The sequence below is a fragment of the Capricornis sumatraensis genome, chromosome 2 (genome assembly GCF_032405125.1).
Source record: "Capricornis sumatraensis isolate serow.1 chromosome 2, serow.2, whole genome shotgun sequence".
In the NCBI taxonomy this organism is placed as follows: domain Eukaryota; kingdom Metazoa; phylum Chordata; class Mammalia; order Artiodactyla; family Bovidae; genus Capricornis; species Capricornis sumatraensis.
The window spans coordinates 22,188,581-22,331,567 of record NC_091070.1 but is presented as its reverse complement, the minus strand read 5'-3'; the positions used below and the strand labels follow the sequence as shown (position 1 = coordinate 22,331,567).

Below are 142,987 nucleotides of genomic sequence, written 5' to 3'. Positions count from 1 at the left end.
ACGTGGGCAAGCCTGGGGAGAGCCAGCCTTGCTGAGGCCAGGCCTGCACAGAGGGTGTGAGGAACCTACCAGCCTCAGAGCAGGGTTGGGCTTCCCTGGGATGGAGACGAAAGAGTTAAGTCGACTCTGGGCTCCAGAGGGCGGCTCTACAGCTATAAACAGTGAGCCGAGGGAGGGAGGGAGCTGACACAGGATGTGGCCAGGGCTCGAGCTGTCTGATTATTAACTTCACTTTTATTTGGAGGGGGATTCGATTCTCTGTTTTACTTCCCATCAAGGAAGTGAAAGCCCAGGTCTCGGAGGGGCCTGGTTTCAAATTGTTTTGTCACAGCTCATTTATTTTTCCTCTTAAATAAATAAACAAAACCACCTCTTTGTTTTCCCCTGAATGAATGTTCAGCAAATTATCTGTGGGTGAGGCATGAAAGGGGTTTTCTGGAGTCTTTCGTGGGGGCACTTGGGCTTTTTCTTTTAAAAGGAAAAAAGAAAAGATTCTTCTTTTAGCTTCGACCTTCTCCAAGACTGTCAAGGCACTTTCTTTTCTGTCTCATCTTGAGATGGCAGCCTGAAATCACAGCCTCAAGCCCAGTCAGACACACAGACCTTCCTCTGCTGGTCCTTGGGGCCAGCCTTCACATGTCACAGGCTCCAACCCCAAGGCCACACAGAGGAAGCAACAAGAACACTTGGAGCTCAGTGGTTAGTTAGTCCTCTTGGTCAGCTAGGACCCATGGTTTTTGTTCCTTCCACTAAAAATAACAAAGCAATTAAACACAAAAGGGTTCCATCACAGAGCTTAATAAAATCCCATTGCATGTTCCTTCGCTCAAGGTTCAAAATATTTGGAAAATTTGTTTACAACACTAAAACCATTCAATAATCTTTTGACTCTTGGAATAACCCTTTCCTGTATGACCTACATATGGGAGGGACCAAGGGGGATACAAAGACCACCGTCACACAGTCCCTACCCTCCTGGTGCCCACAGTTCAGAGAGGAGAGAGGGGAACAGAAGCTCCTACAGCAGAGGTCAGTGGAACCACAGGTGGGCAGGGAGGGAAAAGACAGGCTCTTCTGGAAATGAAGGGGGAAATGGAGGATGGTTTCCTGGAGCTTATATTTAATCTGGATCTTGAAGAGCCGATGCTATTAAGAAGAAAGGACATGCGAACAGCTGAAAAGTACTCAGATGACAGACAATATCAATGTGTGAACCAGGTCAGATACAAGACGGCAGGACTGGTGGAGCCTGGAGGGCCTATGGTTCCTCAAATGGCATTCAGAAAGGCGGCTGAAGGCTTCACGGTGGAGAGGAGCTCAAAGGAGCAGGCCACTTCAATTCTGCTTCAGCTGCCAGTCCCTGGCTTGGCTGGGAGACGGGCCTGCGTGTGGAGAAGCTGCTGTTAATGCTGTGAGATACACTTGTCCGGGGGCGGGGGTGCCGACTGACGCTGGGCTAGTCCCAGACACCTGAAGACGACCACCAGGAGCAACGTTTGCTGCCTGTTCGCGGCCTCTAGCTTTCTGATCCTGGAATAAGGGGCAAAGAAGGAAGGAGTGACTGGAACAAATCAATTCACTTACAAAGGCTCGGGCTCCTCATGCTATATGGGATATGGGATGGGGTTTCCAAACACCACCACCACCCCGGGGGGAGTTGCCAGGATCCAAGGTTTTCTTTTAGGTCTCGGAAATTCCGTGGCATCGCAGCTTCCAACCCTCAAGGTGCCCTCGCCGCCGGGCTGGGCCGGGCGCCGGCCACGAGGGGGTTAAGGCGCCGCCAAGATGGCCGCCTTGTTTTGCACTCCTGAGGGGGTCACGCGGCAGGCTGCCCTTTGCCTCTGGGGAGGCAGTCAAGGTCCCGCCGCCCTCCCCGGGCGGGCGCTCTGCCCTCTGCGGCCGGACGGCGCCTCCTCCCCTGCGCGTCCCGCACTCTCGGGGCCGCTGAACTTTCCAGGCCCCGAGCGAGCCAAACTCCCAACCTTCCAGGCAGCAGGCCTGGCCTCGGAGGAGGCGAGGCACGGAGCCCCACCCAGCCACCCCCGCGATACCGGGGCCGGGGCTGCGCTCCAGCCGGGCCCCTTCGGCCTCTGAGAGCGTCTGGGGAACCTGTGAGCCGAAGCCGCAGCCTGGGCCGCGATCCCTACTTCTCGGCCGCCTCCCGGAAGGCCTCCGAGGGCTGCGCCCGCCTGCAGCCGGGCAGGGGCGCGATGCAACGTGGGCGCGATGCAACGTGGTCGCACTGCCCTCCAGTGGCCGGTGTGCCGAACAGCACGGCGGGCCGGGGCAAGGGTCCCGGTGATGACCCAGGGTCCCGGACACTCGGCCGGCCGGCCCGCCTTAGAAAAGGGCTGCCCCTTGCTGCTTTTGAAGACGTGGCCTTGCTCATCCCCAGTGCGTTTTATCGGCGGCCCTTTGCCGCGGTGGCCACTGATCCAACAGCAGGGCATTTGCTTCCGCCAATGGTTCTTGAACTCCTGTGTGCCCCCTGAATCTGAGTGCCCAGTTGCTTCAAAACCCAAAGTCAGGGCATCTGCATTTCCTTGCTAGCAAGTTCCCAGGAGCAGCTCCTAGGGAGACGTTTATAGAACAACTGGCCCAGGGGCTCCTCCTGTCCTGAGGATCCTGTTATTCAATCATTGAGTCTCATATGCCCTGCTGGGCACTGAAGACCAGAGGTGACCGTCACCAAGCTCCCACCTCATGAGACCCTCTCTAACAGAAGAGACAGATTCGTTTAAACAGATAATCTCATAAATAAATACGGTTCCATTTGAGAAAGTGTTCAAATTCCTTGAAGGAAAAGAATAAGCTGCTCAAAGAACTTGTATGCATGGAAAACTATTTCAGAGTTGGGATGAGGAGGCTGTTGTTCCCGCGCTGAGGAACCTCTAAGCTGAGGCCAACAGGAGGAAGGAAGAGATGTCAGGGAGGTGGGAGAGAGTCTGAGGCAGCAGGTAGAACAGGTGAGAAGCTGTAGATGGTGAAAGGAGATGCAGAGACTGGAAGGATGGAACTGGATGGTGGAAGCGGAGGGGATGTAGAGGGTCAGAGGCCCCAGGTCTATTCGTCTGGTACCCAAAGACCCCACTTCCAAAGGGGCAACATGCAGAGAAAGCTGAACAATTAGCCACCTGCCTCAGAGCCCAGGAGTCATGTCCCACCAGCGAAAACCTCCGCCGAGAGCCCCGGGCCCGTGAACTTGCTGCTCCCTGAACCAGATTTGTGCGGGCTTCTCCCCTAAACCTGAAGGAGAGCCACGTTTGATGGATCCAGGTGAGCAACGGTAAGAAGACATGCTGTGCCATCTATCCACCTGCACGTTGGGCGTTTCATCTCCTCCCTACTGTGGGTACAGGATACAGCCATTTCTCCAATGAGCATTTTTAATTATCTATGTGTCAGCTCTGGAGTCACTACAGTGACACGTGAGGTGTGCCACAAGGGGCATGGCCTGCCCCCTGGACTGTCCTGCAGGGCAGGGAGATGGTGGACCCCATCCCTGACCCCAGTCTCAGTTCCTAGCCAGCTGCCTGAACCCACATCCCACCCACATATCCCTGGGGCAGCTCCTGGAGGGGAAGGGGGGCAGGGAACAAGATGGCAACGGGAGGCTGAGGACGCTACTGTGAGGATGTTGTGTGTGTGCAAGCTCAGTTGCTCATTCATTTCTGAGTCTTTGTGGTCCCTTGGACTGTAACCCTCCAGGCCCCTTTGTCCATGGGATTCTCCAGGCAAGAATACTGGAGTGGGTTGCCATTTCCTTCTGCAGGGGATCTTCCCAACCCAGGGATCAAACCCACACATCTTGTGTCTCCTGGATTCTTTACCACTGCACCACTGACTTGGTATCAATGCCAGTTTGATGGCAGGGGTGACCTCCGTCCACTCCACTGCCTCTATTCCTCAAGCTTAATCTCTAGGTATCTTCTCATTAGGACTGTCACCTTGCACAGTCACTTCCCTCTCCAGTTTTCTCATCGGAAAAATGGGGGTGGAGATGAGTTGTATTAGATGGTCTCCAAGGTGTTTTGATCCAGGCCTAGCCCATCAGCCCATGGCTGGAAGGATGGATGAAGAGAAGGTTTCTACTCAGTGACACTGCAACTATGCAAAGTCAGGCCTTGGTGCTAATCACCTCCAGGTTGTGGGGAGGGAGAGAAGAGCATCTGGAAATCTGTTGCAGCCTCAGAGTCGAACCAGTCCAGTTCAAATACTGGCTCGCTGTGTGATCTCCAGCAAGTGGCTCAACCTCTCTGAGCCTCAGCTTCCTCACTTGAGAAATGAGGATAACATAGGACCTTACCTCACAGGTTGTTCTGCAGATGAACAGTGATAACTAACCACTTATCAAGCACTTATTCTATGTGAGATGGCACACTAAGGGCTTCTCAGGAGTGACATGAGGTCACGCACGTAGTCCTGGATCGCTGCCGGCAAGGAGTGAGGTTTGATAATGAGAGCCCCAGTTGTTATCATTTCACAATCGCCCCCTGGTGCTTTGCACAGGAGGGTGCGTTCAGTAGACAGGAGGGGCTTAGCAAGCCCTCAGCACACAGGAAGCACTCAATAAAAGATGGCCTTTATTATTAAGACAGAAGGGACCCTTGTGAAGAGTTCCTGCAGCAAGGAGAAGTGGGGGAGGGGGGGCTGAGACCAGGGCGCACCCGCTTCTCCCCAGGCGGGCCAGGCCCTGTGCGGCCTACTTAGCCATTGCCCGGGCTGCGACGTCAGCTCTTACTCACCCTTCCCAGAGAGCTGCTAATTAGCCTCCTCACAGCCAGGAGCTCCCCAGATGAAAGGTGCCTAATACACATGCAAGGCGTGACCCCCATATTTATAACCAAGGTTCCCTTGGGTGAGGAAGGCCCGGAGGCGGGGAGACAGGCCAGATCAGGGCCTCACCTTCTTTATGGCAGAGGTTCTCAGGGAAGGGAGCTGCGCTGGGGTGGTTGCAAGCCTGAGAAAAAGGCTTCAGGGCAGTGGGTGTGGGACACCCAGGTCTTGGGAGTGGGAGGAGCTGGGTGGTTGAGGGGGAAGAACGCTCCAGGCGTCAGGCTGCATCTCAGACCTGGAGCTCAAGGTGGGGATGGTGGTAGCCCTAACCTCACAGCACTTAGGACAGTAGACCTGCCACCCTCTGGCCTTTGCTCCTTCCGCAGACATTTATTAAGCACCTACGCTGCACCTACTTCATGGCAAATAGATGGGGAAACAGTGGAAACTGTCAGACTTTATTTTTTCTGGGCCCCAAAATCACTGCAGATGGTGATTGCAGCCATGAAATTAAAAGACGCTTACTCCTTGGAAGGAAAGTTATGACCAACCTAGACAGCATATTAAAAAGCAGAGACATTACTTTGTCAACAAAGGTCCATCTAGTCAAGGCTATGGTTTTTCCAGTGGTCAGGTATGGATGTGAGAGTTGGACTGTGAAGAAAGCTGCTGCTGCTAAGTCGCTTCAGTCATGTCTGACTCTGTGCGACCCCATAGACTGCAGCTCACCAGGCTCCGCTGTCCCTCGGATTCTCCAGGCAAGAACACTGGAGTGGGTTGCCATTTCCTTCTCCAATGCATGAAAGTGAAAAGTGAAAGTGAAGTCACTCAGTCGTGTCCGACTCTTCGCGACCCCATGGACTGCAGCCTACCAGGCTCCTCCACCCGTGGGATTTTCCAGGCAAGAGTACTGGAGTGGGTTGCCATTGCCTTCTCCAAAGAAAGCTGAGCGCCAAAGAATTGATGCTTTTGAACTGTGGTGTTGGAGAAGACTCTTGAGAGTCCCTTGGACTGCAAGGAGATCCAACCAGTCCATCCTAAAGGAGATCAGTCCTGAATATTCATTGGAAAGACTGATGCTTAAGCTGAAACTCCAATACTTTGGCCACCTGATATGAAGAGCTGACTCATTTGAAAACACCCTGATGCTTGGAAAGATTGAGGGCAGGAGGAGAAGGGGACGACAGAGGATGAGATGGCTGGATGGCATCACCGACTCAATGGACATGGGTTTGGGTGAACTCCGGGAGTTGAGGATGGACAGGGAGGCCCGTGCTGCAGTTCATGAGGTCGCAGAGTCGGACGCGACGGAGCGACTGAACTGAACTCTGTGCCAGGCACTGAGTGTGCTGGAAATACTAACATGGACACACCAGATCAAGCAGACCTCCCCACCGTGGACTCACATTCTGTGTGGAAGACAGACAAGAAACACAAGCACCGAGCGATCCATGATACTGTCCCTGACGGTATCTGCACTGTGAACAAGTCAGGACTGAGGAACAGGGATATGACGGGTGACGCGTCAAATGCAGCGGCCACACGCACTTGCCAAGGCAGGTCTGGGCAGATTAAGAAACGGACCGAGGTTGAAGGACCAGCCCAAAGCTGCCCAGCGAATCCAAGGCTGGAGCCTGGGTCCGCAGCACAGGAACCTTGATCATAGCTGGTGAGGCAGCCGCGGAAGTCCCCTTTACCTCTGGTTAAAGGATGAGCTCGCTGCCTGGCCTCATCTGTGCACCGCCTGGCCCTGTGCACTGGCCACAGTCTGGAGTTGGGGGAGCAGGGGGCAGCGAGGGTTACGGCTGCTAGGCCTCACATCGGCCTCACATCTCTCTCCATTATCCCAACCGCCCGGCGAGGCCAGTAGCAACCCCATAATGATCACTCAGGTGAGAGTCGCATACCAGGAAATGAGCCCTCCTAGAGTGGACAGTTCAGCAGCATTTAGCACGTGCCCAGTGTGCAACCCCCAGCTCTGCGGAGCTGCAGCTCATTCTCTCCAGCCCAGAAGAGAATTCGTGTGTCTCAAGCAGTTGCTCTCCATCCCCTCTCCCCGCAGCCCCTGGAAACCACCAGTCTACCCTCCATCTCTACGGATTTGCCTGTTGGGGATGCATCCTGTACCCAGACCTTTAGGCCTGGCTTCAGTCACGAGACCTGTGTTCAAGGCTCACCCACACTATAGTACTCTGTTTTTTGGCTGAATACTATTCCATTGTATGTAAGCATCTCTGTAAGCAGTTTACAGACACGGAAGCACTCAAAGCAGCAACGCCCAAAGGTCACAGCCGGTCCACACAAGATTGGATCCCAGCTTGAGTCCACACGGGCCGTTTCCGGAGCGGGCCTGCTCCCCGGAGCCTGGGCCCAAGTCCCAGGCTGGGAGAGGGCTGCCTCTGGGAGTGGACTCCGGCTCCCCCAGGTGCGGCCCCGCCTCTTCTCAGCACAGGTTCTCAGGTGTGGGTGAGGTGGCCTCCCAGTCACCCTGCTCCAGGTCGGCCCAGAGCGTGGCTGAAGAGGCTGCCTCCTTGAGTGGAATTCTGCCTCAGGGCACTCCTGGGCCCCAAACACTCCCTCTCAGCTGGGTCACAAGGCTGGCAGGCACCTCAATCCAGGGGCAGCCTGGTGGGCTGGCTGACGGCCCTGGGCAGAGCTCCCGGCCCACCCAGCAAGTAGATACTTTGACCCACAAGCATTTATTAAGCACCCATTCTTTGCTAGGTGGCATGTGGCTCCTGCCTTTACAGTGCCTCCCTTGCTGAGGAAGGCACCAACCCCTGCACAGAAAGTGGGTTCTGGGACCCAGTAACAGAATGGAGTGAGGGAGTCCCTGACCTTGGTCAAGAAGGCTGCACATGAGCCAGCCCTGCCAGCCTCCCTCTACAGGGAAGGTGGAGGGCACAAGGCAGGCTACACAGAGACCGCTGGGATACCCACCCAGGATGCCCACCTGGGCTCCTCGATGCCCCAGCAGGATATGATATTCACTGTCCATGTACCCTGACCTGACCACTTGCCCGCCTAGCATCCATTCACTCATTCATTCATCCCGTTGTGTTGGCCAGTGCCCGTCTACGGTGTGTGTGTGTGTGTTAAGTCACTTCAGTTGTGTCTGATTCTTTGCGACTAGATGGACTGTAGCGCCCCCAGGCTCCTCTGTTCATGGGTTTCTCCAGGCAAGAAAACGAGTGGGTTGCCATGCCCTCCTCCAGGGCATCTTACCAACCCAGAGATCAAACCTGGGTCTCTTACATCTCCTGCATTGGCAGATGGGTTCTTTGACACTAGCACCACCTGGGAAGAGGATACAACATTTTTAAAAAATGTCGAATAGTCCTTGTCCTTTGGTAGTTTCAAGCCAAGTGGACTCTGCAAACTAACAGTGGCCATGTGGCCTGGTGCAAGGAGCCCAGATCCAGGGCCCCTACTCTGTGGGCAGCGACTGCTCTAGCGTGAGTGTGAGCGGCTCCCCCGCGTCCTGCAGCTGAGCCCGTTTCTAGACGATAAGCTCCTCACCCCAGACACGTACACTCCCCCCATCCATACACACGATAGGTTCGCTTGGCAAATCAGGCTGAAAACATGGGCCTGGGGGGCTTTGGGTTCCTTAGCCACTACCCCTACCTGCATTTCTATCCAGGATCCAGAAGGATTCCGCCAGCCAGGAAATGTCTCCCGAAAGTTCCCCTGAAGACTCGCAGAGGGGAGGGAAGGACCCCCCAGAGCCCCCAAAGGGCACCATTGCATGGCTCCTGAAGGCTGCCCTGGGGGGTGCTGGGCTGAGCTGAATGACTAGGGAATTCCCCCAGGCTAGTACACGGCCCCTGCCCACAGTGGCCTCCTCTCAGTGCCAGGGACAAGCTCAGTATGGCACATGCATTTCTTAAACCACTAAGATTTTTATCAGTGACCGGCCCAAGGTGCCAGGACCAGTGGAGAGTTTGCACTGTGGTCTGATGCACCCCGAAGTCCACACGCACAGTTGTACACATTATCCCCAAGACAAGGCTGGTATCCAACACTCCCCCATGTGCCGGGCAGCCTCCTGACTGTCTGTGGGAGAGGGAAGTGACCCCCTTTAACATCTAGTCCCACCCCAACCTGTTGCTGCTGGCTCCCCTCGCTCACCCCAACTGACTCTTCCTGCAGCCACGAAGTGGCTTCTGCTCCCGAGGAGCCCTCAGAGGGCCTATGGAAGGAAGAGAATGAGGTGGGGATGGACAGGTCCATGTATAGGCCTCAGAGGGGAGGGGAAATGACCCTTTGAGGGGTCAGATGCTCTAGGCCGCCCCACTCTCCACAGCTGTCATGCAGACCTTGCAGCAAAAGGGAAGGGAGCAAGCTGGTTCTTCCAGGTGTCTTAGCTGAACTGATGCAACCCCAGAGTGCCCTGCAGGCCAGAAGGCAGAGGAAGGGGTGCGTGGGAAGGTGGTGATTATCGACCTCCATTTCAGGGCTGGGTGTGAGGGCCACCTGCCCAGGGAGCACAGCCTGGCCAAGAGGCAGGGATGAGCCCCTGCCTGTCCTGGGTATAGCCTGAGGCACAGGGCAGCCATGGGAAACAGGCCAAGTGGAGTCCCCACAGCCAGAACATGGCCACTGAGAGGCCCAGTGACCACAACCGCATTCCCTGGGCTCTGGTTAAAGCACCTTAATTAATCCCAAAGCCAATCTTTATGCCCACCGTGGGAGGAAGAGGGTCCCTGTTTTACAGATGAGGAGACTGAGGCTCAGAGATTTGAGAAATATTCCCATTTCTGGAAACAGTACAGTCAGGATTCACATCTGGTCTCTCTGACCCCAAAAGCTTTGCCCTCGGTCACTTAGAGCTTCCCTAATGGCTGGGTTCAGGGCCAAGATCGGCAACTGAGCTGTTCAGACACCCTCTAGATGAGAGGGTGAGCAGACAAGAGCATGGACAAGTGGGCGGTGGGCAGCATGAGCGAGGGCAGAAGCATCTCCACTTCCATAGCCACCGAGCCGCTGAGCAAGTGGACAGGTGGGCAGGTAGACTACGGTAGGACAGCTAAAGGGCCCAGAAGGGAAAAGAAACCACTGCTCCATCGAACGGCCTCTGGAGGACAGGAAGCAACAGGGGTTCTGGGAAGCTGGTGGCCCATCTGGGGCTGGCTGACGGTGAGGAATACCCTGTAGATCTCCCTCCTGAGACAGCAAGTCTCCAAAACAAGGGGCCCTGCCCACCAGGCACACACACTCCATGACCAAGTACCGGGCCGGCCTGGTCAGTCATCGACCGGCCATTGCTTGATTGCGTAAGAGGACCCCAGGCCAGGTGTTGACCTGCCAGCCCCTGCTGGGAGGAAAAGAGGAACAAGCGAGCCATTGGTCCTTCCCGAGGTGGAGGTGGGGGTGGTGGCCGAGAGGGCCTTGCTGCTGCCTCCTGCAGGGAGGTAGGCCTGGCCAGGACAGCAACTCTGCCCTGCAGCCGCCGGGCCCTGGGGTCAGTGCCCAGGCCTGTTTGCCTAAGGGATTGGGTGCAAGCTGGCATGGAAGTAGCTCACCAGGGGCTGGGGGAGTAGGGGATGGGGGGAGACCTGAGGTCCAAGGAGGTAACAGGGCTGTGAAGGGTGGGGTCAGGGTGCACAGAAAACCGTTCGACAGCTTGGTTCCCTCCCCTGTGCCCACCAGCCTGTGTGAACCCCCTGTGCCAAGGAAACCTTTAAGGGGACAGAAACCAGCACAGCCCTCCTTGGCCTTTCCATGCGGGGTTCCTCGGGCTTCTTAGCCCCTTATCCCCAGATGAGGACCTTCTGGAAACTGTACTCCATTGGAAAATGCCACAGAGGTCAGTTTGGACCCTGACTGAGCTGGGCAGCAGTGAGAGAGAGGCAGGGTTGGGGGCAGGGAATGGCCCAGCTTCAACACAAGCCCTGAAGAGGAGGCGTGCGCCCCCTGGTGGCTCAGTGTGGAATAGACGTGTGGAAGCACACTCCCCAGACGGGACTTCTGGGAGAGCAGCCTCCACGCAGCCTCCTACAGGCTCTCAGTTCAGGAGCATCTAAATAACCCATAGTTTCCTAAGAGAGAGGAGGGGAGTGATACAACTTACACAAAAGGTCATTGTGAGGATTGCACAATATGCGCAGTCCTCTCAGCATGACATTCTGCAAATAATAATAATGACACAGTGACTCGGGAGGTAGGTGTTTATTGTTTCCAGTTTTCATGAAATGGGGGCTTGCTCAGAAGCACTCAAATAGTAACTGGCAGAACCCAGATTTGAACCTAGGTGGGATGCCAAGCTTGTACTGTGTTTTAGGCACTATAACCACTCAGATCTTAACCAGAGACCGTTTCCAGCCAATGGGTAGCTTTTTCTCTCCTGTCTCCTGCTTCCAAGAGACTGCACTGATGGGGAGAAGACAGAGAAATGAATCTTCCTCTTCGCATGTTCAAAGGGTCAGTGTTCAATCTTTGCATGTCCTGCACTTTACAAAGGACTTTCCCCTCTGTTATCTCACTTGCACTTTACACCAGCCCTGTGAGGGAGGGGGCTGTGGCCCCCTACAACATGCAACCCTAAAGTCGGTGGTTCACATAACTTCCAGCCCTGCACCCACATAAGCCCCACCTGAGGCCAAATCCAATACCCAATATTCCTGTAAAAATCCACTCACAGAAAATATTTGCAAAACATATGTGATGAGGGACCAGTATTCAGGATATAGAAAGAATTCATATAACTCAGTAGTAAAAAGACAACCCCACCTAAAGATAGACAGAAGATTTGAACAAACACTTCTCAAAAGAAGACATGTGAATGGCCAATAAGCACATAAAAGAAGATAATCATCATTAGTCATCATTAGGAAGTATAAAATAACACATTATACACCCACCACCACGGTGGAAATCGAAAAGCCTGACAAAGCCGCATGCTAATGAGATTGTTAACAGGAACACTCGTACATTGTTGGTAAATGTATAAAATTGTACAACCACCCTGGAAAAAAGTCTAGTGATTTCTTATAAAAACGAAACCTATACCTCTTCCATGACCCAGCAATTACACTTCTTAGGTGTTTACCCAAGAGAAATGAGGATATATGTTCACAAAAAAGACTCATAGGGGAATGTTCCTAGTAGCCTTATTCATAATAACCAAAAACCCAGAAACAGGCCAGCAGATGTACAGACCGTGGCATACCGACATGAGAGCACACTTCTCAGCAACAAACAGGGACGAATTTCTGATATACCCAACACAAAATCAAAATCATTATGTGAGTGACGAAAGTATTACATAAGATAACCTATTGTCTGATCCTATCTATATGGAGTTCTAAAACTGGCAGAATAATCTATGGTGGGAAAATAATCACAATGGCAGTTGCCTGTAGGGGCTAGGGTAGGGATTGACTGGGGAGAGAACTTTCTAGTTGCCAGTAATACTTTATATCTTGATTGGAGTCTAGTTTCATTATTAGATGCATTCACTGAAAATTCGAAGAGACAGTTGTTAGGAACTTTTCATGGTATATAAACCCTCTTTTTTTTTTTTTTGCTTTCCTGGTGGCTCAGCAGTACAGAATCTGACTGCCAATGCAGGAGATACGGGTTCGATCCCTGGGTCGGGAAGATCCCCTGGGGAAGGAAATGGCAACACTCTCCAGTATTCTTGCCTGGGAAATCTCATGGACAGAGAAGCCTGGCAGGCTATAGTTCATGGGATCCCAAAGAGTCGGCCATGACTTACTGACTAAACAGCAACGACAACAACAAAACTTCTTTTATCTCAAAGGAAAAAAAATTATAAACAAATCCTGAATTCTAGTTAACAACTTGCACATGGAAACATTAAGGAGGACGTGTGCCCCAACCCATCTCTGCAGCCCTCCTTCTACTTGCCCCACCAAACTGGTTACTGCTGACAGCTGAGCTTCTCCAGCACCAACAAGCAAGCAGATCACCAGGACAGCCTCATAAGCTCCTTCTGAGTGAGTGCACCTGGGCTGGGGCCCAAGCATTTGCATCTCTAACAAGCTCCAGGTGATGCTGCTGCGGGTCCTCAGACCACACTGTGAGTAGCAAAGACTTTGAATGTTACCTTCTGACAAAGATAATTCCTATATCGGGATCCACCAAATGAAGGTCGCCCCAGTGGCCTGGCTCACGTCCCAGATCTAAACAAACCTCAGTGGGGCCTTCGTTATTGACACACTTCACTGAGGAAACCTAACATACACCAGTGGCAATCCTCTAAGACAGCTGGAGCTAGCTTACCTGGCCCTAGAAAAGAGGGTCCGCTGGCCTTAAAAGGAAACCCTCACCTCATAGCCAGTCATGCTCGGTATCCTTGTTGCTGCTTCTAATGCTCGATGAAACCCTTGCCCCAGAATCCTCAGGAAGAGTGCTCCACCCCTTGTGAGGCCATATACTCCCCCAACCCACGGAGTGTCTTCCCTTGAATAAAGGACACTAAAGCTCATTTGGAAATTGTTTTATTTTCATCACCGGACACTTCCTGCCTCTTCTCTTTTGCTCCCACTGTTCCCCTTTCCTGCTTGCCTTGCCTTGCCCACCCTGTGATTGGTCCTCTGAGTGGCCACCCATTTCCCACCTTCCTCTTCCAGGAGGTGACAACTGCTAATGATGCTGATGAATGACAGCAACAACAACCATCTGTGACACTTACTCGGTGCTAGGACTGTGCTGTGCACTTTACAAGCATCGCTCTGTGATTAATCCTTTTCACGGCCCTATGAATTTGATGCTAATGTTGTTCCCATTTTACAGATGAGGAAACTGAGGTACAGAGAGGTCACACGTTTGCCCAAGGTCCCAATGTCTTGGTCATCTGGATGTGTCCTCTGGCTCCAATTACTACCAGCCTCATGGCAACAACTGTTGTGTCTGCATGTGCACACTCACACACCTGTTTTCTCTCTCCTCTGACATCATGTTGTCTTTGAAAGTAGGGACAATGCTGTCCCCCTCCGTCCTCCCCAGCCCCTCACCCTCATCAGCATGCAGCCATGCTAAGCCGCTTCAATCGTGCCTGACTCTTTGCAACCCTATGGACTGTAGCCCACCAGGCTCCTCTGTCCATGAGATTCTCCAGGCAGCAATATTGGAGTGGCTTGCCAAGCCCTCCTCCAGGGGATCTTCCCAACCCAGGAGTCGAACCCACGTCTCTTAGGTCACCTGCGTTGGCAGGCGGGTTCTTTACCTCTAGAGCCTTTGCCACACCAGGGTCTCTTGTTCAAATGGAACATGATGCAAGTCTCAGCCCACCTGTCATGGGGGCCACGGATGCCCCACTCGTCCTCCCACAGGGTGCTGGAATGGGCGCCCCCCCCAGCTTGGAGCTCCCCCTGCGGAGTGGGCCTCCCAGGCCCCCCCTTCCGGTTCAGCCCATCTCTGCTCCTAGCTCCTTTGAGTCTTCCCTCCCATCCCAGGGTGTCCAGAGCCTGAAGCAGCCAGCCTGGGCGCCCCTGCACCCGCCCTCGGAAGGAGACCCCACCAAAGCTCCTCTGCTCCCGCCCCACACACTATCCCCTGCACCACAGGCTCTGTGAGAGCAGGGAGGGACCAGGCCCCTCCGTCACAGCTGTGTCCCCAGTGGCATTTGGTCACAGTAGGTAGAAGGGTCTCCAGGGCTGGACTGAGGTCGGAGCAGAGCTCAGGTTGGAGGTTCCCCCCTACCCCGCCCCGCGAGTAACCTTGCCGGCCGCTCGGTGTCTCCATCACCTTCCAGCCTAGACCAGAGGCATCTCCCTCGTGGAGCCCTAACCACGTCCCGCAGTTCCCAGCCCTCCCCCGCACCCGCTCCATCCTCCCGCAAGGCCCTGCCTGGTTTCTCTCCTCCCCGCTAAGACCGAGAAGGGGGGGGATTTTACTTCCCCAGACAACCTCCGCGATGCAGTGTCTCCTCCTAAGCGGTTAAGGCTAATTGCTCTTCCCAGAAGAAAAGCCTCCGAGGTTTTCCTTGTGGTGAGGTAGGAGGTTTGAAAATTACATGTTCGAGGCAACATCGGGTGACTATATTAAGTCCAGTTCACAGTCCGACGGCTACCGGGCAGCACAAGCGCCACCTGCTGGCCCAAAGCAGAATACCGACGCGGTCCTGGGCGGGGTGGCCAGCACCGCTACTCCGAGCGGGTGGGGAGTAAGGCACGGCGCACCACGGCTCGGCCTTCCCTGACTGTTCTCATTTTAAAAGCCCCATCTCAACAGTGACGTCTCATTTATCGTGTCCCACGTACACTAATTTTGTAATTTCCAGGGATGGAAAGACTTAAAAACTTCCAATCACGAGCACATCCAGTTGTATACAGTAAATATCTACAGGTTTTTGTTAATCAATCAGACCTCAATAAAGCAGTTTCTTTTTTTTAAAGGTACCAGACACACTATACACATTAGGCAACGAAAAGACTGTCTTTCTATACACGCACAAACAAATACACTGAGACATCTAATTGATGGTGATCTCTAACACTTCCTATACCAAATTAGATTAGGCAGCCTTTATCCAATCATGTTAGTTGCCCACTCTTTGGGACCCCATGGACTGTAGCCCACCAGGCTCCTCTGCCAATGGGATTATCCAGACAAGAATACTGGAGTGGGTTACCATTTCCTTCTCCAGGGTATCTTCCCAATCCAGGGATCGAACCCGGGTCTCCTGCATTACAGGCAGTCTTTACTGTCTGAGCCACCAGAGATGAAAAGGTGTGACCAAGTCAGTCCAGTCAGTGGTAGGTCCTGAGCTAAGACCTTGCAGGCTGGATCCAGGGGATCTTCCTGACCCAGGGATCGAACCCGCGTCTCTTGAGTCTCCTGCATTGTCAAGAAGATTCTTTACCACTGAGCCACCTGGGAATCCCTTTTATCCTATTAGACTGTCTCATGTTCATCGTTGAACAAATGGCTCTCTCAAACATTTATGGGAACATAAATTAGAAGTGATTTTCAGTCTATCAAATGATGAAAGCACATAGAGTTCAAGAGTCGCATTACTGGTGATGAACTCAATGCCCCAGACCCCCAAGCGTGAGCCCTGGAGGGGCAGCACCTGTGCACGGGGAGCGGAGAGGGTAGAGGGTCAGAGGCGACTTGCCAGTGGAGGTGCTCAGTCAGGGAGTAGTTACAGCACCCTCCAATACTCCAGAGACAGAAAAGCCCAGAAGCATAAAACCACAATTAAGAAGCAAAAAAGAATCACTACATTTCATGGATGCTAAGGTAAAATGTAGTTTTTTTTTAAATGTACTTATTTTTCATATTTCATTTCCTCTGAAATCTGAGTATGTTTCACATTCACTGGCAAGTCAATTTATCTGGCAGTTTTTTCTCCCTTCCTTTTGTTTTTGTTTTTGTTTGTTTTTGTTTTTTTGGCCGCACCACACAGCATGTGGGGATCTTCCAACCAGAGATGGAACTCGTGACCCCTGCGAAGTGGAAGCATAGAGTCCTAACCACTGGACCCCCAGGGAATTCCCCATCTTTCTTTGTTTCTTTCTTTGAAGCCTCTTTTTTAAAAAAAAATTTGAGATATAATTGACAAATAAAACTATAAGATATTTAAAGTATACTAAATATACATATACATTATGAAAGGATTCCCCTTGAAAGATGCTTCTTAAAACTGATGGCATGTTAGACTCAATGAAATACATTATCTATTGAGCCCTAAATATGTTGCAGGCACCATGTTGGTCAATTAGCATTCATTATCACACAACTCATTAGAGATGAGAAAAGCACCTCAGAGAAAACTTTCCCAAGGTCACACAGCTGGCAAGTAGCCGGAGTAGGATTCAAACTCAGGCTTGCTGATCTCCAACGCCCCTGTGCTTCCCACCACGTCGTCCTAACCTCCTTCCTTCTAGATGAAGTGAGGGGGACAAAGTCAACGCCTCAGGTCTGTAGGTCCTAGATGATTCTCCTGGGTGATTTATTCCGGGCAGCTTTACTTGGATCCTCACTATTCCACGCCAAGCCTAGATGCTTAGGAAGCCCTCGTTCATGGCTCACCACTCGCCCGGTTCTGGAGCAGCTTCACAGACCTCCCTGGCCTGTCTCCACTGCCTGTCCTCCCCAGCTCTAATTTTGGGTTTCCTGTTGCCTTCCCAGGCTCACTCGCTGCTTTACTGGCCAAACCCACCCCCGCTCCTCCGCCCACCCCAGATTCTGGGGGAAAAGGCTAGAAGAACTCCACGAGGTGGCAGTTTTGGGAAAGACACTAATTACGAGTTGTCTCATCAGACTGGAACTGACAGGATGACCAGACCAGGGCTCCCACTTTCGAAACAGCCCATGACAGAAGGGGCCACTGGGAAGGCCTGCCTGGGTTCCAGCCTGCGGGGAGTCAGTGGAATTGGAACTCAACCCAGGGTGAAGCAAGGGGACAAGCCCCAGAGAGTCTGAGGGATCCCTCCCTTTCCTCCTCCTCTATGCTTCAGCCACCCACTCGCCAAGGACCTGACATACCCTCTCCCCACCCTTTTGCCCCGCACACTCCCCCCATCTCTGGGCTCTGACTTTGCCTGTGGGTTCAGTTCCCCCCACCAGGCCTTGAAGTTTATGTGGACTGGAAGCTGGTGCTTTGTCTCAGGCTCAGCTGCCTCCAGGCAGTCTTCGGCCCTCCCAGCCCCACTGGTCCTGCTCCCCTCTGCCAGGACACCCCTCCCGGAGGAGTTCTCAATTACACCACCATGTGGCTTGGTTACTCTCTTTGGCTTGTGGACCAAAAATGCTGCCTGCTATTTCAGTAAACATACTGCCCACCGCCACACCCTCAGTCCCTGCAGCCCCCAACAATGTACACAGAGGGGAATTCAGGATAGAAACAAGATACTGGTCCCAGATAGTTAAGATGCTTATCAAAGGAATGATTTCAATAAGCCCAGACACTTGGATCTTCCCATACACAGAAAATCATTGAAATCATAAAGTTGAAATGCCTGTCTTTGGGATGCACAGTAATTCTGTGATATTCAACTATATGTTTGTTTGTTTTCCAGCAAAAACTGTACATCCTGGCTTCTCCCTTACCTCGTCAGGATAGCCCCTCAGAGCCAACTATCTGAGAGTCTGTCTCCCAGGCTGTAGTTCTCAGGAAGGTCCCTGAATAAAACATAATTCTCAAAAACAAACCAAAAAAAAACCCACGTAATTCCCAACTTTTAGTTTGTGCATTTTTTCAGCTTACAAATAGTTGTACCTACAATAGATGGACACTGTCCTTAGTGCTAGAGTGACAAGACACCGCAGAGGGGATGCGGAGTAGAATCACCACAGTGGAAGGCAGCAAGTGTTGCAGCAGCAGCCCCTCCCGAGAGCCGGCTCCTGGGAGAGGGCAGTGGGCAATTCCTCTCTATTCTGTGGTCTCAGTGACATCAACCTAGCATTGGAAATTGGTCCTGCTGGGAAGATTTATGCCACAGAAATCTGAAAACCAGGACTTTTCTTTTCCTAAACAGTAATTTATTAAAGATGAACTAGTGGGCTTCCCTGGTGGCTCAGCGGTAAAGAATCCACCTGCCAAAGCAGGAGACCCAGGTTCAGTCTCTGATCTGGGAGGATCCCATGTGCCGCAGAACAGCTAAGCCCTGTGCCACAGCTATGCGGCCACATGGCGCAACTGCTGAAGCTGGGGTGCCCTCGAGCCCTGCGCTCTGCAACAAGAGAAGCCACTACAATGAGAAGCCCACTCACTCACTGCCGGAGAGTAGCCCCCCGACCACCACTCTCCGTAATTAGAGAAAAGTCCATGCAGCGGTGAAGACCAAAAATAAATAAATCTTTTTTTTTCAAGATGGACAGGCAGGCCGCTGTGGGAGGATCATGATGAGGTCTGTGGGTCTGGGGAGAGCCACTGGTTTGGGTTTCCCCTAAAAACAGAGCTGGAGACAAGGACTTAGCAACAAGTGGTTTCCTTGGAAGGTAATCTCAGGGGACAACAGTGGTGAGGCGGGGACGGGAAGGAACTTGTTTAAGGAGGTATTACATTTTCAAACGTGGGCAACCAGCGCTCAACTGGGGATGGCAGACAGTGAGGAGCAGAACTTCAGTCAGCCACTGAGGGTCGAGGAAGCCGGGGCATTTATCCACTCCTGTGAGTCTTTGGAGGCCTTCACTCCCTGGCTTCTTGGACCCCACATGTTCCTGTCTCCCTGAGACTATAAATCCCCTGGGATTGAGACTCTGCTATTCTGTCTATTGAGGTCCTTGAGACCCATTCAGGAAAGCCATTAGATCAAAACTGTTTCTACAATAGGCTTCCCTGATGGTAAAGAATCTGCCTGACAATGCAGGAGACCCAGGTTCCATCCCATTTCTTTCTCCAAGGGATCCAAGTTGGAAAGATCCCCTGGAGAAAGAAAATGGCAACCTACTCCAGTACTCTCGCCTGGGAAATCTCATGGACAGAGGAGCCTGACGGGCAACAGTCCTTGGGGTCACAAAGAGTCGGACCGACTGAGCAACTAACACTTTCGCTTTCATATCTCTACAGCAACACTAAGACATTAGCATTTTGCCTTCTCACTCTCACGTGAGTCTGCAGTGCAGTTTCCCAGAGGCTACATGGCGTGTAATATTACAGTAGTTTGCATGCAGAAGCAAATACAAAGTCCAAGCTGTTCTTTTAAGCCAAACATTAAAGAGATTTGTAGAAATGTAGAAAAAAGTACTGATCTTCTCACTTTTTTGTTTTGAAAGATACAAGTTTTAAAGGTGAGGTTTTTATATTGGTATTTCACAACTGAAAGACAGCATCAAATTAGACTTTAAATTTTCGAGTCGGAATTTCTCAAACTGGGTCCTGGGAGGTTTTCTGTAAAATCTGTGAAAACATGTTTCTTTTAAATGAAATTATTGCTCTCAGTGAGTTAGCCGGTTTTCCTGAAAACTGTCCAATCTGTAGTTTTCCCCAAATGAAAAGGGTTTTTTTTTATATATGATAATTGTAAGAGTAGCACTTGCTTCAGGTTAGGAAAAAAAATCAGATAATACAAATGGTATAAGGAGGAAGTTGTGAGGAGGGAAACACTAAAGAAAGAAGCGCTGGGGCGGGGGTGGGTGGGTGTGGGGAGTGGGAGGAGCCCTGGTGGTCCTGGGGTGGGTGAGAGTGGGACGGAAATCCTACTCGTTTATGGAAACAAAGCCGGTGGGGGTGTGGGGAGGGAACCCTCTTGCAGGCAGACCCCTGCGTAGAGCCCCAGAGTCTGGGCAGGAACAGCTAGTTTGGCCATCCACACAGTCCCCCCTCAAGGCCAGGTGGCCCCAGAATTCACCCTCGGCTCCCAGTGTTACCCAACCACCTCAGGTCACATGTAAATCACACATGCATTCTGGCAACTGCCGGAGGCCATACAGGAGGTAAAGCAGAAGCTGAGAGCGTCCTGTTCCTGCTCTTGGCTCTGTCCTTCCATAGGCCTCCCTGCCATGCACACAAGCTTGCAGAAACTCCTGGGCCCTCTCTGGATGGAGGGCCTGAGTCCCTAGGGTGCTGGGGAGGGGTCTGTAGCACTCTGCCCTCTCAGCCCCTCAGGGCCCAGCCACAGAGCCAACCCCTTCCCCACGCAGCCCTTGTTCACAGAGCAGAGTCAGAGGACTCACAAGCTCTGTTTTCTGCCCAAATAACTGAAGGTTTAGGCAGAGACCCCAAGGCCCTGGAGGCCTTGAGCCTGGGAAGCCATCAGGCTCATGACCGGAGTACCCCAGAGGGCCGCTCCAACCCCAGGGTTGAGGCCACCCTATGACGTCTGGGGCAGCTGCTCCACAGGCCCACCGGACCCTTATACAAGCCTGCTCCCAACAGGTGAGGCAAGTCGGCTTAACAACACTGAAACCCAGACTCTGTAAACCCAAGTTCTCTGCTGAGTTTCTGATTGACCTCTCCATCCAAAACTTTATTTCCTTTCTTGTCCCACCCCTATTTCCCTCAGTACTGAGGAGTATCAGAAAAGGAATATTGAAACTGAGCAGAACCCTGAGGGGCCCTCCCAGGTACAACAGCCTGTTTCTCATTTGTAGAGAAAGGCTTTCATCTCCTAGACCTTCCCTGAGTTCCAAAGAGCAGCTTCAACTAGTCACTAATTAGGGAAGTGAGAGAATGAGGAAGCCAAGGAAAGGCAGTCAAGAAACAATACTGCAGAAATAAAAGGGTCCTAGTTTCTCCTCCAGGGATGTTCATAATAATCTGATACAGATTTCTGAGCAGTACCACAGAGGGCTGCTCCAACCCCAGGGCTGATGCCACCCTATGACATCTAAGCAAAGAAAGAAAGCTGAGCGCTGAAGAAATGCTTTCGAACTGCGGTGTTGGAAAAGACTCTTGAGAGTCCCTTGGACTGCAAGGAGATCCAATCAGTCCATCCTAAAGGAAATCAGTCCTGAATATTCATTGGAAGGACTGATGCTGAAGCTGAAGCTTCAATACTTTGGCCACCTGATGCGAAGAGCCGACTCATTGGAAAACACCCTGATGCTGGGAAAGATTGAAGGCAGGAGAAGAAGGGGATGATAGAGGATGAGTTGGTTGGATGGCATCACTGACTCGGTGGACATGAGTTTGATCAAGCTCCGGGAGTTGGTGATGGACAGGGAAGCCTGGTGTGCTGCAGTCCATGGGGTCACAAAGAGTCGGACATGACTGAGTTGACCGAACTGAACTGAACAGATTTCTGAGTTGCTCTGCAGGAACTAAGGTCCCACCAAGATGGGGGATGGAACTACATGCTGAGACCCTGGACTGGCTGGAAGCAGAAGGCTGATGACTGAGATTCCTGGAACACCACCCTGTTACCTCACCACCACCCAATCAGAAGAGAGTCACACACTGCAGCCCTCACCCCAAATGTTGCCTTTGAAAACTTTACCCTGAAAATCCTCAGGGACTTTGGGTCTTTTGAACACTAGCTGCCCGTTCTCCTTAGCCCTTGCACTCAAATTTTCTCTGCTCTAAATTCTGACATTTCAGTTTGTTTGGCCTTGAGGCAGGAGATAGGTAGACCCCAGGCTGAAGAGTTTTCCCTCTGTGGATGGAAAGAAAGTCCATAAAAGCAGGATGGTGGAGGAGGCTGGCTTCTGCCCAGGTAGATATGAGATAAAAGACCACATATTCTTCATTCTCGAAGTCAAGGAGACCTCACCAGCTTCACATGTGCAGAAAGGCTCCTTGGAGGTCCAAAAGGGAGGGGGCGTCACCTCACAGTAAATGGTGTCAACTACATAGAAGCCTCTTCGCTAGGCTAAGAGATGACTGAGAGATGAGTGTGCACACAGGAGTACCCTGAGCTCTACCAAATACGGACTCAGAAGAGGCAAATCAGAATGACTTGTCAAAGGAAACCCCAAAGAAATGCCCCGTAAAAGTGATTCAAACCACCGCAAGGGTGCAACTCAGCCGCCCGTGTGTCTATCCACACGGCCTGTACTCTTTCCTCCGAACAAATGTTTACTTGTTTCTCTACTTTCCATCTTTGTCGGAATTCTTTTTCACGCAAAACCGAAGAACCAGGGTCTAGTCACTGACCACTGGTCTAGTGGCTATAGAATTCAGTGTTCTCACCACCGCAACCCAGCCTCAATTTCTGGCCGGGAACCAAAGCCAAGCTTCAAGCCCCTACAGGCCGAGATCAGCCTCACTGAGTGCTGGGCACACAAACTTGAATTTGATAAGGATGCTGTGCAGTCTAAGTCACTTCAGTTATGTCTGACAAAAAGAGTCTGCCTACCAATGCAGGAGACGTGGGTTCAGCAGATATCTTCTCCAGGAAAATCCCATAATGCGGAGCAGCTAAGCCCTTGTGTCATAACTGCTGGGCCCCTGCTCTAGAGCCCTTGAGCTGCAGCTACGGAACCTGAGTGCCTAGAGTCCACACAACAGGAGAAGCCTCTGCACCTCAGTGGAGAGTCGGCCGCACTCACCACAATCAGAGAAAGCCTACACACGACAATGAAGACCCAGCAGAGCCAATAAAAGTAAATAAACCTTTAAAAAAAAAAAAGAGAGAGGAAAACAAACAGAAGGCTGTTAACGTGTATCCTGCACGTACATGGGAGCTCTCAGCGTTAAGTAACTCACAAGAGTGGTGAGAACTTGGGCTTGTATAGTATCTTAACAAAAGGACAATAAACTTTTAGAGAAATGATAAGACACAGGAAAAGGAACTTGGAGGGTATAGGGTGGAAAATTATGGGAAGGCAAATATATGGGGGAGCCAGTGGTAGCTAAGGGCTAGTTTTAGCAAGACATGTGTTTAGATTCCTCTGATGTTGTCTCTGGGCTGGAGAGGGTCTAGAGCTGTCGCCAGAAATTAATTTCTGGACTTCTTGGTAGAGAGCAGAATTTACAAATGATACATCAATTTATAAATTTATGTCCTGCTTTTAGGCAAATAGGAGAAAGGAAGAGAGCTTTTTGTATCTGCTTCTCAATAGCCTTCAGTTCAAAATAATCCTTGGGCTGAAGCGGCATATTTTGGAGTGTCACCAGGGGCCACCCATCGTGATGGGCTGCCAATGAAAGGAGCCTCAAGATAGAAGAAAGGAGAGGAGGAATTTCTTATCTCTTGGAGGTTCACAACCGGGGCCATCGACCTCCAAGGGTCACCAAGGAGGGGAAATGAGATTGAGTGCACCTACATGCTTGACGTGTAGACAATAGCCGAATCAGAATATAGGACTATTACAAAGTTCTTTCTTATATCCTCAGAAACTCTTCCTCCTACTAATGATGTGGTCTTAATCAAATGCTTTCCAAAGTGTGGCTGGTCACCCTGCTTGGACTACTTATTGGATTCTACCCATAATGTGCCAGGGACAGATTCCCAGTTGTCTTTGCTCCTCCTAGATCCACTCGATCACAATCTTGGGGGACAGAACCCTAGACTCTGCATCTTTGACAAACTCCCTAAACAATTCTTGGACATAGCAGTTTGCCTACCACTGGTAGAGACCTGGGTTCAAATCTCAGTTTGGCCACTAACTTAAGGTTTCTATGCCTTCGTTTCCTGGTTTTTAAAATGGGGATCATAATACTATACGTGACAGTTAAATGCAAGGAAATTGCTTAAGACTGGGGCCAGCACAAGGTAAGTGTCAAGAGGTGTTAGCCTTTGTTTTTCTCCTGTTAAATGTTGCTTCTGCTGCCCCTCTGTGGCCCAGACCACGGCCCCAGCCATCCTGGGAACAGCCCAGCTGGAACCTGTTGTGAGTGAGTGAAAGTTGCTTAGTCATGTCCGACTCTCTGCGACCCTATGGACTATACAGTCCATGGAATTCTCCAGGCCAGAATACTGGAGTGGGTAGCCTTTCCCTTCTTCAGGGGATCTTCCCAACCCAGGGATAAAACCCAGGTCTCTGGCATTGCAGGCGGAATCTTTACCAGCTGAACCCAACCCAGGGATCAAACCCACATCTCTGGCATTGCGGGCGGATTCTTTACCAGCTGAACCACAAGGGAAGCCTGGAACCGGCTGGGAGCAGGGGCTTGGGTTTTGCTCCTTCTCCCTTCAAACTGGGAAACACTGTAAGGATACATCTGGCCACTGGAGGGCAGCATCCATCTAGCTAATTTAAGCAACCGCTTTCTCAAAAAGCAGCTTTCTGGTGGTAGTGAGGGAAGATGGTGGACCCCCGGTTAGATGTCTCACCCGAAGCTTTCATTTAAATTATCCTCCTTTAGTCAGCCCTTAGATGTGTCCTAAAATAACCTGTGAAGAGAGGTTTTGCGTAAAGAACCCTGCTTTCCCATTGCCTTGGATTTGCGTGAGAATTTTGATCCTAAACCTGGGGTCTCTCATAGGCGCCCAGTGACAGTCTGTGAGTGTCCATGTGCCTGACCGCCAGGACTCTGCACTCCACCCCCAGGCACACAAATAGCTCCCTATTTTCCAAGCCTCAGCTGCTGCACATGAAGAACCACAGAGACTCTTGGGAGTCCCTTCCCAAGGTGGCAGCGGGGTACCTTCTGCAACCAGTGGGCGGAGTGCTCCAGTGTGGTGTGAGGACCAGGTGTGGGGCCCCTGGTCACCCATCTCAAGGGCCTCAGAAGTCACTCTCCAAAGCATGTCCTCGAGAATGGTCTGGGTCTCACTTTGGGTTACCCCCAAAGCGAGCTCTAGATGATGGTGTGCTATGGACTTGCCAGACTGAAGTGGGAGAGCCTGTTTGAGAATGAAGTCCATCCAGAGAAAGCAAGTCCTGATGGCAGCTTGCGAGCCCCTGCCTCAGGTATCGCTTCTGGACGCTCAAGTTACCCAGGCCAGTTAATCACCCTCTGGCCTTACGAGCTTGAACTGGGTTTTGTGATTCTTGCCCTAGAAGGCTCCCAATCAAATATACAACCTACTGAGCAGGTGGTGCTAGTGGTAAAGAACCCACCTGCCATTGCAGGAGATGTAAGGGATGCTGGTTCGATCCCTGGGTCAGGAAGATCCCCTGAAGGAGGGCATGGCAACCCACTCCAGTATTCTTGCCTGGAGAATCCCCATGGACAGAGGAGCCTGGTGGGCTACAGTCCATGGGGTCTCCACGAGTCAGACACGACTGAAGTGACTTAGCACGCATGCATGAGCAACCCCTCACATGACACGGGGTTGAGTGCATGCATGAGATATCACATCTAATCTTCCCAAGCTGACTGTGTGAAACCAAAAGATCCTTTCCTCTCCTTCTTTCCCGCCCCGCACCTCCCCCCACCCACATGGGCTCCGAGCTTGGCTGGACAGTAGACTCAGCACCGGGCTGAGTGAAGAGACCCGAGTTCCCACTCAAGCTCCACCTCAACTACCCCTGCGGCCCTAGCGATGCAGCCAGTGCTCCCAGGCCTCGATTTCCTCCTCTGTCGAATGAAAGCTTTTCCAACACTAACATTCTATGGGTGTTTTCCTCCATCCCATATTTAGCCAGTCACTGAGGCCCATTTAAGTTCCCTCAGACATCTCACCCACCCCTTCCGCATTCCATTACCTTTGCAAGGAGAATGAATGCCTTGTCCCTTTCTTCCTCAAACCGCTGCTTTCACCATGGGGTCTAAATTTAGAACTGAAAAGAAATTTTGCAATGAGGAGAGCCTGAGAGATACCCTTCCCCCTGAAAGTTCTGGAGCGACAAGGGGACATCTCCACGAATTCTGATCCTCAGAATAAGTCCCAAATGACCCTCTGCCTGGGGTTTCCTCAGACAACCTAGAGTCCTTGGTTGTGTCTTCTCCGTCCCACTCCCTCCGTATAAAGTCTACACCCTTTTGTATTGGTCAGGACTTCCGCTGCAAGTGTCCAAAGCCCATCTGAGCCAACCTGCATTAGGAAAGGAAAATGTGTCACTACAGATAAGGATCCATTTCATTTCACTCCCAGGCTTGGGGTTGGGTCTCTCCTCTGCGGAGACAAGGCTTTATTTTGTCTTGTTAAAGACCAGCTTTCCATGCTTCTCCTGCAATTGGCAGATGTGAGCACAAGCAACTTCTGAGTTTCCAAGTTATTAGTCCAACCCAAGATCAGATTAGCCCTTGAAGCTGCCTCACTACTCTGTTCACTCATACTAAGCTAAGGAGCTTCTTGGTCTCTTTTTCAGGCTATCTCCCACATCTTGTGTTGTTTTTAGACCCACTTTCGGGGTTTTACATGCATTCTCATAAAACATAATCTTAGAAGATTACTCTCATTGCCCGTTGAGATCTTTTGTGATCCTAATTCTCTTGGTTACCTTATAGGCTTCATAACACCTCCGGGTTTGATGAGTCTGAGTCAGTAGGACCTGAACAAGACCGGACCAAGAACCAGTCCTTACAGCCTACAGCGGCCTCCCAAAAGTCATCAGATTCATAAGCCTGCACACTCTGGACACACTTTGTTTACACAGCCACTGAGCCCACCAAGAACAGAGGAGATGCTGCTTGTCTGAATTTCAGCAAGGACTGACATCTCTATATGGCTCTTTCCAGGGAAACTGGTACCAACCCCAAAAGAAGATGTTAGTCAAGCAGCATCTGCTATTTGTGGAACTGGGCTGTGCCCAGGGATGACTGTGTCTTTTCACAAGTGTTCACAAACCATCTTTCAAATATCTTGCTTTCAGAAGCCAGCTTCCCAGGTGTTAAGTGTTTGCAAAATCTCTCCGCACTTTCTGTTGGAAAAGTAGGACTCTTGAAGATGGCTAAGAAAAATATAATTAGATGGAGAAGGAAATGGCAACCCACTCCCATATTCTTGCCTGGGAAATCCCATAGACAGAGGAGTCTAGCAGAAGTCCATGGGGTCGCAAACAGACACAGCTTAGTGACTAAACAACAACAAAGATATTTATTTACACGTTTATCCTTATATATAAATTTCTAAGGCCTATGTGTATATATATATATATATATCCGTTATCCCTTTTTTTGTTGTTTGTTTTACAATTTAAAAAATCTGAGAGCAAACATGTTTTCTTATGATCCATTTGGTTACCAAACCTGAGATGACCTGAATTTATTTATTTATTTGCTGGTGAAATAAAGACTGTTTATCCCCCCCCTTATATATATATATAATTAGAAATGGAAGATGCTAGAGAGGGGTGATAAGGAAGCAAATGTCAATCAGTAATAAAAATGGATGTTTTACATTGCCTGTGATCTCTTAGCTTGCCAAATTAGAGAACAGGTTTAGGATGAACCTTTGTGAGACATCTCTATATTGCTCTTTCTGGAGAGCATGGTACCAACCCCAGTGAATCTTTGCACCCCTGGTACCAATCTCCAGTGAATCTTTCTTTTGTTGTCTCATCAAAAATAGAATCCAGAAGGTTTGGGGGAGTTGACAGGTAATCTGTTTTGTGGGCCATATTTCATTGGCTCTAAAATGCAATCAGATTAATAAGATGCTCCAGTTTTTTATAAACATCAAGAAAGAAACCTGTAGCCAATTAAACTGTAACACAATGCTTTATCATTCCAGTAAGTAGCTACCTTGAGTGTTGAGTCCCATCCTCTGTGTTCCATACCAACAGAGGATCTACCTATTAAGTTCAATGTATGGGATACAGCTGGTCAGGAGAAATTTGGTGGACTAAGAGATGGCTATGATAACCAAGATCGGTGTCTCACTAGAACGTTTGACGTAACATCAGGAGTTACAAGAACACGCCTAACAGGCACAGAGATCTGGTACAAGTGTGTGAGAACAATCCCCATCATATTGTGTAGCAACAAAGTAGATATTAAGGACAGAAAGATTAAAGCAAAGTCAGTTGTCTTCCACCAAAAGGAGAATCTTCAGTACTATGTCACTTCTGTCAAAAGTAACTACAACTTTGAAAAGCCCTCCCTCTGGCTTGCTAGAAAGCTGATTGGAGGCCCTAACTTGGAGTTTGTCATCATGCCTGCTGTCACCCGCCAGAGGTGGTCATGGACCCAGCTGGGCAGTGCATCTAGAGGTTGCTCGGACGGCTCCTTTCCTGGATGATGACCTGTGAGAAAGCGAAGCTGAGCCCAGCCTAAGAAGTCGAGCTTTACAGGCAACTGTCCTAGGATGTCACTGATGCATGTTTGCCACTTTATTACATGTCTAAGCAGAACATGTGCTTACTCTTCGGATGCTGAAGGAGATGGATGGGCTTCGGAGTGAAAGTGGCAGTTTAAAAAAAACTTCATTTTTCGGACCTGTATACTTAGGTGTTTTGGAATACAGTCAGTTCCTCCTTGAGTGTCAGATATAAGCCTGCTGGAGTCACGTGACAATACTGAGAGGTGGAATCTTGCTTGTTACTGCCACTCTCATTCCTTTTTGTCTAGAATCAGAAAAAAGTTGTATTTCAAATATCTATTTAAAAAAAAAGAATTTGCCTGCCAATGCAGGAGACGTGGGTTCCATCTCTGAGTCAGGAAGATCCCCTGGAGAAGGAAATGACAACCCACTCCAGCCTGGGAAACCCCATGGACAGAGGAGCCTGGCGGGCTACAGTCCATGGGGTTGCAGAGTCAGCCACGACTTAGAGACTAACAACAACGTAGTTATTGAAAGAGTTCTTTTAGTCTTTAAACATTTTTATCATCTGTCACTCTTGTGCAGAGGTGAGCAAAACACATTTGCTAAAACTTCCTCAAATGCGGAGTCTAGCTCCTCTGAATTCCTTGCCAGTCTTCAAGTGCATTTTCCACACACCATTTTAATCCATAGCATTTAATAGCACAGCTTTTGATGAGAGAGCGCCACTAGGACCTCCAGATTGTCTTTCTGTATACCCATTCTGCAGACTTTGATCCTGGTGCTTGATCTTACTAGAAGGTGTCAATGGAAGTCTGAGACAAAACCAGGACTCACTTTCCAACTTCTAAAGAGCAGGGCATGACTGGAGGTCATGACTGCCACCTGGCCAAGAGTAGCTAGGACACTATTAATTCCAAAGTGAGATCGTTTGTAAGCTGAATCCAAATCTCAGAGATAAAATTGATGATGAACTGAGGTAGCCCTCATAAGGCCACTTTTTGGGTTATCTGTCCCACCCAGCCTGACCAATGCCGCAAGCCTCATCCACGGACTGGTAGGCATCACCACATCAGACCAGGCCAGGCTGGGCCAAGCAGGTCCTGCAAATGAGGGACAGGGACTGACCTCTTATTAGAGGAAAACGCTAGGGCATGTGGGGTTGACCTCTCCCACCATGGGGGTCATGACCAGAAAAAGCTAGGCCCAAGAGAGGAGTGAAGCCCCCACACGGAGGGGCTGAGACAGACAGAGGGCAGGCTCACTGCTTATCCAGGGCTTCCTAGGGCCTGTGGCAGGTCCCAACCTGAGGCTGGGCTGCCACCTAGGTCCTGGGTTCGGGAGACACCCTGAAGTCTCATCTCCCCTTCATCTCTAAGCTGGCAAGGTGTCCAATAACTAGCCAAAGGTCCCACAGCAGCACCTGTGCTGTGCTTGCTCAGGCAGGGACTCCCCCACCTCTCTGGGAGCTTCAAAAGCCTCGATGGTCACAAAGTGGCCCCTAGAGCTTTCGTTTAGCTGAAGGACTCCATCCCACCACGCCTGAGTGTCCCGTAAACCCCGGGCCCTCTCGGCCTCAACGTGAGCTTCCAGCTCCCATATCCAGGCTTCCCCAGCGTCAGGGTGTGGAAAGGGGCCCTCCCCAGTGCCACCCTGCAGGGCAGCGCGTGTGGACGAGGGCCTTCAGTGGTTCTGGTGGCAGTGCCGCTGCTATTACCTCTCTTCTGTCCCCCTAAGTTTGGCCTGGTCTGGGGGCCAGGGAACAGCCTGAGACCTTGGGGGACTCTCGTCCATGTGAGGTCACCTACCCCATTAGGGGATAAGCCCACAGCCTTCAGCCCTTCAGCCAGTGCCACTAACCAGCAACCACCTCCCAACCGCCCCCACTGGGCATAGTCATTCTGGCCCTTTGGAGGTTTCATCTGAAACCTGTCTTCCTCCTCTGCAGACTGGCAATTTTAGGGTTGGGGTTCTGCTCAGCACCTGTGGCAGCCTCCCTGGAGCTGACGTTTTGCAAGTTTAGGCCTCTGAAGCTGGGGTGGTTGAGCCAAAGCCTCAAGCCTACGACACAAGTCACTGACATCGGGGTCGGGGGAGTCGGGGTGGGGGCAGCCAGCCTGTCCAGAGGCCTGGATGGTGAAGCAAGTATTAGCTTCCTATTGCTGCACTAACAAACTACTGCACATGTTGTGCCTTAAAATACGAATTTATTATCTTCTCAGTTCAGAAACCTAAAATGGGCCAGCAGGGCGGCATTCCCACTGAGGCTCTAAGTGGGGCTTCCATCTCCTTGCCTGTTTCAGCTTCTAGAAGACAGTGCGTTCCTTGGCTCCTGGCCTCATGCCATTCCAACCTCTACCTCCGTCGTCACATCCCTCTTCATCAAAGCCCACCCAGATAGTCCAGAATAAGGTCTCCATGAAGGACTTTAACTCAGTTACACCTGCAAAGTCCCGTTTGTCAGGTAAAGTAACAGTCACAGGATCCAAGGGATTAGGACACGGACATCTTGTGAGGACCATTATTCAGCCCATCACAGAGCTCAGAGGACTCCTCAGTGGTATTTTCCTAAATATATATATGTATCACTTGAACCTCTGACCCCAAAAGCCAGCAATGAGTAGCAAAAGGACTTGAACTCGCCTCTTTAGAAATAACTAAACAGATGAAGTATTCATTAATCAGACTCTTGGTACTAACACGTTGGTGCTGTTCAGCAGTTTTGTATGCATCATGACGAGTGGGTTAAGGTGACTGAACACACGAAAGAACCCAGCATATAACAGCGTTGTGACTTTTCATCTGCAATGTGTAACTGAAATGAGACGTGTAATTTCAATTTTGGAGGTCTAAGAGAATTGTTAGTAAACAGCTTTGAACTGCTCCAGGGAACCTGATTTACTGCATTTATAATATTTCAATTGCTTTGTGCTGAGTGAAACTCTGCAGCTTGGATTTGAATCTGCCTGGGTTGGGAGTCTGATGTCTTGAAAAGAGTGATTAAAACTTGCTAATATGTTTAAAATATTTAAAGGGATTTAACAAAGTTTGCAAACGGGGTTGTTCTGGAGGATTAAATCTGTTATGATGTATGAATGATTAAGACACAGAAAGTGTTTTTATTTTTATAGAAAAATTACATCATCAATAAAACAAGATGTCCATGATGCACTTAAAAGCTTGAGAAATGAAATTTTAAGATTTTACCTTTAATGGATTGAAAATTATAGTCGTTTGCACACATAAGCACCCTTGAACGTTGAGAAACTCACACCCTTGAAGACTGTGGAATAACTCTATAAACACACCTTGTTCAAATGACTCTTACACATTCTTTTAAAGACTGATCATACCTCTGGAAATTGAGGGGGATTTTGTGGGGCTTTGTTTAATATTGTGGCCATGACGCACAGCACGTGGGATCTTAGTTCTCTGACCAAGGGTCGAACCTACATCCCCTGCAGTGGAAGCTTGGAGTCTTAACTACTAGACCACCAGGGAAGTCCCTGAAAATTGAGGCTTATTAATGCACTTACACCCTGAGTTTAGGAAACTTTCTCGTTGGAACAATTTCCTTCTCCTCAACTCTTAAACCACAGTCTTCCCCACCAAGCTGCCATCACAGCAGACCTACCTTGAGCAGGTATGGCTTTCTGCCAGCCAGTGGGAAAACCTGCAGTTACGGTTCCCAAAGCAAAAGCCAACCTCTCCTCATGTCCATTCTCCCGAATAGCCTTGCCTCTTTCCCAGGGCAGTGGGTGTTCCAGGAACTCATGGAACTAATTCCTAGACAAATGGGGCTTACACTGGAAAACTGTCATCTCTGGCCCAAGTTCAATAAGTCCCAATTTGGTCTTAGTCCTCTTAGATGAGGGGACTTATATCACGTTAAGAGTTCTCTTTTAAAGAGATCCTTCAAGCGAATCCCTTAAAACTTAAAGTAGGACTGACCACAACTAACATTTATATGCACTAATACTTTAGGAGTTCTATATATTAGAGCATCAACTTTCCAGCAGCACTATTATTCCCTGTTAGTGGATAAGAGAACTGTAGTGTCCAGTTTATCCATTTTGGAAATGGCAGTTGTAGGTTTGAACTCTGGCCATCAGACTCCACAGACTCAACTCCCTGTTATTGCTGCACAAAACTGCTTTACTCCTTGACACAGTTAGAACTGGAACACAGAGGTGCAGCTTCCATTGCTAAATTATGTCTCTAAATCACTGCACTGTTACTGATACCGTTACTGGCAGTCCTCGCTGCCTGTACTGTGAGTAGAAGCCTCGAGGAGGAAAGAGGCAAGGAGGGAAAATCAAAAGAAACATAGATCCCCTGGGGACCTTGTTTAAAGGCAGATTCTAACGAGAGGATCTGGGGTAGACCTGAGAGCCTGCATTTCCAACAGCCTCCCAGGTGAGGCTGGACAGCTGCTGTCTACAGGAGAGTCCCAAGAGTAGGGGATGAGATGACTTCCTGAGTGTCTCCTGCAGCAAAAATACAAGGAACCAGGGCATGTAGATGTCACAGAGCTGTTTGATGATGTGAGAAACAAAAGTAGGTTTGTTTTCAACGCATAGAAGCCTTGTGAGGAAACCACATTCTCCTCTTGAAAACGAAACAGAAGTATACGGTTGAATGTGCCAAGGTCAAAAGCATATGAGGGGTGGTACAGGTGCCCCACACCATCCTTGATCCCATGCACTCTTTTGGAAAACAGTAAGCAAGGAGCAAAGAACTGACATGGGAGTGTTGCTGCTTTAACACTGTGTGCCAAACAGGACCAACGTTGTCCACACTTGTCAATTTTGTCCTGACCATTTTTAACAGGCAGTATTTGGGGGCAAAAAGTGTGTGCTGATGAAGAGGGTAATTACATACACCCCTGGACTTCAAAAATGAGAAGCCAAGCCACATAAATTCTCTTCCTTAAGAAAACAGCCATTTCAAAAGATTTTCTTTAATATCATAAAATATTTTCATGGACAAGTGAGCTAGCAAACACACATGCACCAATGTGCCTTTTGACAAGATTTCCCCCTACCCTCACCTCCCACTCCCACGTCAAGGTGGACAAGAGATTGGAGAAATGAATACAGCAGATGGTACAGATAGAAAGGAAAAAAAAAAATCGATAAAAAGGATGGATATAACATTGTGCTTGGTTATTTTCCTATGTCACAACAAAACAAAACATTTCGGTGCAAATAGTTAATTCTTCCTCTTTTCCATTTAAGTCTGGTGGAGAAAAAAATACTTTTTGTATAATAAAATATGTGGTTTTTTTGGTTTTTTTACTTTTTTTAACGTAACTTTTTTTTCTTTTTTGCAGAAAATAATTTTGTAAACTGTCACTTCACGGGCGGGGAGGCTGGATGCCACACGGGTCCCAGCTCGCCCACTGGAGGCAGAGCGTGAAACCAAGCCCGGGCGGGAGAGGGGGGACAGCGGAGGCGCAGGGTGGGGCTCGCACAGCGACGGGGCGGGGGCGTGGACCGGGCGGGGCGGGTTAGAGGTCACTCTCGCCGTACAGCGCCGTGGAGAAGGACATGTAGTCCAGAGCACCGGGCACGGCGTCGGGGCCGGTGTAGGGGGCCATTCGCGCGATGCAGTACTCAGCCTGGTCAGGCGGCAGCTCTCTGCGCAGCTCGTCCACCGTGATGTAGTTCTGCGGAAACAATGCACTCAGGGCGGCCGCAAAGCCCGGAGGTCGGGAACCTCACGCAGGAGGTGAGGTACCCTGTCCCGCCCCCATTCCAACATGTACATTACACATACCTGTATCAGGCATATATGTAAATAAATTATATGACAAGTTATATGATACAGACACATATGTATCAGTGTTATCTATATATGTACGATTCCCTGGCATGTACATATCTATATGTGTGTATATATATTTAAATAACATACATTTCAATCCCCTTTTTTCACTTCAGTAGCTGCTTTAGCCTGTTCCCAAGTAATTCCAAGAGCTAACTGCACCTATAATCTTTTCGTGTATCTCTCTAGCCTGCACCAACCACAGGCTGGAACAATATTAGCAACACCATATTTGGTGAAAAAGAGTAGGATTCCCACGCCCAGCTCAGCTGGGCTCTGAGGAGATCACACAGTTCTCGTAAATTACAGGAACCTCCAGTTTGGGGCATCACTGCCACTGATAGATATCGTAACCTTCCCCCAGCCCATCTGGTTCCCAGGCTGAGATGTCTGCTTCCTCCCTGTCTTGGGCTTGCCCATCAAAGTCTACTTGGAACCTGCATCTTTGGGGAGCTTGCAGCTTCGCAAGTGTTCAGGGACTTGCCCTACTTCTGCCAGAGTCTCCTAAGGAGCCAGTCTGAAGGAGACAGAGGTTGGCCCTCAAGTCACTTCAAGAGTCAAGATATCAAGTCCCTTTCTGGGCCCCAGAGACTTCCTCGAGCAAGTGAGTCACTTCAAGGAGGTGGTTTCTGAGGGTCCTTCCAGCTCCAAAGTGCTGCGACTCTAACAGGGTGTCCTTGAATATAAATAAGAGCTTTAGGAACCTCTTTGTTGGTTCAGTCTTTACTTCAACGTAGACTGAGACAGTTCAGAAACTACTCTCCCTGCTGGCTAAGGAAGGATGGCCTAAGGATTATCCTATGAATTTTACAGGAAGGGACTCTGACCTCTAGACCCCTCTGCCCCCAAAGCCCCTGGGATGCTCCTGCTTTCCCACTGTCGGGCCTGGCAGTGCAGGGAACCTGGGGGATTTGGGGAACTGAAGCTGACTGCCTAGGGTAGACAAATGAGAAGCACGCTTCTTTCCTGCTTCCCATCCACACGCCATGGCTTGTGCCCAGACCGATGCAGGGCTGAAGTCTTAAGTTCCCAGACTGACCTTCCGTCACCCGCTCACATACTCCATCTGACTGGACTGCCCTCCACCACCGGTCACTTCATCACCAGTATCTCATCATAAGTACAACATGCAGTGTCCATGGCAGGGGACTCCCTTCAGCTCATGCAGCGTCCTAACCTCTTAGCTGATGCCCAGATATTACAGAAAAGGGTAGAGGTGGACAGCCGTGAGGCTCAGTGGGGGAAGAAGGAACAGCAAAGCTGCTCATGACCTCCCCTCCAATTCAGCCCAGCTCCGCGTGGCGCCCCCGCCACGGCACACCCACCTTATCCCCGGCCAGGATCTTGAAGGAAGCCATGACTTGGTCTGCTGTGTCTGTATCAGCTGTCTCGCGGGACATGAAGTCGATGAAGGCCTGGAACGTCACCACCCCCAGGCGGTTGGGGTCCACGATGCTCATGATACGGGCAAACTCTGCCTCTCCCTGGAGGGAAAAGCCAGTCCCAGGCCTGTCAGCCACAGTCCCCTCTCTCTGTGGACCTGAAGCCTCTGAGGCTCAGAGTGCTTGAGGCCGTCAGAGGGGCCCCTGACCCAACCTGAGTCGTCTCGGTTTCCCACCCTCTACGGATGCCTGTGCTCCTCTTGGGACAAAAATGATAATGCTGACGACAACTAATGACAGCACTGGCTACCACTCAGCATATACTATACACCAGGCTCTATTTGAAGTGCTGTGCAAAATTCATTTAACCCTCCTCACAACCATGAAGTAGCTATTTATTTTATTATCTTCATCATGTTTCCAGAGGAGAAACCTAAGGCCCAGACAGGCTTAGTGACTTGCCAAAGGTCACACAGCCAGGGGGTAGTAGAGCTGAGACATGAACTTGGGCCTCCACCACACTGTACATTCTGTGTGTCAGACACGGCACAGCACTCACGCTGAGTTGCTTCATTTAACCGTTACAATGGTCTGGCTGCATTCCCCTCACCTTCCTTATCTGGGCCCCCAAGCAGGGGATGACAGAACTGGGATTTATTCCCAGGTCCCTTGCTTCTAAAGCCCACGCCCTTGCTCCTGCGCTGGGCGGCCCAAGGGCTCTGGACTTTGCAAGGTAGGCCAGGAGTTGAGGCTGCCCAGCTGAGGCCCCTGCCCTGCTCAGAAGGCCTACATGAGGGCAAGGCAGCTGAGAAGGTTGGGAAGGAGCTTGGGGTAACAAACAAAGGGGCGGCATGCCTGGCTGAAGTCATCACCAGGACAGAGGTGGAACTCTCCAGGCCTCACGTGAGATGGAGCTGAAACAACCCCCACCCAGAGTGCCCACCACAGTCCTGCCCAGCAGCCTCGGGGTCAGCCCCACCATCCACGATGGGAGCAAAAAAACAAAAAGCTCACTTCGATTGTAAATATCAAAAGAGAAACCGGCAGAGAGAGGCAAGAGGGCCAGATCTCCCGGACACACACAGGCCCCACAGCCGGGGCCCAGCCTTTCAGGACACCCCATGGACCAGAATCTTGAGGCCCCTCCAGGGATGGGTGGGCCTCCAGCCCACCACGGCCAGGACTCGGCCTCTCCGGTCATCTGGCTGGCTGCCCCTTGCCAGGGCAGAGGGTGGGGTTTACGTTACCATGTTGTAACCCATGGAGATAAGGCAGGCGCGGAAATCATCCGTGTCCATCATGCCTGTCTTCTTCTGTGGGGCCAGGGGCACCAAGACACAAGGAGGAGAAAGGGCCGGCCAAGGGCCAGGAAGACAGGGCACAGATGGCCAGAGGGGAGGTCGAGGTGCACGGTTTTGGGGAGCGGTGGCAGGGGCGGTCAGGAAGGGGAGAGGAACACAGGAGGAAGAGATGCAAAGACACATCCAGGAAGATATCCACAGGAAGGAGGAAGACAGAGCAGCGAGATGCAAAGTCCGTCCACGGGATGGAGAGCGATGAGAGAAGAAGGTGGGCACCGTGCAGGTTCCCACGAAAGATAACCGAGGGCAGAGGTCAGAGGTCGGAGTAGTGGGAGGAGGAGCCCGCCAGGGGCCAGGCGGGGACAGCAGAAGACGAGCCCCGCAGCCCACAGGAAAAGGGAGGCAAGGAGATCCAGAGAGAGAGAGAGAGAGAAAAGAAAAAAGGAGAAACGCGTTATTTCTCGCCCCGGACGCCACCCCTGAGCGTGCTCCATGCAGGAGGCGAGTACCTGGGGGTCGTTGCCAATATCATAACCCAAGCTGATGAGGCAGGCTTTGAACTCCTCGGGACCCAGCGTGCCGGAGTGATCCTGGGGCCGCCGTGCGCCAGCCAGCGAGCCATGCGGTGCCAGGGAGGTGGAGGCCGTGAGGGGGAAGGGGTGGGCCATGCCCCAGTGGAGGGTAGCGTGTGTGGGGAGAGACAGGGACGAAGGCATGCGGATGGGGAAGGTGGAGGGTGGAAGGGCAGGGGGAGGAGGGAAATAAAAGTGCACAAGGTTAGACACACGGACGTGGTCCAGAGGGGGACTCTCTCCCCGGTACACGCAGCTGTCCTGCCCCGGGGGAGTAAGCCGGAGGGAAGCATGGTGAGCCATGGGGGTAAGAAGCTCCCCCAGAAGAGTGCCCAGCCCACCTCTGGCCCCGATGCCCTGAGCAGGGTTTTCCAGGAGGACGCCACCCACCCAGGTGCCTGGAGGGCAGTGAAGCAGGCAGGGGTGGTGGGCAGCACCCAAGCCCATGCTCCCACCCCCTGTGGCCACCACAAAGCCCCAAGGCACTGAGAGGGGCAGCCCACGCAAAACTGGATGAGAATCCAGGAGGACTCTGGTAATTCTGACACCTCTACCAGGGGTCCGAAAGGCTACCTCTGGGGCTGGGGGAGGATGGGGGCTCTGCTCTGTCCCCAGGCACAGGCAGGGGATGGTCCCCATAGCCAGGGACAGCAGGCCCTCCCTCGAGGCTATGGCAGCCTTGCCCCCAGGGGGTGACTCCTCATGGTAGAAGAGCAAGAGTCAGGGGTCTGAGGGCTTCTCTTCACCCACAACACGAGCACTCTCTCCAGGAAAGCAGGGATGCTCATGGGACACTTGGACAGCTTCTAAGGCCAGCCTGGGGTGGTGGAGAGTCAGAGCAGGCTGACTGCAGTTCCTCCCTACCCCTCCTCCTCCTCACTTGCCCAGGAAGTGGGCCCATGCCCTGGGCAGTGCCCTCCAGGGCCCTGGGGCCGGGGCTGCCCTCAGTGAGTGCAGGGGTGGAGCTCACCCGGTCAAAGTGGTTGAAGGAGGCCCGGAACTCATTCATCTGCTCCTGGCTGATGCCCTTGGCGTCCCTGGTCAGGATCTGGTTCTCCACCTCATTGATGGTCCTGGCGATGGTGGTTAGGAGCTGCTCCCAGCCCACACGGATGTGCTGCAGGCAGGCAAGGCCTGTCAGCAAAGGGGTCCCAGGCCTGGGCCTGGGTCACCTCTCCCTACTCCCTCCCCTGACCATCAAAATGGCCAGTGCAATCAAACCTGACCTTCTGCCTGGAATAACAGAGTCACCAGGTGCTGGGGAACCAGGACAAGGACAGAAAACCAGGACAGAGGACCCACATGATGAAGGGGGCAGCACAGAAGGGTGATGGTTTCTGCCCAGAACAGCAGAGACCAGAATGACCAGCGTGGTCAAGTCAGGAAAAAGGGCAAAATTGACAGTGGGGAAGATCAAAGGACAAAAACGTGGGTAATACCCTGAACATCCAACTCTATAACCCCACACCCATGCCTTCATGGTCAAAACAAGTAGGTCATTTAAAAAGCAGAGGCCAAACCAGTGTCTGGTGACCACCAGTCTCAGAATCACCAGGTACTGGTTAAAAAATTTAGATACCCGAGTCCCATCCCAGACCTAGTGAATCAAATTCTGGGACGGAGCCTGGAAATCTGCATTCTTAGCAAGCTCCTTGGGAAATTCAAAAGACACTGAAGACCGAAGACTCGGAGCTCCAGGAGGGAGGAGAAGCGAGGATCCTCTCACTTAAAAGCTAGGGTTTATCCTACTATACGACCAGTCTTCTTGGAATGATGGGTGACCCCCCACTACCACTTCCCCAGCCAAGGGAAGCAGAAGGGGGATCCAGGGCTCCGTCTCCAGGGGAGCAAGGCTGGCGGTGCCCACCTCCATGGTGTAGTTGGTGTGCTTGTTGTCGAAGATGAGCGCCTCCTGGATGAGCTGGTGGTCGCCCTCCAGCTGGTCGATCTTGGGTTTGTAGTTGACGATGCTCTTCTCATATTGCCGCAGGTGGTTGAGCTGGTCCTCCAGGGTCCCGTGCATCTCAATGGAGATCCTTCCGATCTCCTGCTCACCAGGAAAGGAGGCCCTTGTGAGACCTATGCACTCTGGGCACCCAGGGTGGAGACTGGGGCCCCCAGGTCACTGACCAACCCTTCTGATGATTCTTGGCATGGAAATAGCATCATAAAGGAATCTGACCAGCACTGACTGTTATCACCAGATGAATACCTCCCATCTCCCAGGTACCCCTCAGCCTCAGGAAGGGGATGCAAGGTCAGTTGCTAACTTAAAGGTTCACTCCTCTACCTGCCATTCAAACTCCCATCCCAGGCCCGTTCCTGACTACCATCCATCTCAGGGAAGTTCTCCCACTGAGCTGGGTTCCTCATAGCCTCAGGGCACCTGGCTCACCTTCTCAATGAACATGCTCCTGCTGTTCTGTTCCTCAGAAGCCTGCCTCACCCACCTCAATCCCACCTGTCTCCATGGTCCAGGCCTAATCTCATCTCTGTCTTTCATCCATATAAACACACCTTGCTTGTGAAAGCACTTTCTGGGAACTCAGTTCAACTTAGCCAGCATTTCTGGAGCACCTACCACCATGCATAATGTGCTAAGCAGGTGGAGATGGGGTCCAGGAAAGCACACAGGAACTTGACATGGTCTCTGCCCTCAAGGAATTCAGAGGGACACCACGCCCTAACCCAAGCAGTGTTCCTTCCTTATCTACATCACCCTGATACCTGGTCCAACAATGCAGCAAAGAATTTCACTCTTGCCCAAAGCACAGTTCTCTCTCTGGAGAGATCACCTCCTTCTGGCCAAGCTCATGACTCAGGAGGAAGGGAGACCAGCTCAACCACATATACCACAGGGCAAGCCGAATCAGTCACCTAGGCACTGATCTTCCCATGGGACTGTCTCATGTGGTGTCCCTGTGCAGGCACGGGTCCCACACCCTCTGTGGGGCAGAGGGCCAGCTGTGGGTTCAGGACCCACAGTGCCCACAGCTCCCGTCCAGGAGGAGACAGGGCAAGCCTGACTGTCTGGGATGGTGCGGGAAAGGGTGGAAGCCCCTGCCCTGCCTTCCATGCTGGGACCCACCTCCATCTTGGTCTGGATCCAGGGCCCGATGACGTTGGCCTGGGCCCCAAACTGCTTGCGTAGCCTTTCGTTGTGCTGCTGGCGGGCGTGCTCCTCCGTCAGGGCCTGGTCCCTCCGTGGCACCAGCTGCCGCACCTGGGGCAGAAACGGTCAGGGGACATTAGGATGGGCCGGCCATCTGCCTCCACATCAGAGGCAATGGAGGAGCCATGAAGGGGAGAGGCCAGGCAGTAATAGGAGTGAACACATTGACCTGTTCTAGAAATTCATTCATTTGCTTGACGGACAATGAGCACTTACTGTACGACACTGAAATCAATGAAAATCAACAATACAGACAGACAAAAATCCCTGCCCTACTGAAACTTACAATGGCTCTGCCAGCGCCCCACCCAGCCTTTGGACTCACATGGTCCCATTTGCCATTGATCTCCTGAGGCGTGATGGTTGTGTAGGGGTTGGTGCCTGCCATGTTGACGTGGTAGGTCTGGACAATCTTGGACACCTCGTTGTGGATTCCCAGGATAGCCAGGCGCTCCTTGTCGGCATCAGGGAGGGTGGCCTTGAACTGCTCATGGGCTGTGGTCAGTCCCTGGAGAGACGGGCGTGCAGAAGAAGCACAATGACTGGGAGGGACTGGTGCCTCCCATGGGCAAGATAAGCCAAGGGAGACCTGCAGGTCCCAGGGCAGAAGTGGGTGAAGGGGCCACCAGAGGCCCATACCAGCTGGGCGGCCTGGAGGCATCAACCCAGGACTCTTTCAGCTGAGAACCAGGATGGCTGGGCTGGCCACAGGAAGGTGCCACAGCTTCATGCTCAGGCCTGGTGAATTCAGCAGCAATCTCCCTGGGGTGTTCACCACCCCATAGTTAGGTTGGGGACAAGGGGTGCCCTGGGTCTGCTCAAGGGACCTCTCCAACATACTTTCTCATTGTGCTGCAAAACCTTTTTCATCCAACACTCTGTAGCTGTACAAAAGAATGGTTTACTGCAGTGAAATGAGCTCCAAGATAATTATACAGTTAGAAATAAAGGTTCAGGATACAGTATATAATAGAAGCTAATTTTTACGTAAAAAGTGGGGGAAGAACATATTAATAAACAAATGTGCTCGCCTATGCAGAGACCGTGTCCTGCTCTCCTCTGGGGAGGGGCACTGGGGGCTGGGGGACAAAGGCTAGGAGGGAAACTCATTGCACACTCTCTTTAGTTTGTAGATTTGATACCATACGCATATATTACGGAGTCAAAACAAATAAAACACAAAGCTTTCAAATCTAGAACATCCTTGGGGAGACTACCCTGAGCCCTCTCCCTGCAAGGGCAGTGTGTGGGCTGTGCAAAGCCAGCTCCATGGACGAGGGCGTCGGCAGCATACCTGGATCTCCTCGATGGTGTGCACGATGAAGGTGTCCTGAAGGTCCTCCATGGCCCCCTCCATCCAGTTGTTGAAGGGCGCGGCCCGCTTAGCGTACTCCAAGTACAGTTGGTCAATGGTCTCCAGCAGTTTCTCCGTGCGCTGGGAGTGCCAAATGGCATGGGGATGGGAAGGTGCTTAGTAACATCATGTCCAGAATCACCAACCCCCCACAAACCCAGTAGACTTCAAGATCTTCTGGCTAGCCCAGAGAGTTTCAGGTCTGAAAGGACCAGATAGCTTGGAACAGACTCTCCAGAGTGCTGGTTCTTAATATGGGGTGTATGGATCACCCCGCACTGGAGTCACCCGCCTAGCCCCCAGAGAGTCCGGTTTGGAGAACAGGAACGTTCTCAAACAGCTGGGGCTCTTGGTCCAAGTACAGTAAATCAGGAGGAGGAGAAGATATGATCAGGGCATCTCCATCAGGGCAAAGGTCAAGTCCAGTGCCAGTATGAGCTTTCCATGGTCAGACCAGGCCTGGGGAAGGTCTGGGGAACCCAGCGGAGCCTCTTAGCCCAAAGCAAAGGGAGTCGCGAAGCAGAAAGGCCACACAGGGCTGCTGGAGGCAGTTCTCCGTCTCCTCAGGGGCTCTCACCTCCAGAGCTTCCCTTCGCTTCTGGGTTAGGGCCCCTAGATTGTCCCACTGGTCACAGATCTTTTGGCACCGGGCGTTGACACTGGGTGAGTCGTAATAGTCCAGCTCACTGTGGGAGAGGAGAGCGGAAGAGTCAGGTGGCCCAGGTTACTTCTGTGGCCTGCTCTCCTTTCCCTGGGAGGGGGCGGGGTGGGGGCACTCATGACCCAGGAAGGCCAGTGTGCACATTTCTTCAAGACCTTCCAGGACCCCTACTCCCACCCTCAACCTCTGGGCTTTCAGGAGACTGCTGGGAGGAGAACAGTTATCCTCCACAAGGGCCCTTGTCCCAACCTCGCCTGGAAGCCACACCAGCCTTGACTACAATGCCCAGTGACAGGAAGCCACTAAGACCAGGTGAGATCTCAGAGCCATACTTGGTCACCCTCTGGTCCCACACTGGCTGGTCCCACCGAAGGCCTGTGACAGAGGGTTGCAGGCTATTCCCCACCTGCGAGGATGTTCTTTGTCTTCTGTATCGATGACCTTCCTGCCCCAGGACCCGGCTCACTTTTCAGGCCAGAGCCCACCTCCCACAGCGCCACAGTGCCCGCCGGGCTTACTTGAGCTCCTGGGCAATGGCGGCAATCTGCTCCACGCGGTCCTGGTGGGCGGCCAGGTCACTCTCGAAGGCCTCGTGCTTCTTGAGCAGGGCCTTGATCTCCGAGAGGGTAGCCGTCTCGTAATCCTTCTGCCGCAGCATGGCCTCTTTGCCTGGGGGTCAGAGGTCGGGCACAAGGCTGAGCAGGAGCTGGGAGGCCCACCTTCTTGATCTCAACCACCCCCACCTCAGGGCCTGGAAGCTCCACTTCTGGTATATCCCAAGGAGATAGATGTGCCCCATACGATGATCAATTAATCTGCAGTTCAAGAAAACAGATATGCAGCCGGAACATGTGCGATGGGGCAGAGGGTGGGAAAGTCACTCCTTTTCATGGAGCGTGCCAGGGCTACCAGGAGTGGTGATGTACAGATGATGCAGGCTAAGTGGACAGTCAGGGTATAACATGAACTTTATAAACAGCAGGAAACAACGATCTACGCCTGTGGTATAACCTAGGAAAAACAAGTTCCTCAGGGGTACCCCATCTTTAGAGTTCTCTCCACTTACAGTTGCTGGCCTCCAGCAGCCCTGCAGGGAACCTGCCCCTCAATTACACCCAGTGCGGGCAGCCTGTCCAGTGTGCTTTGCACATAAGCCATCAGTAGCCAGCACCCTCTCCAAGCATCAGGGGCACTGCCCTCTCTTTTAAGGCTTGCATTTCTTGGATTTTTGTCTCCAAAGGGAAGAGGATGAGAATCGAGCTCTCAGAGTGCTGTTAGATGACGGTCCCCAGCTGCTCTGTGAAGCGGCTGCTGCAGGACAGACTGACCTGGCCTTGCCTGCACGCCCACCTCCGGTGTTTGCCCCATCAGGGAGGCTCAGCAACTCTCAGGAAATGAGGGCTGGGCCAAAGAGGTGATGGCTTCTTTCCTTCTCTCTACTCCTTTTTGTAAGAATATTAATATGATGATTTTAGAGGGGGAAAAAAAAAAATCACAGATGAGCCTACTTATCTATTCCTTTTCAGTCTTGCCTTCTATGGATGTTGCGTTAAAACCATTGGGTGTATATAAATTACATATCCTACTTTAAAAATACTCAGCAGCACATCACCAGTTTCTACACTGCCACCACGGCCATTGCATGAGTCACTCCGATGGCCCTGTAACATTCTGTCGAGTGGCTGAACCCCCAGAGGCGTAACCACACACTGCACTACAGTGGAGCATGTGGGCCCCTCAGCTGGCAGTACTGTAGATGGACTCGTCGCAAACATCCCCGACAAGTGATTTCAGCCACGTTTAGGGGTTTTAGACAGCCTTGAGAGATGCAGTTCTTAGGTAAGTGAGCAACAGCATTGTCAGCTGTGAGTACTTAGAGCCAGACTGCTATGTCGGCATCTACTGCAGGCACACCAGCACTTCTCATGCCTTTCCTGGTGGCTGGCGGGGTCAGTCTTTGCTCTGTACCTTTTTGTGAGCTGTTCCTTGGCCCCAGAGAGAACACAATAGAAGCGTGTGGATGAATCGGTGCAAACTCCACCATCCCTCTTCTCCTCCATCCATCCATGCCTGGATAGATAGCTCATATAGACATAGTGGAAAGCGCGGCAGCGACCTCGTATTATCGTATATGAAGCCCATCAAACCCCTCTGCTGAGTTAACCACACACCTATCCCCTCCTGCTCCGAGCCACTCCCTAATGGCCCCAGGGTGTGGCCGTCCCTACTCATCTCTAGCCTAATGTCTGAGGACCACCACAGAGCTGACTGGGGGCATCTCGGGGTACTGAGCTCTACGGGCCAATGGGTCTGCTCCAGGGGCTCCAGCTGAAATGACCGCAGAGCCCTAGGAGATGGCTAGCATGGCTCACTCTCCAGCCCCGGCCCAGGTTCTGAGGAAAAGACCATTTTAGGTGTGATCTTCTCTCTTTGGAGAAGATTATCTGCCAACAAGCAGACACCAGACATGGCCAAGTGCTCCAGGTCAGAGTGATGGAGACACACAGGTGCTAAGGCCAGAGCTGCAGGTTACTACAATGGCAGAGAAGGCAGAGGAGGGAAGATATCAAGGGCTCCCATTTACTGAGTGTGTCACACGTGTCAGGCACTCAACTACACATAAAATGCACAACTGCATGAGGAGGTATGCTGAGTTAACAGTGTCCCTCTGAAACTCATGTCAACCCAGAACCTCAGAGTCTGACCTTATTTGGAAATAGGGTCTTTGCCAATATAATTAGCTAAGATGAGGTCATACTGGATTAGCTGTTGTTTAGTCACTAAGATGTGTCTGACTCTTTGCAACCCCGTGGACTGTAGGCTCCTCTATCCATGGGATTTCCCAGGCAAGAATACTGGAGCAGGTTGTCGTTTCCTACTCTAGGGGATCGTCCAGACTCAGGGACTGAACCCATATCTCTTGCATCTCCTGCGTTGGCAGGCAGATTCTTTCTTTACCACTGTCCCACCTGGGCAATCCTACTGGATTAGAGTGGGCCCTAAATCCAATGACTGGTATCTTCAGTAAAAAACTGAGAGGCAGATTCGGTCACTGAGACCCAGAGAGAAGGAGCCGGTGATGATGGAGGCAGAGATCAGAGCGATGCTGCTACAGGCCAAGGAACACCAGGAAGTGCCAGTACAACCACATGGCACTAGGAAGAAGCAGGGGACGCCACCCCCCAGAGGCCCAGAAGGAGCCAGAGCTGAAGGCACCTGGATTTGGGACTTCTAGTCTCCTGAATTGTGAGAGAATGTCCTCGTGTCGTGTAACACCACCCAGTTTATGGCAATTCACAGCCCTAAGAAAGTGATACAGGAGGGGACAGCATCACCTGCATGTAACAGACAAGGACACAGACCACTGCTCCAAGGTACACTGCTTCCAGGTGGTAGAGTCAGCATGTGAACCCCAACCCGACTCAGGGAAGGGAAGTCACTACAGTGACAAGAGTAATTAACGCTTATATAGCACGTAGCAGGCCAGGAACTCTTCTCATTGCTTCTGATGTATTATGCCATTTAATCCTCATATACATATTAAGCTGATACTATTATTGTCCCCACTTAGCAGAGGAGAAAACTGAAGCAACCAAAATACTAATGAGGGACTTCCTTGATGGTCCAGTGGTTAAGGCTCTGCACTTCCAATGCAGAGGAGGCACGTTCGATGCCTGGTCAGGGAACCAAGATCCCATGTGCCATGGGGTGCGGCCAATAAAAAAGGGAGTGGGGTGGGTCATGAACTCACCTACTGTTAAGGGACAAGTAAGAGACAAAACAAATAAAACACAAGAGAGAAAGGAGTTATGGCTGGTGGTTTAGCACGAAAGCTAGACCCAAGCCTGGGGTGGGAGGCAGGGGCTAGGCTGGTCTTACCGTCCGTCCAGGCCTCATGGATGGAGGCCTTCTGCCGGAACTTCTCTGCCAGGTGGTCGAGCCGCTCCAGCCTCCGGATCTCATTCAGCAGCCACTCCTCATAGCCCTTCTCCGCCTGCTCCAGGCAGCCCCAGGCGTTGTTGATGTCCTGCAGGGATGGGAGACACAGGGTCAGCCCACCTGGCCCCTGAGCCAAGCCCCCACGGCTCCTCCACACATTCCAGGAGGAGCCTCCTCCCCACCCAGTCCCCCTGGTATGACCTAGGGTTCCTAGGCACCAGGTCTCCTGGGTAGGGAAGTGGGTCCATGCTGCTATGGGGCATTAGCAGTGCATCCCAGTGGGGAGAGAGCCCAAGGCCCTCTGGGCACCAAGACTGGCTTCTGCCAGGATTCTGAGCAACCACCAAGGTCACAGGGCCAGCCAGGGAGACAGAGCAACAAACTGAACAAGGCAGGCAGCGATGGGAGCCTCCCAGCCTCCTCGTGTTTCTGGGTTTACTTGTGGGCTCTGGGCAATAGCCATCCCCGAGTCACCCAGAGATGGTGACAGGTAATGAGCACAAACCCACAGGCGTTCAGACAGGGAGCTGCCCTCTACAGTTAGCACAAGGACACCCCCCGGGGCAGTGACAGGCTGACTGGACTCGTGTGCCACCCAGGTCCTCACCATGTGCCAGGGGCCACACTGCATCTGCCACAGGAGGGTCACATTAAAGCACAGAGCACCGCACCACCACCCCCGCCCCCCCCATCAAGTAGCAGCTCCAGCCATGTAAAAGCTGCTGACTTGGCCTGGAGTCTGAAAAAGGACCACAGTTTTCCAAACCGTATGCAAAACGTCAGGCCTTTGTCTACTCCCCCAGGGTCCTCCCTCCCTCTGTTGCTGTTTACAAGCTCCTCCCAGCCCCTTCCACGCCTCCCTCATAAGCCTGTGTCTCCTTGTCAACTCTCCTCTGCAAAGTGCAAAAGCTCTATCCTGGTCAGTTTTTTATTTTAAAATTTTTGTTTGCATGTTTCTCTGGCTCATATCTCAAGTCCTGGGGAAACGGTAAACAGGGAGGAATAACAAAAAGTGACAAAAACGAAAAAGAGTTATGACATGGAAAGCTGGTCACGATATAATTAGTTCTTTTTTTTCTTGGTCATGCCATGTAGCATGGGGGATTTTAGTTCCCCCACCAGGGATTGAGCCTGTGCCCCCTGCAGTGGAAGCATGGACTCCTAGCCACTAGGGAAGTCCCTGTAAGTTCTTTTTTCTAAGCAGCTTATTAAATAAAAGATGCTTTCAGATTCCCTTTAAAATCACATTTACAGAGTCTAAAAAAATCTCTTCTCCCCAAAATCTTTTAAGTTGATCCTGGGTAGGAAGATTATGAAGAATTTCTATTTTCCATATTTTACTTATGTACATATTTGAAACTGTCCTACCAAAAAAAAATCTATTAAGGTATTAAAAAAAAAAAGTTTTTAAGTGCTAAAAAAGATTCCATGGAAGTGAAAATTATCCTTTTAGCTCCTGAACTATGCCCTGTTTGGGTCAACATGTCAAGTGGGATTTTGTTGGCAGAGATGACTCTTTGAGGGGTGGGGAAGAAAGGGCTGGGGCTGATCCAAGCAGATGTGCAGGCATCTGGAAAGGGCGAGCATGACCCGGCATGGTGAGGAGAAAAGGGGCTCTCTCTCTGAGGCGAGGGGGAGCCCCACCTGGCCGAATGTGGGCTGGAGTCTGGGTGGTCACCTGGGAGAGAATGATCCCTGGAGCAGTGTGGGCAGGCAGTGAGCACACGCCCCGCCCCCGCCCCGCCCACAGTGCATCCTTCGCGGCTACCAGGCGCCTCCGGGTCGGGGCAGTCCGGGTGCTCACCGAGACCATCCTGCCCTCGGAGGGCATGAAGGCGGGCCGGTTGCTGAGGCGCAGCTTGGTCTGCAGCGTGTTGAAGTTGATCTCCAGCTGGCACTTCTCCTGCACCTTGGGCGGCTTGTGCAGGCGCCGGTAGTCCCGGAAGTCCTCCAGCTTCTGCTGCATGGCGTGCATGGTGTTCTCGGGCGCCCGGTTCTCCAGCCATGGGATGGTGCGGCGGATCCACTCCAGCAGCTGTGGAGGGAGCAGGGGAGGACGCTGGGAGGGGGGCCGCACCTCTCCCGAGGGCACACTCTTTCCCAACCATCACCCCAGGCCGTTCCCAGGCCACAGGGCCAGGCTCCCTCCGAGAATCAAAGCCTCCATGATGCCTGGCCACTAGGATATATCAACTCACAGCCAGCATCACTCAACCTCCCCGCTCCGCAAGGGGAAACCTGGGGGCAAGATGGCTCAACTCAGCAGGAGACCCGAGCTCTAATTCTTCGTCTGCTACCTGGCTGGGCCTCAATTTCCCTGTCTTACCATGGAGGGGTGAATGGTTGCTGGCCAGAGCCTCTGCCATCTGACCTTCAAGGATTCTAGAATGTGGGTCCCTGACTCAAAAGAGAAAAGGTTGCAGAGGACAGCCTGAATTTTGTTTCTTCAATGAGCTGATGGGGATGGAGGAGTGGAAATGAGGACAGGAAACCTGTGATCCCCTGCAACTGGATCACGACTGGCCCAGACTAACTCATCTGAATAATGATGATAAGCTAAGTCATCACGGGATTAAGTGCTGTGACCCTCCCTGCTGGTGGCAGAGGACATAACCAAAGCACTGTGAGCTGCTGTGACTTGCCAAGGTGACCGATGTAGGGCAGGGATTAAATCCAGGCACCGGGGCCCCAGAACCTGGGCTCTCACTCTGCTGGGGGACAGCAAGTCCACCAAGAGGCCGGGCTAAGCTGTTCAGGGGCTGGATTAAGGAAGACGCAAATGGTGCTCTAACCCAAATGCAGTCAGTGGCAAGACAGCAAACCCATCCTGTCCCCTCCTGTCCCCTGGGTGGGCCCAGCCGCTAAGCTAGCCTGGGCCAGCCTGATTTACCCCTGGTTCACATCTCCTCAGAACTGCACACTCCAAATTAAGTTCAAATGAAACTCCCAGAGTAACAGTACACTGGGCCCAAAAGGCCTCTGAGGTCTCTTGGCACAGCTTTCATTTGTCAAGTGAAAAAAAATCAAGAGCAGAGAGGTGATAGAAAAAGCGTTGAACTCAGCTCTTCAAAGTCCCGACTGGCCCCTGACCCACCCCCACCCCAGATCTCTGGGGGAGCCCAAGCTGCCCTCGGTCAGCTGCTGTGATGAGGGGCAATGCCCAGCCTGGGACTGTGCCCGGAGATGGATTTGGAAGAATAGATGGGTTCTGGGGGCTCCCTGGTCTCTTAGGACAGGGTGGCAAGGCCTTGCCAGGGCCAGACCAGGAGAACCCAGGGGTACCCACATCACTGGCCAGCTTCTCGTAGTCCTCCATGAGCTGCTCGTTCTCCTGGTTGACGGCCAGCACCTTGCAGATGCGATTCGCTGCTGTCTCAGCCTGACAAGACAGAGAGGGTGGTGGTCAGCCTCGCAACAGCGGGAGCACCTGGCACACGCCTGCGCCAGTAAGGTCTCCTCCCACCCCTGCAGCATCACATGGCTGGATGGCAGCTCCCAAGACTTTGAATTCACAGGCTCCTCATCATCCTCTTTACCAGCCCAGGCTGAGTCCTACAGAGCAAGTGAGCACAAAGACCTAAGTGGCTCAACTGGGGGTCCCTGGAGAAGAAACTAAAAGTTTGAGATCCAACATGTATGTTGGGAAGAAACTAAGTCAATGGTTGATATAATTTTAAATCTAGGAGTCCTAGAATAAGGTGGTGAGACGGAGTGGGGCCTCTCAGGATCCTTGCAGAATCTCTCAAGGCTCCTGGCCCAAAGAACTTTAGAGAACATGCAGGAATTAAGGATCAACCCAGCATAGACAGGATGCCCAGAAAGCCACCCTGGGCACCTCTGGGAAAGGTAAACACACAAGTGCTGGGCCAGCAGACACCCGAGGCGGGCCAGGTGGCAAGAAGAATAAAAGAAGACTGAATGGCAATCAGATGCAAAGGCCCAGAAACCCAGGGGACACGGCTTCTCTGGCTCAGAGGGCCCTCCGCACCTGACACCAGCAGGGACTTTGCTCAGGTGATCTCTAAATACAATTCCCGTTCACAGTCCTAACCCAGCTCCAAGGAGAGGGGAACTCAAAGCCATCTGGGGTCCTGGGATAGGAAGGAAGATGGCCTGAGAGTGGCGGCAGGCATGAGTAGACAGATACACATCCTGGGGCCCCGGAGAAGGGTGACCCTGCAGATGGCAAAGGTTGAAGAGGGAGAAAGATGGGACCTTGAACCCAGTTGATGAACAATGGGTTTCAAATTGCGGCAAGATAAACCGAGTTTAGGCATCAGGAAGAGTTCCTGAGAATGAAGGTGCTTTGATTTGGGAAGGAAAGACTGAGAAGATGTAAATGCTTTTTTTTCCTTGTGGAATTCTTCAAATAGGACACACGCCCACCAGATCACGTGATGCGTGGGTGACTGTGCTGGGAGGTATGTGCACGAGGGCAGGATGAGATCACCGTAAAGGACTTTTCAAGCTCAAAGTGAAGACACTGACCCTCCACGGCAGGGTGTCAGGGTGGGTGGGCCTCCAGCAGGGTAGCTTTGACTTGACCGGGGAGCAAGGAGCTGGGAGTCCCTGGTCTCAAGAAACGGAGACAAGCCATCACATCCTTAGACCCTCACCCCCGGCCCCGCCACCTAACTCTGTCCTGGAGATGCTAAAGCCACTTCTCAACAGGACAATCAGGAACCCCCAACTGATCATCCTTCCTTTTAAGGACCTACAAGCAACCGTGGGAAAGCCCAAGAGGTGACAAAGAGGGAAATGCCTCCCTGGACCTGTCTCAGAAGATGCGAGGCCACAGAACAAGTAGGGTCCTGGGCACTGGCTGACGTACCCCATGAATCTGCCCGAAGTCACCAGAGCTGTTTCCCAAAGGCTGGGGAGGGAGACCCTGGGAGAGGCCCGCGCTCTCCTGTGTGCTGACATGTATGTAAGAACGTGGGGGCGGCTGCAAAGTCCCCGGCCCAAAGTGCTGACCGAGCGGGTAAGAATCGCAGGCAAGAGTCATCATTGCTGCGACGGTTAATGGATCAAGCCTGCCTTCACCTTGTTATCTTCTGATTCATCTTGAGATCCTGAGCTTGGAAGATTTGTGGGTCAATTTGCAGACTTGATGGACTGAATGAGGCCCGCATGTTCATGGGATTCTGGCAGACGTGCCTTCTGGGCCTCAAGAGCGTCACCCGCCTCTCAGACTGACTGATCCAGGGTCAAAGGGGACTCCTCTTGGATAAAGACTGGGGAGTTTCCGGGTGGGCCTTCTGGGGACTTTTTACAAAGATCATCAATGGGCTGAGAAAATATTTTATGGAAACAGGCGAAAGGGTGACTTCCAAGTACCAAAGGAAAAAATTTCTGACCCTTCCATGGAAAGTATTTTTATGTTTTTTTATGACCCACTATTTGTATTACTAAACAGTGTAATACAAAACAATGTGTTTAGTTTTACATTAGTTGTTTCCAAGTTAGGGCTTCCCTGGTGGCTCAGGTAAAGAATCTGCCTGCAATGCAGGAGGCCTGGGTTCAATCCCTGGGTCAGGAAGATCCCCTGGAGAAGGGACTGGCTACCCACCCCAGTATTCTCAGAGCTTCTCTGGTGGCTCAGATGGTAAAGAATTCTGCCTACAATATTGGAGACCTGGGTTTTTAAGTTATGGATTATTATTCCCAGAGCACTTAGCTACCCCCAAATGAAACCCTTGCTATCCCAGGTCACACTGAAAGGAAGCAGCCTCAATGCTGGGGACATCAAACAGCCAAATGTGGTCAAATGACACCCCATGGCTCTGCCACCCACCACCCACAGAGTCATGCAAATGCCGCGAAGATCTCATCTGCGACACTTTTAGTCAAAAAATTCCCAAATCTAGCTAGAATTGCCCATTTCCTTCCTCCCACAGCTTCCTTCGGCTCAGCCTTCCTTCACGTGTCAAGTGAGCTCCCTGCCCCGGTGTTCCTGCCAGCAGCACCCCCAGATGCCAGTCGCCAACTCTGGCTTCACCCCTATTCCCTGTTCCAGGTTGCAGGATGAGACCCAGACCAGTGTTAACTTGCTGTCCCTTTGAGGCTGCATGGTCACACCACGAAGCTACCCACAAACCATGACCGCCTTCCTCAACCTCCCTGAGCCTTTCATTTGCAGAACCCCCCCCCACCACCACCACTCAACCCCTAAGACCCTCAGGCTCAAGTGTCTCCTACTCAAGACAGCCTCCATGGCGCTTTCCCTAGTGGCTCAGTGGTAAAGAATCTGCTTGCCAGTGCAGAGGACCTGGGTTCCACCCCTGGTCTGGTCAGATCCCACATGGCACAGGGCAACTAAGTCCATGTGCCATAACTACTAAGCCCACGTTCTGGAGCCTGGGAGCCACAACTATTGATCCTTGAGCTGCGGCTACTGAAGCCCTAGCACGCAGAGCCCACGCTCTGCAACAAGAGAAGCCACCGCAATGAGAAGCCCTCCCTGCAGCTAGAATGCAGCCCCCACTTGCTGCAACTGGAAAAAAGCCTAAGCAGCAATGAAGAGCCAGCACAGCCAAAACTGAAAAAGAAAGAAAGTCTCCATGTCCCACAGCCCCGCAACACCCCCGCCCCTGCCCAGGTCTGAAGCACAGCAGAGATTAGACCACAGCATTGGGAGCTTCTTTTCTTAAAAGTTTCCCAGATGGACCATGAGTCCCCTGAGGGCAGGTACAGGATTTCTTTGCCTTAGAAGATTCACAACCAACAGATGACAAACGGAACAATGCAAACAGCATCATCTACTTGTAAGAGCATCCAGAACCCCACAGCAGATCCAGCTCACACCCTAAAGGGCTGTTTTCTCAGAAACAGTTCACAGGCCATGAACATTAAAGCAACAAACAAAACAAAATCTGGTTGCTCACAACACCTGCTAAATCCCTACAGAGAAGAGGAAGAGAGAGAAGCTGAGAAGGAATCAGCACCAAAACCAATGCATCAGACAGAAGCTGGTCCTCATCTGACTAGGAACCGCAGTCACACACTCGTATCCACACAGGCACACAAACACATATACACAGGCACGCACGCGTGCTCCAGACTCGGCTGCCTTTCTAATTCCCTGCCCAAGGCTTGACAAGAGAAAGACAGCGGAGAGGACGCAGGGCACCAGACACGGGTTTCAGGAGACTCTCCCACATTGGCTTCAGACACAAGACAGTCAAGACAGGAAGAGGGTAGGAAAGACTCCTCCTTCTTCCACGGGAGAGAGGGAAGAGCCCCCGCCCACCAGCCTGCTCGGCCCTAAGCAGTTGCCTGAATCCTTCAAAGTGGGTTGGGAGGGGCAACTCTGGGTGAGGCCCCCAACCCAGGACATGAAAGGAACACCACCCATACCCCCAGCCCCACACCCCCCAAGCTGATGACGCTGTCCTCAGATATGGACCAAAGCAGCATGAAATGACTGCAACAAAGATGAGTGAGAGGGAAGAGGGCATGGGGAGGAGGTGGTATGAGATTTGGGAGGAGAATAGCAGGCTGCTACACACGTGCACACATGCACACACACACGCGCGCGCGGACACCCACACAGGCACAAGCTCCCTCCCGAGCATCATCAGCCAGGACACAGGGAAGGCTCCAGAGACGGGGAAGGCCAGTGTTAACAGGCATGAAGCCCAGGACAGGATCCTGCAGGAGAGTTGGAAAGACCATGGCAGGGAGCTCAGTCTAGCTCTGGGCGCGGGCAGGACTCCATGCGGTTCTTGGGGCTGGAGGTCCCCCGAGGCAAGTAGATAGATGGTGCTCACATCCTGCCTAAAAGGTGGGGTGTAAGAGGGGCCAGAATAAGTTGACAAGAAAGAACAGCAGCAGAGGTGGGACAAAGAGAAAGAAGCAGCAAGATGCAGACCAGAGAAGAGGCTGGAAGGGTCTGGGCCTCCTGGGGGGTGCAGGGACACCCAGAATAGGGAGCCTCCAGGCAGGGCTGTTTCCTGGCAAGCAGCGCCCATGAGACCTGGAAGGAAAGTGAAGAAGGTCATGGTGCCCATCCAGGCAGGGGATGGGGTTGCTGCTAGCTCACCTCATGCTTTTATTTTTTTTAAAGGCACCTCTTCCCTCAAGGCACTTCTATTAGAAAACTGTCATACTCATTCTGTTCGAAGACATTTTTAGGGCCATTTCCAGGATTATCTTAGTAAAACATATTCAAATCTCCATGGTCTAGTATAGCGTGCAACCAACCTGCACCACTGTCCCTGGCAGACATGGGTGGGAAGGATCAGGCAGGACTCTAAGCCCAGGGCCTGGACACCAGGAGGAAGGTGAAAGAATTCTCCCTGCCCTGACTGCTGCGTAATTTTAGAGGGTGGTCTTGCTCAAGTAGAAGGAGGGAGAGAGAGAAGTGACAGGGTCCTCAATATTTATGAGAACAAGCAGAGCCCCAAACTGCACTGCTTGGGATAAGGGCTTTCAACTCAGTCCAGGGGAAGAGCTGAGACTTCTTTCCTGTTTGTGGCACCCATTATGCCCAGTGTGTGGGGACAGAGATGCCCAAGGCCATCCAGAAGCGGGCATTCTCTGGTATCTTTAAGTGTCCTGGCCAAAGTTCAGAGAGCATCCTGCTCTCCTGCAGAGGTCAGGGTTGTGTGTGTGCTGGCGGGGGGAGTCTCCTCTAATCCCTCCTTTCATTCCAGGGCTGCAGTTCCAAGGGGCTGCTGCTGGAGTATTCGGAGAGGACAGAAGAGGTGGGCAGAAGGGCGCTGGGAGAGCGGGCGAGGCCGAGGGAGAGCTCACCTTCTGCGCACCGAGAAGGCGTGGCAGTGACATGAAACATTAGGTCACATGGCCTTCCCATCCGGCCTTAGCGTGCCTATACATCTGCACAGAGAAGGAGAAGAGGTTGAGAGGAGAAGGAGGCGGCACAGCACAGAATCAACCCAACAGCCACGGTGGACAGAGGGCACAGAGGACAGACACTGAGGGAATGGACAGAAAGAGAAAATGGGATGCTGGCAGGACAAACGGGACAGGGTGTGAGAGAGTCCAGGCTGAAAGAGCAAAGGGGGGCGGGGCCAGGGGCATCACCCCACCATGCATTTCACAACAGGCCACTCAAACTCCATGCAGAGGGCGGGAAATCTGCCTGAGTGTGAGGCAGGTCCAAGGCCCAGAGCTGATGAGGCCAAGCCTGGTGCTTGTGGTCACAGCAACCTGGATGCTGTGCTTCTGGGGTCCTGCCCGTGAGGGAGGTCTAGGGGAGGGGTGTCAGCTGCCGGCTAACAGAAATATTCAAATCTTCAGTGTCAATGATTTGAGTGCGGAGCCTACACCACTGGCCTGGAACCTCAGACCTCCCTGAGCGATACTGGGTCAGGACACGGGCAGGGCTCACAGCTGCCCGGCCTTCCCCTCCCTCCCTCCCTCATGTACTGACCCTGCATGGGGGCCCCGGGCAAGATATAGAAGGTGAAAAGGACCAAGGGGGCTGTGGACAGATTGGCTAAACCATAGCTGCGAGCAGGACAAAGGGAGGGGCTTCGTGACACTGCTGCTGGACAGGTCAGTGAAGACAGGAGGTGCCCCTGTCAGATTTCCTCCCTAAGGGCCACCCTGCTGCTCTGCTAAAGCCATAGCTTCAGCAGAGGTGGGCAAGGAGGGCTACTGCCCACGGTGCCTTCCAGGCACCTCCTGGTTAATTTCACCCCTGCCGCCCCTTCCTGCTGAAGTCTGCCATCCGGGTCCCAGAAGGTGAGCTCTTTCCCAGTGTTCTCTGAGACAGCAGGTAGAGGAAGATGAGCGAAAGCAGAGAGGCTGGGGTGGGGTGGGGGGTGGGTAAGAGAGGAGCTGAGCAAGAATATGACACGCCACGTTGGCACTGGGGACTGACGCTACTGAAGAGACAGACTGCCCGGACCCTGTCGCCGGGGAGAGGAGGGGTGGGAGGGCATGGATCGGGCTCAGGCATGAGGTGCGCTGGGCAAGGAAGGAGCAAGGGGCCCCAGGTACCTTCTGGGCTCCAGAGAAGGCGTGGTAGAAGCTGGACACGTAAGTCATGATGGCTTTCTCGTCCGGGCGGGCGGTTCCGACGATGTCTGTCAAGAAAAGTCTGGAGTTAAAGCCAGCTGGTGAACACATGATACACTCCCTAATGTGATGGGAAAAGCAGCTCTCAGAACCGTAAGTCTTCTTGCCAAGATGCTGAGCCTGGATCTAACCAGCATCTGGCATCAACTTCCACTTACAGGAACACAAGAGGTAGAGAAACGAGTGAAATGGTACCTGAGGAGGAAACGAGACAAACCAGAGAATCGGGTGCTTGGAACAGCTGGTCGTCAGGCTACAAGGTCAATGCCAGGAGCCAAAGGCGTTGGAGGGAAGAGGGAAATGCTACAGATCAGAAAAGATACCAGAACTAGAACAATGAAAGGCCACAGGCACACTCTGGCCAAACCAACTAAAGAGAAACAATGGGGAGAGTTTGATTTTGAACCAAATGGCAGATGTATCCAAGAATTACTGTCAATTTGCTTGGTGTGAAAATTAGTTTATGATTGAAAAATAGAATGAAAATATTTCTATTTTTAAGGTCTGTATTCTGAAGTATGTAGTAGTGAGATGCTATGATGTTTCCGGGATTTGTTTTAAAATACTTCAGCAAAGAAGACAAAAAGAAAAAAAAATGTGACTAAATCTCAAGAATTGTTTTATCTGGACGGTGGGTATATGGAAGTTCCTTATATTATTCTCCCTTCTTTTGCACACTGGAAAATATCCCCACAACTTGACAGACATTGTCACAAACTGTATCTTCCATCTCTTCTCCTAAGGGTCCATTCATCTTCCCAAAAAGTCATTAGCATGTCCATAAGTGTTCTTTCTCTCCCTCCCTTTCCCCTGTGAAGTTAGATATGCATATAGACTTCAAACTCAAATCATCTCTTTAAATTACCCATCACTGCAAGCTCCTATGTGTGTACATGAAGCACATGTAAATAAACTTTTTTCTCTCCCCTAAACAACAAAGGACCACTGTGCTCCACCCCAGCACCCACCACCCCAACTCCAAGACCAAGCATCACCCTCAGGCAGCCCTTTTCAGCACCAGCTACCACCTCCCCCTCCGAATCTCAAGGTATCTGTCTATCTGTGGAATCCCTGAGCGACTAGTGATCCCCAGGCTCCCCAGAAGAGATCCCAGGAACCAGGCCTTCTCTTGTCTGGCCTCAGAGTGCCAAGGCCCAGCCCCTTGGCCGCTGGATGCAGCTGGGAGAAAAGCCGAAGGCTCAGAGGGAAGGGCCTCTCACCTTCCGCATCCAGCATCTTGGGAATGTCCAGGTACTTCTCCGCCACATCGAAAGCTGTGTTCAGGTTTGTCAGTGGGTCATCCTAGGGGAGAAGAGGCAGGTGAGAAGCACAAGAAGTCTCTGGATGCCCCCACCTGCATGATCATCAAGACTGGGGGGCAAGGGGGTACTGCTGTGGCCCCTCTCTGGTTCAGTCCTCAGGGGTCAGCTCTGGGTATAGAAGTCTGGCCTCATGACCAGGATCTGCTAGCTGGGGGGCTTAAAATGCCATCTTTCCTCGTCAAGTTGCAGTTTCTTTGTCAAAGAAATAGAGTGAAGAATACTAGCCTGCAGCCCAAGAAAGAATTGCTAAGAAATGCAAGCTGAAACAGAGGCACTGGCCTGGGAGCCATCAGTCTTGACTTCTGGTTTCAGCTCTGCCACCAGCCAGCTGGACTGGCAAATAACCTAACCTCAGTCCCCCCATCTGTTACTCAAAAGTTGGACTAGGAGCTCTCAAGCCCCTTTGGTGCTCACATTCCATGAAATTTGGGGACTCCTTCAAATAGCCACAGTCTTCTGACTACATTCTGGCTTCTGCCCTTCTCAAGAAAACTTATCAGGGACTGGTCAGGAGGTGGAGAAGTCAGAACCCTTGTGCACTGTTTGGTGGGACTGTAAAATGGTACAGCTGGTATGGAAACACAGTACGGAAGTTCCTCAAAAAGTTAAACATGGAACTACATGACATAGCAATTCCACTTCTGGGTCTATATTCCAAAGAACTGAAAACAGGGACTCAAATAATTGTATATCCATGTTCATAACAGCATTATACACAATAGCCAAAAGGTGGAAATAACACAAACGTTCATGGACAGATAAATAGACAGGGGATACTATTCTGCGGAAAAAAGAGAAGAGATCCTGATATGTGCTACAATGTAGATGAACCTTGAAACCATTAAGCGAAGTGAAATAAGCCAGACTCAAAGAACAAATATTATAAGATGCCACTTACATAGGTACCTACTCCTAAATTCCTAGATACAGAAAGCAGAATGGTGGTTTGCCAGGGGCTGGCAGAAGCAGGACTGGAGAGTGACGGTGTGATGGCTTCAGAATTTCAATTTTGCAAGAGGAAGAGTTCTGGAGATGGATGGGGTGGTGTGAATATACTTAATATCACTGAACTGTACACTTAAAAATGCTTCAAGTGGTACTTAAAAAAAAACATTGTGGAGTATAATTGCTTTACAATGTTGTATTAGTTTCTGCTGTACAACAAAGTGAACCAGCTGTATGTATACAAATATCCCCTCCCTCCCACTCCTCTAAAAGTGGTACTTTTGATATTATGTATATTTGACCAGACTGAAAACAAAAACTTAATGTGGGAAAAGAGCCACAACTTAGTAGAGACAATTCCTGGCTGGACCTCCCACTCTCTTCTTGGTTCCTGAGACTAACCTAAAGCAAAGTGGCTTTGTCAGCCTGCAACTCAGCTTCTGCATCTGCTAAGGTGAGAATCAAAGGGGACGAAAGGATACATCCATTCATTTGGGACACTTTCAGGAAGAAATTGCTCAAAATAGAGAAGGTGGAGTCCTTCTGGGAAAGTTTCTGACAGTTTCCAGAATGATAAAAACCACTGCCAAGAGGCAACGGTCATATCCGTCCAAGGCCTTAGGCCACCCTCAGGCCCCAGGTGCGCACGCCCCTGCCTTGCCAGATTCCCAGGGACCACCAGGCCCCCACGCCCACCGAAGGAAGCGCTCCCTGGTCAGAGCCCTTGGCTCCCCCTGTTCCCAAGCTCCAGAGGCTCTGGCAACCTCTATGCTTTCTGGAAAGAGTCCACGGTTCAGTGGGAACAGGTCTGTGCTAGGATTCTACTATCACTGTTGCTACTGTGTTGAAGAGAAGAGAAGACATAGAGAAACACAGAGAAATGAGCCGGGAGAAATGAAAAGACACGGAGAGGGCAGAGGGTGGGGAGAGACCTGGCCGGGGATGAGACAGAGGCCCCTGGACTCACCCTCCCCAAACGGCTGAGGCTCCTGGAGTCAGGGTGGGGGTGTGTGAGGTGGGACTGAAGAGCCAGTCAGCACAGGCCCTGCTTTACACAGGGCTGGGGAACAGCTGGGCATTAACTGGGTGCTGCCTCCCTAGCCCCCCATGCAGGGACCCAGGCGCACACACTCCCGTCACCCCAGTGCATCTGCTGACCGGTTGGGAGGACTGTGATGATGACCCCTTTAAAAAAGTCTCCACCTCCAGGATTCCCCCACCTCGGCCCCTGTTTGGTTTGGCTGCACACTTTTCAGCTGGGGCGGTGGGGAGCGGGGTGGTGGTGGTGGGTTCTCAAATTGCTTTTTTTCTTTGCAAAGTGGCTGAATTAGAGGGCTGGGATTCCCCATCCCCTGAGAGGTAAGCCGGTCCCCGTCCACATATATCTGGACACAGCTACCACAGGGCCAGTCAGCGGGCTCCCCTCCTTTGGCAGGTGGTAGGCCCCTCCAGGCAGGCAGGGGCCCAGCCTCAAGCTTCAGGCCCAACTTAGGATCTCTGGAGAGTGTGGGAAACCCCACCCGACTCCTTTCTCCCCTCACAAATCCTTTTTAGCAGCCCCCTCCCACACACACATCCCCCCAAACAGAGGGTCTGATGCCACAGAGCAGCTCCTCTACCTGCAACATCAAGCCTGGCATGGCCACGGTGGGCACAGGCAAGGTGGGGAACTTGACTGAACACCAAGATCTCAAAGTACTGAGGTCAAGGAGACAAAAACCAGAACAGTCATTCCTAGAAGCCTTTTTTTTTGTCAAGAGATCCAAGCATCGACAGGGGGCATTCCAACCCGAGCTCCAGACCGTCTACTGGGGTGGGGTGTGGTGGGGAGGGCACCAAGGCTGGTCTCTCCCAGGACGCCTGCTCCATGAGGCCCCTCGTGCCAGGATGGGCTGAGAGGGAGGGTGGTGAGTCCAGTCAGAGTGTCCTGGACGGCCCTCTCCAAGGTCAGGCCAGTGTCCTTTAACCAGCCCGGACGCTAAGAACCGCCATGAAGCTGGACACACAGCTCCCGCCTCCCGGTCTGCTCCTCCGCACAGACGCAAGAAAGTCCCCCGGCAGCGTCACGCCAAACGCACGAATGAGATCAAGCGGCAACAAAACCCCCTCCAACATTCGGCCAGGAGGGAAAGCAGATCCCTGGCGGGGACCTGCCCAGGACTGTGCAGCTCGTCCCCAACAAGGCTGGGATACACGTCTCTAAGGACGTGCAGTATCTAAAATTATGAAAGTAATGCACGCACCTTGGGAAACCCAGAAAACCAGAACGGGGAAATGCCACTTAGGATCTCAGCACCCTAACAGAATTTCTGTGGCGCTTTTGATACCTTTCCTGGCAGGTTGGGCATGTTGGCAAGCACATACAAACTCAAGCAGCCCTGACGGAAGGTGCTTTCCTCTTACTTCCAGAGGGGCCGTCTCCTCGGCTAGTCCAAGAAGACTGACACGCTCTCACGCTGGGCTGTGGGCTCTCAGAGCAGGGGGCCCAGTCCCGCCCTTCCCCCACCCACCCCAGGGGCGGACCAGCTGGGTGGGAGCTGGCGGGGGACGGGCGGGAGGGTCAGGCGAGCACACGAACCTTCCGCAGCTTCCCGTAGTCGATCAGCTCGGGCCGGTGTCGGTGGATCAAGGCACAGAAGCCGAGGCCGTCCTTCCAGCTGCCCGGGGAGAGGTGGTGGGGGGTGGCCAGAGGGTGAGTGCGGCCAAGCACTCAGGGCAAAGTGCCAAGCAGGGGTCTCCTTTTTTTCCAGAAATGAACCCACAACCCCTCGGAGCAGGAGTTGGGAGAACACAGGGTGGGAAGGAACCTGCTTGCTGCCACAATCCCAGGCACCGGGTTAAGGCTCTATAGTGTTCGGTAAGTTGTCGTGTCCCACCCAAGCCCCCCACCAAGGTCTGGGGCCCTGGTCTGCTCTGTTTCAGAGCCCCGGGCTGGAACTCCCCAGACACTCTCCTGAGGGGGCTCCAAGAGCATCAACCCAGGATGTATCAGGCAGCAGCCGGGATGGAGCGGGCCTCGAAGGGTGACGCTCCCTTTCCAGAAAAGCGACTCTTTCCCCAGTGCTCTGTGTTCTGTTCCAGAGCAGAGACTGACCCAGCCCAGGGGGCCCAGGGGACCCTGGAGGAAGCAGCCTGGCTTCTGCAAGAGCCCCTCAGCCCCTGCCACGCACCTTATGTGGAAGTTCTGGATGTTGACGTTCTTGTAAGGGGCTGTCTTTCTCTGACACCACAAGAGAAGCCCTTCCTTCGCTGAAGTCTCTGTGGGGAAGGGGATGACGGGCAGAGAGGTCAGAGGCTGGCTTGGTGGAAGGAGGGTGTGGGCTCCCCAAGGACCCCTGTGACCACAGGGACAATGCTCTTTCACACGGGGGTCCACACAGAGACTCCGAGATTTCAACCCTGCTGCTACTAGGCCATCAAATCTATTTCCTGGACAAAGTCTGAGATGTTATTTGAGACACAGAGAAGTAAGCCAGGAATCATTTCAGAACTCGCCACCTGATACATTAAAATAATGAGAAAATGGCCTTTCAAACTTTCAGACTCTCTCCCCCTCACTCCCTTTTATGCAAAGAAATGGCAACAACACAAAATTAAGTCGGCAACCTCTGTCAGGCAGCCACTTTGGGGAGGAAGGGTTGATTGGTCTGTGAAATCTGAAATCCAGGACTCTTCAGACAGGGAGGGCCCGTGTGCCCTGTGGATTGCACACAGTCATGTAAGAAGAAAGCATTAGGACTCCTAGTCACATTTACTGTTCATCCAAAAAGAAAAAACAAGGTCTCCTCATATTTAACGCATGGATTGACACTGCTTCTGTGTAAAGCACACAGGTGTCAGTAAGTAAGGCAGGTATCCGAGGGGGTCCCAGAAGCTGCCGGCCCCGGAGGGCCACGAACCACACTGCCCCCATGTGTTCACATCTGTGAATAGCAGCTCATGGTACTCAGTGAAGTGGGTTTCAGCTCACAAAATGGACTTAAAAATGACGCTAAACAAGATAATATAGTAATTCAAGCACAAGAAAATGATAAAAAAAAATCTTCAAAGCTAATGCTTCCGCTTTTAGTTCAAGCTCTTTTCCGTTACAAGATAAAAACAACAATTTACTCAGAGCTGACAAGAAGTCTACCCAAAAGAATAAACTCATCAAGAAAGCTATTTGAAAACCAGATTTATATCTATTATCACTAACAAGAACCCTAAGCAACTACTGTGGGTATCTATTTAGTCACTTCAGCCCTAAATACCAGGTATCTATAAACCAAACTTCAGACTTTCACATTGCTGTATCACTAAGTGTCAAACCAAGATTCCCATAACAAAGCAATTTAATCCACACTGTTCTCATTAAAAATTAATTTCTAGGCCATTAAAATGAATTTTAAAAATACTTTAAAAATACCTCCATCTCATCTTTTAAAAATTTGGTTTGATGTGTTTGAAATAGCAATGGTGGTGGCGGTGGTGGTGGTTTAGGCACTAAGTCATGTTTGACTCTTGTGACCCCATGGACTGGACCCTGCCTGGCTCCGCTGTACTCAGGAATTTACCCAGGCAAGAATACCGGATTGGGTTGCTCTTTCCTCCTCCAGGATACAGACATACATGAATATAATTTACTGAAAAATAAATACACACCTATCAGACATAAAGGTCAAAAGCTGCGGGAGTGTGAAACCAAAAGTTTAGAGACCACAGCCCCAGACCATGGCGGCCCCTTGCAGACGTGCAAGGTGGCCACCAGGGGGTGCTATGGGAGCAAAGTGGAGGCCCTGTCTCATGGCTCTCTCCTGATTGCTATACCCCTACTCTGGGATTTAACAACCAAAGAGCAGTGGTTCCAATACACCTCCCCACAGCCATCTTGGGCTTTCTCAAAGTGAGGGGGCCAACGCAGCTATAGGGGCCGGCACGCCACCTTTTACTTGTCTGTAGACTAGGAGAGAGCAAGGACGCCATCGATGGGTAAGCAGCCCAGGATGCAGCTTGTGATGAAGGACCTCTTGCCCCATGGGTCAGGGAGGAAGGCGTGACGGTGAAGGCATGGGAGACGTGGACGCCTGGGGACAGCACGGAGCAGAGCAGAAGGCCTACCTTCCACGGAGATGTCCTGGATGGCAAAGCGGAGGATGATGGTCCAGATCATGCCCAGCGTCATTTTCACATTCCCATCCACGATTTCTACAGAAACAGCAGCAGGACACGTTAGGATGGGTCTCAGCAGGGACAAAGGACACGTTTCCTGAGTGCTCACGTCACTCTGTGCACCACTTAGGAAGTCAAAGGCCACACACTCCACTTCTAAAGGGAAGTCGAAAAGTCAGCACAATTACATGTTGCAGGTGCCACGAGGGAAGTCTATTTGGGGGTATCTTGGGGAACCAGGAGAGTGTGGTCAGTTCAACTGGGTACAACAGGAAAGGCAACAGAGAAGGGGACATCTTAAACCTGGGCAGTGTCCACAAGCCTAACAGAGAAGAAGGAAAGGACTTCTACGCCATCGCAAATGTCCTGGCACTTCCAGAGCAGAGGACCTCTGGGCAAGCACAGCTCTCAGAACAGCCATCCACCCAGCCGGGAAGTCAGTGCAGGCAACAGAAGTTAACCAACCTGACAAAGGTTTATAAACTGCTACCAGAAGGATCCACTAACTCACAAATCAAGTTCATGATGCCATATTTTTTCATAAAAACAAACAAACAAACAGCAGCTTCAAGACCAAAATTAAGAGATAATCCACTAAATTCAGTCTAAGCAGCACCTTCTACGTTTTTTAAAAAATGCTATAAATTCTATGAAGCTTTTTTTTTGTCCCAGGCTTAGAAGCAGGACATACAAAGATAAATAAGCCCTGTCTTTAAGGATCCTAAAAGATGTAGTCATTTACAGGCTTGGAGACTGAGCAGATAACGAACACAGACTCCTTACCTTTCCTGCTCCCAGGCCAGGAGACGGTAACCTGGCCCCGTGGTGAGCTACTCTCAGTTAAGACTCTCACATCAAAAGAATATCTCATTTTTCCCTCCTGACAACAGTAGATTTGGGGGACACCCAACAAGACTATGAGAAGAGACAATGTCCAAGGACCCCTGATCCCCTGAGCCAATGTCCACTTGGGTTTGCTTGCCACAAACTTTCTAAACAAAGAGTGGATTCCTGTAAGGAAATTAACCCTCATGTCTCACCCCTCCACAAAAGAGAGGGCGCAACTGCACGCTGCTCTGTGATGGGCACGGCGTAGGCGCTGGGCAGTGAAGCCCAGCCCACAGCCACCGCAGGGGCCGCGTGGGGGTAACGCTGCTGAGCCTGCACCAGGGTTCTCAGCAAAGGAAGACCAGTGGCCACTTTGGGCATGGGACAGGATGTGATTCTTCCTGCTGAGAGGGGGGCCCAGAACTCTAGGCATCAGCAGAGCAGTGACCCAAGTCTGAGAAACTCGGTTAGAGAGACAGGGAGCTGCGGCAACATACAACCATCCTCCTCAACAACTAAGACAGCTGGCACACACTGCAGAGCGTGCTGAGGGGGAAGTGGAGTCAATCAGTCAAGAATCAGTTCCCAAAAGTTATTTGTTATTTCATTTTTTGGCCACATCTCATGGAACGCAGGATCTTAGTTCCCTGATCAGGCCTCCCTGCAGTGGAAGCATGAAGTCTTAACCCCAGGACCGCTGGGGAAGCCCCTCCTAAAGGTCTGCTATGTTTATTTTATTTTATTTTATTTTTTTGGCAATTCAATTCTTACATGATAGTATACATGATAGAATGCCATTCTCCAAAATCATCCCACCCTCTCCCTCTCCCTCTGAGTCCAAAAGTCCGTTATACACAGCTGTGTCTTTTTTCCTGTCTTGCATACAGGGTCGTCATTGCCATCTTTCTAAATTTCATATATATGTGTTAGTATACTGTATTGGTGTTTTTCTTTCTGGCTTACTTCACTCTGTATAATCGGCTCCAGTTTCATCCATCTCAACAGAACTGATTCAAATGTATTCTTTTTAATGGCTGAGTAATACTCCATTGTGTATATGTACCACAGCTTTCTTATCCATTCATCTGCTGATGGACATCTAGGTTGTTTCCATGTCCTGGCTATTATAAACAGCGCTGCGATGAACATTGGGGTACATGTGTCTCTTTCAATTCTGGTTTCCTCGGTGTGTATGCCCAGCAGTGGGATTGCTGGGTCATAAGGTAGTTCTATTTGCAATTTTTTAAGGAATCTCCACACTGTTCTCCATAGTGGCTGTACTAGTTTGCATTCCCACCAACAGTGTAGGAGGGTTCCCTTTTCTCCACACCCTCTCCAGCATTTATTGCTTGCAGATTTTTGGATCGCAGCCATTCTGACTGGTGTGAAGTGGTACCTCATTGTGGTTTTGATTTGCATTTCTCTGATAATGAGTGATGTTGAGCATCTTTTCATGTGTTTGTTAGCCATCTGTATGTCTTCTTTGGAGAAATGTCTATTTAGTTCTTTGGCCCATTTTTTGATTGGGTCGTTTATTTTTCTGGAATTGAGCTGCATAAGTTGCTTGTATATTTTTGAGATTAGTTGTTTGTCAGTTGCTTCATTTGCTATTATTTTCTCCCATTCAGAAGGCTGTCTTTTCACCTTGCTTATAGTTTCCTTTGTTGTGCAGAAGCTTTTAATTTTAATTAGATCCCATTTGTTTATTTTTGCTTTTATTTCCAGAATTCTGGGAGGTGGATCATAGAGGATCCTGCTGTGATGTATGTCTGAGAGTGTTTTGCCTATGTTCTCCTCTAGGAGTTTTATAGTTTCTGGTCTTACATTTAGATCTTTAATCCATTTTGAGTTTATTTTTGTGTGCGGTGTTAGAAAGTGATCTAGTTTCATTCTTTTACAAGTGGTTGACCAGTTTTCCCAGCACCACTTGTTAAAGAGATTGTCTTTACTCCATTGTATATTCTTGCCTCCTTTGTCAAAGATAAGGTGTCCATATGTGTGTGGATTTATCTCTGGGCTTTCTATTTTGTTCCATTGATCTATGTGTCTGTCTTTATGCCAGTACCATACTGTTTTGATGACTGTGGCTTTGTAGTATAGCCTGAAGTCAGGCAAGTTGATTCCTCCAGTTCCATTCTTCTTTCTCAAGATTGCTTTGGCAATTCGAGGTTTTTTGTATTTCCATACAAATCTTGAAATTATTTGTTCTAGTTCTGTGAAAAATATGGCTGGTAGCTTGATAGGGATTGCATTGAATTTGTAAATTGCTTTGGGTAGTATACTCATTTTCACTATATTGATTCTTCCAATCCATGAGCATGGTATATTTCTCCATCTATTAGTGTCCTCTTTGATTTCTTTCATCAGTGTTTTATAGTTTTCTATATATAGGTCTTTAGTTTCTTTGGGTAGATATATTCCTAAGTATTTTATTCTTTTCATTGCAATGGTGAATGGAATTGTTTCCTTAATTTCTTTTTCTACTTTCTCATTATTAGTGTATAGGAATGCAAGGGATTTCTGTGTGTTGATTTTATATCCTGCAACTTTACTATATTCATTGATGAGCTCTAGTAATTTTCTGGTGGAGTCTTTAGGGTTTTCCATGTAGAGGATCATGTCGTCTGCAAACAGTGAGAGTTTTACTTCTTCTTTTCCAATTTGGATTCCTTTGATTTCTTTTTCTGCTCTGATTGCTGTGGCCAAAACTTCCAGAACTATGTTGAATAGTAGCGGTGAAAGTGGACACCCTTGTCTTGTTCCTGACTTTAGGGGAAATGCTTTCAATTTTTCACCATTGAGGATAATGTTTGCTGTGGGTTTGTCATATATAGCTTTTATTATGTTGAGGTATGTTCCTTCTATTCCTGCTTTCTGGAGAGTTTTTATCATAAATGGATGTTGAATTTTGTCAAAGGCCTTCTCTGCATCTATTGAGATAATCATATGGTTTTTATTTTTCAATTTGTTAATGTGGTGAATTACATTGATTGATTTGCGGATATTGAAGAATCCTTGCATCCCTGGGATAAAGCCCACTTGGTCATGGTGTATGATCTTTTTAATGTGTTGTTGGATTCTGATTGCTAGAATTTTGTTGAGGATTTTTGCATCTATGTTCATCAGTGATATTGGCCTGTAGTTTTCTTTTTTTGTGACATCTTTGTCAGGTTTTGGTATTAGGGTGATGGTGGCCTCATAGAATGAGTTTGGAAGTTTACCTTCCTCTGCAATTTTCTGGAAGAGTTTGAGTAGGATAGGTGTTAGCTCTTCTCGAAATTTTTGGTAGAATTCAGCTGTGAAGCCGTCTGGACCTGGGCTTTTGTTTGCTGGAAGATTTCTGATTACAGTTTCAATTTCCGTGCTTGTGATGGGTCTGTTAAGATTTTCTATTTCTTCCTGGTTCAGTTTTGGAAAATTGTACTTTTCTAAGAATTTGTCCATTTCTTCCACGTTGTCCATTTTATTGGCATACAACTGCTGATAGTAGTCTCTTATGATCCTTTGTATTTCTGTGTTGTCTGTTGTGATCTCTCCATTTTCATTTCTAATTTTATTGATTTGATTTTTCTCTCTTTGCTTCTTGATGAGTCTGGCTAGTGGTTTGTCAATTTTATTTATCCTTTCAAAGAACCAGCTTTTGGCTTTGTTGATTTTTGCTATGGTCTCTTTTGTTTCTTTAGCATTTATTTCTGCCCTAATTTTTAAGATTTCTTTCCTTCTACTAACTCTGGGGTTCTCCAATTCTTCCTTTTCTAGTTGCTTTAGTTGTAGAGTTAGGTTATTTATTTGACTTTTTTCTTGTTTCTTGAGGTATTCCTGTATTGCTATGAACTTTCCTCTTAGCACTGCTTTTATAGTGTCCCACAGGTTTTGGGTTGTTGTGTTTTCATTTTCATTAGTTTCTATGCATATTTTGATTTCTTTTTTGATTTCTTCTGTGATTTGTTGGTTATTCAGAAGTGTGTTGTTCAACCTCCATATGTTGGAATTTTTAGTAGTTTTTCTCCTGTAATTGAGATCTAATCTTAATGCATTATGGTCAGAAAAGATGCTTGGAATGATTTCGATTTTTTTGAATTTATCAAGTTTAGATTTGTGGCCCAGGATGTGATCTATCCTGGAGAAGGTTCCATGAGCACTTGAAAAAAAGGTGAAATTCGTTGTTTTGGGGTGAAATGTCCTATAGATATCAATTAGGTCTAACTGATCTAATGTATCATTTAAAGTTTGCGTTTCTTTGTTAATTTTCTGTTTAGTTGATCTGTCCATAGGTGTGAGTGGGGTATTAAAGTCTCCCACTATTATTGTGTTATTGTTGATTTCCCCTTTCATACTTGTTAGCATTTGTCTTACATATTGCGGTGCTCCTATATTGGGTGCATATATATTTATAATTGTTATATCTTCTTCTTGGATTGATCCTTTGATCATTATGTAGTGGCCTTCTTTGTCTCTTTTCACAGCCTTTGTTTTAAAGTCTATTTTATCGGATATGAGTATTGCCACTCCTGCTTTCTTTTGGTCTCTATTTGCGTGGTATATCTTTTTCCAGCCCTTCACTTTCAGTCTGTATGTGTCCCTTGTTTTGAGGTGGGTCTCTTGTAAGCAGCATATAGAGGGGTCTTGTTTTTGTATCCATTCGGCCAGTCTTTGCCTTTTGGTTGGGGCGTTCAACCCATTTACGTTTAAGGTAATTATTGATAAGTATGATCCAGTTACCATTTACTTTATTGTTTTGGGTTCGGGTTTATACACCCTTTTCGTGTTTCCTGTCTAGAGAATATCCTTTAGAATTTGTTGGAGAGCTGGTTTGGTGTTGCTGAATTCTCTCAGCTTTTGCTTGTCTGTAAAGCTTTTGATTTCTCCTTCATATTTGAATGAGATCCTTGCTGGGTACAGTAATCTGGGCTGTAGGTTATTGTCTTTCATCACTTTAAGTATGTCTTGCCATTCCCTCCTGGCCTGAAGAGTTTCTATTGAAAGATCAGCTGTTATCCTTATGGGAATCCCCTTGTGTGTTATATGTTGTTTTTCCCTTGCTGCTTTTAATATTTGTTCTTTGTGTTTGATCTTTGTTAATTTGATTAATATGTGTCTTGGGGTGTTTCGCCTTGGGTTTATCCTGTTTGGAACTCTCTGTGTTTCTTGGACTTGGGAGATTATTTCCTTCCCCATTTTAGGGAAGTTTTCAACTATTATCTCCTCAAAGATTTTCTCATGATCTTTCTTTCTGTCTTCTTCTTCTGGGACTCCTATAATTCGAATGTTGGAGCGTTTCATGTTGTCCTGGAGGTCTCTGAGATTGTCCTCATTTCTTTTAATTCGTTTTTCTTGTTTCCTCTCTGAATCATTTATTTCTACCATTCTATCTTCTATTTCACTAATCCTATCTTCTGCCTCCGTTATTCTACTATTTGTTGCCTCCAGAGTGTTTCTGATCTCATTTATTGCGTTATTCATTATATTTTGACTCTTTTTTATTTCTTCTAGGTCCTTGTTAAACCTTTCTTGCATCTTCTCAATCCTTGTCTCTAGGCTATTTATCTGTGATTCCATTTTGATTTCAAGATTTTGGATCATTTTCACTATCAATATTCGGAATTCCTTCTCAGGTAGATTCCCTACTTCTTCCTCTTTGGTTTGGTTTGGTGGGCAACTCTCCTGTTCCTTTACCTGCTGAGTATTCCTCTGTCTCTTCATCTTGGTTATATTGCTGCGTTTGGGGTGGCCTTTTTATATTCTGGTAATTTGTGGAGTTCCCTTTATTATGGAGCTTCCGCACTGTGGGTGGGGTTCTATCAGTGGCTTGTCAAGGTTTCCTGGTTAGGGAGGCTTGTGTTGGAGTTCTGGTGGGTGTAGCTGGGTTTCTTCTCTCTGGAGTGCAGTGGAGTGACCAGTAATGGGTTATGAGACATCAAAGGTTTTGGAATAATTTTGAGCTGCCTATATATTGAAGCTCAGGGGAGTGTTCCTGTGTTGCTGGAGAATTTGAGCGGTATGTCTTGTTTTGGAACTTGTTGGCCCTTGGGTGGAGCTTGGTTTCAGTGTAGGTATGAAGGCATTTGATGAGCTCCTATTGCTTAATGTTCCGTGAATTCAAGAGTTCTCTAATGTTTTCAGGCTTTGGATTTAAGCCTCCTGCTTCTGGTCTTCAGTTTTATTTTTACAGTAGCCTCTAGACTTCTCCATCTATACAGTACCGATGATAAAACATCTAGGTTAAAGACGAAAAGTTTCTCCGCATTGAGGGACGCTCATAGAGGTTCACATATGGTCCAGCAATTGCATCCCTGGCTGTTTACTCCAGGAAAATGAACACAGGGTAACAGGATCTGAGTATAGTCTGCAGGAGTACAAAGATATTCAAGTTCTCTGCTATGTTTAAAATGCTCTTTCACTTGTGACTCCCAACAGTTTTGCATCTGTAACATTCAAAGTGCTTATATAAATTGGTAAGATAAAAAAGTCTAAATTCATAATACAGGAGTTGGCAAAAACATGAACAGACACTTTACAAACAACCAACTTACAAGAATGTCAAGCTCACTTGTAATCAGAGATATACCGTTTTCCCAGCCATTAAACAAACAAAATTAAAAACAAGCAAATACACATGATGATGGTGACGACGGCATCAATCTAAGGATAGAGAGCCGTGTGGCTATCACCCTGTGGCTAGAAGTATAAATTCGTTTTAAAGAAACACCTTTTGGGGAAATAATTTGTCAACAGGGAGCAATGCATCTTGAAGTTGCTCAACTTTTTGAGAGTAAAATTCTCTCTCTAGCCCCAGTCAGCCAGTTGGTGTAACGTGTAGAGTAAGGCTGCTGGATAAAGGCACTTGCTGCCAGGTTACTTATCATGACCCCACCCTGGAAATCCTATGTACAAAATACAAGGCGTGACCAAGTAAACCCCAGACCCTGTCACTCCCTCTGCTCAAAACACCCAAGGCTTCCCACCCCACTCAAACGCAGCGGTTGGTGGGGCCTCTGGGACCCCGTCCCCCTACCCCTGAAGTCACACGGCCTCCCTGTTGCTCCCCTCTCCCGGGATATCCCTCACCTCCCTCCTGCCTCCACTCACCCTTCATCTTCTCACAAAGCCCTTCCTGGATCTCCCTCTTTACTCTCCTGCAACTGATACATGTATTTTCTTTCTCCCTCTTCTAGAACATAAGCTCCCTGAGGACAGAGATGTTTTCTGTTTTACAGCACTGCTGAGAGCCCAGCACTGTGCCTGGCACAGAAAAAGCCCTCCATCAACATCTGCTAAACGAGCGAATGAATGGAGGACACTAACCACAGGTGCGTGAGTGGGCAGAGAACACGGCAGCGTTCAGGCTCCTCCAGGACTGGACGCAGACATGGAACAGAGCACACTTGTGCTCAACAAACAGATAATTAGCACAGCCATTAAAAATCATAATTACAATTTTTTGATGATTTGGAAAAAATCTTTGTAATTACGGAAGAAGACAAAAATCAGGTATTAAATTTTATGGACACCAGCTCAAATCAAGGAGAAATTTTTTTCAACATCAAGAAAAACTCCAGGTGGTAATGCCTTTTTAGGAGTCAAGGCTGCAATGCTAGTAACCTCTTGACCTGGGGGATGGAGGGGTGTGTGTGTACCCACCCACCTCCATTTGTTGTTCAGTTGCTCAGTCGTGTCCAGCTTTTTGTGACCCCATGGACTGAAGCTCGCCAGGCTTCCCTGTCCTTCAGCATCTCCCAGAGCTTGCTCAAACTCATGTTCATTGAGTCAATGATGCCATCCAACCATCTCTTCCTCTGTCATCCCCTTCTCCTCCTGCCTTCAGTCTTTGCCAGCATAAAGGCTAAATAACCCAGCCTCCTGCTGGCCTTGAGCTCAGGGTCCTCCCAATACCAAGGAAGACAAGACAGCTTCCTCTCTGGGTCTTGCCATCTTACTTCTCTTCTCTTCCAGAAACACCGAACCCCTGGGGAGTTTGCTTACTGAATTCTTAACTCCTACCAAGGAAGCAATTACATGCCAGAAAACAGAGGAGCCGAGTACAGGCAAGGAGAGCGATTTGTTTTCATCCCCGTGTCCACCTAAGCCCCCCTGACCTTCAAAAACCCTCCCCAGAATGGATCCCTTCACTAGGCAGTTCTATATTTGGAGTAAGTTTGTCCATCTCACAGGTATCTTTATGGTCTGATACACTGAGTCCAAAAGGAGGGTGCCACGGCTGTAACCGGGCCCCTGGGGGGAAAGCCACGATGACAGATTAACAAACGTCTGCTGCGGGTGTGGGAAGATGCCATTCGTAGACCACAGCTACCTAAGAAGCTGTTCATATCCTGCTTTTACTCAGAACCTGCCTCTCTCTTGGCCCTACTCCAGGCAGGCAGTATTCAGACAGTGGAATCAATGATGCTGAAGAAACTCCATGTGGTAGAAAACCAGACCCTCCACCCTGGGGGGGTCACCACTGCCCAGACCAATGGCCACCATCCAACCTAAGGACAGATGCTAAATCATCAAGCCCACTCCCAGGCTCTGGCACCCAAAGCTATCAGGTGTTCCCTGCCTCTAGATTTTAAGATGAAAATTCCTTCTCAGGTGCTCTCATCTGGTTAAATCCCAACCACTCACCCAGGTCAAGTCTCAATCCCATGAAGTCTAGACATTCTAGAATCAAGTATTACACAAGAAATGCATCTATTCTAACTTCTCGTGTGGCATGGATGCGCCTTGCCTCCGACCTCCACATGAACATCTTTGGTGTCAGGGAACCGATGCCTTTCCCAGAGCACCCACGCCATCCCCTAAGGTTCTGTGTGTTTTCCACAGTTGGGCTGCCCACAGGATCTCCCTTTCAGGCCTGGTGCCTCCTAACAGGGTCAGCCGGCGTCAAGACCTTGTCCAGCTGATCATCCTTCAAAGGTCTGGGGTCTTTCATCACTGGGGCCCAAATCTGGTCCCCAAGGCTCCCCTGCCAGGATAAATGGCAACGTCTCCTCCCACCCCAACCCCAGGCGAGCTCCTTCTAGGCGATCCATTCCACTGCCTTTGATCGTCTACAGCAGCAAACTTCATTTCATTAAAATAAACAAAACCCTTTCTGGGCCTCGTCCAGTTTCCTGGCTCAGCAGCGTGGTGGTCCTGGCATGATCTTGGTGCTCGACCTCTTTTTTTTTAAATTGCAGTATAGTTGATTTACAATGTGTTAATTTCAGGTGTACAGCAAAGCAATTCAGTTATACATATAGACATTCATTCTTTTCCAGATTCTTTTCCCATATAGGTTATTATTAATGCATTGGCTTAAACTGGGAGAGAGGATTCAAAGAGGGAAGCCCTCGCCTAAAGGTAGCAGGAAGGCTTGGAATGTCTCATTTTAAAGGCAGTTTTAGAAATCTTTCAAGAAGCAAGGTCTGTGTCAAGGGAACTAGAAAACTCCAGCCAGCTAGGTTAAGTGACCTCCTGGGAGAACAGAGGTGGTGGTTAGAGTTTATGCCCCTGTCTGGCTGTGCTCCTTACCCCTCTGTTGAGACCACACAGCTAGTGTGACCCACCACTTCACAGCTGAGGAAAATCAGACATGAAGGTTCTGTCCTGAACCCCTGCAGAGAGGCAGCAGTGCCCTGGTGATTGGAGAGGTTTAGACCTCAGCTCTAGAGTCCAAACCCCCGGGGTTTAATCTGTGTTCTGCCAAATGGAAGCCATCTGGCCCAGAGCCTGTGGTCAACACACTACACACTTCCATTCTAGCAACTCCTCTGAGCCTTCGCTTCCTTGACTGTAAAATATGGCTGGTGATACAAGCCTGTTAAAGCATTCTGTCCTGTCTGGCCAGCCGCAGATCTGGACCTCAGCATGTGCTACTGTTGCCCATCTTCTTTCTTCCTCCCCTTTGGTATTCAGTGACACACACACACACAGCCACACACACACACACAGAGACACACACACGGGCTTCCCTGGTGGTTCAGATGGTAAAGAATCTGCCTGCAATGCAGCGACTAACACTACTACCATATATACGTGTGTGTGTGCGTGTGTGTGCGCGTGCACACACACTAAGTCGCTTCAGTTGTGTCTGACTCTTTGCGACCCCATGGACTGTAACCCACCAGGCTCCTCTGTCCATGGGATTCTCCAGGTAAGGATCCTGGAGTGGGAAGCCATTCCCCCTTCTCCAGAGGATCTTCCAGACCCAGGGATCAAACCCAGGCTTTTCTGTCCCCTGCACTGGCAGGTGGGTTCTTTACCACTAGCACCACCTGGGACTCTCTCTCCCTATATATATATTATGGTAGTTATTACATTCTCCTTTATAAAAATCTGGATTTCTGGCTTCTTTTGAAAATATCAGAACATCTGGCAACACTGGATATGTATTCTCACTCAGCAAAAATTGGTTAGATCTACACAGCAGCTGCCCCGCTTAGAAGAACGTGTTTTTCCCACTTCTCCCCACTCCCCACTCATCCCTACTGTCACCCACCTCACACATCTGGCCCACCTCACACATCCTCTACCTCCCTGCCCCAGGAGCATCTGAGCTTGTAGCAGACCAGCAGAGTGGTCATTTCTTTGGCTTCCCATCCCTGCTTAGCTGAAACTTTTTCTGCCAAGTCTTGATTCCTCCCTAAGAGAACAAACAATTCTTTTCTTCTTTGGTACCCTGCTGTACACGAGGCCGTCAAACATTTACTGAGCACTGACTGTGCAGCATGCCGCTGGGAGCTGAGGCCACAAGGACGCAGGAGACAGGAGCTCTGCCTCACAGCTCAGGGGATGGGACCCGGAAGGCACCACCCACAATGACCCCAAGTGCTAGCCTGAGTCCCTGATAAGGCAAGGGTCAGCAAGCTTTTCCCGTAAAGGGCCTGATAGGAAATATTTTCAGCTTTGTGGGGATATGGTCTCTGACACAATTATTCAATTCTGCCTGCAGCAGGAAAGCAGCCAATAATATGTAAACAAATGGGTGTGCCCGTGTTCCAATATTTACAAAAGCCTGGGTCAGCCAGGTTTGACCCGACGGACTGTAGTTTGCCAGCCCCTGTGCTCAAGTTTCTCAGTTTGATTTTGCTACATCAAATCCCTCAATTTTCAGAAGAAAGAAGAGGACTTTCAGATCATCAACCAGAGAAAAAGATCAGCTGCTATGGATTTACTGGAACAATACCCTGCACCCTCTGTAAGGAAAGGCCACCCTCTGGGGCATTTCTCTAGTGTCACTCTGACCTGGATTTGAGTTCCGGCTTTACCACTTGCTGAAGATGGGACTTTGGACAAGTTAATCTTCATTAGGCACATGTTTCCTTTTTGTAAAATGGGGATAACAATTCGAGCCATCTCATAGGGCTATGGCGAGGATGAAATGAGATCACTGGTACAAAGGGGTTTAGCACAGTGCCTGCTGCAGAACAGGTGATCAGTAATCACAGTCAAGGTTATATCTACAGTGAATGAATGGAGACTGTATACTACTCACCTTTTAATCTCTGGCACCACAGAGGTGCCCAATCCATTGATGAATCCATGGGACACAGTCCTCATGGGGCCTGGTTATGGTACTTTATTCTAATCACCTTGACCCTCTCCAAGTCCTTCAGAACCGCACACAAGAAACTGTGCCACCTGCTTCTAACCATTAAGAACATGCTAATAATGGTTTAAACTGAACTTTAAACAATTTTTAAAGATTGAAGTATAGCTGATTTACCATCTGGTGTTAGTTTCAGGTATATAAACAAATTTTTTTTTAACTAAAAGGGAAAAAATTCAAGAAGCTGCTCTGCAGGGAAATGTTATCAAGAATATTCCTGGGACTTCCCTGGCAGTCCAGCAGTTAAGACTTTATGCTTCCAGTGCAGGGGACATGGGTTTGATCCCTGGTCCGGGAACTAAGATCCCTCATGTCTTGCAGTGTGGCCAAAAAAAAAAAAGTTCCTAAAGTCTTCTGGACAGCCATCCTGCAGGGGCTCCCTATACGCACCGATGTCCACACACTCTCCCCAGACTGCAGAACTCTGTGCTCAGGACAGGGGAGCACAGCCAGGCCTGCAGAAGGGGGAGGTGGCATTTCACACACACAGATCCCACGGATCCCACAGCGCTATGATTCAGCAGGACGTGGGGGGTGAGAGGGGGTGGGGGGGTTGAGGTCACGGTCACCAAGGTACAGAGACTAGACAGAAAGTGATGTTTTTACATGAAGGATGCACTGGCTAGCCACGTGCTGGGAGCCCTACTTCCAAATGTGCCCATGGATGTGTGGGTCTAGGAGTCAGGCTAGAAAAGGCCAAGAGAACCAAGAGGTGGGGGCAGAAAATCCGGCTGGATGCAGAGGGGTGGGACGGGGGTAGGGGGCAGCCAGGGGGCAGGCCCTACTCACCTTCAGCTCCTATGGACACCAGCTTGACTCCCTTGCTGGCTATGAAGTCCAGGGCCTTGTTGACATTGGAGATCTTGTGCACCCTCATTTTGCCTCTCTCGGGCTTGGCCAGACGTTCACCTGAACAGACGGAGAGGGAGGAAAGGGAAGTGAAACACTGTTCCCCTACTTCTCAGCTCTAAACTGCTTCCGGCCACTCAACAAGTCTGTATTAAGCCCTGAGTATATGTCAAAGGACTTGGCTGTGTGCTAGGAATACAGGGGCGAACAAAGCAGCTTGCTGCCTTCATGGACTTACGGTCTGGGAGGAGAGACAGATCTTCAACATTCATCAACATACACAAATGAACAAAAAGCCAAAAAGGAGAAACACGCTTAAAACAAATGCTTTCAAAGAGACTGCAGAGGAGGAGGGCAGGTAGGAGGGTGAACGAGCTGTGAGGTGGGCAGGGGAGGCCTCTTCGTGGGAGGCCGGCAGACCCAGACTGCAGGGAACGGCGATCAAGGCAGAAGGAACAGCATCTGCAAAGGCCCTGAACTCCTAGCCTAGACTGCTTTGATCCAGAGAGTGTGTGCGTCACACTAGGGTATCTGGGGAAAGCTCCCTGTGTGTAGCCCACAGAGCCCCTCTCTCATTTGAGAACCACAGCTTGTGTCCATTTCTCAGCTCAGCTCCAAGTCAACCCTCCACCCTCACTCAGCGGCCGTTTCCCTGACCCCTGCTTCCCACACAGGAGCTTCTGCTGTTCAGAGTTTATGGTCAGAAGCTTCAGGGAAGCAGGGGTTGATGAGCTGGTTCTCCAAATACCTTGCTCAGAGCACAGGAAGGAGGTGTCCAAGGATCCCCTGAAGCCGCTTGAAATATGTATACGTGCAACGTGTGCCCAGACCTGGGGAAGGGGCGCACAGCTTTCAGTCTCTGAGAGGGCTGAGAACCACCATCCTTGAACTCAGGACCTTACACCCACCGCAGTCTCCAGCCCAGCCCAGGGGCACCCTCTCCACCCCACTTCTGAGCACATCGACAGCCTGACTGAGCGATCCCAAGGGGCATGGTGGCCCTGATGCTGGGCCATGCTCATCCTGTCAAGAGCAGCACTTCTCCAGGGAGCCCCCCTCGCCAGGGCCCCCCACCCGACTTCCAGAGGACAGACTTCCTGCTACAGATGTCACTTGGCCTGGCAGCACCCAGGGAAGCCCAGCTGGGTTTTTATTATTAAATCAAGACTTCCCACGTGTGGCTTTCCCAAGGCTGTAGCCACAGCCCACCCTCTCTGGGAAGGTACCCTACTGCCCCCTGGGCAGATGAGACGCCCCAGGGCTCCCTTCCAATAGGTGGGATGGAGGCAGTACCTTATGCGCCACCCCCCCCCCACCTCCCCCGCGAGGGCTGCTCCAACTAGAGCCCCAGCCTTTAGGTCCTGCTAAGCCTGAGTTCGCCAGCCTGACTGCCAGCTACATTCACTGGCTGGAACAGGACTCCTCCAAGACAAGGGAGGCAGCAAAGTCCTGGGACTTTGGTCCACACAAAATCACCTGGAGAACCTGCTGACTATAGGCGTCTGGCCCCCTTCCCCTTCCTCCTGAGTTTCTGACTTTGGAGGTCTGGGACCCCACATGTGGCTAAGTAGTCCTGCTGATTCTGCTGGGTGGTCCAGGGACCACACTCGGAGGACCTCTACAGGCGGGAGAGGTCCCCTTGCAGAGGGGGGTACTCACCCCTTCCTTTTCCTGTCATCCTAACCATCTCCAGAGACACTCAGGGAGGAGAAGGCATCGTCTCGATGACAGTCTCTCCCCACCCCAGGAAACAGAAGAGCCGCCTCACAGACGTGCACAGGCCTGTTCAGTGCAAGCATCTGGTAGGTATCCGGAAAGCCCAGCTGGGCGTTCGGTCACTCTAGTATTTGCTGAGCATCCCCTACCTGCCAAGTATATAGAGCTGAGCACCTGGGACATAGACGAGTTGGTCCCTGCCCTCCGGGGCCAGGTGTGCAGTGGGGAGAAAACACACGAGCCAAAAATGATCCTGCTATGTATGTGGGAAATGATGTGCTAGAGGGATCAACGGTGTGTTCCAGGAGCCCAGAGGAGGGCAGGCACTCAAAGCAGGAACAGAAAGGGTGGTGGTCAGGGAGGCCTTCCTGGAGGAGATGCCTAAACTGAGTTTTTAAAAAATGAAAAGGAACAATGCCAGATTTGCTTGAACTAAGAAATGTTGGAGGAAGAGGTAAGAAGGACATTCTAAAAGGCATTTAGAGTTCTGTAACAACCTGGAGGAGTGGGATGGGGTGGGAGATGGGAGGAAGGTTCAAGAGGGAGGGGACATATGTATTCATGTTGATGCTTGGCAGAAACCAACTCAATTCTGTAAAGCAATTCCCCTTCAATTTAAAAAATACATTTAAAACTTAAAAAAAATAAATAAAAGGCAGTTAGAGGAAAACATATGGCAGTTCCTGAAAAAATTCAACACAGAATTACCCTAGGATCCAACAATTCCACTTCTGGGTACATACCCAAGAGAACTGGAAGCAGAGGCTTACACAGTATCTGTATATCCATGTTCTTTGCAGTATTACTCACAATACCCACAATGTGGAAACGACTCAAGTGTGAATGACAGATGACTGAAGAAACAAAATGTGGAACATATGTACACAATGGAATATTGTCTGGTCTTAAAAAGGAAGGAGATTCTGGTACATGCTACTTTATGGAGGAACCATGAGCACCTTATGCTAAATGAAGTCAGTCAGTCAGTCACAAAAGGACAAATACTACAGGACTGCACTAATATGAGAAACCTAGAACAACCAAGTTCACAGAGATAGAAGGTAGAATGGTGGTGGGCAGGGGCTGGGGGGAGAAGGAGATGGCGGCAGGTTGGCATTTAATGATGTATGATGAAAAAGTCTGGAGATGAGTATTGGTGATGACGGCTGCACAACAATGTGAATGTACTCAGTGCCTTTGTGCACATTTAAAATTGGCCCCAACGAACACACACACCCTCTACCCTCACCTGCAGTGGAAATATTTTATAGCACTGAGGCGCAGAGAAGCCAGCCAGAGTTTGTGCAAAAGCACCAAAAACAGAGAGCAGGGAGACACACACGTGGGGAGGGCTGCATGTCTTCCTGTGGCAGAGAGTCTGAAGTCTGACACCTTTTTGGGGACAGCTGGTCAAAAACAAAGGATTTTTGCTTTGATTTAGCTCATGAAGGATTCTGCTAGCTATGTTAAAGAATGTGAGCTGCAGGTACAAAGCCCCAGGGAGGCACTGAAAAGTTTCAAGCAGGGAACAGTGCAACCTTATTTGGGCTATTAGATGGACTCTGGCTCTGTGTGGGTGATGGAGGCCAGTGAGAAGCGGGGAGCTGGGAGGAGGGGTCAAAGGCCTCTGGACATCATCTAGGTGAAAGCTGATGCAGGCACAGTATCTGCGTGGCAGAGGTCAAAGAAGGAGAACAGAAGAAGAAAACAGAATGAATGAAACTTAAATGCCAAAGGAAGAGCTGTCTAAGATTCCTGAACGAGGCTTAGAAGGACAAGACGGAGACTGCAGGAGGAGAGAGGTTTGCAAGGGCCAGGCGTGGTACGCAGTATTGAAGCCTGGGGCACAAACGGGTGGAGATGCCCACTGCGATTCAGGACTTAAGAGGAGGCTCCAAGGAGAAGGCTCGACTGACCCTAGTCTAGGACTCAGTGGCATCAAGAGAGAAGACAAAGTGAAGAAAGCAGCTAAGGTTGCCCAGTGCGTAAGCCAAGGCTAGAATCTCAAGGACCTCCAACCCTTAAGGGATGGTGGAGGAACGGTATTTATAAGAAAGTGGAGATAGGCATTGGAGAGAGGAGCTGTCCCTCCAGATATCTGGACATCTAAATCCCAAACAGGGGGCCGGATAAGGAACTAGGATCACCTTGATATAGGTGGACAGGCAGCAGAGGAGCCAGCGTTTGGAGACGGTCAGATGTGGTTGCTTTCCTGACCAAAGAATTCTAGCCTTGGAGAAGAGACCCCAGAGACCCACCTTCAGACTGCTCTTTATGCAAATAAGGATGCTGAGGCAGAAAGGCGGTGACTTGTCCAAGGACACACAGACGGTCAGCAGCAGAGCCAAGCCCGAACTCAGTCTCGGGGTCCAAAATCACATGCCATCTCCCACTTTTTCAAAAGCTCCAAAGCTAGCCCCAACCAAAGATGGAGCAGAAGCAGAGGTGTCGGGGCAGCATTCCCAAAGGGGCAGAGACCAGTGGGCAGTGTCTGATCCTAGGCCATGGTGACCCTGCCCGTCTGGCATCACCTTCGCCCTGGCACTGCCAAGACCACCTGAGATGACCACTGCCATCTCACCTGAGATGACCTCCAGCAGTAGCATCAGCTTCAGGCCGTCCCGGAAGTCCTCCTCGATGTTCTCGATCTGTGTTCCTGCCTTCCGGAGGTGGGAGTTGCACCATGCTGTAAACGTCTGCAGGAAGGAAAGAAGAGCAAGTGGTCAGGCTCTCCCACAAGCCGCAAGGTCTCTGAGGCTCTCACGAGCCTCACTGTGTCCCCAGGACCTGGCTGCCTCATGTCATTTTCCCGGCTGTTTTGTGCAAGATGCCGAGTGGGCTGGTGTTGTCATCCTTGTTGGTTAAGACATCTGACAGGGTCAAAGAGGGCAAGAAAGAGCCCTCAGCAGAGCCCATGAAACCTCTCAGCATCATTTCCCCACACAATCTCCTTCACCTCATCGCAGGGCAAGAGCTGAGGGGTTGCCCTGCAGGGCCAGCAGCATGGGTGGGCACAGTGGGATGGATAAAGCAGCATCCTCCTTTTAAAGTACACCCTCCTGACCTTCTTCCAAAACCATGATCCCCACCTACATTTAGAAGTGGTATGATTCTGTTCTTGGCAATTTACCTCTTAGATTTTAAGCTTAGTATCGATCTTGACAGTTACAAGGTGGAGTATCCCAGAGGTAAAACATTAAGCCTCATTAACACCTTAGGGTAAATAAATTTATTAAATCCTTGCCCACTTGGCAGCTAGCTAATGAAGAGCATTAATCAGGTTTACTGGGGACAGAATTCAGAGGAATAGTGTCTGGATAAGGAGAGAGAAAGGTAAGTACCCCATGGTGTATGTGTGTATCCTGGAGGTGGGAGGTGGAGGCACCTTAAACTGCAAAAGTATGAGCAAGAATTTTTAAAAGGGACTGTAAGGAGACTAAATGAAAGATCATCACCACTGTAATTTTCTAATCTGCGGGGAGAGAACAGCAACCTTGAAGCTTCTGTCTTAAGCAGATGACCAGGCAGGTCATCAACCAAGCTGTCCCAGGCCAAAAGCACCTCCCAGTGGCTCACTCAAGGAAGAGGGTGGCTCAACAAACACGAGAAATAAAAAGTGTGCGCTTCAGTTCCACTCGCCCATCCAAACGAAACCCGGGCAAGTGCCTCTCCCCAGCTCACAAACAGAGAAGAGCTTTCCTGCTTTACATCCAAACTATTCTTTGGTAACTCAAGACTTCTCTGCACCAAATGGTACTCTCAGTTACACAGGGGCTCAAGAGCCACCATTCAGTCACCCCCAGCAGGGCCAGCCAGGTCTCTCCCCACCCACGCTGCCAAGTGGCAATGGTGAGAGTGAGCTATTCATCAAAACAGCAGCATCCACGCTAGAAATACTCCTCTTTGGAAAGATCACCAGACTCATGACCCCCACCACCACTTCCTCTTGCCCTGGGGAACTCCAAAGTGAAGTGGCGAAAATGGGCAGGAAGAGGATGCCACACCAGTGAGGACTGGGGAGAACAAACAGCTGAGCAGGTTTATAAGCAAGAGTTGAAGAGCCTGGAGCAAGAAGCGGAGACAGCAGTCACACAAGGAGGGGAAAGAAGGCTGTGTTATGCATTCCCCCAACATTGGGCCTCATTCCTTTTTTGTTATTTTTTTATTTATTTATGGCTCTGCTAGCTCTTTGCTGCTGTGCACGGGCTTTCTCTAGTTGAGATAAGCGGGGCCACTCCCTAGTTGAGGGGTGTGGGCTTCTCACTGCCAGCTCCAGGGCACACAGGCTTCAGTAGTTGCAGGATGCGGCTCAGTAGTTGTGGCACATGGGCTTAGCTGCCTCGAGGCATGTGAGATCTTCTGAGACCAGGGATTGAACCCAGGTCTCCTGCACTGGCAGGTGGATTCTTATCCACTGGACCACCAGGAAAGTCCAGGCCTCATTCTTAAATCATATTTCACTAGGCACTTAGCCACACAGGATACTCTTTTCTCTCCCTGCAAAGACATCTCCACTCTATAGGCAAGCCCACTCCCATGATAGGCAAGAGAGATGTGTGGGCTGTCCCAAAGTTTGATGAACCTGACTCACAGACTGAAGGTGGGCAGCAGACGCACACTGACTCCTCAGCCTGGAGTGTCCTCTATATCAGGCTTGGCCAACTCACACTCTTCTTCTAAGACTGGGCTAAGAGGTCACCTCCTCCAGAAAGCCTTCCGGATAGCCACGCACCACATGGGGCGATGTGTCAGCCCCTGACACCCTGCATCTCCTCCATCATTGCTCTAATCCCCCTGCAAGGTGGCCGCTGGTCAGCTTCACACCTGGACAAGTGTTCACCCTAGAGTCTCAGCGCAGACAGTCACAGATGCAGCGCTGAGCAAAATAACAAAAATCCTTGCCCTGTGCAACAGACACTCTGGTAGATGTAAAAATGAGACAACTGAGTGAGTGAAGGAGCAAGTGAGGAAGCAATACAAAGCGAGAGGGTCCAGGAAGATCCAGCCACACCTGAAGGGTATCAGGGCAAGGGACTGGCAGCTCGCTCAGGGACCCCCAGGAAGCCTCTGGCTCAGAGGAAAGAAGATGCAGCAGGACAGCAAAGAGTATCTATAGGACGTCCCTGGTGGTCCAGCGGCTAAGATTCCACACTCCCAATGCGGGGGGCCCAGGTTCAATCCCTGGTCAGGGAACTAGATCCCAAATGCTGCAGTGAAGATCAAAGGTCCTGCAACTAAGACTTAGCACAGCAAATAAATAATTTTAATAAAGGGGAAAAAAAAAAAGAGTATTCACTGGGTCCCCTTCCTCTCGCGCTGGCTCTGCACACCTAGCAGGGGATGAGAGGCTACTTAGTTTTTCTTTTCATTTTGCTGTAAATTTTTTGATGCAAAAAAACATTAAAGAATTTTTAAATCTTTGCAATAAGTGTAATTTTGTTTGTGGTTCCTTGTTCTCTCCCAGATGCCATGTGTCCATATATGCACTTGGTGTCACCACACTCTGCGTTGACGAGGGTGGGTCATTTACTACCATCTTGCATTTCCACAGTACCTTCCCCTCATCTCCCTCCCAGGCCCACCTTCAGCTTCTGCCTGGGGTTTTCTGCTGACTTGACAGGAAGTGGATCACCCCGGCAGCTCAGACAGAGTTTCAGGTCCAGTGGTGCCGGGGTCCTAGTGGGAATCGCCAGCACCCTCACAGTTAGGGAGACTGTGAAATCTCACTGTTTACCACCCAGTTGTGGAGAGGGGACGGGGTGAGAGGAAGGAGGAAGAGATAAAAAGATACCGCTTTTGCAAGAGGAAAAGTGCTGTTGAAAGCAGCCAGCCCCAGTTCCTGGAGAAGCCAGTCCTGGAGCTCTGGAGGCCCAGACTCCCTCCCACAAAGGCCTGCCTCTGAGGCCACGGGGGGCTACACTTGGCTAAGACCCCAAGGCCCCGTTCTGACCCCAATAGAGTGACTGCCAGGAAGGGGCCTCTGAGTGCCTCCCCAACAAGCAGCACCCAGCTCGAAGCGCGGGTCACAGAGGAAACAAAAACTCAGTGATCAAAAACATGCACCTGGGGGGAACCAGATATGGTTTAGCACTCAGGTCCACTCTTTACCAGCTGTGTGAGCTGCAGACTCGCCTCCCAAACCTCAGGTCCCTCAGCCGCAAAATAGCAGTAGCATTGGCACTTTATAAGTATCAGGCGGATTAACTGGAAGACATCTACAAAGTGCTTGCCACTTAGAACATGCTGAATAAATGATCAGAGGAAGGAGAAAATTAGCTCTTCCAGAACCTCCCCGGGGACAGGCCTCAGAGGACTCAGCCCTGTGTGCTCCCAGCCCACACCCTCCTCCCTCCTCCAGCCACCCAGCTTGATCCTGGGTTCCATCCGTGCAAGTAATGCTCCATGTCCCCAAGATACACCTTGTATCTGAGGACTCTTTTACTGAACTGGCCCTGATGTGTTATGGGAAGAGGGCTAAAAGTGCGCTGTTGGGGCAGAAAGCCTATGACTTTGACCGTGGCCTTGTGGATCCCCATCAGAGGAGGCTGACAGGGCCCCAGGAGAGGAAACAACAGAGTCAGGAGTGAGGTCCTCCCTGCGCACCACACAGACACCCTCCCCTGGCATGGGCAGGCCCTGGTCCTGAAGCCCCAGCTCTCAAATTATGACTGAGGGAGGCACCCACCCCTGGGCAGGAGGAAAAGCCACCAGCCACAGGGGACACCCATGCTAGAGACCCTGGCCCCACGGCCTCCAGCCCAGATGTCCCAGCGTGGCAGGCAGGGCTGCCCCAGTAGGGTTACAATCCATCCTGACTTCAAATAAAGGCAGATGGCATCTTGCTGCCTCACTCCCAACCAGCCCCTGCCCCATCCGAGGTTCCCCTTGCTCCAAGAGTTCTGTCAGGGGGTCCGTGCTTTGTCTTGGACAAAGGAGATAGGAGCTGATAGACTTTACCAGGACCTGCTTTGCTGTCTAATGAGATCATGTGTGCAGACAGCTCAGGTCTTAGGGAAAGGGCCTGGGCTCCATGCTGGAAGGGCAGCCAGAGCTACAGTGGGGCTCACTCCCTTCTCATCCTTCACCCACCTCCACCCCTACTGCACAGCCTCAGAGGACGTTGGACAGAAAGGGAGGAGCTGGCAGAGGACCCCTGCTCAGCTTCTCACTGACCTGGAAGCATCTGCCCACATGTAATCTGGCATGAAGGTGATTTTAGGAGACAAAGAGGGTAACTATCCAGCACTGTAGTTCAAGGCTGCAAACGCCCTGGCCCGGCTCCAACGGGGGGTGCGGGAGTATGGGACGCAGGAGCTGAGTCAAGGCCCATGGAGATGATGGGGAGGGAAGCAACTCTGTCTACATTCTCTGCCGGCTCTCTCTGCTTTCACACGAGATCTTCTAAGGGCTTTCCATTACATCTTTAACAAGTATCCTGTCCATATATCTCCTTTTTTTGCAGCAGGGGGGATGGGGTGGGGCCGAGTCATGTGGCTGGTGGGATTTTAGTTCCTCGATTAGGGATCAAACCCAGGCCCCTGGCAATGAAACCACCGAGTCCTAACCACTGGATTGCCAGCACAGTCCCTATATTTTCTTAAAATATGGCAAATGGCTTTCGAGAACATGCTTTCCCTACTTCCCAGCTCAGATGTACTCAGTTCAGTTCAGTTCAGTCGCTCAGTCCTGTCCAATTCTTTGCGACCCCATGAATCACAGTACGCCAGGCCTCCCTGTCCATCACCAACTCCCGGAGTTCACTCAGATTCACGTCCATCGAGTCAGTGATGCCATCCAGCCATCTCATCCTCCGTCATCCCCTTTTCCTCCTGCCCCCAATCCCTCCCAGCAGATGCACTAGCATGTGACTTTAGCCCCACAGGCCTTTTTGAGCCTCAGTTTTCACATCTGTAAATGGGGGATAATAGCATCTACCAGATAGGCCTGCAACGAAGATTAAACAATACAGTGTATCTTACCACACACACACAAAAAAAATCAGGAAAAGTTAATATTAACATACTAAGTTGTTAATTTTTATTAATTATAACATAATATTAATACTAATGTGGTTTGAAATATATTAAGTATGCACGTAGTAGTCACTACCATCATTACTGACTAAATTTTAGATTCTAAAAGGTGTCTGAATAATCACACCCAGCTGGGGTCTGGGGTACAGAGGATTACCCCATAAGCATGAGTCAGGGGCTGAGCTTTTGAAGTCAAGTGGTATTTAGGGTCGTGACCTTGGTGGCAGGAGGGAAACACAAGATGCTGAGCACAGGAAGGTCACAGGACTTGCTTAAGCTCCACAGAGGGAACCCCTGGAGGGACTCCGCTCTCTCACTGCTGAGAGCATGGGTTCAATCTCTGGCTGGGAAACTAAGATCCCATAAGCCACACAGTGCAGCCAAAACAAATTTTATTTTTTAATTGAAAATAAAAATCACTTCACAGAGCAGGAATCCAAAAGACTGGAAGGATTCTATCACTCTGAAGAAGACAAGGTAAACCCCAGCTCATCCATTTCTAGCCAGGTGATAACCTCAGGTAAGCGACTCAAGGTGTCTCTGCCTCAAGGCGCTTGTCTGTAAAATGGAGTAATAACAGCATGGGGTTGGTGGAGAATTTCCTGGGACAATCCTCTTAAAACACTGAAAAGAAGGTCTGGAACACAGGGGCTGCTCCGTAATTACCTCTCATTACTGTTACCACAATAATTAGAGATAATTATTACAAGTTCATGCTATTCAACACATGTCATCAAAGAACGTTAGAGCTGGAAGATATGCTTGGCACATCAGAGCCAAACCCTCACTTCACAACTGGGACACGTGGACCAGAGAGGGTGAGTGATTTTTCCTAAGCCACACAGCTGGGGTATGTTCACAACCTGGCCTCCTGACTCCCAGCCCCACATACTTTCTGCTCCGCCACGACAATGGGGATTTCAGGTACTGGGCTGAAATCAGGTAATGTGGCTGGGGTGCTGGAAGGGAACAGCAGAGCCAAGGGCAGGCAGGTGAACTCAATCTCGTGGCAAGTCATGGGAAACTGGTCACTGTGAAGCAAAAACACCACCCAGAGAGACTCCGGTCAGCACTGGCAGAGAGTGTCTTGAGTTGATGGACCATTAGTAGAGCTGGCGTATGGTGGGGTGCCTCTCTGGGGGTAGCATGATGGAGAGAGGAAAAGGGGAGTCCTGAGGCAGGCAGCTGCTTGTCCAGAGATGGAAGAATATTCTGGATGGTGAGCAGACCAGAAACATGTCTTTGAGCAGAACTCTGGGAACTGGGGCTCCCTGACCAGGAAGAGAGAAGAGTGGACTCAGGGGCTCATTCAAATATTTGAAAGACCCTCCTATGGACAAGCAAATAAACATGTTGGGTGCAGCCCTGGGCAGAACTAGGCAGGCAGGAATGGTAAGGAACGTGAGTTCTACAGCAAGACTGATCTAGTTCTAATCCCACCTCTGACCCTGAGTAACCCTGGGCTGCTGCTGCTGCTAAGTCACCTCAGTCGTGTCCAACTCTGTGCGACCCCATAGACAGCAGCCCACTAGGCTCCTCCATCCCTGGGACTCTCCAGGCATGAAAACTGGAGTGGGTTGCTATTTCCTTCTCCAGTGTATGAAAGTAAAAAGTGAAAGTGAAGTCACTGGGCAAATGGCTTTAATTCTCCAACCCTCAACCTCCACATCTGTAAAATGGGTATAATAACAGAATACACTTGGAAGGGTGCTGTGGATCAGTGTGGCAACATGCAGCAAGTGCTAAGCACAATCACCCACACATAAGGCTGCATAAATGGGAGCTACTGTTGCTGGGATGAAGGACAGGAAGACTAGAGTTCAATGTAATAAAAGACAGACCAAGTGCTGGGTGTGTTACCCAACAAAGGCATGTGCTTGGTGAAGGTGCTGAGCCAAGCACCCCCTCATGGCTGAGCTAAGTAGGTCCCTTATTAATACTGATTCTTCAAAAGTGCAAAGCAGCCCTTGAAACGTTGGTTCAGAGATGTTTGAAGAGTTCAGCTGGACCAAGGATCACACGCTTCAATGTCTGAGCGGAGTTTCTCAAGCTCAAGACCGTTGATATTTCGCATGGGCTACTACTTTGTTTAGGGTTTAGGGCCTGTCCCATACATCACGGGATGTAGAGCAGCATTCCTGGACCTTCCCACTACATGCATGTAACATCCCTCACCTCAATTTGCGGTAACCAAAAAACACTCCCTGGCTGAGAATCTAGTCTAGAGGAAACGGACACATATGCCATCAATAATAATAATAGCAGCATCTAACAGCTGTTGAGCACTCACTCTATGCTGGATCCCCTCCTGCAGGCTTTAGCCCTTTTAACTCAATCTTCATGACAACATTGATGAGGCAGATGCTATTACTCTCCCCATTTTACAGATGAGGAGACTAAAGCACAAAGAGGTTTAATTCAAGCACAGTAAGACAAGCGTAAGAAAAGTGGGACTGGTGAGACCTCGCCTCCTCCACGTGTATGCAAGGATTTTTCTTGAAACAAAGGCCCTCTTGGGCTCTCCGGTGGGTTTCTACTCAGGAAAACAGCATGGGAACCGAGGACTGGTTGCAAGCTGGTAAGTGGTGATCAGAGCACAGCTTCAGGACCAGGGCAGGCGTGGAGGAGACAGGAGGCTTCTCTCCTTGGCTCCACGAGGGAGCATGGGTCCTCAGGCGGCAGACCTCGAGTGAAGATGAGCCAGAAATCTGGACTTGGAGATTTTTTAACGCTAGGACAATATAAAAGTAAGATATTCCACAGCCCCCTGAAAAGATACAGGCAGGCTTAATCTGAATGAAGACTGACAGGGTCCCTGGTTCCACTGTGGGAAAACGTGAAACCTTTCTAAGTCTCCTAACAACAGTTACCACACGGGAACGTGTGCGTTAACACACACACTCAGCAGACAGCTGCGCCCAGCAGGGTCAACATTCCTCGCAGACCACTGCCAGCATCAGCCATCTGGGAATCTGGAATCAGAAGCTCAAGGTCCATCCTGTGAGAGGCCACAGGGGCTCTTCTCATTTGGGCTTGATGAGGGACCTACACCTGTCACCAGGGACAACAATAGATGTTCCCCACACATTCATGTACACACACTGCCATGCTGTGTGAACTCAAACCAAGGTACCAATCTTCATTTCTCACATCTGCAAAAGGAACTTTCTGCTAATTCCCATTAAAGGGTAGGTACAGTGGCAAAGCCACAACACGTCACAGTGGGCAGGCTGATGCGGGGCACATCTCTGGTGGCAGGCACCTCGCCAAGGGGAGCTAAAATGGGCAAGACTCTGAGCCCAAAGCTGGGACTCAAGAAAGAGGAGGGCCGTGGGTACAGAAACATCCTTGCCAGCATTACTTAAGAGGAAAAAAATTAAAGATAGCCCCAAATTCTATTAATAAAATATTAGTTAAGTAAATTATGGTTCATCCACTTAATGGAACATTAGATGGCCAAAATGATGGGTTCTGAAACTATATATTATGGGAAAAGGCTGACATGTAATTAACAAAAAAGCAGGATACAAAACTGTATGCACCACAGGCTTAAAACTATGTGCGATCACATGAATGATAGAAAATGATGGAAACAAAATCCCAGTGCCAGCAGAGCTCGTGTTCCTGTAGCCGAATTGCCGACGCCTTTTCTTTTTCCTTGCCCATCCGTCTGCAAATGTGGTTGGCGGCCCCCATCTCCTCCCTGGCCTTCTGCCTGCCGGCACTCACTCCCCTCAGGCCAGGCCGTCCACTCCTGGCTGACCTGTCCACTGATCCTGCAGCAGGGTAAACAAGATACACCCCCTCCTCCCGCAGCCAATCGAGGCTGGCTCAGCAGGTGGGAGACAGCAGTACCGCCTCACCAGCCGCCAGGCCCCAGACTCACGTGCTGACCACATCTCTCCCAGGCATATCCTCCCGCTCCCCTGGGATCCCAACACTCGACACTAGCCCCCGGTTCACTCCGGGGAATTACTGTTCCAGGCACAGGGGTTAGGAAACCTGCGCTCTGCCCTGGTTCAGCCAAGCATGAGTGTGGCCTGGTAAAAGTCACCCCAACCCTTTCTACCTATGTAACCTCAAAAGCATCCCTCAGACCCTGCAGGTTGGAGCCCGGCAGCTTATCTCATCGTAACACGCAAGCGTGAAAACCACAACCAAGGAGAGCACGCCAGACGTCTTCTGTTCCCGTGTAATACGGCTGATCACAATGGATGGGCTCTGCTCCTTGTCAGAGAGGCCAATACAGTCAAGTTCATGGGGGCAGTTTCATCTCAGTGACTCAATGCATGATCAGCGTTTCGGCCTACCCCTCACAACAAGACACCTGTTATTATTTCACTGGATAGTCCCTAAAAGCTTCATGCCAGAATATCCCTGGAAGGACGCACAAGGGCCTGGCCCAGCAGCTGCCTCCAGGGAAGGGAGGCAGGAGGCTCCTGACAGGGGAGGGCGTGGCGTTTGCTTTTCACAGAATACTCCTTTGTTTCTTCTGAATTTTATACCATGTGCAGTCATCTGTCTGTTTTTTTATAACTATGCAAATATAAGAAAGGCCTGTCTGGAAGTGTGTACATTTATCTGGTAAATCGGACCTTTGGGATGGGACAGAAGGAACTTCCGGTTTCTCTAGGAGGACTTGGAATGGCAGTGGAGTGGGGTCAGTGTTCCTGAAAGATCAGAGAGAAAACACACACTTCCAAATAAAAAAAGAATTGATAAAGGAAAAATTGTCCCACCTATTTACAAGAATTAGTAAGAATAAAATATAGAGAAAGGGTTGTGAAAAACTCTAATGTGCCTTATCAGTGTAAAATATTATAAGGAAAGTCATAATTAGGGACCAGGACATGAAGATAAAGCAGCAATCATACCCACATGTCCACCTCAATAGTCAGACAGCAAACTGTCAGGAAATTAAGAGGAAAAACCCCTGGCCCAGCTGCCCAGAAAAGCCCAAACAAGCTTCTAAACCTCTTGAAGGTGGTACAGGACTTCCCATACAAGCTGGCTTCTCATCGAATGGTTTTCTCCTCCCTGGAGGAGGGCACCAGGACCCTGGTCCAGGCTCTAGGGCTCATCACCTGAGATATCAGTTCAGCAGCCTCCCAACCTGCTGCACCCCTCTGGGCGGGGGCCTTGCCAGGGCTGCCTGGCAGAGCCCACCTCCTCTGCCACTCCTGGCTGCCACGTTCAAGCACCAGGCCAGGGCACCTTGAGAACTCAGGGCAGAGGTCTCTGCAGCATCTGCTGGCCCTGGGGGAGGTCACTAGGGACCAGCCAGGGAGTTCTCACTCCCTCTGACCCCCACACATGGCCAGTCTGGCCAGGGCATGGGCACTGGGTGGGCTGTCCAAGCAAAGGCCTGCCAGCGGTGATCTCAATGCCCAGGGTTCTGGTAACGTAAACAGGAGTATCTGGTTAACTTATCAAGGGCTGGCTGCCAGCCTTTCAAAGCAAGCTGTCAGCTGCTTCACTCACAGATGAAAAGCAGAGTCCCCAAGAACATCTCCACCCAGCTCTGTTTGCTCTCCACCCACCTGGGAGTGGTGCTGAACCGTGGGGTGGTTTCCTCTGCTCTGAGAGAGCACCTCCCCACCTGCTTTCCCCCCAAGTCAGGTGAATGCTGGGAAACCGGAAATTCAGAGGCAGGTGGCTGGAGGCTCCCAACGGAGCTGGGCTCTGTAACTGGACTGAGGCGGGTCTCCACCTACACCTTTCATTAGCTGTGTCTCTCTGGACAAAATTCTCAATCCCAGCCTCAAGATGCCCATCTGTAAGATGGGGCTAACAAGACCTATGACAGCCTAGCACGGCATGAAAAAGGACCACATTAGATCTCCTGTACTTAAAGACAGTCTGGTGCTCTGTTCACAGCAGACGCTTTAAGAAATGTTAAACCAGCCAGCCTTTGTCCCTCGGTGGCTGTGTGGCTTTAATGAACTGGGCGTGGCCTCAGTTGCTTTGTCTGACAAATGGGGATACAGAACATCACGATGTGCAGGGCTGTTGACAGGTGAGGGCCATGGAGGCGGAACAGCCTTACAGGAGCCCCTTCAGTGTCTGCTCCCTGCCGCTCTCGCTTCCCATTCCCTTTCTATTTGATCCAAGTTAATCATTCACAGAGCTCTACAAGTTAGGAAGAAAGAGGTCTGTAATCTCTCTCCTGCTAATGAGGAAACCCCAAGACCAGCCTCTGGCCAGGGTGAGGAGAACAGGAGGCGGAGAAGCAGGGGCCTGTGTTTCTGGCTTATGTCCACCTGCAGCCCATTCGGGGAGACATCAGCAGAAGACTGGAGGGTGGCCGAGGCCACGGCACAGGGGGCCAAATGGCTCATCCTAGGAGGTGATGTGACCTAATAACCGTGTCCTGGTTGGAGAGAGGAGAGCTCCCAGCCCCTTTCCCGCCGAGGCCCCTGAAGACAGCCCAGGGCCTTCCTGCAGGTGCTGGCTGAACCTGGGGCTGCTGAGAGATTTCAGGGCCATTTTCAGTCAGGTGGTGTGTGATCCCAGTGAAGCAATAAGGGCTTCCCTTCCAGCTCCTGGCCAACGAGTGTCAGCGGCCCCCACCATCCACAGCTGGCCTCTCCCAGGAAGAAAGAGCCTCAGCAACGGTCCAGCCATCAGCAGGCTCTGTCACTACGGGCTCTGAGATCCTGCACTCGCGGAGCCTCAGTCTCCACATTAGTAAGACAAAGACCAAAAAAAAAAGTTCATTCCGTGCAGCTGTTCTAAAACTGGGTCGTGTGAGCTAACACAGAAGGCTTAGCCCAGTGTCTGACACAGACTAAGTGCTCTCTATCTACAAGAGGCAGACATAAAGTAGTGGTAGCTTCGGGCTGGGGGTCAGTGACAGCTAAGGGGGGTGGCTTTCTTTTGGAGGTGATGAAAATGAGACTGCAGTAATGGTTGCACATATCTGAATATGCTAAAAAAATTACATTGTACATTTTAAATGGGTGAATTGTATGGTATGTGAATTATATATCAATAAAACTTTTTTTTTTTTAATGAAAATATTCCAAGACCCCACTAAGTCTTTTAAAAACCCATTTGGCCCACTGGCAAGGAACCAGTCTCAAAGGCAGGCCCCAGACCGCCGCCCTCTCTAGGCACTGAAGTAACTGAGACCAAGATTCCAAGGGGGGAAGCCTGGGCTCATCTTGGGCCCACGTGTAGCACTTGGGCCAGGCCTGAGCTGTGGGCTTTAGCCCCCACTGGTCTTGTTATTGCTTCCCCAGAGAGTGGTGACTCCAAAGAGCAGGTCACACTCCAGGACACCCGCTTAGCCATGAAAGGCCTGTTGGCTCTTCCTGGGCACACTTCACACCAGTTGGGGAGCCCAAGTCGAGAACAGCCTGCTCCCCACTGCCAAGCCAAGGGTGGGCCTGCCTGTGACACCTCCCCCATGTCTGGACTCCGAGTCTGGCCCTTGTGGGTCTGACAGCACACAGGCCACGTGGGCTGCAACTCACAGGAATGGCCTGCACATTCCTTCCCCAAAGAAGGAAAAGCCATTCACATGTGAGGTCATTTGGTTTTCCTGGCACGAGGCTGAGAGCCACGGGCCACTCAGTTCCATAGAGAACTTCCCCACATGACAAGGCTCAAGCCCTGCCTGGTATTCATAAAATATGGGAATCTGTGGTCGGGCCACCTCAAGCATCTAACCTGACTCCTCTGTGTGGTTGAGCTGTGTCTCAACTGTACAGCCTGAAGCCTTGATGGTCGCATCCATGAAATGGGAATAATCAATCCTAGGGTTGTGATAAGAATTAAAGCGCACAGTACTGGACTGATGGTGGGGGCTCAAAAAGTAAAGTACAGTACAGTTAGCGACCCCTCTCTCACCAGGGTCATTTCTAATGAGTGTGTTAGCTTTGCTGACTGGGAACAAAGATTCTGCCCCGGCTCCAAGCCCCTCAAGAGGGAGCCTCTGGAGAGGCCAAACCACTTATTACAAATTTGCAGAAAAGAAAGAGACACTGCTTGGATCAAGAAGTTTCCCAAGTCTCTTCTCTGTGTCCCTGAATAACCCGCTGGACTGGAGCTTCTGTTCTGGCCTGTCCCACAGTCCACCCCTGGGACCCCTGCCCTCTCAAGGCATCTCCTTTAGCACAGGGTCAGGAACTATGACCTCCAGAAGCTTGGAGCTGGAGGCAGTGGGGGCATCAGCCCTGCCCAATGCTTTTAGGGACTGGGGAGGGGTTCCTAAAGACCCCAGACCCAATAGAGATAGCCACTGCACCTCTTCTCAGTTCAGTTCAGTCCAGTCCCTCAGTCATGTCCAGCTCTTTGCAACCCCATGAACTGCAGCACGCCAGGCCTCCCTGTCCATCACCAACTCCCAGAGTTCACTCAAACTCACATCCATCGAGTCAGTGATGCCATCCAGCACCTCTCTGGTGAGCAGGAAACCCCCGAAGAGAGGCCAAGGCCCAAAGTCTGAGCCTTGGCCCAATGACACAAGAGCAGGGCAGCAAACAAATAAACGGAAAAACGTGGAGCAGAGTAGCTCCACGCGGTGGTTCTCAAACTTGAACATGCATTAGAATCACCTGGAGGGCTCGCTAGACCAGATTTATGGATCCCTCCAGACTTCTGCTTCCATAATTAATGGACAGGTGGAGAAACTGCATTTCCCACAACAATCCACCTGGTGCTGATGCTGCTGGCCTGGAGACCACACTAGGGACCACGGGCTTCATGCTTAAGAGAATGTGTTTGGGGGCAGAAGACTTGGATTTGATCTGGTTCTGCCATTTACTAACACTGAGACCTGAGCAAATCCTTGCCCTTTTTGAGCCTCAGTCTTTCTCCCTAGGCTGTTAAGGGGTTTCCATAAGCTAACATTTGCAAACTCACTCAGTCATGTCCGTCTCTTTGCGACCCTATAGACTATTGCCCACCAGGCTCCTCTGTCCATGGGATTCTCCAGGCAAGAATACTGGAGTGAGCTGCCATGCCCTCCCTCCAGGGGATCTTCCCAACCCAGGGACTGAACCCGTATCTCTTGCGCCTCCTACACTGGCAGGCAGGTTCTTTACCACTGTGCACTTGGGAAGCCCTTGCAAAAAGCCTAGCACATGACAAGTTGTTAATAATATCTAGAGTTCCCTATTTAAATACAAGAAATAAAATACAGATGCTCACAGAAAGGAGTGAGATAATAGAAAATGCTCAGGGTCCATGGAATTGCCTGTGTGTTCTAGATGGTCACCTGGACCATCCAAGGGTTACAGAGGTTGCCCGGGTGCCTGGTGTGTGCCTGAGTCTGGGCCAGCATGCACCAGCCAGCCCTGTGCCCCAGTAATCCCTGGCCCCGGGCTCCTTGACCCAGTCAAGCTCATATGATCAGTAAGACGACCTCAGCCCAGAACCCACACCAATGCTACGATGCCGCCCACACCTCCCTCCCAAGGGACCGCCACATGCCCTCACACCGAATGCAAGTAGAAACACAGCCTCCCAAGAGAAAGTTCAAAGCTCCAGGGAACCCAGAGCCTTCAGGGTATCAGAGATGCCCTAAGCAGAAAGCAGGTGGCAGGGGGCACAAGCTGAGAACCCAGCAGCTGCTCAAGCATTGCAAGCCACAAGGAACCACGCCAGTGATGTGCACTCTGGGTAGGGGTGGGGAGGATGAAGCATGAACAGACTGTCTATAAACTGCCACTCCCTGGGGAGTCGGAGCTTTCTGCAATCACTCCATACCGAAGAGGAAGTTTCTGGTTCCAGGAACACTGAATGGAGGAAGGGAACAGAAGGCTTGGCACTTTAAGAATTCCTCCTCAGTTGCATATAAAACAATAATTCGCCTTTTACCCCCAAGAGACTGGCAAACAATTACAGAGGTGATTATCCCAAATACCACTGTGGTTGAGGAATCCAGGAGCCCTCAAGGGTGGGCTGTGCAGCCATGCTGGAGAGCAAGCCACTGCTACATTATGCGGTGCAGCACGCACCTGCCCAACAATCCACCCCAGAAATCTCTCATAGAAATTCTCACACAGTGAACGCTGGGGTCCTTGGGAGAACAGGTGTCATTCTGTCATCTGTGTTGGAAGGGGAGGGGTGGGGGACCAACGGCATGACCATCGCGGGGAGATTTTAGGGTAAAACATGATATGTTTTATGCAGTGGCCTTGCATGGATGGACCTGCAAGTGGGCCATGAGTCGGGGGAGCCTAATGAAGTCAATCTCTTCACCCAATGTCCAGGAAAATAAAGTTTCTTCTCCCAAAATACAGACACAGCACATTATAAAGCAGTGCGCACATGCATGCATGAAAAGTCACTTCAGTCATGTCCGACTCCTTGCGACCCCATGGACTGTAGCCCACCAGGCTCCTCTGTCCACGGGATCCTCCAGGCAAGAATTACTGGAGTGAGTTGCCATGCCCTCCTCCAGGGGATCTTCCGGACCCAGGGATCAAATTTGCATCTCTTATGTCTCTTGCACTGGCAAGAGAGCTCTTTACCACTAGTACCACCTGGGAAGACCCTTCATAAAGCAGCACAGAAACCCTCAAACCCCTTTATTAAGAAATCATGGGCAACTTTTGGGCTGTGAAAAACGCCACCCAGGCCCAGGCGGACGTAGCCCAAAGCCATCTCCACCCTCCCAGTCTCCACCAAGACCCAGCTGTGACCCAGCGCGTGGGCAGCCCAGCACAGCAGGCTTGCTGGCCAGGTGGCTGGCCAACACCTCAGCGGGGCCAGCCCGGCTCAAGGGACAGGGTGGCAGGGGGATCAGGAATGGGGAGGGGAGACTGAGGAACCGAAATGTCTGTGGAAACTTCCACATCTCTGGAAGGGTGGAAAGCAGCCGTAGGCAGATCTGGCCAGGCCCTCCCAACCGACTGCTGGGAGGAGGCGGGACCAGGGCTACCGTCTGTGGGTGAGTGTGTGCACAGCCTCCAGGGAGCTGGGAGATCCACACCCACTGTGTCTCCCCGCTTCGGACTTCAGCTCAGAAAGTGCGCAGGGCATGAGAGAGGCAGCCTCCCCCAAACCTTGTTCCAGAGGAAAGGACAGCGTTGAGCCCTCAAATTCAAGGAGGGGATAATGGAGGCAAAGTGGACCTCTGGGAGCCCCTAGAGGAGGGGAGGAGAGAGGGAATAAGGCCTCGGAGTTGCTCAAAGATGTAGACTATTATTACCACTCAGTGAGGCACGCGCTATCTCAGCAAACCTACTCAACAACCCTGTGCTAGGCGAGCAAAGCGAGGGCCAGCGGCATTCAACAACCCTCCCTGTCACACAGCTAGTGAGAGGCAGAGCTGAGATCTGAACTGGGCTCCGTAGGATGCCAGTGCCTGAGCCTTTTCCATTCTGCGGGGGACTGAGGCCCTTCCAGGTTCTCCGCTCAGGCTGGAGAACAATGAGGCCTCGGCCAGCACCAGACTCAGGTCTGCCGAGAACCGCACGAGCATGTACACGGCTGTCCCCAGGCAGTCCCTGGGCCCATTCCAGGGAGGGCAGCCCAGGACACTGGATGAGAATCACACCAGCGCTCACATCCAGCCACGAGAGAAGGTCCTGGATCTCGTGGCTCCCTAGAGAGGCAGAATGGGCCAGGCAGCTCTTTCTCCTAGGTCTCAGTTTTGAGGAGGTGGGAAAAGGGTTTGAACTCTTGTCTCTTTTGGCTTCCTGAACACAAAGCCCATTGAGAAAGGCCATGAATAATTATAGGGGCAGCCAAGTCAGTGGATGTGTATGCCAGGGTGTGGGCAACCGGCTTGTTTAGGCTTGGATTGGCCCAATGTCAGCAGCCTCCCTCAAGGCAGGCCCTTGCAGATGTTCCTGAACCATCCAGGCCCCAGGCTCCCTCTGCCAGTCAGCTGGAGCCAGGTTCATTCATTCATCCACCCATTCACTCACTCATTCAATAAATTCTTACTGAGCATGATCAGGGGTCCCACTATGGACGAAGTAAAGACATAGTCCCTAAATCAAGATGACTCTGGTCTAAGAAGGATGACAAATGTTAATCAAAGACTCATATAAATGAATATATATTTGCAAACCGAGCTTCCATGCATAGAGAAAAAGTTATGGAAGATATGAGGCTAAAATGAGCCCCTAAGTCCAGGGGCTCCCCAGTGGCTCAGCAGTAAAGAATCCACCTGCAATGCAGGAGACAGGGGTTCGATCCCTGGGTTGGGAAGATCTCCTGGAGGAGGAAATGGCAACCCACTCCAGTATTCTGGCCTGGGAAATGCCATGGACAGGGGAGCCTGGTAGGCTACAGTCCATGGGGTCTCAAGAGTCAGACAAGACTGAGCAACTAAACAACAACAACCTGGTCCAGCGTGTCTGTGTGTGTGTGTGTCTATTTGTCTGTGTGTGTGTGTGTATTTGTCTGTGTGGGTGTGTGTCTATTTGTCTGTGTGTGTGTGTCTATTTGTCTGTGTGTCTCTGACCACTGCTCTGAGGAAGTAAGTGCATTTTTAGAGCTGAGGAATTTTAATTAGGTGAAGAGACTGCAAATGTGGAGGGGGACCATAAAGTTTATCAGCAAAACCAGGGCACTTGAAAACAAAGGGAGGGGCTGTTAATAATTACATCCGGACAACAGGTGCAAACCAAGATGCACGGCACCCATTGCACGTGTGGGGTCAGGGGTGGCCAGGACGGTGGTATCCCCCAAGCAGGGGAAAGAAAATATCAGAGGCCCCGGGGGAAGGGACGAAGGCTGCTGAAGCCACTGGGAAATGGACACGCGGGCTGATGCAGGAAGAGAGGGGCAGGGAGCTAGGAGCCAGCAGACCGCAGGAGCATGGAGCTCCCCGGGACACTGGATGGTGTCTCCTGAGAACAAGGGAGAGGTTTTATTTGATTTCAGCTGAGGGTTGAAGGGTAGGGTAAGGTGGGTGTGCAGGAGTCAGGTGCTAGTTTATACATACTTACACTTGCGTTTTAGAAAGAGACACCTAATCACAGTGTGAAGAACAGATCAGAGGAGGACCAGAATGGCAGGAGAGACCAATCAGGAGACCGTGGCAAGAGAGGTCCCAGCAAGAGGCACAGGTGACTTAGACCAGGGTGGTGGTGGCAGGGACAGAGAAGTGGGTGGGTGTGAGAGATACTCAGGGAGAGAGGGAGGGAGGGAAGGAGGGCTCAGAGGTCACACCAAGGTTTTGGATCCAACCCAACAGAGGAAGGCGGAATGGGAGAAGGTGCCAGACATCCACAGCACTCACCACAGTTACAGAAGGCCCACCGTCCGCAGCCTGACAATCTAACCTGAAGTCAGCACAGAGGACTTCAGAGAGCAGGCTGCTCTCCGCAGCCCACCGCCCCATGGCCCCAAGTGCTCTGCCAGCCCTCAATACTGACACCCTATGAGGCTGGTGCTGTCATTCATCCCCTTCTACAGAGGAGAAAACTGAGAGAGAGATGCTCACAAGGTCACATCAAACAGCCAGTCGGAGGAGTGCAGAGCTCATGCTTCTAACCCAGGCTCGCTCAGCGTGGCCCTCCTCCCTCCTGCTCCTCCCGCGGGCCCAGCAGCAGGTCACATGCACCAGCCTGGGCAGGGCTCCTCCTCTCTCACTGCCCTCAGCCCACCTCACTGCAGCCCAATCGGATCACCCTTAGCGGTGGGTCCAGGCAGAGGTAGCTCCTGAAGCCCCCCGTCCAGGTAGAGGTAACCCTGACTGGAACACCTTAAATGAGCAATTCCAATGCCTCCCGCCACCCCCTCTTCCCCAAACCTCTCCACCAACACAAGGAGAAAAATCAACCCGAAATCATCATTAGGAGCCTCTCGGGGGAAACTGGAAGGGGACCTGATACACAGAGGACCCAAATCAGTTTCTCTTTCATGGACACCAGGCCAACCTCGGGAATAAGGACGAAGGGAGGCCGTGGGCCCCCGCATCTGCCATGGCCAGCTGCCCTTGGCCAAGTCCATTCGCCTCTCCCGCACACTCTGACTTCTCCATCTGAGCAGGGGAGCCAGCCCTGCCTGTGCTTCTAGAAGGCTTTTGCCCTACCTGCCCAGGACTCTGCCAATGGCCCTGGGAAGGTCCCACTTTGGGCCAAGTAAAGACACAGCCCCTAATCAAGGAGACTTTTGTCTAAGAAGGATGACAAATGTTAATCAAAGACTCATGTAAATAAATATATATTTGCAAACTGAACTTCAGTGCCTACACAAAAATTTAGGGAAGATAAGAGGCTAAAATGGGCCCCTAAGTCCAGGGACGCCCCTGGTGGCTCAGCAGTAAAGAATGCAGGAGACACAGGTTTGATCCCTAGGCCCAGAAGAACTCCCGGAGAAGGAAATGGCAACCCACTCCAGTATTCTGGCCTGGGAAATGCCATGGGACAGGGGAGCCTGGCGGGCTACAGTCCATGGGGTCGCAAGAGTCAGACACGACTGAGCAACTGAACAACAACAACTTGATCCAAGTGTGTGTGTCTTATTTAGGCCCTGCCCACCTGGCCCCAGCCACCCCCAAACTCCTCACACCTGCTGACTCCCAGCGGCCCTGGGACAAAGCTCACCTGGGCCCGGGTTTTCAGAAGGCACACCTGGGGAAGTGCCCTAGTGTGCCTGCCACCTGTTCCCATGCTGGCCTCTGCAGGCTTCCCGCAAGGGGGTCAGAAGGGCGTCATGGGTCTGCCTCTGCCACCACTGCGGCCTTGCTACTCACCTCCTTCCAGTTCCCCCATTTTTCTCCATCCCCCACCTTTTCCATGCTTTACTGGAATGTTTGCAGGCACAATGGACACACAGCACCGGGAGATCTGAGTTCTGATTCTGGTTCCACTACCAGAACCACTACTTCTGTTCAGACCACCACCACCTCTGACCCTTCCACTCCACCCACCATCTCACCTGTAAAGCCCCCCTCACCTTACATGGGGCCATACTGCCTCAGACCTGCCCCAGAGAGCTCTTGTGAAGAACAAGGGATACAGCCCCTGGGAAAGCAATCTGAGGGAGGTGAGCTTTCCCAAGTTGGCCGAATCATACAATATGATGAAAATACAGACCCCACCCCAACAACTGCCATTCTGGATCAGGAATTCTGGGGTAAGAATCGGTATTTTAACAAGTAACAAGTACTCGAGGTAAATCCTAGAATCAGACATGTTGGGGCAACTCTGGGCTCTGAAAACACACCGGGAGTCTTTATCACCTTGCCTTCTGGGCAGAGAAGGGAAAGAAGAGTTTGTGTAAGTGCGCCTTGGCTCCAGGCACACTTACAAAATAACATCCCTGCTTAGGGAGCCCACTAGCTGCAGGATGCCATCATCTCATTTAGTCCTGGCAGTGATCCTGCAAGAGGGATCACCTTCTTTCTACAGATGAGGAAACCGAGGCTCAGAAGGAGGACCTGTTAGAGGTCATGGCTAGTAAGACAGCAGAGTTTCCCTCCAGCCCAGAACTGGCAGCTCCAAAGGCTGTTCTCAGTACCCAGAAACCTCTGCAGGATGGACTCTCCTGCAGGGAGGGGCAGAAAGGAGCCAGCAGCCCCAAGCTGGACTCGCTCTCCTGTTCCCTCCCCAGAGCCTGGACATGACCTGTGCACAAGTGGTCCCAAGCATCCTATCCTGCAGGAGAAAGGCGCACTCTACTGCATGGAGACAGAGGCTGCTGCCTCCTATGCCCACATGTGAGGGAGACAGGATCCTAGAGCCTGCAACCTACAAAGGTAGGTGGCTTTAGTCATGTCCGACTCTTTGTGGCCCCATGGAACAGAGCCTGCCAGGCTCCTGTGTCCATGGGATTCTCCAGGTAAGAATACCGGAGTGGATTGCCATGCCCTCCTCCAGGGGATCTTCCCGACCCAGGGATCCAACCTGCATCTCTTACATCGCCTGCATTGGCAGGCGGGTTATCTTTACCACTAGCGCCACCTTGGAAGCCCACAAAGGTAGATAGGACCCATGTTAGAAACAGTCGGGACAGGGGCCAGTCAGCCTAGGGCAGGGGCACTTCTGAGCCAGACCTCCTGGTGCTGGAGAGAACGGCTCCCAGAAGGTCTAACAGGATAGGGTGCCATGATCAGAAAATATAACATCTGGAATGAAGCCCAAGGTACCCTGGACGACTCCTTTCCCCCAACACACAATCACCACTCAGCAAGCAGCAACCAGCTGCGTGGAGAGCTTCACACAACTCTGGACTCCCTGGAGAGGAAGTAATTTCCTCCTGCAGAGGAAACTGCCGCCACCCAGCCAGACGGCATCACACAGCTTCCTGCTCCTCTCCCAGCCTCTCCAGGGACCAGACAACTGAGAAGCAAAGGAAAGCATCATGGCCCTCCTAAAACCTCGCCTTCCCCCAGGCTCCTCACCCAGACCCGGCAGCGGGTGACTTTTCTCCCACTTAGAGGGCACAGTAATGACACGGCTGACATTTAGTGACACTCACTAAGCACTTTGTCCTGATCATCACATTCACTCTTTACAACAAGTTTTAAGAGGGAGATTTTGATCCCTGTTTTATAGATAGAAAAATTGAGACTCTGGAAGATAAATTAACCCAGCTGGCAAAAAGCAGGCCCCAAACCCCAAACCAGGCATTTCCCAACCAGATCCCAAACTCTCTTTACTTTCTCTTTCCTCTCACTGAATATCTCTAAGTACAGGGTCCTAGACCAGTGACTGCCACAACAACAGAGACAGCCCAGCTCCGGGAGCCATGGCCAAGCCGATAGGTAACTACACGCCCCACCAGTGACACACGGACTGAGCATCAGAAAATGATAACGCAGATCCTGGCCAGGGGCCAGTACACAGCATGTGGTGGAGGCCCACTCCAGACAGCAAGCAGAACCCAGTTCACTCTGCAGGGTGAGCATGTCTGGGGGCCCGACTCGACACAGTGGTGGACCGCGAATAGAGCAGCAAGCCAGAGGGGAGAGCTCGCTCTGTTAGCAAGAAATAGACCTTTTCTCCACAGGAATTTAGGAAGTGTGCCATTAGTCTCTGGAACTCCCTGGAAGACAAGGGATCACACAGTAACCTCCTAGGAGAGAAACAGCCTGGGGCAGGAAGAACTGGGGGCGAAAAAAAGCCAGGGGGGAAAATGGAGCCAGTTGGCTCTGGGGTTCCTGTTCCACTCCAGGGTGCCCAGCAGACTGCACCCCACTTCACCAGATTTACAGAGAAGAGGGATGGGGATCTGGCCACCAAAGGCCCTCCTCCATCAGGAGATCTGGAGCTTCGCACTAGCTCTGCAGCTCCAGGTCTCCCCAGAGCTGTGCTGTGGCCGGCCTTGGACATAGAACACCAAGGAGACCCAGCTGGCCTGCCCACCCACCTCGGGTGCCGCTACCACGGCAGGCCCAGCCAGCCAGGGACCCGGCCCTGGGGGAAGGGCAAGGGGACGTTGGGGAGGGCCCAGGGTGCTGTGCTGAACTAACACCCCTGCCATAGAGGCTCAAAGTGCCTGAGAGCTGCAAACAGTTAACTGTCAACACATAAAATATTGCAATTCCATTTCTGGGTATAGACAGAAAAGAACTGAAAGCAAGGACCTGAACAGGTATTTGCACACCCACGTTCCTAGCAGCATTATTCACATTAGTCAAAAGGTGGAATGACCCAAATATCCATCAACAAATGCACAGGTAAACAAAATGCGGCGCGCACATGCAATGGAATATCAGCCAGCCTTTAAGAGGAAGGAAATGCTGATACACCACAGCGGGGATGGACATTAAGGACGCTATGCGGAGTGAAAAAAGCCAGACATGAAAGGACAAATGCTGCTGGATTCCACTTTAATGAGGTTCCTAAGGCAGGCAAGTTCACAGAGAAGAACGAATGGTGGTGGCCAGGGGCCGGAAGGACTTAAGGGGAGCTGCTGTTCCATGGGTGCAGAGTTTCAGGTTTATGAGATGGTGGGGATGGCAGCACGACATTGCGAATGTACCTGTTGCCACTGAAATGCCCACTTTAAAAATAGTCCAGATGGTAAATTTAAGTTATGTATATTTACAATTAAGTAAATATATACATACACATATATATATAAATTAAATATGAAATATTGTGTGTGGCATACAAAAATAACCATGTTACCTGTGGGGAATTGTTTATTGTTTTGTTTTGTTTTTACCATGAGGACGTCATACTTTCATAATAAAACCAACAAAGACATTTAGACTTATAAGGCAAATAGATTTCAAATTGCAACCCACGATGGGATTGAAGAACTCCCGGTTCTTAGAATGGCACAAAGATGTTGCCTGACTCCTCCTCTGGCTACCACCACCAGCCTGGCCTGCAGCGGACCATGAGAAATACCCCTCCAAAAGCAGTAAGTCAGGCTTTGGGTGCTGGCCAGGTGTACCGCATGTGTCCCCTGGCCCTCCTCTGCCCCCATGAAATCAGCAGGAGGAAATACCCACCCCGCAAGCCAGAGGTGATGGAAGGGTGGGAGAGCCCCTCCCGGGGCTCTGGCTCTAGGATGACAAAGGAATGACTTGGCCCATCTCTGCATGCCCTAACCTCTCCCGAGATGGCACTGGTGAAACCACCCCACCATCCTCCTCCACAGTGGGGAGGAAGCTAGACTGAAGAGAGAGGCAGAGGAAATGGCTCATCTGCCCAACTGAGGAAGACACGGGATGGGGGAGGTACAGAGAACCCTCAGCTCCCTCCATAACACACCAGGCTCTGCCTTCAGTCCTGTGTTCCCACTGATCCATCTGGGACCTGCAGACCCCAGACAACTGGCCTGGCCTCAGTTTCCTTATCTGTAACTCGAAGGGGATGGACCCTTTGCTCCTTTTAGCTCTGAAACCCTAGACTTCCCTGGAAGCTGGGTGATGGGCCAGAACCAAGAAAGGGCTGGGAAGACAAGACTCAGCCTTGGAACAGGGCAGCTTCAGAGCAGAGACTCAGAAGAAAACACAATGCTTCTAAATGGAACACCAACACCTCCACCCTCAGGCCAAGCCACGCACTCATCCATTCATTTCATTTTTTCTGAGCTCTTACCCTGTGCCAGGGACCGAGGCAGTACTGGAAAACGGCAGTGAGTCAGCCAGCCTTGGAGGTGCTCACAGCCTCGTGAAAGTTGCCACCAAGTTTCAAGACTTGCCATCACAACCCCTATCCCCAAGGCCAGCCTTTAGAGGAAGCAGAACCTGGAAGAGTCACACCAACAGCAGGCAAAAGGGGAAGCCCGATGCACCCCCAAGAGAGTACCAAACCAAACTTGAGAGTCAGGAAAGTCCAGTTCAAATCCTGAGTCTGCTGCTGATTTGCTGTGTGACCTTGGACAAGCTTCTTTGGCCCTCTGGGCCTCAGTTTCCTCATCTGTCAAGAATGAGACCAGATCCAATCTAGGATCTGGTCTGTGCAGGACCTTCCAGTTCTGACAGCCTGGGCCTCCCGGACACAAGCCCTCAAACCCGGGATCACAGCCGGGATGCCTGCGGGAACCAGCAGCACTGCTGACCCCTGCGGGACCCTCAGATCCAGACAAGCCGAACTGACAGCCGGCCAACTCCGGGCGCTCCGCGGCTCGGGGTGCAAAGCCCAGCTGCTGGAGGCAAATGCCTGCTTCAACCTCAGGGATAAAATGGATATCCAAGTTGTCTCAGAGTTGGAACCTTTTATCTTGGGATGGGGTCAGAGGACCAGAAGGAAGCTCTGTGCATTCCCTGTGCCCCACTGTTTAGCATGGAGAAGTGGAGCCCCGCTTGCCCCATCTCTGCCGGATTTGAACCATAAACACAGCCCTTTTCTGAAGGGAAGGACTTAACACAAACCAGATGCAGCAGGGACTTTCCCCCACCCCCTCCTGGCCCTAAAATTAAACGTTCAGTGTCCCCTCTGCCAAAATTCACTTGAAGGCCAAGCCTTAAAGAGCCAGCACCTCCGGTTCTCACCCTCACACACTCTCAATCACATCCCCTCTTAAACAAAATGTCAAGGTCCCCAAATGGAAAGTGTGGATGGGCGGCCTCCCAGGAGTGCCCAGCAGCCCTGCAGGCCAGGGACTGATCACTGGGGAAGGAATGCTGACATCCCACCCCCCTCCACCAGCCCAACAGGGACCAAAGTGCAGCCTCACAGGAGGGGATTTGCCCCAGGGGAGGGCACGGGCGGGGCTGGCAGACGAGCACAGCCATCCCATAGGGAGCAGGCCTGAGCAGCAGCCTGGTCCCGGGGGGCACGCTGGAGATTCCTGGAAGAGTTCATTTCCTGGACTTCAGTTTCCAGTCTCAAGAAAATGGAGTGAATCACAGGCATTTATTTAACTCTGATCTCATTCAAAGCAGTGATGACTCGGATAAAACCCATCTTAGGACAACTGGACTCTTACTGGGCTTTGCGGGCTTCCCAGCTGCCAGGCAGGCGACTCCCTGGTCATGAAAGTTCTCCTGGTCCTATCTGTTGTTGTTTCTCAGTTGCTCAGTAGTGTCCGACTCTGCGACCGCATGGATTGGAGCACGCCAGGCTCCAGGCTGTCCTTCACCATCTCCCGGAGTTTGCAAGTTCACGTCCGTTGAATCAGTGATGCCATCCAACCATCTCATCCTCTGGTCCTATGTGTATGTCCAATTCTGGCCGAAGGCCCAGACCATCCATCTACCTGCCTCCTCTCCTCCCCATGGCCCCTGGCCATGCTAGGACCACACCCCAGCAATCAGCACTAATCAGCTTGCTCAGCACATCTAGTCTCCCCAACAAGCAGACACACACCCTGTTCTCAAGTTCAGGGGGCTGTGTCTTACCCACTCCATGTGCTTCATGGGACCCAACAGTGCACAGCACGCAGCAAAGTGCTCAGAACAGACAGTTAAATCTCACTGAGCTGCTATTCCTCAAGAAAAAGGGCAGGTGATGGCAGAAAAACATTTGGAGAGGGATGTTGCTGCAGACAGCAATTCTCTGACTTGCAAAAAAAAAGAAAAATGGGTACTATTTTTTTTTTACGTATTTAATCCTACAACTTCAACACAGTCATTTTCACTTTTGTATGCTATCTTCCTGTTTACACAGATTTTTACAGTTGCAACCGATTACAATGTACATACTAGATGAAGTTCTCCTGCTTTCAACATCCTGTTGAGCATTTTATTCCTGTGTGATCATCCTAAATGTCACTTAAAGGCTGAAAAAATGTTCCACCACAATCATGTGTCAGGACGGTTTGTTAAATTCCTCCCCTGACGTGTGTGAGACACAGGAGCCTTCCCTTCTGCTCCTATGGACAGCACAGAGACTATTTTGAAGCCTTTCTTTGTTTTAGTTGGACACTTTCCTCAGGACACAATCCTGGGGGTGGAATTACCCGGCCCAAGGGTAAGAACATTTACATAGTTCTGCTATATAAACAAGCCCCAGATACTAACCCACAGGCTGCACCAATCCTTAAGACCTTCAGAAAAGACCACAAGCATGCACTGGACTAGAAGCTTTCCCTGATCAGATTCTCTTCTTACCTTTTGAAAGTTGAGTTGTTCTGACTGGAAGAGTTCATCTTCTCTGGGCCTACAGGTTCAGTGCTCTGAACATCCTTTTTCTTAAATCCTACCTCTAAGTTCCACCTCCTCTATACCCGTCCTTCTTGTAACCCCAGTCTGCTCTGACATCAGTAGACCTTGTAGCCCCCCTAAAGCTTTCCCTACAGACTCAGGCCCCCCATTTCTGAGGTCCCTGATCCCCTTCTACACTGTGACCCCCACAGTGCCACATCTCCCCTGCAAAACTCTTAGCCCCTCTGCTAGGCAGAAGGCTGCCAGAGGGTTTCTTGACCTACAGCCTCCAAGATGACCCCCTAAGGGTGTGGACTCATTAGGGAATTGCCTGTTAAGCTGAGCCCTGTAGGCCTTCGCGCTTCCTGCAGCCGGGGCCCCTACCTCGAGGGGACAATTTGAGTCTGGGCCAGCAAGCACACTGCTGCTGGCAGCCCCCCAGGCTGAAATGATCCAGGGCCACAACAATGAGGAGGCGTTTACACGGTCTAGGGCCAACCCAAACCCCTCCTGTCACGCTGTCTGGAGGAAAGCTAGAACCCAGACAACAGCCTACAGTTAGAATTTGGCTCAACTGAGAGTTGAGGGCCAGAGGTCACTAAGGTGGACGGGGAGGGGAGGCAAGCAGAGCAGGATACACAATGCTGAAAAGCCCTCCCTCCACAGGAAGCCAAACAACAGGGCTGGCAGGTCACTGCAGGACACAGATGTTTGTGCTTAGTGGCCAGGACAGGGTGGGCCGCCTGTCTGGTACAGACACCCCCTCTGCAAGTCCAGGATGGAGAAAAGCAGCTTCCATCCACCATGATCACCACAACAGTTTTCACGCAGCCTTGCAGATAGCCCACCGGCCCATCTGCTCCAAAGTCAAAAACCGTCACAAGAGGAAACCAGAGGTTTTCTTCCCTGTCCCCTATAAATACTTCCCCTCTGGGCTTGGGGTCCAGAAGAGATGCCTGACTCACATTTGGTGGCGGCGGGGGGCGGGGGGCTGGTGTTGGGCAGCTAGTGAATTTGCAGTCTGTGAGGAGACAAAGCATCATCAATATATCCCAGGGGAAGTGAGAGTTGAGCTTGTTTAGCTGAACACCTATCGTTCAGCCTGAAGCAACAACATTCCCAGGTCATCCTTCACAGAGGTCTCTAGCTTTGTCTAAAACTTGAGGGAGAAGCTTGCTAGAAATGCAGATTCCACGGCTCTGAGCCTAGAGTACTTGGTTCAGCAGGTCTAGGCAAGGCCCAGGAAGCTACAATTTTTATATGAATGCTAGGTGGTCCACAGACCACCCTTTGGAATACAACCTTGGTGTGAAACTCTCCACTTGGATGGTAGAGGGTGGACGTGCCTGCAGGAACCAGAATTCTACAGGGAAGTCATGGCCACCTGGAGTAGTAAATGATCATTTAATAAGGTGTAAGTAGGAGGCCCTTCAGAGAAGGCAATGGCACCCCACTCCAGTACTCTTGCCTGGAAAATCCCATGGACAGAGGAGCCTGGTAGATAGCAGTCCATAGGGTCGCTAAGACATGACTAAGCGACTTCACTTTCACCTTTCACTTTCATACACTGGAGAAGGAAATGGCAACCCACTCCAGTGTTCTTGCCTGGAGAATCCCAGGGATGGGGGAGCCTGGTGGGCTGCCGTCTCTGGGGTTGCAGAGTTGGACATGACTGAAGCAACTTAGCAGCAGCAGCAGGAGGCCCTTAATTGCTACCTGCCTCCACTCCTCACAGCATAGATCCTCTCTCTTCACAGAGCAAAGCACAAGCCATGGTCTCCTCAGGAGTCGCTCTCTCCCTCCCAATTACCGTGAATTGTAACTGGACCAGCCTTGACAGTTCACTGTGGTTTTCTGGGTGGGGAGAAGAAGAGGGTAGAGTGTCTAACCAACCAGACAGAATAAATCAATCCCAGCCTCTCCACGTGGCCACAAGCTAGAGCCTTACAAGGCTCCAGCAGGGAGCTCTTTACCCAAACAACTAGAACAGCAGCTGAGACATTCTGGCAGTGTCCCCCTTCAGGGCCTCCCCAAGGAAACGTCCCAACACCAAGATTCTCTGTGGTGGATCCCATGGTTCCAAAGTTCTGATCATCCACAGCCCCCAGACATCGGAAAACTCTCCCCAACTGTGTCAGATGAGCTGACCATAGGAAAAACAGCGCTAGGAACATCAAGCCTCCCCTAAGTGCACCTCCTCAAGGGCCTGACAATTCCACAGATGGGCAGCTCTAAGAAGCCATCATTTCAGTATCACCTCTTCTTCCCTTAAGAAGGGCAGCTACGGTCCTGCCCAAATCCCACCCAACTCAAAGGCAAGGCCAAAGTTGCAGGAAAAAGGAAGCTTCTGTGCACCACCTCCTCCATACCGAAAATAACACAACCATCCAGGTGAGTCCTACTGTGGGCACAGTACCAAGCACTCCCAGTATATTCACCCATTTTGGCATCTGAAGCCACCTAAGACACTGAATAGAGTCAGACACGACTGAAGCAACTTCGCATGAGAAAGTGTTAGTTCTTGGAGTTCCTGGGGACTGAGGCCTCCATCCCTGTTTGAGGTTAAGTCATTCCATGGACAGACCTTCTTCTTCCTCTCACCGCAGTATTCAGAGCGGACACACAATTGCTCGGGTCACAGACGTCTCACTGTGGGTTGGAGGTGTCAGCCACCCTCAGCCAAGCACCGGCACCCTGGCCAAGAGGTCAACAAGGGCCAGTCCAGATCAGAAAGCAGTCTCTCCTGCCGCCGGGAGGCCCCCTCCTAAAGACGAGCTGTAGAGGAGAGGGTCACCTGGACCACAGGATGCTTGGTTTAGAGAAGCGAACAGGGAAGTGAGAACCCGCATGGAGACGGCAGGCACAGGTTCTCATTTACGACTCGGCCTACTTCCCTTCAATTTCACCAAACACCCTGGCTCTTCTGACGAGCCTCACAGGAACTTGGGGAATGCGGTCAGGAGCCAGGACCGGGCAGAATCTTCGAGACACAGATTCCACTTCTTGATCGCTTGTCCCCCCGGCACTCAGCAGCCATACCCCTGGCCCTTAGGTCTCACCTGCCAAGGGGCAGCTACTGCTAAGTTGCCAATAGGCAACAGTATTTCACATGTTCCTCTCAAATGTTTAAATCCTGAGAGTTTCCCAGTCACCTTCTTATGTATCTAGCAGTAGATAAAGATGTTAGCGAGGCCTTGAGAACCTTAGAAATGTAAGTCTACAGCCAGACAGGCCAATGCCTGAGAAGATACTTTGGGTCCAAGGAAAACCAGGCACCCCCACCTCTGCCAGGTAGGGGTCCCCTAAGGATGGCCATTAAGGGGGGACTGTCGCAGATCAAACTCTTACCTGATAAGAGGCAACGGATTCACCGCAGCAGCCCATCAAACCACACACTTCCACGCTCTCGGATGAGGGAATTCTAGGTGATCCTTATTTACTCTTTGTATTTTGCTGTAGTTTTTAAATTTGCTGCAGTAAAAACTACTTTTCATCTCAATTAGTTTAAAAAAATAGGTTGAGTATAACCTATAAAAGTACGAAACCACTTTGTTGTACACCTGAAACTGTACTTCAACAAAAAATAGCTGTATATTACGGATGGCACATTAAGCTAGCCTGCCCTTTCTATTTCTCTTATTATTTTTTAAATTTTATTTATTTTTAACTGAAGGATAATTGCTTTTCGATATCGTGTTGGTTTCCGCCAAACATCAGCATGAATCAGCCATAGGTATACCTATGTCTCCTCCTTCTTGAACCTCCCTCCCACCTCCCGCCCCATCCCACCCCTCTAGTTTGTCAGAGCACAGAAATACAGACTGCGTCACAAATCTGCACGTCACCCTTGCACAGGGATCACGCTAATCTACTCTGTATCGTTCTAATTTTAGTATATGTGCTGCCAAAGCGAGCACCATTTTATTTTTTATTAGTCTGCCTTTTAAAGGCAACTGATTAGTATGTAAAAGCACTTATAGAAATGATCATCTCTTTTGACCAATTTACTCAGCTCCTAGATATTATCCTAAAATGCAGGAAAAGGTCCACAGTGAAAGGAGTATTTATAGAGGAACTGTCTATGAGAGCTCAAAGCTGGACACTATGAAAATGCCCAGGGATGGGAGAATTAAGAGGAGCAGTTTGTCACCTGGCGGAACAGTCGGGCAGCCAGACGAGGTCCAGGCCCAGGCCTGACTAGACAGCCTCATCCCCATTCTGCAGCCAAGAGCCAGGGGCCAGGAGCACCTTGTTGAACAGACCACCAAGTGCTTCCAGAAGACAGCTTTGGCCTCAATGGCTCTCCTTCTAAAGAGGTGGTGTGAGCCAAACTCTTGTTTTCCTAATGAAATAGCAGTTTTGGCCTCAGACAACCCAGCACTTGCAAGCACAAGCTCTCGTCTCAGAAAAGCCTCTGAAAACCTCTGAACACGGCCCAGGAGTCCACACTGACCGCCCTCTAGCCCCTGTCAGACAAGTGCAAGGGAGTTTCCAGGAAACGCTGACGAGCGTCTCCAAGGACCGGGGCCTCGCTCAGGCTGCAGTTCTAGAAACAGTGGAACCAGCTTTCATTCTGCAGCTCCCCACAGAAGTGCCTTCACACCAGTGTGATTTAACGTTGTGCTTTTGACTCTTACCGCAGGTTGATTTAAGAACCAATATACAAAAAGGTCCCTGTGAGCTCCATGAAACTAACACTGATGGCATCGTCCAGCACATTCTCTCCTAAAATGGACAAGCCCTTGGTGCTCGGTGCTCACGCTAAGAGACAAGGTGTCTCTTTCCCACGAACCAGCGCACTTCCCTTTATTAGGAAGTCGATGATAATTCCCATTTCTTCTTTTGTTTTAGCTACTGGGAAGGTCAGAACTAGGGTCAGTGCTGACTTACAAAAACTAAGTTCTTTTAACATTACTTTCTCAATCACCTCACCCACCTACCGCCACCCTGACAAAGCTCTGGATCTTTTTTCTTTTTTTGGAGTATGGTTGATTGTAAATGTTGTGTTAATTTCAGGTAGACAACAAAGTGAATCAGTTATACTTGTACATATATCCACTCTTCCTTAGATTCTTTTCCCATATAGGTCATTACAGAGTACAGAGTAGAGTTCCCTGCGCTACACTTGCATTAAGTTGTTTTTTAATTGGAGGATCATTACTTTACAATATTGTGCTGGTTTCTGCCATACATCTTCAAGAATCAGCCACAGGCATACACATATCCCCTCCCTCTTGAACCGCCCTCCCATCTCCCTCTCCATCCCTATCCCTCTAGGATGTCACAGAGCACTGGGTTCATGCTTTCCTCAAATGCTTTTTGGAAAAAGAGGCAGGAAAGTACAAATAAATATGTATTCATGAAACAGTCTGTATACTTGGATCTCACTTGCTCCAGGGAAGGAAGATAAAGGCTGTGTGGCTATGTATAAAAAAAAAAGTATCTTTGATAAAAATGCCAAGTGGGGAAATATAAAAGCAAACGAAATTATAGAACCACTGCGACTACCGTTATCAAAATAACACAAGCATGAGGATAAAAACAAAAATGGTTTCTCAAAATTTAAGTAGATGTGTTTAGGTGAAAGGGTTAAAGTGGTCATTCACTGCTCCCCCAAAGTCATTTACCTTCTCAGATGGAAACAGACGTCCATGGAGGTGAAGCAAGTAGGCAAGTGAGAAACTAGAAAAGCCAAGCTCCCCTGGCCTTTTCAATGTTATCCCCAGGCTGCCCCAAGGAGGGAGGAACAGGCTCCAGCCCCCATCTGGATTCTGAGGGACTGGAACCCAGTAGACGATGGTCTGCATTTAGGAGGGTCTTGAGGAAGATGCCTCGTGCTCTGATGCTAGTCCTCACCTGGCAGTCAGTGGACAAGTTCTGCACATTCCCCCATAAGAACGATGAATTGCACACATGGGCGGTAGGGAGGCAAGGGCCCTGAGTCACAAGCCCAGACCTCCCAAAATGTATCTAGGACTTGATTGGCAAACTAGTGACCCCTAATCCTTCCAGTGTGCAATCAAATCCAGGTTTCCTCGTCCACCCTTGGAAACCACCCCTACACCTGACCAACAGACATCCACAAACAGCCTGAACTTCCCCAAAGCCCTCAGCACACAGCATCTGTCTAGCCTACATGCCAGGACTACAAGGTCCCAGGTGTAGCTGGTGCCCTGTCAATGTGAGGTGAGCGGCCTGCAGATATGACAGTTCAGCCCTGCTGAGTACCATGGTTTGGCCAAGTGGAACAGAGGCTTTCTCCTTGCCTCTGCTGAAGTCAGGATCCCGAGGGCTACCAGAATGGCATGTGGATGCCTCTTCTGCCTCCATCTAATGACAACAGCCCACTTCAGGCAGAGAAGTATCAGTGGTCCATGAGGGGCAGAAGCAGGGTCCTGCTCAGCCCTGGATGGCAAGCAGGACTTCGGAGCAGGCTGACTCATCACCTTGCAGGTGGAGTGAGCTCATTCCTTCCAGGGCATCCTTGGAACTGGAAACCCACACCAGAGATGGTTCCCATGGCAACAGGCCAGCACCTCCTCCATAGCCGCCTTCCTTGGAGCACCACTCGTCTGTGCCCACGGGTCACTTAACCAACTCGCTTCCTGCTTATATTCTTAGAACACAGAGGAAGAAAAGACCTTGAAGGGCCAGTGCCCTCCTTCCTCCATGTCCTTCCCATCTCATTTCTTTTAGGGTTAGCTGAATACCTCAACGAGAAGGTTTTTGTTTTGTATTGCTTTTTGGCCATGCCACGTGGCTTGTGGGATTTGTTCCCCAACCAGGGACTGAACCCCGGCCCTCAACAGCGAAAGCACGAAGTCCTAATCGCTGGACCACCAGGGAATTCCCCCCATTTCCATTTTAGTAGACCCAAACACATTTAAGACCAGGTAACTCCCAACCTAACAGTTCATTCCTTCTTTGGAAAGTATGACTACTACAAATTCTGAGCTTGACTCCATTTCCACTCAACTTCTCCCAAGTCCTGCTCCTCCAAGCCCTGGGGCCCACTCAACACGCCAAGTCCAGCACAGCCTCTTCCAGCCTGGTGACTGCTCTAAACAGCCAGCTTCCTTCAAATACTCCTCTGACGCGGTTCCCCCAGCTCCCCTGCCCTGTTCCCAAACCTCCGCTGGAGATTACACTGGTCTCTAACCCTCGCAGCATACATTGTCCAGTTCAGACAGGCCCGGAGCCCGCTACTGCCCCCACAGACCTTCTGGGCTCACCGTCACCCACCCCCAGGCCTCTTCGCCTCTGGCTGCTCCCCGCCCCACCTCACACTCATTCCCCGCCCTTCCCTTCCCAGAACTTGACACTCACTGTCTCCTGTTTTTGGTCACACTCTGCCTGGTCCACCTCCCCCACTCTCTGCCACCACCCCCCTCGCCTGACTCACTCTTATATATTCTAGATTTAAATTTTAGCTCACAGCATCACCTCCTGCGGGAGGTCTTACTGGTTTCCTCAAAGGCAGCCTGGGGCCTTCCTTGCGCGCCCTTCGCTGTAGAGGCTGTGGCATCCTTGAGCACGACAGGGAAATGCTACGTCTCTCACTCAACTGGCCTCTTCAGAGACACACATTCTGCATCATCTGGCCGTGATCTGAAAAGAGCAAGTGCTTAACATCTCTTAAATCCAGGTGGCAAGCACCTGGGTATCTGTTTTACTATTCTGTACTTTAAAAGTATTTGCATGCCATTTTAAAAAAGAGAGACGTCATAATAAATACGAATTGAGTGGATGAACTATTGCTGGCTGCACTGCCTTTAGCCGCAGTGTATGTGTCTGAACATCTCATGGACCTGTTGAACTCATCCTCAGGAACTTTCTTCGCACTCTGGGGCTGGAGCCCAATGCCACATGGCCCAGTGCAGTCAGGTCAAACCTTCAAATAAGCACCTGCAGCATGCCTGGCACAGCAGTGACATGAGACCGAGTTCTTATTAGTCCTACAGCAGCATCTCATCTCTATGTGTCCTTTTCCTCTCGAGAAGTTCTTAGCAGTTCATCCTAGCGTGCAAATCTCACTATAAAGTGTCCCAGGTGGCTACATATGACCAGCAGGTTCCACTGCTAATTGCTGAAGCTGGGTAATGGGTACACGGGGACTCATTATACTCTTCTCTATTCTTGTACTTGAATTTTCCATATGAAGATTCTATTTTAGTTCATTCATTCATGCAACTAACATTCCTTCAGTGCCCACCACATGCCAGGAAACATGGATAAAGAGAGAAATAAGAAACAACCCCTGCCCCTATGAATTGATAGCTTTATTAAATTCTAAATTATTTGCTATCCCTCCCGGGCAGTTAAAAGCCTAATGGCACTTTTAACATGAAGACGGGGAGACTTCTCCACAAGAACAAGTACCTAATGAGGGGCTTTCTGGGCCCTGTGTCTCCTGGGCTTACCTTCCCAGCCCTGCCAATTCCATCTGCATTTGAAGTCTTCCCCATACAAGGGGCTCCCCTCATTAAGAAAGTGGCTTCAGGAGACCAAGGGTAGGCCTCAGGGTCTCACTCCTCAACAGAAAGTCATGCCAGCCATGCCGGGGTCCCTGCAACTTAAAGGCAACCTCCCCTCAAAGGGCAAGATGCCAACACCCTCATTCTATCATTATGACTCTTCCTTGAGTCCACTTGGTATCAGGTGCTAGGCCAAGGGACAGAAATAAAAGCCATGGGGAGGTCCCTGACCTCAAGGGAATCATGTATGGTCTTACTGACTGGAAATCCTTGGATTCAAGTCCCAGCTCTGCCCCTTGCTAGCTGTAGGACCTCGGATGAACAACTAAACCTCGCTGGGCCTCAGTTTTCCCATCTATAAAATGGGGGTATTAGTGCCCACCTCACAAAGTTGTTGTGAGGAATATATGGGTTAGTACATGGGAAGTCCTTGTTCCAGTGCCTACAAGTAAAAAGCTAAGGACAGTGTGAGGCACAGCATTAGAAGAGTTAATGAATATAGCTCTCACAGTATTATCACATCATTATTATTATTATTCACCAGGCTCCCACAGCCCCTATTAACAAGTTCCAATGACAATGGGCACTGAAACTCTCTGAAAAGAAGGAATCACAGAACCAGGCCAGATGCAAGGGACAGGCTCCGACTGGCTTCTGGCTGCCTGTGTATCACGTGTTCTCCTGCCTGAGTTTTTCTGAGCAATGCCTCAGCCACAGCCTCATGAGTAAGAGGTGCCCATGAGCCTGTAAACGCTTTCCATCTGGCCTCTTTTCTCAGAGGAGACCAGCAAGGCGCCTTCATGAGGGAGACACACAGCCCACCCGGACCCAGGATACTCTAGCCTGGCTGGGAAGCGTTTTATTGTTATTGTTGTCTGACAAGGGTTCTGTTCGGCTGCCACTCTCTGCTCATGCTGGGCTTCAGTGGACATGGGCACTTGGGTCCACAGACCTGGGCATTAACCTCTATCTGCCGTAAACTAGCCTCAGTGCAGTCTCCAACTTTGCAGGGTTACCTCCCACCTTGTTGTTAGGATGAAATAAGATTCAGGATGTGTAACAGCCAACACAGTAGCTGCAACAAACACAGGGAAACATGACCGTGGCTGTTCCAGAGGGTGGGAGCCTGGAGCCCCCTACAGACACAGGAGCAGCCCAACCCTGACACAGCCCTGCACCAGGGCAGCCTGCAAAGGCAACCTTGCACCCCGAGAAAGGCAAAGAAAGCCATCCCTCTGGCGAAGCCTACCTCCCAAGGCCATCCTCAGACGTGGCCAGTGCCTGGGGTGCCACTGCGGGGCAGGAGGGAGAGACAACAGACGAGGAGAAGGATAGAGGGGGGCAAAGAGAAGCGTGGAGGGGTTCATAAAAAGCCTCCATCTGGGCTGAGCCGCCCCACCTCCACTGCCGCCTCAGCACTGGGACCTGCAGGGACCAGAGAGACAGTCACTTCCTGGCTCCTCAGGAATGCGCAGGAATGTGTGTGTCAGGAGAGAGGTATTTGGGGCCTAGGAAGGGTGGAGACCCAGCTCCTTCTCTAGCGAGGGGTTTCCCTTCTCCAATCAGGCGGACTTGCCATCAAGCAGCATGCCCCGGCAGAGAGGAGAGGAGACAGTCAAAGTGGTGGTTAGGAGTGCAGGCTGTGGCTGGGCAACTCTGGCTTCATAGGCCAGAATGCCACCAAGAACTTGGGTGTGCCTGCTGCGTGCTCAGTCATGTCTGCTTCTTTGCGACCCCATGAACTGTAGGCCGCCAAGCCCCTCTCTGTCTATGGCTTGGGCAAATTATTTAATCTCAATAATGCTCAAGTGCTTCTGTAAAGTGGAGATGAAAATGTATTAGCACCTAGATTTTACGGGGTGGTTATGACGATTTAGCGCTAAGTGCTAATATCAGGACCACTAGCATCACCAGCACTGGTCCCTCTGACTCATTTCTGGCTCTCTCCTCAACTGCAAAATCAGAAGCCAGTGCCAGGAACATCTGAGCTAAGGGCAGCCATGCAAAGGGCCCACCTGTCTGTCCATCACCACCTCCACCCAGTAGAGCACAGCTGTCAGCATGTGTGAAATTCACCTGAACGTGACCACCCACACAGATCCCCAGCAGCCCCACCTGCCTGCAGAGCACAGAGGCTCACCCCGTCTATCTGTCGGCAGGTGTTCTGGAGCCCACCGGCAAGGATGACTTCAAGAGTTGACTTATATGTCCCCTGAATAAATTCTTTACTTAAACCAGCCCCACAAGGAATGAACTCAAAGCAGTGTGTCCTTGGACAAGACAGATCACCACCATGGACCTCAGTCTCTTTATCTGATGTGCAGAAGGTCAGGTGACAGTACGGGTTCCCTTCTGGTCGGGCCTTCTGTGATTTGGTTTCTTCAGACTGCTCCAAGGGAAAAGATAGAGCTGGGTTTTGGGAGTAAACAAAGTGAAAAACAAGGTTGCCCATTGACACCAGTGCCTTGGGCAGATTCCAGGCTGAAACCCTTGTTCCCTGGCTCCGGCAGGAGTTTCTTCTACCCACAGAACCCACGGGCAGGCCACCTCCCTCCCACCAGGCCGTGGGTCAGCCAAGCCTATACAAAGGGCTGATTATGAGTGGTCCACCTTGCAGAGGGCAGAGATGCCCTCCCACCCCTCCAGAGCCACGCCTAGCATTCCCACCCCCCCGACCACACCTGGAGCATCCTGAGGCAAAGCTGAGGAACCCATCACCACCCCAAACAAGGCTCTCCACTCTCCCCTCCCCAGGCACCTGGGCTTCCCACTCGTCCACACCCCAAGCAGACATTTCCAGAGCAAGACAGTCCATGCAGGGCCCAAGACAGACAGCACTGCAGGTCCCTAAGGGAAGTTCATTCACCTGGCCCCACCCATACCCTCCCTAGAGGGTGGGAACAAATTCCTGAAGGGTGAGGACACAGAAGACTCCTACAGATATGAGGCAGTGTTTTAGCAGGTTATTTCAGGGCCAGACTGCAAGCCCAGGGATCGACTTCAAGGTCACCTCAAGAAGTGTTAGACTGCAGAGTAACCCGTCCCCACAAAGAGGACAAGAACACAGCATGCTGGCATTGCCCCAGACTCTAAATGCCATCATCCAAGCACGACATTTGCAACAGAGCCCCACCGTCACCTTAGAACCCAGTCCCCTCATTCTATGATCCCTGGGTTGGGAAGATCCCCTGGAGAAGGAAATGGCAACCCACTCCTATTTTGCCTGGAAAATTCCATGGACGGAGGAGCCTCGCAGGCTACAATTCATGGGGCTGCAAAGAGTCAGACACAACTGAGTGACTAACACAACTCATTTTACAGGTAACAATCCGCTGTGACTTGTCCAGCGTCACACAGTGGCCACAGGAAGCTCTAAGAGGAGACCTCGGGTCTCCCACAGCCCCGGAACCTAACGCACAACCAACTGTTCTCTCTGCTCCGAGGAAAGAGGACAGGGTCTACCGAAGCAGCCCTCTGGCCTAACAATGCAAAAAAAGGAGCAGTGTCTCCATACCGATTCTTCTCCTAAATGACACCCCTCCAAGGTCCCAGCTGAAAGGGAGGAGAAGGCAGGCAGACCAAGGTCCTACTGGACCCCACATCCTAATGAGATGCAGAGCCCCAGGTTCTCTCTGGTTCCACACTCCTAGGAGGCTGAGCCTAAAGACAGCAGAGCAGGCCACCCAAGTCCAATACTTGAGAGAACCCTCGGCCCTGGGACTGGAAAGAGAAGGAAAACCGAGGGCCAAGCTTACTTCCTTTGAGGTCCCAAACCCTCACAAGAGGACCAGAAACTCCCTAAGAATTTCTGAAGTAGAGGCCTCAGCCAAATGCAACAGGGCAGGGAGCGGAGAGACGTGTCAGCTGGGCCAGCACCTCGGGAGAGGAATGTGAAGTGGGCCGCTGGCCAAGAGAGGAAGAAACGCAGCTGGACTACCTAATAGGGAGCTGGAGGCCTGCGCTGGCTCCCACCAGCCCGCAACAGGACACGCAGGGAAGGGTGCCAGGCGGCGTGGCAGGCTCAGAGCCCATCCCGAGCTACAGGCCAGCTTCCCCAGCCTCCGGCCTCCTCCTGACCCCAGGGCACCCTTCTGAATCTCAGGAGCCTCCCCAGGCCCTGCTCTGTGCCCCAGATTCAGCCCCATCACTGGAGTGACCCTTGATGACTCGAAGGGTCATCACCCCCAGTCCCTTCTCATCAGCAGACATCTCCTGCTGGACTGTGGCTCCCACACCCCCTCGAAAGGCATCCACTGTCACTGTCCGTCCAACATTTGGTGACCACCGACTACCACATGCCCACTGGAGCCCCCTGAGGAGTCACCTTTTCTTGGGGTGCAAGAGCACACCTCCCTCCCCAAGCTTGGACCTCCCAAAGAGAGAAGGAACATGGTCTTTATTCTGGGGGAGAGACACAATGTACTAGGCAGAAATTACCAGCAAAGTCACAGTCTGGTTCAAGATCTCCATAGCAGACTGCAAAAGTAGCCCCAGTTCCTCGCCCCTGCCTACATCTACCCACCTCTGCAAGTCACTATAAAGTGTCATCTCACTTGCTAAAAATGCAATTTCTCAGGCCCCACCCCAGACCCAGTGAATGACCAACACTGAGGATAAGCCTCCACCACCAGTGTTGTAACAAGTCCTCCAGGTGACTCTGATGCACATCCAACTGAGAACCACTGTTAAACCACTCCTATCCTTCTAGGCTTCAAGGCTCTGGGATGAGGTGGCCTCAGTGCCCAGATGCCAATGCCGCAGGCTTCAGGAGCCCCAGGCAATGGACCCCTTACTAGGAAGCCCCAGGAGACCCTACAGACTCACCTTCACTCATCCAAGGAGTCCTGAGTCAGTCATAGATGACTGACATCCCCTGAGAACCTTCCAAATGTCCTCAGAGCTGAGAGTCTCACAACAGCGCCCTAAGCAAGTACGGTGAAGGCTGCAAGAGGCTGCCAACATGTCTGTCCTCTCCAGCTCTCTCCAACCCATCTTCTACCCAGGCGCTAAGTGAGCAAAGCAAGGGGCTGAGTGGCCCAGAGCCAGGGCAGAAGGGAGAAAGGGCCAGAGCCAGGAAACCAAGCGTGCACAGACAGACATAACTGGAATCCCACTGGCTGCCCCTGGGACCCAGCCAAGATGGACTCAGCCAGCCACGGCTTCCCACCTCCCGCCTCTTCCAAAACTATGTGCAAAGAACAGCTAACTTCCAAATGCTGCAAGAAGCCACTGTGAGACATACAATACAAATTCATTTAGAAGCATGCCTTAATTCACAGTAGCTTTTCTGTCATTGCATATTTACTTCATCAAGGAACAATAAAAGCAGAAGGGCTCCCTCCCAGGAAGAGAAAAAAATGGCAAAGTAGTGTGAGTCCCTAAGAACCTCACTAGAAGAGGGCAGCAGGCAAAGGAGCACATGCCCCAGGGGATGAGAACCAGGTGTCAAAAACACACGTGGGAGGGAAGAAAATGAATAACAGACTCTCTGCCCCTGCCCTCCCTCACCAAATACCAGTGAGTCTTTGAACTCCGATGTGGCGGGAACAGCAGGTGAACACAAAGAGCCACCCGCAGAGGCAGGAAGCCCGGCTTCTGGCCCCACCTGCCACCTGTAAACATCCCCCAAGTCCTCCAGCCCCTCCAGGCCTCAGCCATCTCATCCATGGAATGGGGGTCAGAGCTCCTGCCAAGTGGGGTGTGGGACAGAGCAGTGTGCACGGTGATACGCTGGGTGTGACACCATCTGTCATGCACACAACCAGACAGGTAGGAACTGTATAAATGGATTCTTAGGAATGAAAACCACCAAACTGGATAGTGATCAGTTCCAGTGGGGGACAGGAACAGGACTGGGGAGAAGAACGCCAGGGTCTCCAATCTGCAATGTTCATCTTCTTTGCAAACTAGCTTCAGAGCAGAAAATATAGAAATAACAGCTGTAACTGCCTGAGCCTTTGCAGGTCTAAATTTCCTTACTCTCCCAGCCAAATCATTTCACACGGGTGTTCTGAGGATTAAATGAATTAATATCTGTGAAACACTCAGAGACGTGCCTGGTCCACAGCATAGCCCGGGCTTGGCTCCTGCTCAGGGGAGGGGGTGGGTGCTCAGCTCCATAACTCCAAACACACTCCCTGAGCCATAAGGTGGACCTAAGCTGGCCTTGTCCTGAGCCAGCAGCTTCCATGGAAAGGGACTGGGAGCAGGTGCCCTAATTGGACACCCCTGGGCCCCAATATGGTCTTGCTGCCTGCACCAGGCAGACCATTAAGAGGGAAAGGTGGCGGCGGGGGCGGGGGTGGGGGGCCAGTTATCCAGACAGGCCCAAGGAATTAAAATCCCAATGTGGAATTCTTTAATTTTGAAAAAGCCGAAAGCTGATTATATACAATAAATCTCTAAGTTTACCACTGCTTAACTTACCAAAAAAAAGAAAAGATAGGTGGGTAGAGTTTGGAAAATTATCCAGATTTCTAAAGTGAGTCCTCAGGACTTCATGCATGAAAGATACCTCCAAAGAGCCCCCGCTAGCACAGCATCCAGGATGAAGGGCAGGAAACCAGGGGTCTGGGCCCCCACCCCCACCCCCGCTTCCCCTGCTCAGCCTCCTCCAGCTCCCAGCTCCCAGGGCCAAGTCTGGAAAAGCACTCTGGGTTCCTGGAAAGAAAGGCCTTTCCGAATATCGGGAACTCTACTGGAAAGTGCCATTAGACATTATCTGGAGGATGTCTGCGGTGTTTGAAAGGGAGCCACTCCCCTGCAGAAGTCAAGGCAGTGGCCAAAAACAACAGAGGGGTTCCTCAGAGCCAGACACACACCACACACATGTATACACACACACACACACACACAGACAAACACATACACGTGTATACACACATACACAAATACACATATATACACGCACTCACATACACTTGTTTTACACACACATATACACATACACAGACATACAAATACACATACCCACTCACACGTATACACACAGAGACACACACACACACACACACACACACACACACACCTCCATTCACACCAACACACACATCCTTGCTCACAGACCTGGAGGTCAAAACAGACCTGGGACCTCAAAGCTACTGGCCCTGCCCCCAGTACAACCTCACACCGGGGAGGCAGGGATCCCATTTTCTGGTTTGGGGACTTAGAAGAATTAAAAGTCCCACTTCTCTCTCCATCCTCAAACCACAGGCTGTGACATGTGCACATATCCACATGGGACATAAGGAGAAAGACAGAGCCTGACAGTAACAAGTCCCCTCCCACCCACAGGCAGGACTTGCGGCCTCTCTTCCAAGATGGAAAGCCAAGTTCCATTAGGAGACCTGCCTGAAGGGGGCCACCCACGTTGCCGCACCCTCCCCTCTGGTCACTTCACCTACAGATGATTTGAAAACGGAGCCCGGCACCACTCTGTTCTATTCCCCTTGGTTATAATCAGCTTTGCAGATGACTTTTAAAAAATAAATCTTCAGGCCCATAAAAATGCTCCCCTGTAAGCCCTGGCCTCAAATCACAGGCCTGCAACCACACTCAGCAGCCCCCAAGCACCAACCACCACAGAACAGGAAAAACAAGGTAGAGACCAGGTTCCTTTCCCTCCCCACCCCCATCACTTTTCCACCATCATGGCTTTGATTTAGGCCCTCATCATGGCCTTTGATTTAGACCCTCAGCTGCAAGGTGATGGGATGGGACAGGAAGGGCACAGTCTCCCCACCCCCCTAAATGCTGTCCGCTGGCCGGGCCTGCAGCACTGAAAACCAAAACGGTTCACCCCAACCTAAGCGCTCAGACTCACCCTCACCCCCTTTCTTAACAGCCTCAAGGCTCAAATCAGAACCTACAACTCTGTATTTACAGGCACAGGCTTCTAAAGTCAAAACAAACACTGAGCATCAGCTACCTGGTTCAAAGGGAGCTAGATGTCCCTGGAGACCAAACAGAGGGGCCAGCAGGAGCCACTGAAGCTGAAGGGTCCCAAGGAGGAGAGAAGGAGGGGGCATGGATGACCCTCATAGCAGGGAAGCCAGCCCCTCACAGCTAGGGTCAGCTCCAGGAGAGGCCACCAGGCTCTGGAGTCTATTCCCCGCAGTTACTCCTTCTACTGAAAAGTGGGGAGCAATACACCTAGAATCCTCCGCTGCCTTTTCAACCCAGAAAAAGAACTTCAGAAAGGCCTGCACCCACCCCTTTAGTGTCACAGACCCTCTAGTCAAAGACCTGGATTCAAAACCAACTCTACCCCATTCGGACTTCCAGAGACCCTGGTAAAACCACTCTCCCTTTCTGAGCCGCACTTTCTCCGTCTATAAAATGGGAATAAGACCTCACAAGTCTTTTTATCACAGTGAAAGGAGAGGACACATGTGAAAGCATAAATGTTAAAAATCATGACCCATCTAATGAGAACTGGGTTATATTTCATCTTAAAGTGAAGTCACTCAGTCATGTCCCACTCTTTGCAACCCTATGGACTGCAGCCCACCAGGCTTCTCCATCCATGGGATTTTCCAGGCAAGAATACTGGAGTGGGTCGCCCTTTCCTTCTCCAGGGGATATTCCCAACCCAGAGATCGAACCTGGGTTTCCCGCATTGCAGGCAGACTCTTTATTGTCTGAGCCACCAGGGAATCACTATATTCCATCTTAAGCCATTCTTTATTATCTTATATATGTAAGCCTTGTCTCAATTAAAACATAAACTCCAAGATAGCAATGGGTGCATCTGTACTTCCAGTGAAGGGTGGCATTTCAAGGTCAGTCTGCCTGGGTTCGTTCATAAACTCGTTTATTAGCTGGTCAATCTTTGGAAACCTACTTAAACCCTCTGAGCCTCAATCTCCCCATCTATAGTAACAAGGGAAGTTAACAGTATCTTTCTCAGAGGGCTTTTTTTCAAGATTGAGATAATCTAAACCATACAAACTTCAATCAGTGTAAACTATAGTCTTTTTTACTAATTTGGAGAACCAAGACATCTTAATAAATATTATTGGTTGATCGTTGGATATAAAACAGACAACTCTTCTTTCTAGCCTTCGCTTCTCTCATCTTCTTCTCTTCCCTTCCCTGAAAGTGGATAGTGTTTACATTCCTTCCCAGATCTTGGGCACATGAAATGCTTTAAGCCAAAATGAAAGGTTTGTTTTAAGGACCAAGGGTACCAGCCCCTTCTCACTGTGAGCCTTTGGGTGTGAGCCTGTTATTCTATATTTCTAAGCTCAGCATCTTAATCTATTAAGTGTGATCATCTGACATGCCTTACAAAGCTGTTGCGAATGTTAAACGAGGCTGCAGAGAACATATCCCCCACAGAGGCCACGTGCAAGGGGTTTCTCTACATCCCTTCCCCCGCCCCAACCCTGTGGGTGACAGGCCTGGAGAGGACCCCGCAATCTCTCAATGAAGAATGGATCCCAGCCCAGAAGTAGCCCACTGCAGCCAAGGACCAAGCAGGCGGTTTCCAGGGTAACAGCATCCTCTGCATCTACTCCCGATTTCCATCCCAGCTGCCTTTTATTCTCCTCCCACCTCTGTAGTGGGCTAAGTCACCTGTTCCCACTATTGCTAGGCAACCTCTGAGAATGGGCAGCTATCTCCTGGGGGAGGACCCTGGCCCTGCCCTCCCCTCTTCATGCCGCAGGACTTAGGGAAATTTGCCCCACTTAGACCCTCCCTGTTAACCATGGGATGGCAGACGGTGGGAAGTAATCCCAGGCCAAGCAGGCAGGTCCCATGGGACTGGCTCAGCCTTTGATCAATGAGGAAGGACACACCTCCACCCTCAGCCCAGGCTTCTGTTTGCCTGTGCTTATCTGGGATCTAGTCCTAAGCAGTTTCCAAGAAAAGGGCCACATCAGGCTTTTTATGAAAGCTATCTTTCTTGATTATTTTTCTCTTCTGTTCTCCCACTCATTCGCAATGAACCAGGATCCCTGATCTTTTCATAAACAGTGAGCGAGAGAGAAAAGGTGGACTCACAAGTGAGAGAAAGAGGGGCGAGGATGGAGAGAGCTCACCTCTGGGAGGTGGGATGAAACGCAACTGTCATTCTCTTCCTAAATCAGCATTAGCTGAGGGTTTTTAAAGTTGAGATATAATTCTTAAACAATCAAAGTCACCCAGTTTAAAGCCTACAGTTCAGCCGTTTTTAGTATATTCACAAGGTTGTGCAACCCCCACTGCTATCTAATTCCAGAACGCTTTCATCACCGGGTTTTGTTTTGTATATGTTTTGGCTTTGGTTAAATGTTGCTAGAAATGCAAGCATTTGCTTTATAAGCAGCAGAGCAAAATCTGAGGAGGCAATGCCGCCCGGCTTCAGACCCCAGCTCCACCTCTCGCCGGCTGTGGGTTCTTGGATAAGTTATGTGACTGCTCTGAGCCGGTTCTCTCCTCTGTGAAACAGGGTCAGAGTATCCCCCTTGCAGGATTAGATGCGTTAATGCATTGGAGTCCTTAGCACCAGGCGGAATGCTTAGCACACGCTCAGAAAGGGTGAGCCACTGTGATTATAAGAAAAAGAATTTCTTGAATTTAAAATCCAGTCCCGTTCCTAGCTCTGCTAGCAGGCAGCTGGGACAGCCAGTTTCTGAGAGGAGTTGGAGGCCTTGCTACACCCACCCAACCCCTTTGGGGGCAGGGTGAGGTTGTGACTGTCGCCTACGTATCTTTGCAGCCAAGTGTGACTACTCCAGACTCACAAGGTGCCCTGCACAGCAAGATCCTGCCAGTAACCTCCAGCCAGGATGGGGGTGATGCGGGTGAAGGAAGACCAGGCGGGACACGCAGGAGCGCGAAGGACTAGCCCTCTCCCCAAGGTTACCCTCTATCCACTGAGGAGGGAGGGTTCCCCGACCTGATGCTCAGCCCAAGAACCAGCAGGAATCCTGGCCCTGTGTTAGGGGCTCCCAGAATGGCTGAGCCTTGCCTTGCTGGACCCCCCCCTGCCCCGCCCACTCCCCAGGTGTCTTGCCTCAGATTGGGCAATTAGGACTTAGGATACTGTACCATCGCCAAAGGAGATGGCACACCCTGGGCTAAATCCCCAGTCCCAGCAGGGTGACCCAGTGTGTGACCAGGACTATGGAACCCAGGTTACAGGGTCCCTCTGCCTGCCGCCTCTTAGCTGTGACCCTCTGGGGAGCTGCTGACTGGACTGTCCAAACCATATCCAGCTGCTGGTGGGCTCTGGGACCCTTTCAGTATCCCAGGTGAGTAAGTAACTCAGCCCAGCTCCCCAGACCCTTCCTGCAGGGACATGGGCCCTTTGACCACACTCAGATAAAAGCAGGGTCCCAGAAACACACCCTGACACTTCAACCCTGAGCCGCACACCCGGTCCCAGGAAAAGTGGGGGTGGGTCACACATGGGGGGAGCTCAGGTGCTGGACAGTCCCGAGAACACCTGCACGACAACACCTGAGCCAACCTATGAGCTGTACAAACAGCCTGGCCTCTTAGCAAGGTGAGAGGTCAGCTCTGGGAGGGGCAAAGGGAATGGGGAAGGAGGACAAGGAGGGAAAACAATGGCAAGTGGACTCACTGGCGCCCCTGCTCCTCCCAGTCTTTCCCCTCCAGTAGGGGAAGCCCTACCCCCTGGACACACAAACACACACACCCCACCACCACCACCCCTGATTATTTGCCAGGGAAAGGAAAGGCTTCCCAGCAGAACCTTCCCTGTCACCTCTCCTGCCCCGCAGTGGCCAGCACCATGCCCCTGGCTGTGACTGGTATGGCCTGGTGGGATTTTCTGTCTTTTCGCATCTAACCTGTCATTGTCACAGCCCCACCTGGATGGAGCATCTGCTACCTAACAGGGGGTTCAATCAGCGCTCCGACTGCCTCCACAAGGAGACGTCGCCGCTGTTCTCACACTATGCAGGGACTAGAAGGTGAGAAGCAGGCACACAGTAGCAGGTCTGTGGCCGGGCCATGTCTCAGGCGGCCCTACCCTGGCAGGGCAGGAGGCGCCAGGTCTCACGTGACAAGTCCTCGAGCCAAGTTTATGGTTTGTGGCCACTGGCCAGGTGCCCAGCCCCAGGCCTTCCTCAAGAAGCTGGAAAGAGGAGCCCCAAATCCCAACCACAAATCCCAGGTGACAGGACACCCATTTGGTGTGACCTCCTTGCACAGAACCGCCCACCGTCCCCAGGGACGGTCCCAGGGGTGAGGGCCTCTCCCAGGCCCCATCCCACTGAGCAAGGAGGCCTTGCCAGCCCTCCGCAAGAAGTCAGACTTCAGGAAGTGAGATTCCTCCTTTTGAAGAGGCTGAATCCTACAAGCCCATCTCAGCAGCCCCTCAAGGTCTCATCATTGCTCAGAACTGGAAAGTCTGGCCCGCCCTGTGCCCCAGGCCCTCTCATATCTATCTCTCCAGGGCAGCCCTGAGGCTCCCAGCCCGTCCATCTCTCCCATCTCTCTTCCAGGTTCTGTCCACCACTTCACCAACTAGCAGAGCACCTGCACTCAGAGCACCCAGGTGGGCCGAGTTTCAGAGAGGAAGCAGCTGCAATCAGAAGCCAAGCGGGGCTGGGCGGGCTGCTGGGGGTGTGAGCAGGGCCTGCAGAATGTGCTCAGTTAATTTTCAGAGGGGCCTGAAGACACTCTGAGGTCATTTTACCTGTATTACCACCAGCCGACAATGTTTTTAAGCACGTTGGCATTCATCGGTTAATTATCAGAGGGGCCTGAAGACACTCTGAGGTCATTTTACCTGTATTACCACCAGCTGACAATGTTTTTAACCACTCTGGCATTCATCTCTTCATCCTGGATTCCCAGGAAATAGGGAAAGGGTAGGCAAGGGATTCTATACCATTCTATAGGTCAAGGGATTAAGCAAACGGAAAGGCTGGGTGACATTCAATGAGCCAGCGCTGAATTTGGGGTCAAAGGTCAAGGGCAACACAACTCCCACACACTCCTGGCCTTCTCCGGAAGCAGATTTATATACTACATCTTATTGCAAAGCGTCACTGTAAAAAGGCCATAGCAGCTCTGGTTCCTCAAAACATTTACTGAGCACTCACTATACCCCATGTGCTATGCTAAATTCCCTACATACCTTACTTGGTTTGTAAGCTTCTACTCAGCTATTTCAGGCAGGAACAATGATTATCCCCATTTCCCTCTTGCTATCATCAGGCACAGGAGCAGGTAAGTGACTCACGCTGGATCACACTGCTAGCCAGTGTGGGGGTGAAGACTTGAACCAGGGTGCCCAGAGCATGTCCACCTGCAGAGGCCAGAGCCAGAATCCGGCCCCAGAAAGGGATGGTTTATCTGGAATGTAAAGCATTTCATCCCAATCCCTACTGCCCTGGCCTGGAGTTAGGAGCCATACCTGACGTCTATCCAATTATTTCATCATCATTTCTGGACCTCATGCAATAGCTCTGACTCTGTGCTAGGCACTAGGGATTCTGCAGAGCACAGGGCAGGCTGGGTCCTGCCCCCACGGACACTGACGAGGAGTGAATCGGGAAGGAGTGAACACTAGGGGTATGAGGATGGAGATGAGGGCCAATTCTCTCCTCTCTCAGGCTTCAGCCCTACCAGGCATCACTCACTCCTAACCTCCTGGCTTCAGGGTAGGCAGACGTCCTGATCCTCCCCAGATAAACCCACCTATGGCAGACTCTCCCCTTTGCAATCCTCCACCTTGGTGGGTAACCTTGGTAGCTCCTCTAATAATGGTCTCGTAGTCCAGGACATGGATGCGTGCATGCTCACTCTGACTCTTTGTGACCCCATGGACTACAGCCCGCCAGGCTCCTCCGTCCATGGGGATTTTCCAGGCAAGAATACCGGAGTGGGTTGCCATGCCCTCCTCCAGAGGATCTCCCATGTGTCCGGCGGCTCCTGCATTGCAGGCAGACACTTTACCGCTGAGCCACCAGGAAGCCCCTTGAAGTCCAGAAGCAAATGTAAATAAAGCAGCCTCTCTTCCTGCCACATAGCTTGACAACCTGGCTTGCCGTAGATACGGAATCAGGATCTGGGCCTATTTACAACTACCTTCTTTCACCTGCCAGGGCCGTCTCTCTGTTTGAACATCCATCAGCTCAACAAATATTAATTAAGGTCCTACATGTGGAAAACAGAACGAAAACCCAGGCTGGCACCTGTGGGAATACACAGTACACCAGAGCCTCCAGGATTTAAGAGGGAAGAGAGAATAAAATTGAACAGCAGAAGAGGCCCTTTTACATATCCTCTGCTGTTGACCTAGTGGTAAAGGGGGTGGGGGGGGGGAGGTATTAGCTTCTTTTTATAAAAAAACAATTGGAGGCTGAGAAAAGATAAGTAACTTGCCCAGGGCTGCAAGCATACAAGTGTAGAGCCAGGATTTTACTCAAAATCTAGCCAACCTGACTCCAGGCACACATGAGCACACATACAAGGACGTGGGTGAGAGTCATGTGAGGGAATAAACTGAGGAGTCTGGTCATTCCCAAAAGATGGGCGTTCAGAGCTGGGGCCCCTAGAAAAGATGGCTTCAGTTCTCAGCCTCCAACATCAGAAAGACTGTGAAATCCAGTAAACTCCCCCAAGCCACGGCATTTTGTGTCTTGAGGCAAGGAGCCCAGCATGATGAACTCTGCACTGAACCACTCTTTGAAGGGACAAGCTGTGCCCAACCCAAGGCAGGTTCTTGAGTCATGCCTGCTACCTGCACAGACTTCTACCAGCATCTGCATCAGCCTTGGCGTCACCCAAGAAGTTATTTAATCTGATGCTTGTAAGGAGCCCTGAGGGGTGGGCAGGGCAGGCCAGAGGAAACAGGATGGAAGGGCCACGGGGACAGAGACCTGGCCTGTCTAGTTCATGCTCCACCCTCTGCACCGGGATCCCAGCCTGGCCCAGAGTAGGGGCTCCAAAAGTACTTGCGGAACAAACTAATAAAAGCTCAGAGAAGCAAAATGACTGGCCCAAAGTCTCACCCACAGCCTCCTGCCCAGTGGCCTTTGTATCTCACAGCACTGTGACCTCCTTCTGCCCCTCCTCACCCCACCCTCACTCTCCCGCCTCCATCTGGACCGGTCGCCCTCTGTCCCACTCGTCGGCTCTGGTCCAGCTCAACCCTCACCTCCCAGGGTCAGAGGGAGACTGTCAAAAGCACCAAGTTACTTTAAGTCTGATCCTCCTGTTATAATGCCAATTTAGATCCCCATCAGCCTGCTGAGAACTAGGGGAAATGTGCAGAAACTGAGGTTACAGAGACTTAATGGCCCAGGGGAAAAAAAAAAAGCTGTAGACCAGATTCAATCAAGGCCCAGAGCTTGTGGGCCTTCTCCATCAATCCCACCAAAGCAGGTGTTGGCTCCCCTTGGTCCGAGATCTTTGCAGGCTCTGGGTGACAGACCCAGCTTTCCCGCCTCCTTCACCAACTAACGAACGAGTGAGGGGAAGCTGCCTGCTGGAGCACGGCTGCAACCCAGCCCCGCCATGCAGCTGTCTGGACGCTAGGCTGGTTACTTCCACCTCTGCCCCTCATTTCTTCATCCTCCTGTTGCCCGGCTCCCAGAGCTGCTGGGAGTAACAAGTGAAACAATATACACAATTAGAACAGTGCCCAGCATACATCAGCCAATGCCAGCTCTTGGAACTGTGGGGCTTGTCCCAACCTTCCCAGGTGACCCTGTTCCCACCTGGCTGCCCAAAGCTCTGGTGCACACCCACTGCCACCCAGGTCAGAGTTCTGAGTGAGTGAGTGTATGTGTATGTGTGTGTGCGTGTAGGGAGAGAAAGAGAGACACTAATTTTTCTCCCCTATACTCACTCATTGATTTAATAATAATGAATACCATGGGCAGGTCCAATGCTTAGTCCCACAGTCCTTAAAAGGACCTAATTCCTAGTTCTTGGGCAGTCCTGTCACTCCACCCCACCAGGCACACAGTAGGTGCTAGGCCAACAGAAATTTCTACTCTTCTACCCACCCCCCCACAGAAGACCCCCAAACATCCATCACACACTAATCCCACTTCTCCTGTCCAATTAAAAATCTATTCTCAACGAAGGTGCACCTTGAAACTCCCCAAACTTTACCTCTATTAGAATCTCCAGTTTATTCCATTCTCAACTCCCCAACAGTCCAACTGACCCAGCAGATAAATCAGGTGAGGGAGGGACTCACCTCTCCCCCAGCCCTCCCCGAGGGGCCCGACAGGTAGAAGGGGAGGGGTGTTTAAGTAACGGCCGCAAGGCAAAGAAGTCGGCTAGAAGCAGGGCAACCTTCTGGTGCGGCTGCAGAGGGCTGGGCCCAGCAGAAGCCAAGACCCTGGGGCTCAGGTCGCCCTGCTTTGGGAAGCCCTTTGTGCGCTGTTTTAAATTACCTCTGCTTGTCTGATGAAGTGAGTAAAAGGGCGCCAGTTTCAGGGCTTAGGATTCCTGAGTGAGCTAATACAGGATGCCTTTGGCTGAAAAAAAAACTTCAGTCGGCTCCCTAAACTCCCCCCCCTTTTAAGTTTAAAAAAGGGAATGAATGTTACCATTTTTGGACATAAGCGTTCTCCCTCAAGCCCAGCCCTAACCGCACTATCCAGGGGGACGCGCCATCCTGTGTGTCCCCCCCCCACCACCTCATTCCCAGATCAGCGGAGGGGTGGAGGTGGGGGTGGGGGTTAAGAAGGGACCGGATGGGAGCGGGCAGCGGGGGAGGGGGAAAAAGGGTGTTCAGGGTACGTGGCTGCCTGGGGCAAGAGCTCACCGCGCAGGCAGGAAGCAAAGGCACGGTTGGGGCTCCCTCCCCCCAACAAGAGTGGTTTCTGACCTCTTCCTGCCACCGGCCACTGTGCCCGGGTCCCCTCGCCAGCTTTGAGCCCAGCGCCCGCGGGAGAGCGCGCACCCGGCACGCGGCCTGGGACGCGCCTCGGTGGCTAAGCATGGAACCCCAAGGACTGACCCCAAATATCCCCAGAGACAATGCCTTGCCCTACCGAGCCCCTCAACTCAGATCAAGTTGCCCAAATTTGCCATCTGCCAGGAATGAGCGGGGATCGGAGAGGCAGGACGCAGACGCAAGCTCATCTCGGTCCGCAGTTACCAAGCACGGAGTTAAGCAATAAAACGGTTTGCCGCCCTGACCCCGCCTCCACAGGGCCCGCTGGGGAGCCCGCTTTGACCCCGGGTTCTCTCGGCCCTAACCCCACTCCGGCAGGTCCACCTCCACACAGACCCGGAGGGGGGTGCCAATCCCACCATGCCCGCTGCCCCTTCGGCCGGCGGATTGAGGCTGGGAGGACCCCAGGCAGCTTGTCCCCTTCAGGTACCAAGGCGACCCAGGAAGCGCGCTGCCACCGCACGCCATATGGAAAGGCGGTCAAGGGGCGGGGAAGGAAAGGGAAAATCGATCCGGAGCTAACTGCCACCGAGCCCGGGGCTCAGCCCCAGCCTCCGGAGCACCGCCCCCGCGCCTTGCCCTCGCGGGGCCGCGGCGACTGCAGCCGGGCGGCCTGGGTAGCCCGCCCCAAGGCGAACCTGCCCGCGGGCGGCCCCACCTCCCAGCGCTCAGCCTCGGCGTTCGCGGGCTCTGGGGCCGGGGCGCTCCCCCTTCCGCCCCGCGCCTGTAACCCAACACCCCACCTCGCTGCGGCCGCGCATCCCCCGCCCCCGCTCGTGCGCGCCTGGAACCGGTTCGCAGCCCAGAGCCCCAGAGCCCCGCGAGCCGAGCTGCCCCGGGCGAGGGGGTGCGACGGGCCGGGGAGGCTGCTAACCTTTCTCTGCTGCTTCTCCCACGCTGGGTCCAGGAGCAGGTCTCGATCCCAGTCCTCTTCGGGCTGCATGTAGTCATTGGTTTGCTGGGAATCATAATGGTCCATGATGGATGGTGCGCGCGTGCTAGGGGCTGATTTCTTCCTCCACCTTCTCTTCGGGCGGCGGCGGCTGCGGCTTGCTGCCCGGGTGTGGGGAGGGAGTCGGGACGATCTGGGCTGGGGCTAGGGCTGGGCTGGGCTGGGCTGGCGGGGCCGGGCTAGCTCCCCTGCGCCCGGTTCCGCCGCGGCGCTGCGGGCGAAGGCGGCTGCTGGAGGCGGCGGCGGCGGCAGCGGCTGGAGCTCGCGGACTGCCTACCTCGCGCCGGCGCTCAGACCTAATCTCCACGCACACTGAGCGAGGCGGACACACTAGCGCTGCGGGCTCAGTGGCGGGCGGGGGCGAGGGGCAGGGGCTCTGCCCCTCCGGAGGCTCTCCATTGGCCAGGCCGAGTTGCCCAAACTTCCCCCCTTCGCCTCTCATTGGGAATTCCTGGCATCCGTCAGCCGGGCCGCGGCGCATATAGGTGGACTGGGCGGGCCCCTCCCGGCGCGCACGCCCCCGCCTACTCCCCGGGTTCCCACTCCCCCGCGCGGCTCATGTGACACCAGCTTAAGCTGAACGGGACCGAAGCCGGGGGACGCCTCCCCGAGCTCGGGGACCGAGCGGCCGCCGCTCGGGAGACCCAGGAGGAACCGCCGGGGCATTGGACACGCTCCCAGCCCGCAGGAAGGCCCGGTACTCCGTCGCTGCGGCGTCCTGCGCTCCCACGCGCTCCAAAGCCCACAACTGCCAGGGGCTGGGGGACCGACGCGAGGAAACCCGAAAAGCATTTCATTTTCTGTTTCCCAGGGTCCGGAGAGGTCGGCACCCGGGGAAGGGGGGCGGGGAGTGCCGGGATGGAAAGGAATTTCCTGGGAATTTCCTGATTCCGCCCCGGCCCCGCCCCGCGCGGCGCGACCCTGCGGACCCCTGCCCTGCCGGAGCCAGGTTTCTGGCCAGCCCTCGGCGCTCCGAAGCCGCACAGCTTTCCCGCCTCGCCGCGGGTTCCTTTGCCGCCCTCCCTTGGGCTCAGGGTCCAAGTTGCCCAGCTTCCCGGGTTCCGCTGCGGGCCGAGCTCTCCTTATACACACCTGGGCAGCACCCTGATAGCTCTGAGCGATCTACCCACTCCACGCCCCCTCAACACACACCCTGACCCGACGGAGAAACTGAATTTCCCAAAGATGAGCTTAAAAGGGGGACTTATCGGGTTCTCAGAGCTCCACAAGCCAACCCTGTAACCTTATGCCTGACAAACAAAGCCTTATTGTTATTCGAGGAAGGAGGGCAAGACCGAAGAAACACCTTTAAGCTCGTGGAGCCTGCCTGCTCTACGCCTGTCCTAGTAAGAGGCGGATCTCCCCAGTGGGCTCACACCCTGGTGGGCTCCTCTGAGACCTCCGGGACTCAAGAACAGGAGCCAGAGGCCTCCAGTAGCGTCTGCACAGAGTAGTGCTTAATCCATGTATGCCCCTGAAGGATGGCTGGGTTTACTGTGAAAACAACTGTCAGTTCGGAGGTGACTGAAGGAGTTAGAAAGGGCCATGAATTAGGTAACCTGAAAGGCCAACAGATGGGAAAGTTGAAAAAAGTGCCTGTGACTCCCAGGAGAGCCAGCTGCTGCTGTCGTAAGCAGATATGGGTGATGGGTCATTCCCCGCTCCATTAGTCAATCTCGCACATTTATGCAAGTGTCAACGGTCAGCACTGTGCCCTCTACAAGTCCCTGGCTGAGGAAGCACTGCTTCTGAGCCACGGAGACAGCAGATTTATAGACTATTTTATATCCACTTCTAAACTATGGTTCTAAACCTGATATCGAGGGTAATGATGGTGCTGCAGCCATTCATTGTCTCAATCAATATTTGTGGAGCCGCACCCATGTGTCAGGGGATGTGCTAGATGTTATGTGTCTAGAGGTGAAAAAAGACAGTCCTTGCCCCTGGCAGTCCAGCAGAGACCCACAGAAACAAAAATATACTTCAAGGAGATAGATACTTCCCCAGCCAGGGCACTGTAGGGGGCGGGGGGGCGGTGTAGAGAGGATGAACTTTGAGACCAGCATAGGAAAGGAAGCTCCAGGTATCACTTTTTGGAGGAAGGGGAATTCAAGTGAGCCTTAAAGAACAAGAGTCAGCCAGACAAAGAGGAGAGTGGGAGGTTATTCCAGGCAGAAGGAACAGTGTGAGCTAACACATGGGGGCAGGAAGCTGCATGGTATAAAAGGAATGCTAGCATTTCAACATGGCTAGACTAGAAATTCAAGGCCAGGAGGGGCAAGAGACAGGGCTGGAGAGGTGGACAGCAGCCAGACAGTGAAAGCCTTCTCTACCACATGATGTGTGGGTCTCAGGGGAAGAAGGCTGGCTGGAAGCTGTGACAACCGGTTGCAAAGGAGTTGGAATAATCCAGGTAGTGCCTGGACCGGAAGTGCTGTGAGAATGTCCAGAGTCAGCTGTCCAGTAAGCAGGTGATAGCACAGCCCTGACTTGAGGGGAAACAGAATTTGAGAGTCATCTGACTGCGGATAGCAGGGACACCATGAGGGACTCCAGGGAGAATGCCTCGGGGGAGCTAAGAGTGCCCAGCTGAACCCAGAGGAGCAGGACTTAGAAAGGAACTGTGAAGAACAAGGACCCCTGCGGGAGACAGACAGGAAATGGTCCCCAGAAGCGCAGGGAGCCTGGACAACATGGCGTCATGAAAATCTAGAATGAAACATCAAAGTGAGGGGCATCAGCAGCATCAGATATGGCAGAAAGGCCTGGAAAGTAAGGAGTAAGCCCTGAAAAATGTCTCTGAAATCAGGCAGTATGCATACTTTGGTTTCTGGATTTTTCACTAAGTTTACTGTCTGTGAGATTTGTTTATGTTGTAGCTTGTATCAGCAGTTGGTTTTTACTCATTAGTTTGTTTTCTTCCTGTGTAGTATTCCATTGTATAAGTATATGCTAAGTAATTCACCTGCTCTCCTGTCATTTGTATTGTTTACAGTTTGAAACTATGAATAAAACTGCTATAAACAGTTGTGTATTTTTATGTGTGCTTTTGGTGAACATATTTCTCTTGGAAAAATAATTTCTCTTGGAGATATCACATATATATCACATCCAAAAGAAATTATATATATATATATATATACCTAGGAAGAGAATTATGTCATCCTATTGTAGAGGTATATGTTTCATTTTAGTGGATATTGCTAATTTTTCAAACCAACTAAGAATTTACTCTCCAAGCAGCAGAATGTGAGAATTTCAGTTGCTCCATGTTCTGCCACCACTCAGTGTTATTTTTTTTAATTTTAGTCATGAAAAAAAAAAATTTAGTCATGAAGATTGGTGAGTAGTGGTCTGTTTTTAAGGGTGTAATCTGTCACATATCTATTGACCATTTGAATCAATAACTCTCATTCCCTCTGCCATTGATAATAGCAATTTATTTTTTTAGCTGCTTGCGATAACAGATGATGACGTGCATATTTTATTAATTTCCCCAAATTTAATTAATTAGTTCATTCAACAAATATTTATCAAGCAATTGCTCTATGAAGAAATAAAAGCAAAGAAGAAAGATGCGCTCCTCTCTTAGAGGAGGTAGAAGATGTTTAGCAAATATTCCAGAAATGCTTGTTTGGGGAGGCTGTTTGGCCCCTTGTGGGAGCTGTTTTGTTTTGCATTGGAGCAGGTCCATTATGTCTTTTCAATAAAAATGTTTAAGAAAAGCAGCTCCTTTAAAAAGAAATAAGGACTTCCCTATGGTCCAGCCGATAAGACTCCATGTTCCCAATGCAGGGAACCCAGATTTGATCCCTGGCCAAGGAAATAGATTCCACAGGCTGCAATTAAGAATTCACATGCCACAACTGAAAAAAAAAAAAAAATTCACATGCTGCAACAAAGATCAAAGATGACCTGGCACAGCCAAATAAATAAATATTTTTTTAATAACGAGAAAGAAATAATCCCCGGGGTCACATCGGCAACCCAAGTAGAGTAAGGGAAGATCATGAAGGAAAGTGGGAGGGTTCATCTGGAACCGCACTGATTCCTTTCTCCCCAGAGGCTCAGCCTTTCCAGCCCCTTTTCTGTCCTTTTGGATTTCTCTGGATGTGGTGACAACGGAACTGTGACTGTGGGCAGAGGTCTTGCCGTTCTATAGGCCAGTGGGTGTAAAACAAGACTGAAGGAGTCTCAAGGCAGTGGCCGGGAAAACACTCAGGTCCTTTCCACCAGTTGGGGCTTTCTCTCCCCAGCTCCTTGAGGAATGGAACTCCTGGCTCAGCAGCAGCCCTGAGAGGATAGTTTAGTCCATTATCAGCACTGCAGGCAGCCCTACTCCAGCCAGTGATAGGTCACCCGGAAAGCCACAGGTGCTTTGTAGCTGAAAGAACCTAGCTCTGGTGTCGATGACCAGCTTCCCTTGGAAAGAGGGAGGAATGGTATGTCTGTGAGTTCTGGGAGTACTTACCAAGCCCCCACTTTGTGTCAGGCAGAACGCTGAGACCCAGGAAGAGTCCTGGTGTTCCAAGCCTCTTGGTCTAGCTGGGACCAAACCACAGGCTTTCTCCCCTAAAACGCATCCATCCAACAGATAACACAGACTTCGGATAAAAGTGAACTGGATTGACATATGCCCAGAATGCAAAGAATGCAGAGTTCCAGCCGGGAGCCTGTCCTGCCACAGCCACTCCAGTGCTCCGTAGGCCCATCTCCTTCTGAGTCGGGAACTGACCACGCAAGGCCCTGTGGGGAAACATGCAAGCAGGATCTGTAAGACTCTGGAAACCAAAAGCACCACGGATTTCGCAAGCCCAGAGATCTGGGGGTTTCCTTCACTGTGTCCTGATCCTCTGACTTTCAGACTAAGGTTCCTTATGGGCGTCTCATAAGGAATGATTGTATTTGCAGAAGGCTAGAGGAGAGGGGAAATCACTCACCAGCAATTGAGTGCATTAAGTCACTCTCCCCTGCGCTTCTGCAGCACATCATTTGTAACTGAAAAGAGCGTTTTTTTCTTTGTTGCTTTGCTTTGCTTTATTGTAGTCCTTTGCCCACATTTCATCTCCTACAGCCCTTATGCAGTCTTACCCTTCTACTTCCCGCTACCCACCCCCACCCCCAGCCTACCACAGCACCTAGAACACAAAAGGTCCAACACAGTCTTTGTTGAATGAAAAATGACCTGAGTCAAATTTCATCTCTGGGCCTCCCTTTCCCCCTTCAACCTGTGGGAGGCTTTGCCATCATCCACATAAGCATTTCGTCAGTCCTGGACCTCCCCCAGAAACCAGCGCTGGAGAAACTGACCAGGTCATCATCCTCCTCATCCCTGCGGGCAGCTCTCAGCCCTCAGGCCCAAGTCCTCAGCTACCCGCACCCAGTTCCTGGCCCTCCCACCACAGGCTCATCAGAGGAGGAAAGAAGATGATGGGCAAGGTCCCTCTTGCAGAATCTTTACTAAAAGACTGGCCTGGAGCAGGCAGAAATGTTTCTTTGGTTCTCATGCTCTGCCCAGCTCTCAGGTTTTAGATCTTGGGTGATGGAACATCTAGCTGGTTTGGTGCCCTTGTTTTCATCTTTTTTTGCATGTATCTCTCCCCCAAAGTCCAGGTGGTGGTTGTTTAGTTGCTAAGTCATGTCCAACTCTTTGGATACCATGGACTGTAGCCTGCCAGGCTCCTCTACTCTACCCATGGGATTCTCCAGGCAAGAATACCAGAGTGGGTTGCCATTTCCTTCTCCAGGGAATCTTCCCGACCCAGGAATCAAACCCGGGTCTCCTGCATTGCAGGCAGATTCTTTACCGACTGAGCTACATGGAAGCTACCCCAAAGTCCAGGGGTCAATCCAAATAGAAACATCAGAAATCTCCCCCTCAGAGAGTCACCCTGAGGTCAGCTCCGATCAGGGGACAGTCGTGCCTAGTGGGTTCCCCAACCTGAGCCCTCTGAGGAGGGTGGGGGTCTCTCCCCAGCTGCCTCTGCTGCTGCTGCTGCTGCTGCTAAGTCGCTTCAGTCGTGTCCAACTCCGTGTGACCCCATAGACAACAGCCCACCAGGCTCCCCTGTCCCTGGGATTCTCCAGGCAAGAACACTGGAGTGGGTTGCCATTTCCTTCTCCCCAGCTGCCTCTAGTTCCCAGCAAATACCAGAGTGTAACACCCAAGTCACAACTAGGAAATTCCTGGTGACTAGTACCCTCCCACCCCCACCCCCTTGGGAGGGACAGGCAGACCCCAGGCTAGGGGAGTGATTCCTCAGGAGTCTTATCAATCCCAGCTTACCCCACTGGTCTTCCACAGAAGCTCATCCTTAGAGGCCTGCTCAGGTCACTCCATGGAAATAACGGTATAGCTTTTGGGGAGCAGGTGTCCTTAACTGAGCAAGGATAACATCAGAGGAAGAGCCCCAGGGGTGGGGGTGGGGTGTCAAAAGACCTGAGCTCCTCAGTTTATTCGCCTGCAAACTGAGAGAGCTGGACTTTGCCAGATGGTCTGTAAGTTCTAAGAACTGTGCTAAGAACATCCTTAGGCTCCTCCTTCAGATCTTCAATGACAAGAGGGTTTGAGCCTTGGGAAACAGTGTTTCACAATCTGGAATACAAAGTAAGTCCCTTTATAAAGGATACAAATTCTCACAAAGTTACTTAATTTTTGTTTTAATGGTCCTTAAATGTGCACAAATATAAAACTAGGCACAATCTTCTTAAGGTTTACCATCAAGATAAAATCAAAACAAGGTTAAGATTCTATTTAACAGAAATGGCAAAACCGAGAAGATTTAAACGAACCATTTTCATTTAAATGTGACTGTTGCTATTTGCTGAAATTAAACTACGACTCCCAGCATGATGTAAGTTCTGACTGTGATAGAGCAGGTGTTCCTTTTGCTTTCAGGCCTATATCACCACAGTGCCAGATGATGACTCAGTTCTCCTACTAGTTTCTCTATTTGAACCACTGATCAGGGCATCATTTAACCTTCATTTGGTGGAACACACTGCAATGCACTAAGTTCCCCTCTGCTGTTTTCTCATTAGCACTCTGCAATTAACATTTTTTTAAAAAATTCTTTTTAATCTTTTTGCCAATAGGAGCCATCTCTCGAGTTTCAATGTCCTAACCTCTAACAGAAGAAGAATCACCTTCATCCCTCCTATTTCCCAGGATAGCTGTGAACATCCATTTGCTGTGATTAATCGCTCAGTCATGTGTGACTTTGCGACCCCATGGACTGTAGCCCACCAGGCTCTTCTGGGCATGGGATTTTCCAGGCAAGTATACTGGAGTAGCTTACCATGCCCTCCTCCAGGGGATCTTCCCGACCCAGGGATCGAACCCAGGTCTCCCACATAACAGACAAGTTCTTTACCATCGGAGCCACGGGGAAGCCCAAGAACCCCTGCTCCAGGGGAACTTCTCGACTCAGTAATTGAACCTGGGTCTCCTGCACTCCTGCGTTGCAGGCGGATTCTTTACCAGCTGAGCTACCAAGGAACCCCAATCATTCATTTATCCAACCATTATGTACTGAGTACCCACTCTGGGCCAGATACTGTTCTAGACACAGAGGATATAGCAGGAACCAGAATGCACAATATCTCTGCCCTATAAAACTCACATTCCAAAGGGAGAGACTGAGAGTAAGATAAATGAGGAAAATAATATGATATTATTCAGGGGAAAAAGATTAAGCAGGGAAGGGGAATAGAGAGTATAGGGATCTGATATATGGGTTTTCCAACACTACCAAACAATTGTTCAATACCAGCTGGATGTCCTCCACATAATTTACCTCAATTCTGACACTATCTACCTGGAAACAGCATCGTATCCCACAGGTCAAGGCTCAATCCTATGTGACTTTGGATGCCAAACAAAAATCTGGGTTGCCACCTGTGTTTCTGACACACTGGCTATGAATTCTGAGGTTGTCACAACCCCCTCTGAGCTAGAGTGGCTCAGAGAAAACATTTCACTTACTAGATTACCAGTTTATTATGCCTCCACTGCTGATGCTGTTTAGTCGTTAGGTCATATCTGACTCTGCGACCCTATGGATATAATTCAGAAACAACTAGATGGAAGAGGTGCATAGGGAAGGTATGCAGGAACGGGTACAGAGTTTTTAAAGTCCTCTTTGGGGCACGTCGTTCTCCCCAAACCTCCATGTGTCCGCCAACCCAGAAACCGTCCAGAAACACACCCCGACACCCTGTCCTTATTGGGATTTTGTGGAGGTTTCATTACATAGACATGATTGATTCGATCATTGGCCACTGGTGATTGATTCAACCTCCAACAGCTTCCACTTCCCTGAAGGTCACAGAA

At 51.0% G+C, this 142,987-nt stretch overlaps 1 protein-coding gene and 2 non-coding genes across 11 annotated transcripts; 1 reads left to right on the top strand and 2 right to left on the bottom strand.

The window, feature by feature from the left end:
• Window positions 1-32,931: 32,931 nt before the first annotated feature.
• ACTN1 (actinin alpha 1) lies at window positions 32,932-134,811 on the bottom strand. Of its 9 annotated transcripts, XM_068964173.1 has the most exons (22): window positions 134,578-134,811; window positions 81,454-81,568; window positions 77,097-77,216; window positions 63,839-63,925; window positions 61,912-61,999; window positions 61,320-61,398; window positions 57,695-57,776; window positions 56,397-56,482; window positions 49,717-49,809; window positions 48,235-48,465; window positions 46,371-46,518; window positions 43,010-43,160; window positions 42,408-42,516; window positions 41,771-41,911; window positions 40,802-40,984; window positions 40,393-40,527; window positions 39,172-39,351; window positions 38,275-38,421; window positions 37,242-37,322; window positions 36,679-36,744; window positions 35,375-35,533; window positions 32,932-33,891 (listed from the first exon to the last, which is right to left on the bottom strand). In XM_068964173.1, the coding sequence occupies exons 1-22, from the start codon at window positions 134,680-134,682 to the stop codon at window positions 33,733-33,735; spliced, it is 2,745 nt and encodes a 914-aa protein (XP_068820274.1). In that variant the 5' UTR covers window positions 134,683-134,811; the 3' UTR covers window positions 32,932-33,732. The 9 variants fall into 9 exon arrangements, with proteins under 9 accessions (XP_068820274.1, XP_068820275.1, XP_068820276.1 ...); XM_068964174.1 differs by lacking the exon at window positions 36,679-36,744; XM_068964175.1 differs by lacking the exon at window positions 37,242-37,322.
• On the top strand, window positions 83,993-84,065 carry TRNAG-CCC (transfer RNA glycine (anticodon CCC)). Its single transcript has one exon. It is a non-coding gene; the product is annotated as a tRNA-Gly (tRNA).
• LOC138074691 (U6 spliceosomal RNA) lies at window positions 112,167-112,273 on the bottom strand. The gene has a single exon (XR_011144514.1). It is a non-coding gene; the product is annotated as a U6 spliceosomal RNA (small nuclear RNA).
• Window positions 134,812-142,987: the final 8,176 nt, after the last annotated feature.

Coding starts and splice junctions, on each gene's coding strand:
- ACTN1 (XM_068964173.1), bottom strand. CDS start 134,682: ATGGACCATTATGATTCCCAGCAAACCAATGACTACATGCAGCCCGAA. Junction 63,926..77,096: donor GGTGTCCATAGGAGCTGAAG/GTGAGTAGGGCC, acceptor CTGTTTCTGTAG/AAATCGTGGATGGGAATGTG. Junction 62,000..63,838: donor CCAGGACATCTCCGTGGAAG/GTAGGCCTTCTG, acceptor CCTTCCCCACAG/AGACTTCAGCGAAGGAAGGG.